We start from the raw sequence: 144,179 nt of genomic DNA, 5'->3' as shown, positions 1-144,179 counted from the left end.
GGCTCAAGACTGTCACTTTAGCCTAGCTACTAAGGAGGAAACTGAGGTCTGCATGCCAGCCTGGATGGACAACTCAAACTAAGCAGCTAGTGAACAAGTTAGAGGTATGGCTCCAGTGATAGTGCCAACAGTGAGTGAGGAAGTTGACTGACTGTGAGACCTGGAGTTCAAGCTCCAATAGTAGCTCAAGAAAACCATGAGGTATGTGTATTATTGTGTTTCTAAGTTAGAAACCTAACTGTAGTCATACTAGCAAGGCTTCATCTCAGATATAAAGGGAAAAGAAGATGAGTGGAGAAGGGAGAGAATGGAAGCAAAAGGTCAGGAATAAGAAGGAAGAAGAGAGGACAAGAGAGTAATGGAGAGGAAGGGAAAGAGGGAAAAGGAAATGAGAAGAAGGAGAGAGGAGGGGAGGAAAGCTTCATGGCATCAGATTTGAGAGTAACAGGTCTGACAAGATTGCTCAGTAGTAGAGTACTTGCTTTGCATGCATGAGGCCCTGGGTTCGATTCCTCAGCACCACATAAGCAAAAAGTTGGAAGTGTTCCTTTTTTCAATTTGTAATATACTTTCCTTGAACTGAAGAGCTGAGCAACAGCGTCCAGGCCCACAGTTCAGGACCCACGGGTGAGCTAAAAAGAAAAAAGAAAAAAAGAAAAAAAAAGAAAGAAAGATTTGAATGTAACCCCATAAATACAACTCCAAAAGAACCTGCTGGAAATAACAAAGAAACAAACAAACAATGTGAGTCTCTGGTGGATCACACCTGTAATCTTAGGTAGGTACTGAAGAGGGTGAGATCTGAAGATTGGGTCTCAAAGTCAGCCTGGGCAGGTATAGCTGTGAAACTCTTACTTCCAGTAAATCACCAGAAAACCGAAAGTGGTGCTGTGGCAAAAGTGGCAGAATGCTAGTCTTGAACTTAAGAGCTGAGGGACAGTGTTCAGGCCCAGAGTTCAAGCCCCATGACCTACAATGAATAATAAATAAATAAATAAACAAACAAATAAAACAAATGAAAACCTTGTATATTGAAAAACACTACGAACAAAGAAAAAATAGCATGGTATGAGAGAACTATTTGCATACCTCTAAATAGATTGCTAACCAATATGAATTATAAAATATAAAGAAAATCCTTCAAGTAATCCACACACAACAAAATCTAATTTTAAAATGGGAAAAAGATTGAAGAGACTTTTCTAAAAAGGACTACACATGTAGTTGATTAAAATATAAAAGTAGTTTAATATCAGTAGTCATGAGAAAAATTCAAATCAAAATTCCATTAAAATAACTATTTTACACATGCTAGTATGGACATAGTTTTAAATAAAAACAACAAAAATACTCCCAAAGTCTAAAAAAACCTAGGAAAGATGTGAAAAGAATGTGAACCTTGGTTCATTTCTGTCAGGTATGTAAAACTATCAAAGATGAAGCCAGGTGCCCATAGCTCACGCCTGTAATTATAGCTACTCAAAAGGCTGAGATTTGAGGATCACAGTTCAAAGTCAGCATGGGCAGGAAAATCCGTGAAACTCTTATCTCTAATACAACCACCAGAAAACCAGACGTGGTGTGGTAGCTGTAGTGGTAGAGCGCTAGCCTTGAACTAAAGTGCTGAGCTACTGCGCTCAGGCCTGGAGTTCAAGCTCCTTGATCGAACAAACAAACAAACTATCAAAGGTACATCAGTAATGGTGATATAAACACAGATTGAGAAGTCCCTCACTTTCCTAAGTAGTCATATTAAGAATCATGTCCATTCTGCTGGAGATACAGGGCCTAATAAAGATGCAACATAAAATGCTGGTCAGAGGAGTGACAAAATCCCAGGCAACCATCCCCAGCCAAGGCACCAGTAGATTGAAGTCTTCTGTGTTACTAAACAATATTAACAGAAAATACACCCCAAAATGTAGATCTATCAAAATTAAAACCAACAAATTATATCCCTATGTGCTTTTGCTTGTACTTATTGGTTGATTAAACAGGATATTCTATTATCCAGAGTACTGGTATAGTTTTTACAATTACATAGAATGGTAATTGTTAATATAAAATACATGGCCTCTACAGTGACATATACAAAAAGTGAAAATCTATTCTGTATACATCATTGGGATTGTTTTTGCTCAGAAAGACACTATGAATCCTTTAAAAGCAATACTTGCACATTACTACTGGGTTTTTCTGTCACAAGAATGTTTTCTTACTTTGAAAAACTTAAAAGAATTTATTATAGACTAAGTGTTCACATTCACTATATTTAAGATCAGGAGTGTTACAGATTTCAAGGTGGGGGCATTTTCTGTGTGTTTTGGGATTTGGAATGTCCTCATACACATTAGTGACTGAACATTGTGCCTTGAAATTTTTAAGTTTTCTATTTCATATTATTTCTTTAGAATATAATCTGAATGTTAAAAACAGCATTGTAACTGGGCTATCATGTCTATTAGCTGTAATCTTAAGTGTTCAGAATACTGAGATCTGAGGAAAGTTAGTATTATCCCAACCTTTAGTCCTCAGCTCCACCCAGACCTGAGCTCCTCCCAGACCTAGAGTTCCCTCCATACAGCTGGCCACTCCCTCTGTCATCTCAGACTCACCTGAACATGTACTTAACTCACTTCCTGCCCCCCAGATCCTGTTGCAACCTGAAGAGGGACAAATGCTTGTGCTATCTCTCCTGGGAAATATGGTCCCTCTAATAAAGCTTATAATAATCTTTCTCCTGTGCCTGCTTGTGGTCCCCTGGGATGGACATGAAGAAACCCTACAAGAATAACAGATTGAAGCCAGGGGGATATAAAAGTCTGAGAGACTTATCTCCAATAGTCTACCAAAGTAGTGGGAAGTGCAAATGTGGCTTAAGTGGTAGAACATTATCATTGCACCAAATAATTTCAATTTCAGTTTCCAGACCTTGAGTTCAAGAATCAGGACAGGAAGACACATATCAAGGGCATTGTATTGTATTCAAATTATATTTTAACAATTGTTTTTGGTGTACATGTATAGGAAAACTGTTCCTCTGACCTTCAGCTCAAAGCTAGCACTCTACTTCTGGAGCCACAGTACAGTGCTGGCTTTTTCTGCTTATGTGGTTCTGAGGAATCAAACCCAGGGCTTCATTCATGCAAGGTAAGCACTCTACCACTGAACCACCTGCCCAGCTAGGCTCTCTCATTTTAAGTGATGTAAAATAGGCTAAGTATATTAGTGGAGAAACTGTAATTTGTCAGAACAGACACATCAATTGGAGTATATCTGTGCCAGCAGCATTTTGAAGTTTCAAAAGCCATAGGAAGTGCAGAGGATGAAAAGAGTATCAATATGTTTATATAAGACATTTTCAAGGAATGTTTACCATTCATTGGCTTCAATTCACAAAAAGCAAGATTATAAAGTCACATGGTTGAGTACCAGAATCTCTAGGGTTAGGAGTATAAATGCAAAACCCCTGACTCTCCTTTCTTGAAACTCAGTGGTTTGTGAGCCAGTTTCTGGCATCTGAAGGAACAAGTCCTAATGGCAGCACAAACCTATGAGCCCATAAAATACCATCCACCCCACAATGGGGAAAGATGGAAAGGGCAGACTTTGGCTAGGAGCCTCAGCTCGCTTCCAGTTACAGCTCCCAAGTTCCCCTGAAAAAGAAAAGCTGGGCTTCTACCTCTTGGCTCTGACTATGGAGTGCAAAGCTGTACTTCACAGCACTTCTAGCAGCAAGTGAAATATTGTGAGACCAATGAAAAACACAAATGTATTTGGACCACTGCATAATTTGGCTTTTTAATTCTTAGTTCTTTTAATATAATTGAGGTTATGAATCTACATAGTTTTTATTTTTGTTTTTGTTAAAAAAAGTACATTCTGCAGAATGCAAATTATGTCTTTTTTTTCCCTTAAGGTTTTGAATATCTACCCTCTCAGTTTGCAAAGGTATTTGCAGCTGGGTGCCAATGGCTCATGCCTGTAATCCTAGGTACTCAGGAAGCTGCGATATGAGGATCCCCGTTCAAAGCCAGCCTGGGCAGAAAAATTCATAAGCCTTATCTTCAACTAACTACCAAAACAATGAAAGTGGCCTTGTGGCTCAAGTGGTAGAGAGCTCACTTTGAGCTGAAAAACGCAGGGACAGTGCTCCAGCGGGGTTCGAGCCACAAGATCCACCAAGAAAAAAAAAAGTACTTGCAGACAGTAAACTGATTGATTCTGGCATCATCTTCTCTGCTCTAATATATATACTGGAATAAAATAACAGAATTTAAAGACAGATATACTTTATAATCTTTGAATTAAATTGATTTGTCAAATTCTACTCATTTATTTCCCAGAAACTCCCAAAGTCCATCTATGAAATTTTACGGAGTTTTTGGTTATTTGTGTCTGAAATTTGCCTTTCGTTATAAAGTTTTCCCCTTGTTTTGTTGTTGGTCCTGTGGCTTGAACTCAGAGCTTGGGCACTGTCTGTGAGCATTTGCTGTGCTGTAATTGCCTTTCTTTTATTAATTGCTTTAGGGGAGTAGTGAAAAGTTTCCTCCCAGGGGTTTCTTAGAAAATGGTACTCCTCCTCCAAGACTCTTCAAAAAAATGGTTGTCTAGGTAGATCAGGATGAATGTGGGAGGAGGTATAGTTCAGGGCAGGTCTATGTTCATGTGAAGCTTGATTACTTGCTCCAAACTAGTCTGTTTTTACTTTTCTGCTTTGCATATCCTATTTTGTTTTGATTTTCTACCTCTTCTCTAACCCTAGAAGTTCCTATTAGCAAGTCTAGGCCACATATCTACGGGTCCTCAGACTTTTCTTCCCAGACTGTATCTATTACACTGTGAAATAAATCTTTTGCCTCCCTCCCTCATATCAGACATCCTAAGCTTGTCTCCTAATGGTTTGTTGTGGTTGTTTTTTAATTTAATTTAATTTAATTTTATTTGTGAACATTCGGTACAGAGGGGTTACAATTACATGGGCAGGATAATGCGTACATTTCTTACCAAGCATTGCAGCCTCCTCCTTTGTTTACCCCTCTCATCCCTTCCAGGCCTCCCCCCTCCCCCCCAATCCCAATCCTTCTCCTACCCCCCCACCCCCACACCAAAGTTGTAAAGCTCATTTTGGACATGAAAACTTGTACTTCTCATTGTTGCAACAGGTCCACCTGTATCCTTAAACAACTGGTTTTTCCCTATCTCCTCCACAAGTTATACTGACATCAAATATAGAGAAAGCAGGGGTTATACTGTGGGGGAGGGACATACAAAGCAACAAAGAGATAATCTTATAAATGCATTAGAAACACATGCATGAAAGAAGAAAATATTAAAATACATATCTAAGGGTTCATTTTTCTGACATCATATTATCTGACCTTTTCCACTTGACTCATACATATACTATATATAGCAAATAAGGGAAACCATAGGACGTATGTTTCTTTGGGCCTGGCATACTTCACTTAATATAATTTTTTCCAAGTTTTTCCATTTCCTAACAAATGGGGCAATGTCATTCTTTCTGATGGAGACATAGAATTGCATTGTGTACTTATACCACATTTTCTTGATCCATTCATCTACTGAGGGGCATCTGGGTTGGTTCCATATCTTAGCTATGGTAATAAATGCTGCAATAAACATAGTTGTGCTGGTAGCTTTAGTGTGGTCTTGTTTGTATACATTTGGGTAAATGCCCAAAAGTGGGATTGCTGGGTCATAGGGGAGTTCTATGTGAAGTCTTTTGAGGAACCTCCATACTGCTTTCCAAAGTGGTTGAACAAGTTTACATTCCCACCAACAATGAAGTAAGGTTCCTTTCTGTCCACATCCCCTCCAGCATCTGTTGTTGTTAGAGTTCTTGATTTTTTCTGTTCTAACTGGAGGTGATATCCCAATGTTGTTTTGATTTGCATTTCTTTTATGGCTAGGGATGTTGAACATTTCTTCATGTGTCTATTGGCCATTCTTCTTTCTTCTTCAGAGAAGTTTCTCTTTAAGTCTTTCACCCACTTATTTATTGGGCAGTTGTTTCTTTGAGGATTTGTTGTTTGGGGGTTTAATTTTTTGAGTTCCAAGTATATTTTAGATATGAGACCCTTGTTCGTTGTATGGCTAGTAAAGATCTTCTCCCAATCTGTGGGCTTTGTATTGATCTTGCTAGCTATGTCATTTGCCCTGCAGAAGCTCTGCAACTTTATCCAATCCCATTTGTCCAACCTTTATTTGATTTGTTGTGTTTCAGGGTTTCTATTCAGAAAATTTCGGCCTGAGCCAAGAAGACCTAGGGTTTCTCCTATTCCATCCTGTAATGTTTTCAAAATGTCTGCTTTGAGTTCAAGGTCTTTGATCCATTTGGAGTTGATTCTGGTGCAGGGTGATATATAAGGAACTAGCTTTAGTTTTCTACAAGTAGTTAACCAATTTTGCCAGCACCATTTACTGAAGAGGCTGTCTTTCTTCCATTCTATTGTTTTAGCTCCCTTATCAAAGATTAGATGGCTATAGGTCTGTAGGTTCATTTCTGGGTTTTCAATTGTATTCGATTGGTCCTGAGGTCTGTTCTTATGCCAATACCAAGCTTGTCTCTTAAGGGTTTGTTGTGATTGTTGATGATCCTTTCCCCACATCATGATTGGGAAGGATTGTGTAGGAAATTTTCATGCCTGATATTCAGTCCTCCAGTGTAAGGGTTTTCCATCCCTCTTTTAGTGGACCTGAGCTATTCCTCATGAAAAGGGAGATTATGAGGTACATTTGGATGTATAGATGGCAACATTGGAGCACCTATAAAATATGAAGGAAAAAGTATTCTTTCTTTCTGTAAAAGTAAAAAGTAACTTCCTGAGAGGCCAGGACATAAGGATCAGGTAAAAATGGGTGCTTCCTAAACTAGCTGTGTCCCATAGTTGTCATTGTTCTTGGTTACATTTTTCAAACATTCATTTCTATGTATTATGTTTATTGTACTAGTATAAATATAATTTACTTCCTACATTATTTTTGAATTGTTCATTGCTCACAGATGTAAGTCTCATTATTATACAAATATTATATCCTCTACTTTATTGATCACAGTTATTGACTATTGCAGATCCTGAGGTAGAAGGTAAAAATATGTAAGGTATTCAGGGATAGATTATGGGTCTGACTTCCTTTGGAAGAAAAGGTGAAACAATGGAAAAAGATGGAGCTTATACATAACACTTGCAAAATTTCTTTGGCAAGAGATGTGGTGCATCCTTCTTGGGTTCTACTATGCCCAGCGATTCCCATGGTTGTGATGATCCATCATCCTGGAGGGCCTGTGGATTTCACATCTTGTCCATGGTTCTGGTGGTAGGTGTCTCCCAGTATGTATGGCAGGTCTCAGAGGAGTGATGAGGTCAGTGGTAGCTTGCTGGCTCCGATGTTTGTCAGTTTGTGTGGACAAGCTCACCCTGACATCTTGAGCCTGGCTGCTGCCATGAGGCCTATTTGAACTAATGCCTCTCACCATCCCATTCCTCTGTTTCAGAGACCTGTCCTGTTTCATGGTTTTGTATCATTTACTGTGCAAGCTTGTGTTATGTATCCATATATGCTAGTACTTGGGTTGGGTATGGTTTTCAAGGGTGGGGTGGTGTTTCATGCCTCTTGCAGGAACAATTGTGTTCTCACTAACTGCATGAGTAATCCTAGCTTACTATGCAATCCCCTTAACTTACATTGCATGTTCAGTTGATAGAACCTTGGTATAATAAGTTTGGGTTTCCGTTTGCTATTGAGGTTCAGAGGACTCTTAGCCATTGCTGCAGATTTTTGGGAATATTGGTTGCCCTCATTATTGCTACCCTGACTCTTCTTGCTAGCGCTACTGCTTCTCCTATGATCCTTGTAGAAACAATATATACAGCACAACATGTTAATACTTTAGTTTGAAATGTTTCTGGTACCTTGGGATGCATATAGGAATAGATAAAATGATTGTGATATGTATTATGATTTAGAAACAGCAATGATGTGTGTTGATAATCACATAGACCTGCTAAAGACCCAGTTAAAATGATGTGTCATGCTAATTGTCAGTACATCTGTGTTATCCCTGTTGAATATGATGGAAATATGATTTGGACCAATATCCAGTGACATATTTGAGGAATCTGGCCCTCTGATAATTTGAACTTAGACATTATGAAGCTTCAGGGTCAGATATCTGGTATTGGTCACTCCACCACGCAGGCTTAGCTGTATTATTTCTCCATTACCTGCAGGGATTCACCTGGGGAAATAGCACTCTTTTTGTTACTTTGTAGGCATTTTCCTGTTTCTTGATTTGGTATATCTTTTTTCTTCCATTCTGCTGCTTTTTCCAGGTTCAGGCTGATAGACACTTGCTCAATTTACAAAATGAAAAAGGGGAAAGTGGTGCAGAACTTGAGGTGCCAGGAGTTGGCAAGGGGCGAGCAAAAGCTCCACAACCCCGGACTCCAGGCTTCAGTGCTAATATGTACTTCGCTTTTTGTTGGAGGGAGTGTTCCTTTTAGATTCTGGGCCTGGGGGCTTACCTCTAGGAGTTTGGTGGACAAAGATTGAACTAGAATGAGGAAAGATGCATATGGTCTGCACTTGTTGGCACAGTGAGTCCTAGAACAATGTGATGCAAGCACTGGACAGATCTAGAAAGTGTCTATAGCTAAGTTATTGCTGAAATAAAGAGAGATTCATCATTGGCCTTGTCTCTGTCTCTTCCATTATCATCCCATTGCCCTTCCAGAGCACTGTTTGTGTTGTGGCTGTCCCGCAACAGTGGTAGAGTGCTTACCTAACATGCATGAAGCCCTGGTTCAAGTCCTCAGTACCACATACATAGAAAAACCTGAATGTGGAATTATCGCTCCAGGAGTAGGGTGATAATGTGGAGCAAAAATTTTGGGACATTGTCCACACACTGAGTTCAAGCCCCAAGGCTGGGACATAAAAGAAAAGAAATGCAAGCTGGGTGCTGGTACCTCATGTCTTTAATCCTAGCTATTCAAAAGGCTGAAACCTGAGGATCGCAGTCCAAAGTCAGCCTGGCCAGCATTGTGTGTGAGACACTTATCTCCAATAAAATCCAGAAAACCAGAATTGGTGCTTTAGCTCACAATGTAGAGCACTTGACTTGAGCTGAAGGGCTGAGGGATGGTTCCTAGGCTCACAGTTCAAGTGGCATGACCAAAAACCAAACCAAACAAAAGGATAAAAGAATAAAGAAATTCATCACAAATGTAGGCTTGAACAATGAAAACTATATTTCAGGGATGGGACGGTGGTTCAGTGGTATAGCGCTTGCCTTGCATGCATGAGGTCCTGGGATTGATTCTTCAGCACCGCATAAACTAAAATAAGAAAGCCGGAAGAGGTGCTGTGGCTCAAGTGGTGGAGCGCCAGTCTTGAGCTGAAGAGCTGAGGGACAGAGCCCAGGTCCAGAGTTCAGGCCCCATGACTGAACCTCCTCCCCCCTAAAAAGAAAAAGAAAAGTAAACTTCATTTCACAGGTACTCTTGGGAGCACCCCAGTTTTTACCTGATCCTTATCTCTTTGTATCTCAGGAATTAAGTTTTAGGGAGGATTTTTTTTTTTTTGTCTTGGGGCTAGAACTCTGGGCCTGAGCACTTGTCCCTCAGCTCTTCAGCTCAAGGTGAGCGCTCTACCACTTGAGCCCAGCCCCATTTCCCAGGAATTTAGTTTTAAAGAATGAAATTATTTTTTCTTTATATTGTTAGAGGTGCTTTTAAGTTGAAGTCTATACATTCAAATATGCTCTTTGATTCCCATTTTCATGAGGAATAGTTCTGGTCCACAATAGAGACATGGAGAACCCATACACTGGAGAACTAAAATCAAACGTGAAAGTTTCCAATCCAGTCTTTCCCAATTATTTTTTATGGAAGAGATTACAAAAAAATCACAATAAACATCTAAGAGACAAGTGTAGGTTCTCTGATAAGAGAGAGGGAGACTGTTGCAGACCCTGTGGTGCCTGCCAGGAGCAGACAAAATGTGAGCAAAGGCTTCAGTGCCATTGACTCCCACCCTCAGGACTGCAAGTCCTTGCCCTTTCTTTGTTTGAGGAAGTGTGTGTTCTAGATTTTGTCCTGGGGCTTTAACTGACAGGAGGTTTGTGTGGAAAAGATGTATTGAAATAAAATGAGGAAAGATGTGTGCTGTTTGCACTTTTGGGCACAGTGGGTCTAGACCAATATTACACAAGCGTTTGAGAAATATAGCAAAATTGTGCCATCAGCCATCTCTCTGTCTCCTTAATTATCATCCCAATGGCTCTCAGAGCCTTGCTTGTGCTCTGATGGGATTGTGGCAGGAGACAAAGATTTACTGCATACTTTAATGGTTAAGGTCTGAGAAGACAAATCTGAGGTCCCCTAGATATGTTGCCTAAAGCTACTGAGAGGAACTGTTAGGATCAGAGAAGAGGTAAGAATTCTAAAGAGATTTTCACATGCAAAATGGAAAGACAAAAGCAGACTGATTTGCAAATGATTAAGCTTCACATCAACATAGCCTAGCCTAGCCTAAACTTCACTCTTCTATCTCTCCTGCATTCATCCTGACCTCCATAACCACTATTTCTTTGAAGGGAAATGGAGGTGATGTGCCATGTTCATAAGAATCCCTGTTTGGGAAATTTTCACTAATTACCTGAAGAAGTTATTAAAGGAAATGCAAATAGAGCATAGCAAATGCTCACAGACAATGCCCAAGCTGTGAGTTCAAGCCACAGGACCAACAACAAAACAAAACAGAAAATCCTTAAATGAAATAAAAATTCAGAAAAAAACAAAAACTCATTAGATTTAATAGATAGAATTGGGGAGTTTCTGGAAAATTAATTGTTAGATTTTGTGAAATCCAAATCACCAAAAGTATTATGCTGCATATTTACATAACAATCTCACTATTTTATGCCAGTGTATACATTACAGCACTGGGAAATGACCCAGGTATAAGCTTAGTGGTTGTGAATACCTTTGTAAAGTAAGAGGAGATGTATTAAAAAAAATTAAGACAAAACAGAGATATAATTTACATTCAGCAGAAGGCAGGCATTGAATAAACACAAAGGTATAAGCAACGCTGTCTCATAACGTCAATTTCATTATTAGAACTAAGAATCGAAAAGCCAATGTAGTCAATTCTCCCCATATATATCCATTTTCTGGTTGGTCTTATGTATTTCAAGAGGAAACAGTGGTTTTCAAGAAACTGAGCTTAACTTCCACAGCAGGGAGAGAAAAGTCCCAATGCACACAAGCACACTTGTTCCCAGGTATGTGGGAGGGTGGCACCGAGCATTCTGGGAATTGTAGTCTCCACGGAGGATATTTTCTTTGAAAGTCCTGGGTTGTTTTTGTTTTTTGGAGGGTGGAGGTGGGGCAGAAGATGCTTTTGCGCATGTGTCTCCCCGCCCACCATAGGCGTTTTAAGTGTGAGTCTTCCTGATTCTTTTCCTTTGCCTTGCCGCTGGAAGTGCTCAGAAATACAGTTTTGCCTTCCATAGGTGTTAGCCAGGAGCCCTGCACCCCGCTCTGTGCAGTGGAGCTTGGGAGCTGTAACTTGAAGGAATCTCAGGCTTTGGAACTGATGTTAGGGAGGGACTGTGTGATTGCTGCAGGAGTCTCCCCTCCATGGGTTTCTGTTTGTTTTTCTGTTTCTGTTTATTTGGTGGGGGGTGAACTCTGGCCTGAAAGCAGCATTCCTGAGCTCCTCAGCTCAGAGGGAGAGCTTGATACTTGAACCAAAGCGCCTACTTCCCTCCCCATGCTTTTCTCCAGTATGGAGTTGATAATTTGCTTGAGGTTCAAATGTCTGAGAGCAAGCTGGGTGATTGTCCAGACCAGGAGAGCCCAAAAATTGTGCACTTGTACTCCAAGACCAAGGGATTCTTCTATTAACCCATATGACTTTATTTGCTTTGCCTAGGTGTAAGAGGAGTACAGGAAGTGAAAGACCCCAGTTCATGCTTGCCCACTAGGACAGCTGCCACCCATCCCCCGCGAAACTATGCCAAGAAGGGTGAGGCAGGTTACGACGACGGTCAGTGGTCAGGCCACTAACCGAGAAATAAAACGACAGGCCTCTGAGTCATTGCCTGTGGGGCAGGCATTGTGTCGCCACTAGGCCACCCAACCTGCTGGCCAACCCCTCCCTTCCCGTAAAACTAAGCCCCCATCAAAAGGGGCAAGTCCAGGCATGTCGGGGCAAGTCCAGGCATGTCGGGGCAAGTCCAGGCATGTCAGCTAACCCGCTCGCCTGACTCAACCTGACCAATCCCCTCCTTAAGCATGATTCAAAATTAACCAATCAACACCCTGTAACCAGTCATCTCGCTTCTGTAACCTTGCTTCTGCTGCCCATAAAAGAGGATGCTTTCATGCACCCCGGGGCGCAAGTCTCCCGATAGACTCTGTCGCCCCGGGTACCCGTGTAACCGGTTCCCAGACACTCGACCCAAACCTTGTGGATCTCGAGGTTGAGTGCACCTGGGAGCCGAGGCATGCCCGAATAAACCTCTTGCTGTTTGCATCCGCACAAGTGGTCTCGTTGTTCCTTGGGGAAGGGTCTCTTCAGATCGAAGGGCACCCCACGCCGTCGGGGGTCTTTCAGAAGAATTCTAGTGAAATTGTGAGGTGTGTGCCTGCCTTGAGTCCTCTTACATTGAAGTTGTATTTGGGGCTTCTGTGATTTTTCTCATAGAGATATTTTAATCTATTTGGCTTGAGTTTTTAATCTCCTGGCTTGATTTCACACGTGTTTGTATTCGACACTGTTTCTAGAGACAGTTGTACACTGGATATTGGAGTAGTGAGTGCTGGTCCTGTACTTTTAGGAATGAAGCCTAGCAATGTTTGAAGCAGAGCACCCTATGAATAGGAATCTCTATCCTAAATGAACAGACCTTGTCAATTCTGAGAAACCCTAAAGGAAAGAAGCAGAAAAGCAAGGAAGGTGAAGATGTTGCTAGCTTCCTTTGCCTTATGCAAAAATTGTTGCTACTTCCCTGAGCACCAGATTCACGTGGTACTCTTTCCTACACCACTCTCAATCACTTTGTGTTGTTGCAAGATTAAACTAATTTCTAGAAGGCATGATGAGCTGGATTGAGGAATAAGCCAGAGCATAGTTATGAGAGGATACCTGAGGCTGTGGTTTGGGATGGTGGGGTAATTGTTATGACTGAAAGTATCTATTCTTGTAGTAATCCCTAATCTTGTTTTTGCTCATTTATTCATCCTGTTAACACTGTTATTTTTAGTATGTAATCATGCAAACTTACATTAAATGTGCCATCTATGGATTTGCTAGTGCTAGCTCTAATTGGTTGGTTGTGCTTGGTTGTACAGAAAGTTTTGGTCTGGGACATGTGGCTAAAAAGAAAATTCACAGAAGAAAACTTGAGGTAATATGTCTTACTCAAGGTTGTATGCTTTGTAGGTGTTACTTATCTTCAAGTGTGTCATGCCTATATCGATTATTTTATATTGTATCTTTAGGATGGCCAAGGTTCTTCGCATGACTGTTTAGGGAAATGAACATTAGGGACTTCTCAAACCTGGGTTTACCTCATCTTTACTCTTTTCCCTTTGGCCAAAGCATTTTAAATGGCAAATTGCTAATCATTGCATATGTGTGCAATGGGTAGAGTGAAATGTGCGATTTGACACCCACTATTGAAATAGTATAACATAAAAAATATACTCTATAAACAGTTTTATCTCTAACTTTGGGTGAAAATTACTGAGTTACATCATACATGTTATCCACAGTGTTTAAATATGTAAATGAATGAGGTAGAACACAAAATACAATGGATGCCTAGGATACTTTTGTATTAAAAAAGCAGTTCATGGGCTTGAAAGGTGGCTCAGTGGTAGAGTGCTTGCCTTGCATGTATGATGTCCTGGGTTCGATTCCTCAGCACCACAGAAGCAGAAATCGCTGGAAGTGGTGCTGTGGCTCAAGTGGTAGAGCACTAACCTTGAGCTGAAGAGCTGAGGGACAGCACCCAGGCCCAGAGTTGCGGCACCTTGTCTGGCAAAAAAAAAAAAAAAAAAAAGAGGAAAAAAACCCAGTTCATACATCCTGAAGTATATTCAGTAATAATAACGTTTAGTGGAAATATATGTTTTTGCTTTCAATTATTCAATAATTTCAGTGGGAACATTCATTTTTTGAATTTACTGTGTACTTAAACAAAGAAATTAGTTGCTTTAATAATATCTAACAGGAAATTGACTGGATTTGTGTTTATTGGACACTTTAATGCTCTGCCTGAGAAATTAAAGTTTCTTTGCTTATAAAAAGGCTTTACGTTTTCAGGAAAAAATAAATGAATTTTTTTAAAAGAGTTTATGGTTTTGCATCCCATGTATCATGTTTGCAAGAGGAAATTCTGGGCCCAAAATCTCACAGATTCATTTCTGAATGCATCATTTCCCTTATATCCCAGCCATGTTTCCAGAATCTTCTGCTCATTGTCAGCAGCAAGACAGAATGAATGGATCTCTGGTGAGTTGTTTTATTATTTTCATTTGTTTTCCATTCCATTATATGAAACTAAAGATGTCCAAAAATTAAAAACAATACCAACCAGACAGATTCAGCCTCAGGAGCATATTCATAAATCAGATAAAGAAGGCTTGTAAATTAGCAGATAAAGATTGCTTGTAGGTTTCGCAGATTAAATCGTTATATTCTAAGTTGAATTCAGATTGGCTTCAGAATGTCTAGGTTTCATCTTGTTATAAAATGTAGTCATACCTGTTATTTGGTGTAATGACACCAAGCAGGTTACTTCTCATGGAAGTTGAAGGATAGATTGCCACCAGATCACTTCCTCATGAGTAATATTAAACTATCTCAATGAAATTTTCTTGGAATTGCTGAAATAGTGTGGTCATACATACCTTCATGTGTTCTTAAGGAATGATTAACCTATATGTACTTAAATTACTCTCCATATATAGTTCTTGGACTGCTTCATGGTCTTGGTCTTACTTGAAACTTAGCCTGTATTTGTTGCTAAGCTTTATGGTCTTTCTACAAATTCCTGTTTGTTTTCTAAAGTATTCTCACGAGATTTCTTTCCTCTATTTTCTCTCTCTATTTTTGATTTTCTACTCACTAGTGTTGGTTATTTTTCTCTTTCTCTCTCTTTGTACCTATCTTTCTATCATTTTTTTCTTTTTTCATTCCCTCTTTCCTCCATATGTGTCTCAGATTTTCTTAGTGATCAGCTTTAAGTTGCTGACATGGCTCTTAGGATTGACATTTTTTTTACCTGTAGTATAGGAATATTATTGCCTAGAGAGTTCTACAGGATTCCAGAAACAAAGAAAATTAGAGAAACACAAAAACACAAACAGATAGATGTATGGGAAACCAGGGTTCCAAAGGCTCTCTGGCACTTTGTCCCTGTGCGCCAGAAAGCTAGCATAGTTCCTTGAGTGCACACTGGGAAGATTACCATTGATAACATGCAAAAATGAATTATCTATATTAATAGTACAATCAGAGCCACAACAGGTTGTGAGGAAAACATGTTTTCTTATTCTCCTGAAACAGTAGACTGTCACCCAGAGAAAATGCAGACATGGAGTTCACCTTACCTAGCCTTCAAGGTGAACAGCAGCTCAGTTTCAGATGCTATCTTTCCAACAGTAAGGAAAAGGCCTGCACTCCAGTCTCTTAACCCTCTCCATATTTCTCTTTTAAGGCTTCTGCAGCCAGCTCTCAGTGCTCTCAATTCTGTCAGGCTGGAATTCCAACCTCTCAAACCTTTTCCCCCTTCAGCTCAACTTCAGAGTTCCGTACAGAAAAGTACATCTTTCCCCCAATTGATAAACTACAAGGAAATTTGATTTCACCTGATTCTGTTATCTTTGGACTAACTTCATTTGTCGTGGTATTCAGTTTTGTTTTTCCATACCACTACTTTTTTTTTATATTTTAAACATAGAATTATGCGTTTTAATTTAATTATGCGTTTATGTTAAAGTAGTTGTCGTGTTGTGAATCATTAAACAAAACTCTGACATGTTATATCTATCAACCATGCCTGAGGTAGCTGAGATGCCAGCAAGCCTCTGACCACTTTTACAGGCAAAATGACGGTGTACAAGGAACTGTTTATGAACATATTCACTTAAGCATGTGTTTTGTTTGGCGTGCTGCATTTTGAACATACAGGCAGGTGCAGATATATTATGCAAATACCCGTATATCCCCCAGTTTTTTTTGTTTCATAATTTTCTTTTATTTTTTTTAATTTTTTTATTGTAAAGATACTATACAGAGGGTTACAGTTACATGAGTGAGCCATACCACTACTTTTAACTATTTCACTCACTGCCAGTATAAGATAGGTAATTTTCATAAAAAAAATACAGTGACCAAGTTTTCCCTATTAGAAATATCATTTGTTGCAAAATCCCACATATGTTTGCTCAGGAATTGATTTTGATCTCTGAGGAATTTCGCTATTAACTAACACAAGGGAAAATGTATCCTTAGGGCTCTACTGGAGAAATGACTGAGGAATATGTAACACATTTGAGCATTTGGTCATATTTATCATTTTTGTCATCTTGAGGTTTCTTGAGCCTATATTAATTTGCCTCCACCTTCCATGAAGAACTATTAAAATGAAAATCTTCTGAAGGAACATTTTATTCTCCTCCCACCTATATTTTGTATTGTAGAATGTAGAGAAAGTTTACAAAACGTCATGATAGCAGTTCTTTTTTACATAGGAAGGAAATATCAGGGAATCTATGACCACATTTCAATATTTAGTATTTAAACCAATCATGTTGAACCTAGGATACTTTTATGTGGGAACTAAATCAAGTCTTATAAGGGCTCAATAAATCATTAGCTACTTTCTGGAGTACTGTTACTGTTTTTTAATATTCATGTGGACACTGCTTTTCCTTGATCTAGTAATGTTGTAGGTTCTGTATCCCATGTGATATCCTGAATGTGTTCTGCTTGCTTATGAGAGTACTTGTTAATAGAAGGTCTAAATAGGATTTATGGTGAAGCAGTATATGTAAATGCAGAAAAAATGTTTATTTAATTCATTTTTATGCTGATATGTACTAAAATATTATCAAAAATAATAATATAGTTTTTTAGACACCACCTTAGACTTAATTTCACTATGCCAGATTATTGTCTCCTTAGAGTTTTTATCTTGTCTCTATTGCTAGCAGCAGAAATGTGTTTGCATGCATTAGGAAATCTGTAACTTTTTATTGGTCTTGGGGCTTGAATTCTAGACCTGGTTGTTGTCCCTCAGCTCTTCAGGTCAAGGTGAGTGCTCTACCACTTGAGTCACAGTGCTACTTTCAGTTTTCTGGTGGTTTATTGGAGATAAGTGTCTCATGGACTTTCCTGCCTGGGCTGGCCATGAGCCTTGATCCTCAGACCTCAGCCTCCTCAATAGCTAGGATTACAGGCATCAGCCACCAGGTGCCCTGCAAATCTGTGTATTTGAATGGCCAGGTTTATGTATTGTCAAATATTTCTAATTTGCTATTTAATTTTCGCAGTTAAAAGATAACACAGCCAGCTGCAAACATTTTATGTAAGATAAAAGCATACCTGCAGCGTAATGGAATTCCAGATTGGAATTCTCATGACTCTGGTCTAATTTCTTGATGGAAATGTGCCATTACAGAAGCTGATCTCATTTGACGATGTGGCTGTGTACTTCACCTGAAAGGAGTGTCAGGATCTGGATCCTGGACAGAGGAACCTTTATAGAGAAGTAATGCTGGAGACCTATAGCAACCTAATGTCCTTGGGTGAGCAAAGGTGACTTTTATTTGGAAGATCAAGTGCTTTTATTTTAGTAGACATTTGACTGTTTATGTTATTTAGGTATAATATTCTAGTCCATTCCCAGGTAGAAAACTGCTAGTATAAAAGCCAACCAAAGTCAGGTCTGGGAGCTTGATATTGTTTGCCTTTCACACTACTGCTTCAGCCACAACACCATTTTGGCTTTTGTTTTGGGGTATAGTCTGAATTTCCATTCCAGGTTGGTTTCAAGCCTGCCTCTTCTGATATTACCTCCTAAATGTAGGGTTAGAAGTGTAAGCCTTTGGACCATTACATTTTGTTTAAAAAAAAAAAGATTCCAGTCCATGGGAAGTGTCATTTCTTCCTAAGGGAAACTTCAACTTCATTATATGTAACTCAAGAGCTAATTTTATTCTCATTCTTTAACAAGGCAAATTAGTAGTTGGACAAAAGTTGTAAATTATGATCCACTAACAGGAAACTGACTTCCCAGACGTGAGGTGATTATTATAGGTGGATCTGCAGTCTAGAAAGAATATATATTACTAGTGTCAGTACGATTTGGAAATAAGTAGTTGTAAGTGTGAAAGTGTGTATTTGTAAGCTAAACCTGACATAGGTTGCATTGCTTCAAGCTTGGAATCCTAGATACTCTGGAGGTGGAAATCTGAAGATTTTGGTTTGAAGCCAGCAAGTGTAGAAAATGAACATGAGACTCTTATCTCCAATTAACCATTCCAAAACTAGAAAGGTAGCCAAGACTCAAAGGAGTAGAATGCTAGATCTGAGCAAAATAGCTGAGTTCAAGCCACACAATTGGCAAAATAAATGCGTAGCTGGGGAAAAGTCCACCATGGAGCTGTTAGAATTGAGACACCATGGGTTGGGAAGGTGGCTCAGTGGTAGAGCGCTTGTCTTGCATGCTTGAGGCACTGTGTTTGATTGCTCAGCACCACATAAGCATAAAACAATCCGGAATTGGCGTTGTGGCTCAAGTGATAGAGTGCTAGCCTTGAGCTTAAGAGCTGAGAGACAGCTCCCAGGTCCAGAGTTCAGGCCCCACAACAGAACCCACCCACCAAAAAATAAAACAATTGAGAAACCAGATTTAGGAGCAACCTTGTGAGCAGGATGTCTGCAACCTTCTATTAATGATGACCCAGCAAGAACAATAGTTCTCCACTATTTCTTAATCACAGGCCTCTGTGTTCCTAAACCTAAATTGATTGTCAAGCTGGAGCAAGGTACAGATCCATGGATAAGAGAAGACTCAGAAGAGAATTTCACAGGTGAGTTAAAGCATCTTGAAGGTGATGATTGGTCCAGAGCCTATTGGTCTGTTTATCTTGAGCTGTTTAGAGGGAAATATGCCTTGTACACCTGAGTCATGTGAAGCAGAAAAGTAGGTGATCTTTTGTCTCAAGGAATTGTAAATCCAGAATTCACGTAGAGACAAACTGAATTTGGTGTGCCAGTGTAGTTAATGTTAGCAATTCTCTTTTTCTGTAGAGAAGTCATTCATAAAGAGAAAAAGACAATAAAAAATGTAGAAAGGAGATCTCATTTTCTTTTAAACTAGTATTATGAAGTTAGGAGGCAAATAGGAGTATGCTAGGGCTGCTATCCTCTGCTGTGACAATTTCTCATCAGTTATGCTGTGCATAGAGTGAGATTCAGAATGGAAGCATTAAAAGTACATAGATGAATAATTTGAGTAAATATTTCCTTGACAAAAAAGAAAAATCTGAAATACAGAAAAACATTATTTTCCATTGTAAACTGTCAGTACTACTTTCTTAATTACTACATTGTATAGAAAATATATATATATATATATATTTTTTTTTTTTTTTTTTTGTCGCCGTGAGGCTTGAACTCTAGGCCTGGGCGCTGTCCCTCAGCTCTTCAGCTCAAGGCGAGGGGTCTACCACTTGAGCTACAGCGCCACTTCCGGTTTTCTGGTGGTTTATTGGAGATAGGAGTCTCACGGTCTCTCCTGCCCGAGTTGGCTTTGAACCAAGATCCTCATATCTCAGCCTCCTGAGTAGCTAGGATTACAGGCGTGAGCCACCAGCGCCCGGCAGAAAATATATATTCTGAATAAAGGAATGCTTTGATATTTGAAAATTTTGTAACAGAGTGTGAGAAAATACCTTTACATTAAGGAATTTATGGATCTCATTTATGTTTTTGTCTATTTTCCTGTTATTCATTTTAGATGTCCCAGAAATGGAGGATGAAATTAGCACCTGTCAGGAAAGTCACAATAAATATCTCTCTGAAGTAGCAGTCATGAATAGTAACCCAGGGGAGGAAAAAGTGAGACTTATAATAAGTTTTAATTTGAGCTCAAAACAGAAGTCAGAACTGATTAAGAATAATGGGAACTCCTTAGAGATGAGGACAGAAAAGGTCACTGGGTGTCAGAACATGGATGTTTTCAGTGAACCTGGTAAGATGTGTGCTGCATATCGTCCTCATGTGCCTTCTGTAGTTGAAGAATATAAACAATGTGAAAGGTCTTTCACTGAGAAGACATACCCTATCATCCCTCAGAGAAAACAGACAGGAGAGAAACCTTATGAATGTAACATGTGTGGAAAGATTTTCACCTGTAAGGCATACCTTACTGTGCACCTGAGAATTCACACAGGAAACAAACCATATGAATGTAATGTGTGGAAAGTCTTTCACCCAGGAGTCACACCTTACTGTCAGCCAGAAAAGACACACAGGTGAGAAACCTTTTCAATGGAACATGTGTGAAATGTCTTTCACCTGGAAGTCAAACCTTACTACCCACCAGCGAACACACACAGGAAAGAAACCTTATGAATGTAACATTTGTGGAAAGTCTTTCAACTGGAAGTCAAACCTCACTGTCCACCAGAGAACACACACAGGAGAGAAACCTTATGAATGCAACGTGTGTGGAAAGTCTTTTGTCAAGAAGGCATGCCTGGCTGGGCGCTGGTGGCTCACGCCTGTAATCCTAGCTACTCAGGAGGCTGAGATCTGAGGATCCCGGTTCAAAGCCAGCCCGGGCGGGAGAGACTGTGAGACTCCTATCTCCAATAAACCACCAGAAAACCGGAAGTGGTGCTGTAGCTCAAGTGGTAGAGCGCTCGCCTTGAGCTGAAGAGCTGAGGGACAGCGCCCAGGCCCAGAGCTCAAGCCCCACGACCGACAAAAAAAAAAAAAAAAGAAGGCATGCCTTACTGTCCACCAGAGAACACATACTAGAGAGAAACCTTATGAATGTAATATGTGTGGAAAGTCTTTCACCCAGAAATCAAGGCTTACTAGACATCAGAGAACACACTGGAGAGAAACCTCATGAATGTAACAGGTGTGGAAAGTCTTTCACCAAGAAGTCATACATTACTGGCCACAAGACAACACACACAAGAGAGAAACCTTATGAATGTAACATGCGTGTCATCTATCACGTGGAAGTCAAACCTCACTGTCCATCAGAAAAGACACACAGGAAAGATACCTTATGAATGTCATATGTGTGAAAAGTCTTAGCCAGAAGCTACACCTTACTGTCCACCAGAGAGCACAAAAACAGGAGAAAAATTTTATGAATGTAAGCTATATGGAAAGTCTTTCACCCAGAACATACAACTTTCTGTCCATCAGAAAAAAACCCACCAGAGAGAAATGTTATGTATGTAGCAGGCATGGAAATTCTTTCACCTGTAAAGCACACCTTAACATCCATCACAGAACACAAGGAGAGAAACCTTATGAATGCAACCAGTGTGGAAAGACCTGGAGGTCACAGCTTAATACACATAAGTTGATTCACACAAATGAAATGATTTAGGATTGTACCAAATGGACAAAGTTTTTGATCTGTAAGAAAATTGAAATTGCAATACAGAACTAATACAGGATAGAGACCTTATGATATAGCAGATGTGGAGTCCTCCAACTAGAAGACACAGCTCAGGGTTCATCACAGAACACACAAAACACACAGACAGAGACACACCCTCTCACACAAAGAGGAGAGAAATCCTAAATAGGAAAAATAAATGGAAAGGTTTTCAAGAAAAAGTCCTAACTCAGTTTGCATCAGAGAACAGACACAGATGAGAAAATACAAATGTAACAAATGTGGAAAGTCTTTTACCAAGTATTCATGGATCCAAGTTCATAGAACACACACACTGAAGAAATCTTACAAATATTACAAATGTGGAAATCCTTTGATCAGAAAGGAATACTTCATGTTCATCAGAGAACTGACTCACATAGGAGAAAAGAAAGTAGTGCATAGAACCTATGTGAAATGACTTTCAATCAGAAATGAATCCTGAGCATATGTGAGAGCATAGACAGGAAAGAAATTATGAGTATAGAAAACATTTTCCTGGAAGTCACATCTGTACAGGTTCCAGAGACCGGGACACATGGCAGAATTTCTGTAAATATAAACATGAGAGGAAGTGTTTCAACCAGAAGCCATCCTTTAGCAATTAGTAAAACATTCACCCAGGAAAATAGCCCAATGTAGGAAAACATTTGTCATAAAACCTCTATAAATTATATAGAGAAATGCTTCCTGACAGAGGTAAGCTAGGTGTGATGCGAAACCATTCTTCACTCTTCAGCTTTCTTTGAGCCAACATTTCTCATCCTCTCATCGTGTTGAGTGGATATGGTGTCCTTCAATATTATCCAAAGCATGTGGAAACAACCAATCACAACAAGTAATTCAGAGATTGAAGTTATTAACTTGTGTCTTTTATACTAAGGAATGGTGTGTCAGGGTAATTTGATAAACTCTTCTTAGAAACATGAGCTCTGGCCCTTTGGGACTGGATTCAGGTCATCTCCAAAATGGTTAGAGGAACAATAGATAGGTAAAGAATGTGATGATTGGAGGCAAGAACATGAGAACAACCATTTTTCTACTGCTCCCTTAAGTCTCCCTCCGTATGTGTGATCCATGCCTTATAGGACAAAGGCCTAACTTATTCCAGTTCAGTTTCTGAATGGAAGATCTAATGGAAGATATTAGTCCTTATTGCAGTACATACATAGTAGTAAATTCTTTCTCAGAGGGGTAACAATGCTCAATAGGAAATGTATTCATGACCTAACTCATATAATGGTATAACGAATCTATATAGTATATCTACAATATATACTTTAAAAAATATGGTGGGGGGCTTGGAAGGTGGATTAGTGGTAGAGTGCTTGCCTTGCATGCATGAGGCCCTGGGTTCAATTCCTCAGCACCACATAAGCAAAAAGAAAAAAGCTGGAAGTGTTGCTGTGGCTCAAGCTGTAGAGCACTAGCCTTGAGCTGAAGAGCTGAGGGAGAGTGCACAGGCCCAGAGTTTAGGCCCCAGGACTGGATGAAAAAAAAAAAGAAGAAATGAAAAAATATGGTTGATAAATAAAACAAGAGTCTCTGCATTTTGCCTTGGGGCAGAACCCCAAAGTGTCTTCAGTGCTTGATCTTTTCTTTATTTAATCACTGTTGATGAGCAACTTGTGATTGATTCACTCTTAGCCCATTTAGTTGTTCTGCTGAGTAAGCTATAATGAAACACCAGTGTGGACGATGTGTCATGCCTGTGTTATCTCATAGAGGGCCAATGTAGATATGACATTAGGGAAAATAATCAGGCACAAAAAGATATTGATCAATCTCACAAAAATTGAACTTAAAAAAAACATAAAACCATCTGCCACTTGAGCTACAGCATCACTTCTAGGCCCTGAGACAAGCGAAGGAAGGAGGGAAGTGAGAGAGGGAAAGAGGAAGGGAAGGAATGAGGAAGAAGGAAGAAATAAACTATTCAAAAGAAGAATGTTTAATTTTTGGTGAATGTGAGAATTATTCTTTCATAGGTGGGGCTCAAGAAAAATGGCTTTTACAAAAAGCAAATTCTTTAACTGTTTACAAAATGATAAAGAGGATGTAACATTTTGCAAATTAATTTAATAATTCAGTAATATTAAGTAAGGAAGTCAGGTGTGGCTGGTGCGCTATTTGCCACAGGGTGGTTGGTGGGGTCTGCCGTCTGGTATTTATGTTTGGGGAAGGAAATGACAACATATATCACTTGCCAACCAACAGATGGGTGTGTCTGGTTTCCTGGAAGCAGGGGTGAGCATTTGGCTGATATGTTACTCAATCTGTTAGTCTAGTGCCTTGGACTGGAATTTCCTGTAGACCTGCCTCCTTCTTAGGTCCTATTTAGGCTTGACCAGCAGTGGCACCAGATACAATGCCACATGTCTCTGTGATCATGTCCTGTGTCCTTTCCCCTGGCTTGTCTCTGGTCATCCTAGTGTCCCAATTCAACACTCTCTTGGTGCTGATTGGTTTCTTGGTGTTGGTTTTATTCTTTTTTTTTTTCCTTTCTGTCCTATTTCCAAGCTGTCTAAGTGTATTTGTGGACTTCAAGTCTTTGTTACTACAGGCTGCTTGCAGACTGCTAGCTGTGTAATAAACACTGTAGTATTCCATTTTCCAAAATGTGGCTTCCAACAAATATACTGTCTTCTTTTACAGAAACACAAAGGTGGACCTAACATTAGAATTTCTAGAGCCAAGATAGATGCCACAGTATAGTGATGTAATTAAAGATATCCTGGAGGCATTTACAAAATATGTCTGTTACATCAGAAAGTGCTTAATTAGTAAACCAAGACCAAGACTCCAGATCCTATATAAGCCAATCATTCTAGATATGTCCAGAGCTGTTTGGTTACATGAAGAGCTCTACTTTCACACTTTCTTTTTTTTAATTTTAATTTATAATTTTATATTGTGAAAATACTCTACAGAGGAGTTACAATTCAATGGGCGATATAATGAGTACATTTCTTATCAAGCATTGTAGCCTCTTCCTTTGTTTCCTCTTCCCATACCTTCCCTTCATCCCCGCCAGCTCCCCACCTAATCATCCCCGCTTACCCACCCTGTCCCCCCCCACCAAAGTTGTAAATTTCATTTTTCGACATAACGACTTGTACATCTCATTGTTGCAATGGGTCCACCTGTATCCCTATTTACTTTCACACTTTCATGAAGGAATGCTTTTGTGCCAATATAGGTGTTGAACTCAGGAACTGAGTTGAAGCCAAGCTGGCTTCAAAGGAGATTCTTTCATCTTGGCCTCCATAAAAGCTAGGAATCAAAGCATGAGCTCTGTGGGCTGTTCTGAAGAAATCTCTCTCTGGTAACAGGAGGTTTCCTTCAGTGCTTTACCTCATGCTTCCTGTGCCTTCAACAATTTCAGTATTTATTTTAATTGTTCAAAGAGAATCCTTAAATCCAGCTTATGATTCCATTTACAAGAAAAGGACAGTGGACTTCACATTGCAAGATTTAGCTAGTTGCTAGCTTAACCTCTTCCGTCACACTGTTCACCCTTTTGCTTTTTTGCAGGGGGGAAGATACGGTTGTGTGGCCTGAACTCTGGGCCTGGGTGCTGTCCATCAGCTCTTCAGCTCAAGATTAGCACTCTACCATTTGAGCCACAGCACCACTTCCAGCTTTTTTTTTCTTTTTGCTTATGTGGTGCTGGGGATTCGACAGGGCCTCATGCATGCAAGGCAAGCACTGTACCACTGAGCCACCTTCCCAGCCCAACACTTCTGCTTATCTACAGAGGAATAGTGAAAAAAATTGGGGGATTGGGAGGCACCTGTGCCCTTGCTCTTCCTACTTGTACCCCCCCCCCCACACACACACCATCCATTTGGAAATGGCTCATTCTCCCATGTTTATAAACTGGATGCTTTCTGAGAAGGGATGGTTCACAGACTGGAGTCCTACCTTGGCCTGTTTTATAGCTCAATTTATGAACCAACATACCACATTCATTTAAAGTATGCCTGATGATAACATTTTATTAATGTTTTCTATTATTTTGTTATTATCATGTGGCCAACTCTTTGCTTGAACTCACAATTTAAGGGACTTAATGCTCATTGAATTGGTAATGTACCCTATCCTTCTTTTAATTTAAGACCAGCAATTAAAAATGAGCAATTACACTCCCTCATGTGTGGAATCTTAGCAACTCAGGAAGCCGAAATTAGATACAATTTGTAGGGTATCCCATGGAAAAGCTTAATGAAAATGGTATCTTAGCCAATAAAAGTGTGGCTCTGGTTATATGTGACTATCTTGTTTGCTACTTGTGATATGTAATTATAAAATTAGTGTGTCGAAAGGCCAAGGCAGAGAAGCAAGACCCTAATGTGAAAAATCAGTGATACAAAAGGGCATCTGGTATAGAAGGTAAAGGAAGCCTCACAAATTTTTGCCCCTGAATTCACCTTGAGGACCAATAATAGGATCTGTGCAAACAATACATTCTTCCAAATATTTAGTGGAACCATTTGAATGTAGTTTACAGAATGATAGGTAAACAGTCCTTTACCAAGTAATTGCAAAAGGAACTTTGCATATGGCTATATGATGTTATGAATTTTATATCCTGTTATGTGGACACCATGAGTCCTGCTTGGATCAAGAAATTAAGATCTCCTGATCTAACAGGACACTGATGCTTCACATGTGAATAATTAGTTGCTCAATAGGATGAGCTTTAAGGATCACAATTGAAAGGCAAACTAGGTAGGAATAGCTGTAAGAGTGTTCTGGCCAATTATCACCAAATTTCCCACAAGTAGTGCTGTGAATAAAATTGATAGATTGTCAACACATTTGTTCCTTTATTACCAAAGCTCAGGGACAGTACCCGGGTCCTGAGTAGAAGGCACTCCAAGGCTAGGGAAGATATTTTGTAAAATGGGTTCTTTGGCCCTCATGCAGAAAAGTTACCATTCCTGAGAAAGCCTAAAGTCCTCCATATTGTATAGTCATTGACCTCAATTGAAGTTGATATTGAAATGTCTGATAGATTGTCATGAATAGTTTGGTATCTTTTTTCATGTGAACCCACATGCGCATAACTTTATATTTCTGACTAGTTCATAGGTCCTTGCAGAGGTTCAAGTTACTATGTAGGACAATGGGGTCCACGTGTGTAAAGTGCAGAATGAGACCTTCAAAGAGAGATCTCAACAGAAAATATGGCCAAATATTTCAGTATCCTTGAAACAGTATCATAAGAAAAGCCATTTGAAGAAAAGTAAAATTAAGAGAAAAATGGAGGAAAGAGAAGCAGAGAGAATGAAAGAGAAAAAGAGACAGAGAGAGAAATAGACAATGAGAGAAGAAAGAGAGAAATAAAACTAGTGAAGCCACATGGTGGTGGCTCATGCCTGCAATCCTAGCTAGTCAGGAGGCTGAGATCTGAGCATAGAAGTTCAAAGCCAGCCCAGGCAGGACCATCTGTGAGACTCTTATCTCCAATTAACCACTAGAAAATTGGATGTGGTGATGTGGCACCAGTGGTAGAGTACTAGCCTTGAGCTGCAGAGTTTAAGTATAGCGCCTAGGCCCAGAGTTCCAGAACTATGACTGAAAAGGAAAAAAAAAAAAAAAAGAAAGAAGGGATGGTAAATGGAAACAAAGGAGGAGGCAACAATGTGTGATAAGAAATGTATTCACTATCTTGACCATGTAATTGTAACCTCCCTTTATGGTATTTTCACAATAAATAAATGTAATGCAAAAGAAAGAAAGCTTAATAAAGATGAAAAATAGAATGAATTGGGAAAATAGGTAAGAGAACTCCTATGAGAGCACCATAGAGAAAAACAGATATTTCTATAAATACCATCAAGCTCAGCCTAAGTTTCAAGTAAAACAAAGACCACAAAGCAGTCCAAGAGTATTTACAGAGATTACTTGAAGTACTTAAAGCTCACTCAGTCCTGTAGAATATTTGAAGTTATGTTTGACCACACTATTTCAGCAAATCCAGTAAAATTTCATTAGGATAGTTTAATATTGCACATGAGGATGTGATGTCTGAGCAGTTGCTAGCCATCCTTCACCTTCAATGAGAAGTCATCTCCTGGGTGTCACTGAATCACATAACTAGTGGGACAACTTTCTCTCACACTAGAAAATGTAGAAACAAACAAGCATATCTTCACTTAACTTGGAATGTCAGTTTTTATAATCTTCTAAATCTCCAAGCCATCTTTAGTTTTTGTTTTTTGTTTTTTTTTTTTTGTCCATCGTGGGGCTTGAACTCTGGGCTTGGGTGCTGTCCCTGTGCTCTTCAGCTCAAGGTGAGTGCTCTACAGCTTGACCCACAGTGCCACTTCCCTTTTTCTAGTGGTTTATTGGATAAAAGAATCTCACAGACTTTCCTGCTCGGGTTGGCTCTGAACCCTGATCCTCAGCTCTCACCTCCTGAGTAGCTTGGATTACAGGTGTGAGCCACCCGCGTCTGGCTACATCTTTAGCATTTTTAGAAACATGTTCCTGAAGCTGAATCTTTTTTTTTCTCTTCATCCATCTTGGACATCCTTAGGTTCATAATGGAATGTCAAACAAAGTGAAAAATAAAAGAATCTCACTAGAGATCCTTTCATGCTTTCTTGCTGTTGACAATGAATAACGATTCTGGAACCATGGCTAGGAGTGAAGGCAAATAAGGGAGTCAGAAAAGAACCTGTGGGATTTTACCCTAGATGTTCCTGTTCAAAACATGATATGTGGCCTGGAAGAGCCTTCCTATGGGAGAAGAATCATTCCTGTCTTAAGAAGAGCATTAAATTGTCGACTAAAGACATATGCATGGGGGCTGGGAAGATGGCTCAGTGGTAGAGCACTTGCCTTGCATGCCTGAAGCCCTGGGTTTTTTTGTCAGTGTGGGGCCTGAACTCTGAGCCTGGGCACTGTCCCTCTGACCTTCAGCTGAAAGCTAGCACTCTACTACTTGAGCCACAGTACACTGCTGGCTTTTTCTGCTTATGTGGTTCTGAGGAATCAAACCCAGGACTTCATGCACGCAAGCCAAGCAGTCTACGACTGAACCACCTGCCCAGCTAGTCTCTCACATTTTAAGTGATGTAATATAGGCTAATTAAATTAGTGGAGAAATTGTAATTTGTCAAGAACAGACACATTAATTGGAGTATATTGGTGCCAGCAGCATTTTGAAAGTTTCAAAAGCCCTAGAAAGTGCAGAGGATGAAAAGAGGATCAATATGTTTATATAAGACTTTTTCAAGGAATGTTTACCATTCATTGACTTCAATTCAAAAAACCAAGTTCATAAAGTCATATGTGTGCATACCAGAATCTCTAGGTTCAGGAGTATAAACACACAACTCCTGACTCTCCTTGTCTCAAAAATCAGAGTTTTGTGAGCCACTTTCTGGCACCTGGAGGAACAAGTGCTAATGGCAGCACAAACCTATGAGCTCATAAAATATCATCCACCCCAGACTGGGGAAAGATGGGAAGGGCAGACTCTGGCTAGGAGCCTCAGATCGCTTCCAGTTAAAGCTCCCAAGATCCCCTGAAAAAGAGAAGCTGGGCTTCTACCTCTTGGCTCTGACTATGGAGTGCAAAGCTCTACTTCAGAGCACTTCCAGCAGCAAGGGAAAAGCAAAGTATCCCGGATTTGCAAACTAAAAACACCAACAGTGGGCAAGGAGGGACTGGTGCCCCCTCCCCCCACCCCTGCCTCCCTGATTTCCCCCACCCCCGACCGCTACCGCCCCCTCTCCCCCACACACACTTTCAAAGGATCTATACCCCCATAGAAACTACAATTCCCTGAATGCATGCACAATTCACCTAGAGGAAGTGGTCTTGTTACAGGGTTTTGATTGGCACAAGGCACATGGTCCTAAGTGTGCAAGGATGCCTGGGGACCTTTCTCTTCCAGCTGGGGAATCTTAGGTGAGTTTCTTCTTGAAAATTCAGTTTACCAACATAAATATTGTGAGACCAATTAAAAACACAAATGTATTAGGGTTACTGCATAATTTGGCTTTTTAATTCTTAGTTCTTTTAATATAATTGAGGTTATGAAACTACGTAGTTTTTGTTTTTGTTTTTGTTCAAAAAGTACGTTCTGCTGAACGTAAATTATGTCTCTGTTTTTCCTTAAATTGTTGAATATCTCCCCTCTCATTTTACAACAGTATTTGCAGCTGGGTGCCAATGGCTCATGCCTGTAATCTTAGGTCTCAGGAACCTGAGATATGAGGATCCCAGTTCAAAGCCAGCCTGGAAAGTTCATAAGTCCTATCTCCAGCTAACTACCAAAAAAAAAAAAATGGAAGTGGACTTGTGGCTCAAGTGGTAGAGAGCTCACTTTGAGCTAAAAATGCAGGGAAAGCGCTCAGGCTGGGTTCAAGCCACAAGATCGACCAAAAAAAAAAGGTACTTGCCGACACTAAACTGATTGATTCTGGCACCATCATCCCCTGCTCTAATATATATACTGGAATAAAATAACAGAATTTAAAGACAGATATACTTTATAATCTTTGAATTAAATGGATTTGTCAAATTCTACTCATTACTTTCCAAGAAACTCCCAAATTCCATCTATGAAATTTTAAGGAGTTTTTGGTTATTTGTGTCTGAAATTTGTCTTTCCTTATAAAGTTTTTCCCCCTTTTGTTGTTGGTCCTGTGGCTTGAACTCAGAGCTTGGGCACTGTCTGTGAGCATTTGCTGTGCTGTACTTGCCTATCTTTTATTAATTGCTTCAGGGGACTAGTGAAAACTTTCCTCCCAAGGCGTTCTTAGAAAATGGTACTCCTCCTCCAAGACTCTTCAAAAAAAATGGTTGTGTAGGTAGATCAGGATGAATGTGGGAGGAAGTAGAGTTCAGGGCAGGTCCATGATCATGTGAAGCTTTATTACTTGCTCGAAACCAGTCTGTTTTTACTTTTCTTTTTGCATATCCTATTTTGTTTTGCTTTTCTACCTCTTCTCGAAACCTAGAAGCTCCTGTCAGCAACTCTAGGCCACATATCTAGGGGTCTTCAGACTTGTCTTCCCATACTGTATCCATTACACTATGGAATAAATCTTTTGCCTCCCTTCCTCATATCAGACATTCTAAGCTTGTCTCTTAAGGGTTTGTTGTGATTGTTGATGATCCTTTCCCCACATCATGATTTGGAAGGATTGTGTAGGTAATTTTTATGCTTGATATTCATTCCTCCAGTGTAAGGGTTTTCCATCCCTCTTTTAGTGGACCTGAGCTTTTCCTCATGAAAATGGAGATCGTGAGGCACTTTTGGTTGTATAGACGGCAACATTGGAGCACCTATAAAATATGAAGGAAAAATAATTCTTTCTTTCTGTAAAAGTTAAAAGTAAGTTCCTGAGAAGCAAGGACATAAGGATCAGGTAAAAATGGGTGCTTCCTGGACTAGCTGTGTCCCATAGTTGTCATTGTTCTTGGTTACATTTTTCAAACATTTATTTCTAAGCATTATGTTTATTATAGTAGTTTAAATAGAATTTACTTTGTACATTATTTTTGAATTGTTCATTGCTCACAGATGTAAGTCTCATTATTATACAAATATTATATCCTCTTACTTCATTGATCACAGTTATTGACAATTGCTGATCCTGAGGTAGAAGGTACAAGTATGGTAAGGTATTCAGGGATATATTATGGTTCTGACTTCCTCTGGAGGAAAAGGTGAACCAATGGAAAAAGATGGAGCTTATGCATAACACTTGTAGAATTCCTTAGGCAGGAGATGTCATGCATCCCTCTTGGGTTCCACTATGCCCAGTGATTCCCATGGTTGTGATGATCATAGCCCTGGATGGCCTGTGAATTTCACACCTTGTCCACAGTTCTGGTGGTAGGAGTCTCCCAGTATGTAAAGCAGGAATGGTCTCAGAGGAGTGATGTGATCAGTGGTAGCTTGCTGGCTCCCATGTTTGTCAGTTTGTATGGACAAGCTCACCCTGACATCTTGAGCCTGGCTGCTGCCATGAGGCCTATTTGAACCAATGCCTCTCACCATCCCATACCTCTGTTTCAGAGACCTGTCCTGTTTCATGGTTTTGTATCATTTACTGTGCAAGCTTGTGTTATGTATCCATACATGCTACTAGTTGGGCTGGGTATGGTTTTCAAAGGTGGGGTGGTTTTTCCTGCCTCTTGCAGGAACAATTGTGTTCTCACTAACTGCATGAGTAATCCTAGCTTACTATGCAATCCCCTTAACTTACATTGCACGTTCACTTGATAGAACAATTGTATAATAAGTTTGGGTCTCTGTTTGCTAATGAGGTTGCGAGGACTCTTAGCCATTGCTGCAGATTTTGGGGAATATGGGTTGCCCTCATTATTGCTACCGTGACACTCCTTGCTACTTCCCTCTCCACACTTTACTCCAGTCTGGGGTTTGATAATTTGCTTGAGGTTCAGGAGTTTGTGCTGTCCTTAGCTTCTGGGCCTTCAGATGCAAGAACCTGGTCCCAAATATCTGAGAGCAAGCTGGGTGATTGTCCAGACCAGGAGAGCCCAAGAGCCCTGCATTTGTACTCCAAAACCAAGGGATTCTTCTATTAACCCATGTGACTTTATTTTCTTTGCCCAGGTATAAGAGGAGTACAGGAAAAATTCTATTGAAATTGTGACAAATATGCCTGCCTTGAGTTCTCTTACATTGCACTTGTATTTGGGGCTTCTGTGTTGTTTCTCCTAGGGATAAGTTAATCTGTTTGGCTTGAGTTTTTAATCTCTTGGCTTGAGTTCACAAGCATTTGTACATGACTCTGTTTCTAGAGACAGTTGTACATGGGATATTGGAGTAGTGAGAGTTGGTCCTGTATTTTTAGGAATGAAGCCTAGCAATGTTTGAAGCAGAGCACCCTATGAATAGGAATCTCCATCCTAAATGGACAGACCTTGTCAATTCTGAGAAGCCCTAAAGGCAAGAAGCAGAGAAGCACAGTAAGAGAAAGATGTTACTAGCTTCCCTTGCCTTATGCAAAAATTGTTGCTACTTCCCTGAGCACCAGATTCACGTGGTACTCTTTCCTACACCACTCTCAATCACTTTGTGTTGTTGCAAGATTTAAACTAATTTCCAGGAATTGTGATGTGCTGAATTGAGGAATAAGCCAGTGCATAGTTACCAGTGGGTACCTGAGGCTGTGGTTTGGGATGGTGGGGTAATTGTTATGACTGAAAGTATATATTCATGCAGTAAAGTAATCCCTAATCTTCTTCTTGCTAATTTATTCAGCCTGTTACCACTATGATTTTTAGTATTTAATCATGCAAACTTATGTTAAATGTCCAATCTAAGGATTTGCTAAGGCTAGCTCTTATTGGTTGGTTTTGCTTGGTAGTAAAGAAAGTATTGGTCAGGGACATTTGGCCTTAAAAGAAAAATCACAGAAGAAAACTTGTTGTACTATGTCTTACTCAAGGTTGTATGCTTTGTAGGTGTTGCTTATCTTCAGGTGTGTCACTCCTATATGCAGTATTTTATGTTGTATCTTTAGGATGGCCAAGGTTCTTTCCAAGACTGTTAAGGGAAATGAACATTAGGGACTTCTCAAACCTGGGTTTACCTCATCTTTACTCATGTCCCCTTGGCCAAAGCATGTTAAATGGAAATTGCAAGACATTGCATACGTGTGCAATGGGTACAGTGAAATGTGCCATTTGACAACCATTGTTGAAATATTATAACACAAGAAATATATTCTGTAGACATTTTTTCTCTAAATTGGGTGAAAACTACTGTGCTACATCATACATGCTTTCCCTGGTGTTAAAATATGTAAATGAATGAGGTAGAACACAAATTCCAATGGATTCCTAGGATACCTTTGCATTCAAAAAAGCAGTTCCTACATACCGAAGTATATTCAGTAATAAATACTTTTAGTGGAAATGTGATATGTTTTTGCTTTCAAGTATTCAATAATATTTGTGGGAATATTCATTTTTTCAAAATGAATGTGTACAAAAACATAGAAATTAGTTGGTTTAATAATATCTATCTGTCAGGAAATGGACTGCATTTGTGTTTCTTGGACACTTTAATGCTCTGCCTGGGACATTAAAGATTCTTCTAAGACAGCTTTATGGTATGGCAGTCCATGTATCATGTTTGCAAGAGAAAATTCTGGACGCAAATCTCACAGATTATTTTCTGAATATGTCATTTGCCTTATATCCCAGCCGTGCTTCTAGAGTCTTCTGTTCATTGTCAGCAGCAAGACAGAATGAATGGATCTCTGGTGAGTTTTTTTTTAATTTCTCATTTTTTCCATTCCATTATATGAACCTAAAGATTTCCAAGAATAACAAACAATACCAACCATACACATTCAGCCTCAGGAATGTATTCATAAATTAGAAAAATTTGGCATGTAGATTAGGAGATAAAGATTACTTGTAGGTTTAGCAGATTAAATGGTTATATTCTTTCTAAGTTGAATTCAGATTGGCTTCAGAATGTCTAGGTTTCATCTTGTCATAACATGTAGTCATACCTGTTATGTGATGTAGTGACACCGAGCAGTTTACATCTCGTGGAAGGTGAAGGGTACATTGCAACCAGGTCTCATTCTCATGAGTAACATTAAACTATCTCAATGAAATTTTGCTGGAATTGCTGAAATAGTGTGGTCATATCCACCTTCCTGTGTTCTTAAGGAATGATTAACCTATATGTACTTAAATTACTCTCCATATATAATTATTGGACTACTTCATGGTCTTGGTCTTACTTGAAGCTGAGGCTATATTTGTTGCTAAACTTTATGGTCTTTTTTCAAAATCTTGTTTGTTTTCTAAAGTATCCTCACAAGATTTCTTTCCTCTATAATCTCGCTCTACTTTTGGTTTTCTACTCACTTGTGTTGGTTATTTTTCTGTTTCTCTCTCTTTGTATCTATTTATGAATCATTTTTTCTTACTTTTCTTTTTCTCTCTTTCCTCCATATGTCTCTCAGTTTTTTCTTTTCTTCAATGATCTATCTGTGAACTAGTTTTTCTTTGTGATCAGCTTTATGTTGCTGACATGGCTCTTAAGATTGACATTTTTCATACCCACTGTATAGGACAATTGTTGCCTAGAGAGTTCTACAGGATTCCAGAAACAAAGAAAATTAGAGAAACACAAAAACATAAACAGATAGTCTTAGGGGAAACCAGGGTTCTGAAGCCTCTCTGGCACTTGGTCTCTGGTTGCCAGCAAGCAAGCAAAGTTCCTTGAGTTCACACAGGGAAGATTACCATTGATAACATGGAAAACTGAAGTATCTATATTAATATTACAATCTGAGCCACAACACATTGCGAAGAAAACATGTTTCCTTATTCTCCTGAGACAGAAGACTGGCACCCAGAGAAAATGCAGAGATGAAGTTCACCTTACCTAGCCTTCAAGGTCAACAGCAGCTCAGTTTCAGATGCTATCTTTCCAACAGTAAGGAAAAGGCCTGCACTCTAGTCTCTTAACCATCTCCAGAATTCTCTTTTAACCCTTCTGCAGCCAGCTCTCAGTTCTCTCAGTCCTGTCAGGCTGGAATTCCAAACTCTCAAAACTTTTCCCCTTTCAGCTCAACTTCAGAGTTCAATACAGAAAAGTACGTCCTTCCTCCAACTGATAAACTACAAGAAAATTTGATTTCACCTGATTCTGTTATCTTTAGTCTAACTTCATTTGTTGTGGTATTCAGTTTTGTTCTTCCATACCACTACTTTTAAATATTTTCATTCACTGCCAGTATAAGATAGGTAGTTTTGATAAAAAAAAATAATACAGTGATGAGGTTTTCTCTATTAGAAATATCATTTGTTGCAAAATCTCACAGATATTTGCTAGGAATTGATTTTGATCTCTGAGGAATTTCACTATTAACTAACAAAAGTGGAAATATATCCTTAGGGATCTACTGGAGAAATGACTCAGGAATATTTAACACATTTGAGCATTTGGTCATATTTATCATTTTTGTCATCCTGAGTGTTCCTTGAGTCTCTATCAATTTGCCTCCAACTTCCATGAAGGCCTATCAAAATGAAAATCTTCTCAAGGAATATGTTATTCCCTTCCCACATATATTTTGTGTTGTAGAATGTAGGCAAAGTTTACAAAACTTCATGGTACCAGTTCTTTTTTACATAAGAAGGAAATATCAGGGTATCTAAGACCTCATTTCAATATGTAGTATTTAAACCAAACATGGTTAACCTAGGATATTTTTATGTGGGAACTAAATCAAATCTTCTAAGGGCCCAATAAATCCTTAGCTACTTTCTGGAGTACTGTTACTGTTTTTTACCATTCATGTGGACACTGCTTTTCTTTGATCTAGGAATGTTGTATGTTCTGTATACCATGTGATATCTTGAATGTGTTCTGCTTGCTTATGAGAGTACTTGTTAATAGAAGGTCTAAATAGGATTTATGGTGAAGCAATAAATGTAAATGCAGAGAAAATATTTGTTTAATACATTGTTACCTACTGATATATACTAAAATTTTATCAAAAATAATAATATAATTTTTTAGACACTACCTTAGACTTAATGTCATCATGCCAGATTATTGTCTCCTTAGAATTTTTATCTTGTCTCTATTGCTAGCAGCAGAAATGTGTTTGCATGCATTAGGGAATCTGTAATTTTTTATTGGTCTTGGGGCCTGAATTCTCAGCCTGGTTATTGTCCATCAGCTCTTCAGGGCAAAGTGAGTGCTCTACCACTTGAGTCACAGTGCTACTTTCAGTTTTCTGGTGGTTTATTGGAGATAAGTGTCTCATGGACTTTCCTGCCTGGGCTGGCCATGAACCTTGATCCTCAGACCTCAGCCTCCTCAATAGCTAGGATTACAGGCATAAGCCACCAGTTCTCTGAAAATCTGTTTATTTCAGTGGCCAGGTTTATGTATTGTCAAATATTTCTAATTTGCTATTTAATTTTCCCAGTAAAAAGATACCATAGCCAGCTGCAAACATTTTATGTAAGGCAAAAGCATACCTGCAGCATAATGAAATTCCAGATTGGAATTCTCATGACCCAGGTCCAATTTCTTGATGGAAATGTGCCATTACAGAAGCTGATGTCATTTGATGATGTGGCTGTGTACTTTACCTGGAAGGAGTGGCAGGATCTGGATCCTGGTCAGAGGACCCTTCATAGAGAAGTAATGCTGGAAAATTATAACAACCTAATGTCCTTGGGTGAGCAAAGGTCACTTTTATTTGGAAGGTCAAGTGCTTTTATTTTAGTAGACATTTGACTATGTTATTTAGGTATAAGATTCCAGTCCATTCCCTTGTAAAAAAAACTGCTAGTATAAAAGCCAGCCAAATTCAGGTCTGGGAGCTTGATGTTGTTTGCCTTTCACACTACTGCTAAAGCCACAACTCTATTTTGGCTTTTGTTTTGGGGAATATTCTGAATTTCCATGCCCAGGTTGGTTTCAAGCCTGCCTCTTCTGATCTTACCTCCTAAATATAGGGTTAGAAATGTAAGCCTTTGGACCATTAAATTTTGTTTAATAAACAAAAAAGATTCCAGTCCATGGGAAGTGTCATTTCTTCCTAGGGAAACTTCAACTTCATAATGTGTATCTGAAGAACTAATTTTATTCTCAGTCTTTAAGATTTCTAATCAGTAGTTGGACAAAAGTTCTAAACTATGATCCACTAATAGGAGACTGACTTTCCAAACTTGGGGTGATTATTATAGGTGGATCTACACTCTAGATAGAATATACATTACTACTGTCAGTATGATTTGGAAATCAGTAGTGAAAGTGTGAAAGTGTGTATTTGTAAGCCAAACCTGACATAGTTTGCATTGCTTCAAGCTTGGAATCCTAGATACTCTGTAGGCTGAAATCTGAAGATTTTGGTTTAAAGCCAGCAACTGTAGAAAAATGAACATGATACTCTTATCTCCAATTAACCATTCAAAAACTAGAAAGGTAGCCAAGACACAAACTAGTAGAATGCTAGATTTGAGCAAAAGAGCTGAGTCCAAGACACACATTGGGAAAATAAACCCAAAGCTGGGGGAAAGTACACCATGGAGCTGTTAAGAATTGAGACACCATGGGCTGGGAAGGTGCCTCAGTGGTAGAGCGCTTACCTTGCATGCTTGTGGCCCTGTGCTCGATTCCTCAGCATGAAAAAAGCAGAAAAAAAGCCAGAATTGGCATTGTGGCTCAAGTGGTAGAGTGCTAGCCTTGAGCTTAGGAGATGTGATACAGCTCCCAGGCTCATAGTTCAGGCCCCAAAAACGATCCCACCCCCCAAAAATAAAACAATTGAGAAACCAGATTTAGGAGCAACCCAGTGAACAGGATGTCTGCAACATTGCATGAATGATGACCCAGCAAGAGCAATAGTTCTCCACTATTTCTTACTCACAGGGCACTGTATTCCTAAACCTATATTGATTGTGAAGCTGGAGCAAGGTGCAGAACCATGGATAAGAGAAGACTCAGAAGAGAATTTCACAGGTGAATTGAAGCATCTTGAATAGTGATGTTGGGTCCAGAGCCAAGTTGGTCTGTTTATCTTGAGCTGTACAGAGCAATAGTATTCCTAGTGCCCTGAGTCATGTATGGAAGAGAACTAGGTGATCCTTTGTCTCAAGGAATTGTCAATCCAGAATTCTTGTGGAGAGGAACTGAATTTGCTGTTCCAGTGTAGTTAATGTTAGCACTTCTATTTGTCTGTAGAGAAGTCATTTATAAAGAGAAAAAGACAATAAGAAATGTAGTAAGGAGATCTCATTTTAAACTAGTATTTTGCAGGAGGGAGGAAAATAGGATATGGACAATTTTGTATCAGTGGTGCTGGGCATAGAGGGAGATTCAGAATGGAAGCATTAAGAGTACGGAGATGAATAATTTGAGTAAATATTTCCTTGAGAAAAATATAAAAATCTGAAGTACAGAAAAACATTATTTTCCATTGTAAAATGTCAGTACTACTTTCTTAATTACTACATTGCAGAGAAATATATATATTCTGCATAAAGCAATGCTCTGATATTTGAAAATATTGTAACAGAATGTGAGGAAATATCTTTATATTAAGGAATTTATGGATCTCATTTATGTTTTTGTTTATTTTTCATTTTAGATGTCCCAGAAATGGAGGATGTGATAAGCACCTGCCAGGAACGTCACAATAAATATCTCTCTGAAGTAGCAATCATGAATAATAACACAGGGGAGGAAAAAGTGAGACTTATAAGAAGTTTTCATTTAAGTTCAATACCGAAGTCAGAACTGATTGAGAATAATGGGAACTCCTTAGGGATGAGGATAGAAAAGGTCACTGCCTGTCAGAGCATGGGTATTTTCAGTGAACCTGGTAAGATATGTGCTGCATATAGTCCTCATGTGTCTTCTGTAGTTGACGAATGTAAACAGTGTGAAAAGTCTTTCACTGAGAAGGAACACCCTGTTGTTTCTCAGAGAAAACACACAGGAGAGAAACCTTATGAATGTAACATGTGTCAAAAGTCTTTCACCCAGAAATCAAAGCTTACTGTCCACCAGAGAACACACACAAAAGAGAAAACTTTTCAATGTAACATTTGTGGAAAATCTTTCATATGCAAAGCATATCTTACTAGACACCAGAGACCACACACAGGAGAGAAACCTTATGAATGTAACAAGTGTGGAAAGTGTTTCACCGAGAAATCAAAGCTTACTGTCCACCAGAGAACACATACTAGAGAAAAACCTTATGAATGCAACGTTTGTGGAAAGTCTTTCATCCAGAAATCAAAGCTTACTGTTCACCAGAGAACACACACAAAAGAAAAACCTTTTGAATGTAACATTTGTGGAAAATCTTTCTCCTGGAAGGAATATGTTACTAGACATCAGAGAACACACATAGGAGAGAAACTTTATGAATGTAACATGTGTGGAAAGTCTTTCACCTGGAAGACACACCTTACTGTCCACCAGAGAACACACACAAAAAGAAACCTTTTGAATGTAACATTTGTGGAAAGTCTTTCTCCTGGAAGGCATATCTTAATCTGCACCAGAGAACACACACAGGAGAGAAACCTTATGAATGTAAGATGTGTGGAAAATCTTTCACCAAGAAATCATATCTTAATCTCCATCAGAGAACACATACTAGAGAGAAAACTTTTCAATGTAACATTTGTGGAAAATCTTTCATATGCAAGGCATATCTTACTAGACACCAGAGAACACACACAGGAGAGAAACCTTATGAATGTAACAAGTGTGGAAAGACTTTCATCGAGAAATCAAAGCTTACTGTCCACCAGAGAACACATACTAGAGAAAAACCCTATGAATGTAATGTTTGTGGAAAGTCTTTCATCCAGAAATCAAAGCTTACTGTTCACCAGAGAACACACACAAAAGAAAAACCTTTTGAATGTAACATTTGTGGAAAATCTTTCTCCTGGAAGGGATATGTTACTAGACACCAGAGAACACACACAGGAGAGAAACTTTATGAATGTAACATGTGTGGAAAGTCTTTCACTTGGAAGACACACCTTACTGTCCACCAGAGAACACACACAAAAGAGAAACCTTTTGAATGTAACATTTGTGGAAAGTCTTTCTCCTGGAAGGCATATCTTACTAGACACCAGAGAACACACACAGGAGTGAAACCTTATGAATGTAACATGTGTGGAAAGTCTTTCTTGTGGAAGGCATATCTTACTCTCCACCAGAGAACACACACAGGATAGAAACCTTATGAATGTAACAAGTGTGGAATGTCTTTCACCCAGAAATCGACGCTTACTCGCCACCAGAGAACACATAATATAGAGAAACCTTATGAATGTAACGCGTGTCGAAAGTCTTTCACTGAGAAATCAAAGCTTACTCGCCACCAGAGAACACACACAAAAGAGAAACCTTTTGAATGTAACATTTGTGGAAAGTCTTTCTCCAAGAAGGCATATCTTAATCTGCACCAGAGAACACACACAGGAGAGAAACCTCATGAATGTAAGATGTGTGGAAAATCTTTCACCAGGAAATCAAATCTTAATCTCCATCAGAGAACACATACTAGAGAGAAAACTTATTAATGTAACTTGTGTTGAAAGTCTTTCACCCATAAAGGAAACCTTACTATGCACCAGAAAACACAGACATTAGAGAGACCTTATGAATGTAACACGTGTGGAAAGTCCTTGTCTTGGAAGTCAAGCATCAATGTCCATCAGATAATACACACAGGAAAGAAACCTTATGAATGTAACATGTGTGGAATGACTTTCACCTGGAAGTCAAACCTCACTGTCCATCAGAAAATACACAGGAAAGAAACCTTATGAATGTCATATTTGCAGAAAGATTTTCAGCCAGAAGCTACAACCTACTATCCACCAGAGAGCACACACAGGAGAGAAATTTTATGAATGTGACCTATGTGGAAAATCTTTCATGCAGAACATACACCTTTCTGTCCATCAGAAAAAAACCCACCAGAGAGAAATGTTATGTATGTAGCACGCATGGAAATTCTTTCACCTGGAAGGCACAACTTAACATCCATCACAGACACAAGGAGAGAAACCTTATGAATGTGACCAATGTGGAAAGACAGCTTAACACACATAAGTTGATTCACACAAATGAAATAACTTAGGATTGTACCAAATGGGAAAGTCTTTGATCTGTAAGAAAACTGAAATCGCAATACAGAACCAATACAGGATAGAGACCTTATGATATAGCAGATGTGGAGTCCTCGAACTACAAGACACAACTCAGGGTTCATCACAGAACATACAAAACACACAGACACACACAAACAGTCACACACAAAGAGGAGAAAAATAATATGTAGAAAAAATGGAAAGGTTTTCTAGAAAAAGTCATAACAGTAGTAAAGTCTTTCTTGGAGGGGTAACAATGCTCGATAGAAAATGTATTAATGACCTAACTCATATTATGGTATAACCAATCTATACAGTATCTTTACAATAAAATATATATTTAAAAAATATGATGGATTAATAAAGACTAGAATCTCTGCATTTTGTTTGTTTGTTTTTGGGTCCGGTCGTGGGTCCTGAACTCTGGGCCTGGGCACTGTCCCTCAGCTCTTTAGCTCAAGGCTAGTGCTCTACCACTTGAGCCAGAGCACCACTTCCCGCTTTTTTTTCTTTTTGCTTATGTGGTTCTGAGGAATCGAACCCAGGGCCTCGAGCATGCAAGGCAAGCACTCTACCACTGAGCCACCTTCGCAGCCCTGCTTTTTGTCTTGGGGGAGAACCCCAAAGTGTCTTCAGTGCTTGCACTTTTCTTTAATTAATCACTGGTGATGAAAAACTTGTGATTGATTCACTCTTAGCCCATTTAGTTGTTCTGCTGAGTGAGGTATAATAAAAGACCATGTGGACGATGTGTTGCACCTGTGTTATATCATAGAGGGCCAAAGTAGATATGACATTAGGGGAAATAATCAAGTACACAAAGATATTGATCAATCTCTCACAAAAATTGAAATTAACAAAGAAATAAAACCATGTGCCACTTGAGCTACAGCATCACTTCTAGACCCTGAGAGAAAGGAAGGAAAGAGTAGGGAAGTAAGAGATGAAAAGAGGAATTGAAGGAATGAGGAAGAAGGAAGAGATAATCTATTCAAAAGAAGAATGTTTAATTATTGGTGAATGTGAGAATTATTGTTTCAGAGGTGGAGCTCAAGAAATATGGCTTTTACAAAAAGCAAATTTTTGAATGTTTACAAAACGATAAAGAGGATGTAACATTTTATAAATTGATTTAATAATACAGTAATATTAAGTAAGGAGGTCAGGTGTGGCTGGTGCCCTTTGGCCACATGGGGTCTGGCATCTTGTTTTCATGCAGGGGGAAGGAAATGCCCCATCCATCACTTACCTCCCAACTGATGGGTGTGGCTGGATCCCTGCAAGCAGGCATGGGCATTTGGCTGATATGTTACTCAATCTGATAGTCCAGTGCCTGGACTGGGAATTTCCTGTAGACGTGCCTCCTGCTTAGGCCCTATTTAGGCTGGCCTGTCGCTACCGCCTCGACCAGCAAGGAAGACGCGACACCGGACTCTTCTCTCTGCAGTTTATTCAGGACCTTTGAGTAATCTTCTGACCCCCACCCCGGGGAGAATTCCCCACAGCCTTAAGTACCTGCTGGGTAGCCAACCCTGATACGCCACGTGGGAACCACCAATAGGTTCAGGTGCGCGGAAGCAAGCCAGATTCTTTGCCTTAGCCATATAAGGAGTTGTTTATCACAGAAAGCACTCGCCATCGGGAAGGCGGAGGGCGGAAGCCAGCGCCATCTTCCAGGTGCGACCTCTCGCAGGTCTCTACAGTTCCCCCATTTTTTGTTTAAAGAATACAGATGAGAACAGAGGTCTGATCCCTGTTGTGCAATGCAAGGACTGCATACAAGCCTTCTCCCAGAGGGTACTTTCTCTAGGGATGACTCAGCCTGTCCATTGATTCGTTTTTCACAAGGACGGGAAAAGGTGAATCGAACCCGTGTGCAATCAAACATGCTCTCCTCGAGGGCAAAACTCATGCCTCTCAACTGCAGTACTTTGGCTTTGCAATCTGTGTTCATTGTTTTAGGGTGGCAAGCCACGCTTGGGGGGACTGACCTGCTCCAATGACTGTAAAGGCTTGGATAATCATGGCTGCACTGCGACGCTGAGAACCTCTAATTTGGCAAATGCACCACAGACATACCAAGGAGGTTAACACCAGGAGGCCTGTCAGGGCTCCCAAACCCGCCCATTCCTTAAGATGATTCATAGCAGCGGAGATCCATGAAGATAACCCCTTCGCCAATCCGGCATCCACTTGGGTGGAGTTCACCATGACGATAGCAACCCTGAGCTGTTCCATCAGGCTGTCGAACTCCCCAGTTCAATTACCTAAAAGATAACTAGACAACTGTTTAGACAAATTTGCAGCGATTATTGAATAGGTTTTTTTCCTGGGCCTGAACTCTGGGTCTGGGCACTGTCCCTCAGCTCTTCAGCTCAAGGCCAGCGCTCTACCACTTGAGTCACAGCGTCACTTCTGGCTTTTTTCAATTCTTTTTGCTTATGTGGTGCTGAGGAATCGAACCCAGGGCCTCATGCATGCAAGACAAACGCTCTACCACTGAGCCACCTTCCCAGCCCCTTTCTTCTGGGTTAATTGCACCACAGCAGCAGCTAATCCAGCATTAGTTAGTGGTCCACCCAGCTCTCTGCAAACTTTCATCCATGCTTCTAGTCCCCTATTCTTATATGGGGTTATGGCGGCTCTGCATTCCTTAGTGCACTGCTCATAAACAAGCTGTTTAATTAATGGCATGGCTGCGTCTGGGTCACCAAAAATTCTGCCAGCAGCCTCGACCATATGAGCAACAAAGTCCGAAAACAGCTCTGTAGAGCCCTGCAGGATTTTGGTGAGATTGCTACTCACCTCGCCTTTATTTGGTAAGGCCTTCCATGCCTTTATGCCAATTTTATTGATTTGTTCATAAACTTGAACCGGGTAGCCTATCTGCTGATTGGCGAATCTCCCCTGTCCAAGCAGCACATCTCTGTCCCAAGCTGGGTTTCCCGCAGCCTGATTGGCTGCAGCCTCTTCACTAGCAAATTCAATCAAAAAGGCCTTCCAATCTAAATACTGACCTGGGCTCAAACAAGCTCCTGCGAGCCCACTCCAATCACCGGGTGTCATGCAGTGTCTGTTTAGGGCCTCCACCTGGGCTACAGTAAAGGAGGCCGTGATTCCGTATGTCCGCACAGACTCCGCTAAAGATTTTATAACCTTAAAATCTAAGGGTTCATGATACTGCTGTCCCTGTGGATCCTGAAATATTGGACAGGCTAGATGTAACTCGGTTCTGACCGCTTTCCACACGCCTGGGCTGAAAGAACAGCCGGGGCTGCCACTTCCGGGGTCCTCCGCATAGAGCGGAGGGGCCGAAGGTGTGGGGCGGTGCATGGAGGGCGTGCATTCGTCTTTATCTGGGTCCTCTCTCTCCTTCCCTTTCCTCCTCTTTCTTATCTTTGTTTTTTCTATTTGTTCTATGAGTGATTGTAGTTCCTCTGAGTCTGTAGACTCAGAGGTCTCTAGTTCGGCAAAATCAGGGTATAACTCCCCCTGCTCTCCTCCTTTTCACTGTCTGCCCTTTCCGATCTTTCTTCCTGCAGCATTTCTAAGGCGGCCTGACCATTCTCTACCGCCTCACTGCAACGCTGGTCCTCGAGACAGCCTCTTATCAGTTTCCATATTGGTCTCACTCCGCTCTTAAGCGTTCCTTGTTCAGAGGCAAAATCTAGGTCCCTCCCTAGTTTCTCCCAAGAGGTCACCTTGAGGCTTCCGGAGACAGCGAACCACGGGGCAACGATGTCACATTCATTCAAAAATCTCTCTAAAGTACTCTTTTTTATTTTTAACTTTTTTGAGTGCAGTAGCTCATTGAGAGCCAAAAAAATTGGGTGCGAAGAAGAAGCGCCCATGTTTTAAACATTTAAAGCTGGTAAACAAACTTTTACTTTCACTTTTGGCTACTCTACTGACTAGCCCCGGGTTCTCACTCTCTCTATCTACCGAGAAGAGCAAAAATCCCCCTGCTCTTGTCGCAGATTCCCCTTTTACCTGGGAACTTACTCCCCGCTCTTGTCGCGGATTCCCCTTTTACCTGGGAACTTACTCCCCGCTCTTGTCGTGGATTCCCCTTTTACCTGGGGACTTACCCCGCTTTTGTTGAGGATTCCCCTTTTACCTGGGGACTTACCCCCGCTTTTGTCGCGGATTCCCCTTTTACCTGGGAACTTACCGGTGCACCACACTGACCGCAGAGAGTTCTGAGTCCTCGTTGGGGTTATGGCTGAGTTCCCCGTACGGGCCACCACGTGTCGCTACTGCCTCGACCAGCAAGGAAGACGCGACACCGGACTCTTCTCTCTGCAGTTTATTCAGGACCTTTGAGTAATCTTCTGACCCCAACCCCGGGGAGAATCCCCCACAGCCTTAAGTACCTGCTGGGTAGCCAACCCTGATACGCCACGTGGGAACCACCAATAGGTTCAGGTGCGCGGAAGCAAGCCAGATTCTTTGCCTTAGCCATATAAGGAGTTGTTTATCACAGAGAGCACTCGCCATCGGGAAGGCGGAGGGCGGAAGCCGGCGCCATCTTCCAGGTGCGGCCTCTCGCAGCTCTCTACACCTATATAAGTTGTTTCTGTTACATTTTATCGATCTACATTTTGGAGTGTATTTTCTGTTAATACTGTTCAGTAATACATAAGACTTCAGTCTTCTGTGGATTTGTCTTTAGAGGAGACTTTAAAGCTCTACATGATTCAGGAATGTTTCTTCTCCCATAAGAAGGCTTTATGCTTTTCCAGTCCACCTATCATGATCTGACCAGAAGCTTCTAGGGTAAAATCACACAGGTTCTTTCTGACTCTCTCATTTGGCTTCTCTCCACACCATGGTTCCAGAATCTTTACTCATGGTCAATAGCAAGAGAGAAGAAAGGATCTCTGACGAGATTCTTTTCTCACTCTGTTTGACATTCCATTTTATGAACCTAACTGTGTCCAAGATTAAAAAACAGAAAAAAAAAAAAGATTCGGCTTTAGGAACATGTTTCTAAAAAAGCTAAAGATGACTTGTAGATTTAGCAGATGATCAAATCTTGCCTTCTAGTTAAGTGCAGATTTGCTTTAGTTTGCTTCTCATTTTTTAATTTGACCACAATGTTGCCTCACTTTTTTGGGATTCAATGACACCTAGGAGGTAAGTTCTCATGGATGGTAAAGGTTGCCTAAAATCTTGTCAGACATCACATTCACATAACATTAGACTATCCTAATGAAGTTTTAATGGATTTGCTGAAAAAGTGTGGTCAAACATAATTTTGACTGCTGTACAGGACTGAGTGTGTTATAAGTAGTTCAATAAATCTCTGTAAAGACTCTTGGACTTCTTTGTGGTATTTGTCTTTCTTGAAACTTAGTCCGTATTTGATGGTATTTATAGAAATCTTTGTTTTTCTCTAAGTTATGTACAAGTGTAGAAGTACTGGACAATATTTCTATGTAATTCTATATTCAGTTCTTTTTAGGACTTTTCGTCCCATCTTTGATAGTTTTACATACCGGAGAGAAATGCACCAAGTTCACATTGTTGTCACATCTTTCCTAGATTTTGTTAGACTTTGGAAGGATTTTCGTTGTTTTGTTTAAAACAATGGCCACACTAACATGTATGAAATTGTTATTTTATTGTACTTTTGATTGGAATTTTTCTCATGAGTATTGATACTACTTTTATATGTTAATCTTCACAATAAAATTTTTTTAGAATGCAAAAACAAGAGAAACACAGAGTAAGTTCTCCAGTGGATGTAGGTAGCAGTTGCTGCAGGGAGGGAGAGCAGACATGGTAAAGGAGAGGAATATGGTTTGATAAAAGTCTATTTGTGTATGTGTGTCTATGTGTGTGTTTGTGTGTGGTGTTTATCAATGAAACTTGCTGACATGGGGTTTTTTGTTTTCATTTGCTCATTTCATCTTCTTTCTGTTGGTCTTGTTTGACATTCCTGGGGCTAGAACTCAGGGCTTGAAAACTGTTCCTGAATTTCATTATGATGAAGGCTACACTCTACCATTTCAGCTACAACACCAGTGCTTCTAGAGGTATTTGGGGGCTGTTGTTGTTTATTAGGTACCGAGATATCAAAATTAGTGCTCCATGCATGCTAGGCAATCACTTTATCACTAACCCACATTGCCAGCCCCATCCACACTGTTTTAAGAAAGGAGACAGGGCTGCGAGTGTGGCTCAATGGTAGAGGGTTTGCCTTGCATACATGAGGCACTGGGTTCCACTCCTCAGCACCACATCAGCAGAAAATTCATTGTGACTTATCACCAATTAAATGCCAGAAAACTAGAAGTGACATTCTGGCTGGAAGTGGTAGCATGCCAGCTTTCAGTGAAAAGCATAGGGAATATACCAAGCCCTCCCTGAGTTTAAACCCCACAGCTAACAATTGAAAGAAAAAAGAAATAATCCCAAACAAACAAAAACCTAATTACTGGCTCATTGCCTTTGTTCTTCTACTTTTCTTTGTAGTTGTAACTGTATACTTCCTGTCATTCCATTTTCTACTTTCTTCCTTTCACTTGAGGGGTTGAGCCTTCAGACTTTCACATGGAAAGTGGATACTACATACAAACCTATTCTTTCTTCTTTTAACACAAAAAGTCTGTTTACAGGACAGGGAAGGTAGCTAAGTGGTACAGTGCTAGTATCGCAGGAATGAGAAGCTGGGTTCTATTCCTCAGGTTCTCATACACAGAAAAAGCCAGAAGTGGTGCTGTGGCTCAAGTGGTAGAGTTCTACGCTTGAGCAAATGCAGCTCAGGGACAGCACCTGACCCCTGGGTTCAAGCCTAAAGACCAGCAAAACAAAAAGTCTGCTCATTTAAATTAATCAATGCTTCCTCTGGAATTTAAAAGACAAACTTACAAGTGACATAAGTTCACTTCCAATAGTATTGCCCTCCTTTCCAGAGAGTTCAGGGACCGCAAACAGAACTCTGCTGTCATTTATAAACTAGCTGTTGAACAACATTAAGCATTAACGCATACATTTCTGTTATTATTTTGAACACAATGGGATTTGTAAGGGTTGGTAAAAATAAGTGAAGGAAACCCTTCCTTTTCACCTATTTGTTGTGATAATAATGGATCTATTTTGCTGTGCACTCAAGTCCCACACTTGTCATTGAATTTCTCTCTGAACTACTTTTCAATTTCTTTTCTTCTTAGGGCACACACATTCACACACACACCCTGAAGAATTTTTACTAGTTCATCTAACAATGTTTTACTACCAATTCTTCTAGTCCACAAGTAATTGTATCATCTACATAGGACAAGACTATTACATTAGGCCACTGACTGCTCTGACAGGTCCCTGTGTCAACAGTCAGCCCTGCAGGAAACACGTGTGCACCTTGGCCCATGCTGCAGGTGCCATGCTGTGCTGGTGGTGGACTGATGAGGAGCACATACCCTGCTCTGGGCTTCTCACTCCTGTCCCAAGGGGCTTGCCAGGTTTGCCTATTGCATGAAGACTTTGGCACTGCTCTCCTCTCCTCAGCTGGCTCCTTACCAAACTTTTTTTTCCTGTACCTTCCATTTTGAGTTCTGGCATAGACCATGAGCCGAACCAACTTCCACCACATCAGATGAAGTCTCCACATTAAACTTTTGGTAAAAAAAAAAAAAAACATTTAAGTTAGAATGTACATATACAGTTTTGGCTGGGTTTTTCTCAGATCCCATATACAAGTGAGGCAAAGATGGTTGGCTGTGGATGCTCCAGGTAGTCATCTACTCAAAGTACTGAGACGTCTATAACAGAGACTTCATACAAGGGTGTAAGTGATCCAGAAAAATGAAAGATAATTTTAAAAGAAGTTCTCAATTCATTTAGCAAACAAAAAAATGTACACTTAATATTAAGCTAATTATGGGAGGAAAAATGACCTAGAGCTGGACAAACATAAAGATATAAGTGCTCAAGGTAAAGCAAGGGGGCCTTGGGTGGTCCCTGAGGGTCTAGTGAAAATCCTGTGATAGCCTTGTTCAGTACCCACTGTGCTCAGTATCCCAGCTTCTTTCCCTTCCAGTCACTCTGAGGTATATCATTCCAGGTTAACCTGAGGAAGAAACAAGGGTTCGCCTAACATTTTGTTCTCTCATTAGGGTTCATATAGCTAGGGAATTAGAGGTTCTTGGTTAAATATTTAGATCTCTGGAGAGCAGAATCTTTGGGTCCTCAATTTGAGTCATATTAACTGCCCCTGCTGATGACATCAGAATTTTCTCTAAAATAAATATGAGTTTATTTGTATACTTTATCCAGTAATATTCACTGAATGGCTATTGAAAATAATCTAATTTAGAACTGAAATATTCATACAAAGGCAGAACTCTTAAAAAGCCTAATTTTGAAAAGGGCGACAGGATGAACCGTGTGGTAGGACTCTTGACATTTTGAAAACTTGTGTAACTTAACCCACTCTTAGTGATTATGTCTAGGGTGAATATGTACTCATCATGGATGACCACTTCTCTTCTGAGGACATAGCTTTTAGAATGAGCTGAAACTAAATATCCTGTCATTCGCACCTGGGAGTGGCCTTGAAATAAAGTGCAATCAGAAAGGGAAAAACAACAAAAATGCTTAAACTGGTCTGAACAGCTCAGACTAAAAAGAGGTTTTCTCCTACATCTATGTACACACAGCAAAAGACCACAGTCTTCTCGTTCAAATATATTATTATTCTGGGACCTTAAATCATCACTACTTGATTCCTTCTTTTCTTATAATACTGTTTCAAGTATACTGAAATATTTGGCCACATTTTATATGTTGGGTTCTTTCTTTGAAGGTCTCATTGTCCTGCATAGTAACTTGAACCTCTGCAAGGACCTATGAACTAGTCAGAAACATAAAGATATGTGCATGTGAATTCACATGACAAAAGATAGCCAACTATTCATAACACTCTATCATTACCCTGGCTAATAAGATATTTCAAAATCAACTTCAATTGAGCACAATGACTATACCCTATGGAGGACTGTAGGCTTATACAAGAATGGTAACTTTTCTGCACAAGGGCCAAAAATCCATTTTACAAAATATCTTCCCTGGCCTTGGAGTGCTTTCTACTCAGGGCCTCGGTAATGTCACTGGGCTTTGGTAACAAAGGGACAAAATTGTTGACACTACTTGTAGGAAATATGATAATTGGCCATAACACTCTCACAGCAAATCCTACCTAGTTTGCCTTTCAATTGCGATCTTTTAACCTCTTACTCTTGGGCAACTAAGAATTCTGATGTGAAGCACCAGTGCCCTGTTAGATCAGGAGATCTTAATTACTTGATCCAAGCAGGACTCATGGTGTCCACATAACAGGATGCAGGTCCTTTTGCAATCACTTGGTAAAGGACTGTTTACTTATCATTCTGTAATCCATATCCAAATTCTTCCACTAAATATTTGGAAGAATGTATTGTTTACACAGATCATATTATTGGTCCTCAGGTTGAATTCAGGGCAAAAATTTGTGAGACTTCCTTTACCTTCTATACCAGATGCCCTTTTGTATCACTGATTTTTCACCTTAGGGTCTTGCTTCTCTGCCTGGGCCTTTCGACACACTAATTTTATAATTACCTTTCACGGGTAGTAGAAAAAGATAGGCACATATGACCAGAGCCATACTTTTATTGGCTAAGATACCATTTTCATGAAGATTTTGCATGGGATGGCCTAATAATACTATCTAATTTCAGCTTCCTGAGTAGCTAGGATTCCACACATGAGGCAGTTTAATTGCTCATTTTTAATTGCTGGTCTTAAATTAAAAGGAGGAAAAAGTATTTTACCCATTCAGTGAGTATTAAGTCCCTTAAATTCTGAGTTCAAACAAAGTGTTGGCCAAATGAAAATAACAAAAATAATACAAAACATTAATAAAATGTTATCATCAGGCATACTTTAAATAAATATGTTGGTTCATAATTTGAGCTATATCACAGGCCTAGGTAGGACTCCAGTCTGTGAAACATCCCTTCTCAGAAAGCATTGTTTGTAAACATGAGAGAATGAGTGATTTCCAAATGGATGGTGTGTGTGTGTGTGTGTGTGTGTGTGTGTGTGTGTGTGTGTGTGTGTGTGTGTGTGTGTGTGTGTGTGTGTGTGGTACAAGTAGGAAGGCCAAAGGCACACACAAGTGCCTCCCAATCCCCCTATTTTTTTTTGGGGGGGGGTCCGGTCGTGGGGCCTGAACTCTGGGCCTGGGCGCTGTCCCTCAGCTCTTCAGCTCAAGGCTAGTGCTCTACCACTTGAGCCACAGTGCCACTTACGGCTTTTTGCTTTTTGCTTATGTGGTGTTGAGGAATCCAACCCAGGGTCTCAGGCATGCAAGGCAAGTTCTCTACCACTGAGCCACCTTCCCAGCCCAAAATTACATTAATTTTTTTTTTTTTGGTCGGTCATGGGGCTTGAACTCTGGGCCTGGGTGCTGTCCCTCAGCTCTTCAGCTCAAGGCAAGCGCTCTACCACTGGAACTACAGTGCCACATCCCCTATTTTTTTTTTACTAGGCCTCTGTAGATAAGTAGAAGTGTTGGGCTGGGAAGTCAGTTCACTGTTAGAGCACTTGCCTTGCATGCATGAGGTCCTGGGATCAATTCCCCAGCACCACAAAAATGAAAAGAAAAAAAATTCTGGAAGTGGCCCTGTGGCTCAAGTGGTAGAGTGCTAGCCTTGAGCTGAAGAGCTGAGGGACAGCACCCATGCCCAGAGTTCAGGCCACAAGACTGGACCTCCCCCTCCCCACACACACAAAAAAGCAGAAGGGTGAATAGTGTGAGGGAAGAGGTCAAGGGAGCAACTAGCTAAATCTTGCAATGTGAAGTCCACTGTCCTTATCTTATAAATAGAATCATAGACAGGATTTAAGGATTCTTTTTTTATTGTGAAAATACTGTAAAGAGGAGTTTTATTTTTGAACAATTGAAATAAATACTGAAATTTTTGAAGCCACAGGAAGCCTGAGCTGAAGCACTGAAGGAAACCTCCTGCTCCCAGAGGTAGATTTCTTCAGAACAGCCCACAGAGATCATGCTTTGATTCCTAGCTTTTATAGAGGCCAAGATGAGAGAATCTCATCTTGAAGCCAGCTCCACCTGGCTTCAACTCAGTTCCTGAGTTCAACACCTGATATTGGAACAAAAACATTCCTTCATGAAAGTGTGAAAGTAGAGCTCTTCATGTAACCAAACTGCTCTGGACATATCTAGAATGATTGGCTTATATAGGATATGGAGTCTTGGTCTTGGTTTACTAATTAAGCACTTTCTGATGTAACAGACATTTTTTTCTAAATGCCTCCAAGATATCTTTAATTACATAACTATACAATGGCATCTATCTTGGCTCTAGAAATTGTAATGCTTGGTCAACCTTTGTGTTTCTGTAAAAGAAGACAGTATATTTGTTGGAAGCCACTTTATGGAAGATGGAATACTGGAGTCTATTACACAGCTAGCAGTCTGCAAGCAGCCTGTTGTAACAAAGACTTGCAGTCCACAAATACACTTAGACAACTTAGAAACAGGACAGAAAGGAAAAAAGGAATAAAAACTACACCCAGAAACCAATCAGCACCAAGAGATTGATGAATTGGGACACTAGGATGACCAGAGACAAGCCAGGAGACAGGACACAGGATATGATCACAGGGACATGTGGCATAGCATCTGGTGCCACTGCTGGTGCAGCCTAAATAGGGCCTAAGAAGGAGGCAGGGCTACAGGAAATTCCCAGTCCCACAAACTGAACTAACAGATTGAGTAACATATCAGCCAAATGTCCATGCCTGCTTCCAGGGATCCAGCCACACCCATCATTTGGGAAGCAAGTGATGGATGGGGAATTTCCTTCCCCCTGCATGAAGACAAGATGCCAGACCCCACCATCTACCATGTGGCCAATAGGGCACCAGCCGCACCTGACCTCCTGTGTGTGTATGTGTGTGTGTGTGTGTGTTTCGTGTGTTCTGTGATGAACCCTGAGCTGTGTCTTGTAGTTGGAGGACTCCACATCTGCTATATCATAAGGTCTCTATCCTGTATTGGTTCTGTATTGCAATTTTAATTTTCTTACAGATCAAAGACTTTCCCATTTGGTACAATCCTAAGTTATTTCATTTGTGTGAATCAACTTATGTGTGTTAAGCTGTGACCTCCAGGTCTTTCCACACTGGTTGCATTCATAAGGTTTCTCTCCTTGTGTTCTGTGATGGATGTTGTGCCTTCCAGGCGAAAGAATTTCCATGCCTGCTACATACATTTCTCTCTGGTGGGTTTTTTTCTGATGGACAGAAAGGTGTATGTTTTGGGTGAAAGAATTTCCACAAGCTTACAAGCATAAAATTTCTCTCCTGTGTGTGCTCCCTGGTGGACAGTAACTTGTAGCTCTTGGCTGAAATACTTTCCACACATATGAGATTCATAAGGTTTCTTTCCTGTGTGTTTTCTGATGGGCAGTAAGGTATGACTTCTTGGTGAAAGACTTTCCACACATGTTACATTCATAAGGTTTCTTTCCCGTGTGTGTTCTCTGTTGGACAGTAAGGTTTGACTTCTTGGTGAAAGACTTTCCACACATGTTACATTACATTCATAAGGTTTCTCTCATGTGTTTTCTCTGGTGGACAGTAAAGTGTAGCTTCTGGGTGAAAGACTTTCCACACACGTTACATTCATAAAGTTTCTTTCCTGTGTGTGTTCTCTGGTGGACAGTAAGGTTTGACTTCCAGGTAAAAGACCTTTCACACATGTTACATTCATAAGGTTTCTTTCCTGTGTGTGTTCTCTGGTGGACAGTAAGATGTGCCTTCTGGGTGAAAGACTTTCCACACACATTACATTCATAAGGTTTCTTTCCAGTGTGTGTTCTCTGGTGGACAGTAAGGTGTGCCTTCTGGGTGAAAGACTTTCCACACACGTTACATTCATAAGGTTTCTTTCCTGTGTGTGTTCTCTGGTGGACAGTAAGGTTTGACTTCTTGGTGAAAGAATTTCCACACATGTTACATTCATAAGGTTTCTCTCCTGTGTGTGTTCTCTGGTGTACAGTAAGGTGTGCCTTCTGGGTGAAAGACTTTCCACACATGTTACATTCATATGGTTTCTTTCCTGTGTGTCTTCTCTGGTGGACAGTAAGCTCTGACTTCCGGATAAAAGACTTTCCACACATGTTACAGTCATAAGGTTTCTTTCCTGTGTGTCTTCTCTGGTGGTAAGGAAGGTGGGACTTCTGGGTGAAAGACTTTCCACACACGTTACATTCATAAGTTCTCTTTCCTGTGTGTATTCTCTGATGGACAGTGAGAGTTGACTTCTGGGTGAAAGACTTAACACACATGTTACATTCAAAAGGTTTTTCTTTTGTTTGTGTTCTCTGGTGAACAGTAAGCTTTGATTTCTGGGTGATAGACTTACCACTCATGTTACATTCAAAAGGTTTCTCTCTAGTATGTGTTCTCTGGTGGATAGTAAGCCATGCCTTTTTGGCGAAAGACTTTCCACACATGTTACATTCATAAGTTTTCTCTTCTGTGTGTGTTCTCTGGTGGATAGTGAGGTTTGATTTCCAGGTGAAAGATTTTCCACAAATGTTACATTCATAAGGTTTCTTTCTTGTGTGCGTTCTCTGGTGGAGAGTTAGGTTTGACTTCGAGGTAAAAGACATTTCACACATGTTACATTCAAAAAGATTCTCATTTTTGTGTCTTCTCTGGTGGACAGTAAGATATACCTTACTGGTGAAAATCTTTCCACACATTTTACTTTCATATGGTTTCTCTCCTGTGTATGTTCTCTGAGGGACAATAGGGTGTGTCTTCTCGGTGAAAGACCTTTTACATTGTTTATATTCTTCAACTACAGAAGAGAAATGAGGACTATATACAGCATACATCTTACCAGTTTCACTGAAAACACTCATGTTCTGACTCCCAGTGACCTTTTCTGTCCTCATTCCTAAGGAGTTCCCATTATTCTTAATCAGTTCTGACTTCTGTTTTGAGCTCAAATTAAAACTTCTTATAAGTCTCACTTTTTCCTCCCCTGGGTTACTATTCCTGACTGCTACTTCAGAGAGATATTTATTGTGACTTTCCTGACAGGTGTTAATCACATCTTCCATTTGTGGGACATCTAAAATGCATAACAGAAAAATAGACAAAAACATAAATGAGATCCATAAATTCCTTACTGTAAAGGTATTTTCTCACATTTTAAGTGTTACAAGATTTTCAAATATCAAAGCATTGTTTTAGGCAGAAAATAAAACTTTTCTCTGCAATATACTAACTATGAATGTAGTACTGACATTTTAAAATGGAAAATAATGTTTTTCTGTATTTCAGATTTTTCTACTTTTTTCTAGGAAATATTTACTCAAATTATTCATCTACGTACTCTTAATGCTTCCATTCTGAATGTCACTCTATGCCCAGCACAACTCATAAGCTATTGTCCTGATGAGACAATAGCAGCACTACCATTCTCCTATTTTCCTCCTACCTGCACAATACTAGTTTAAAAGAAAATGAGATCTTTTGTACATGTCCTATTGTCTTTTGCTCTTAAAGAATGACTTGTCTACAGACAAAGAGAGTTGCTAATATTAACTACACTGGCACACCAAATTCAGTTTGTCCCCAGTGAATTCTGGATTGACAATTCCTTGAGACAAAGGATTACCTAGTTCACTGCCATACATGACTCAGGGGCATTATGAATACTATCGTTCTGTACAGCTGAAGATAAACAGATCAACTGGGCTCTGGACCCATCATTAGCATTGTAGATGCTTTAACTCACCTGTGAAATTCTTGTCTGAAGCTTCTCTTATCCATGGTTCTGAACCTTGTTCCAGCCTCACAATCAATTCTGGTTTAGATACACAGTGCCCTGTGAATAAGAAATAGTAGAGAACGATTTATCTTGGCTGGGTCATCATTAACGTAAGGTCGCAGACATCCTGTTCACAAGGTTGCTCCTAAATCTGGTTCCTCAATTGTTTTTGTGGGGACAGTCTGGTTGTGGGACCTGAACTCTGGTCCTGGGCGCTGTCCGGCAGATCTTCAGCTCAAGGCTAACACTGTATCACATGAGCCACAATGCCAATTCCGGCTTTTATTTTCTGCTTATGTGCTGCTGAAGAATCGAACACAGGGCCTCATGCAGGGAAGGCAATTCCTCTACCACTGAGTCAACTTCCAAGCCCATGGTTTCTCAATTCTTAACTGCTCCATTGTGGAGTTGCATCCAGCTTTGGGTTTATTTTGCCAAATGTGTGGCTTGAACTCAGCTCTTTTGCTAAAAGCTAGCATTCTACTAGTTTGAGTCTTCACTACATTTCGAGTTTTTGAATGGTTAATTGGAGACAAGAGTCTCATGGTCAATTTTTTACAGCTGCTCATTTCAAACTGAAACCTTCAGATGTCACCTCCGGAGTATCTAGGATTTGTAGCTTGAAGCACTAACCCCTGTATCAGGTTTGGTTTACAAATACACACTTTCACCTACTGATTTCCAGAGCATACTGTCAGTAGTAATGTACGTTCTAGACTGCAGATCCACCTATAATAATTACCCAAGTCTGGCAAGTCAGTCTCCTATTAGTGGATCATAGCTTAGAACTTTTGTCCGACTACTGATTTGCCTTCTTAAAAAATGAGAATAAAATTAGCTCTTGTGTTAGATATAATGAAGTTGAAGATTCCCTTAGAAAAAAATGACACTTCCCATGACTCCTAATCTTTTTTTTTTTGAAAATGTAATGGTCCAAAGGCTTACACCTGTAATCCTACATTTAGGAGGTGAGATCAGAAGAGGCAGGCTTGAAACCAACCTGGGCACGGAAATACAGAATATACCCCAAAACAAAAGCCAAAATAGAATTGTGGCTCAAGCACTAGTGTGAAAGACAAACAGCACCAAGCTCTCAGACTCAAATTTGACTGGCTTTTATACTAGCCGTTTTTTACCTGGGAATGGACTGGAATCTTCTCCCTAAATAACATAGTCTAATGTCTACTAAAATAAAAGCACTTGATCTTCCAAGTCAAAATAACCTTTGCTCACCCAAGGACATGAGGTTGCTATAGATCTCCAGCATTACATCTCTATGAAGGGTCCTCTGACCAGGATCCAGATCCTGCCACTCCCTCCAGGTGAAGTTCACAGCCACATCATCAAATGATAAATTCTGTAATGGCACATTAACATCAAGAAATTAGACCTGGCTTATGAGAATTCCAACCTGGAATTTCATTATGCTGCAGGTATGCTTTTGTCTTACATAAAATGTTTGCAGCTAGCTTTGTTAGCTATTCACTGGGAGAATTAAATACCAAACTAGAAATATTTGACAATACATAAACCTGGTCATTGAAATACACAGATTTGCAAGGCGCTGGTGGCTTATACCTGTAATCCTAGCTATTCAGGAGGCTGAGGTCTGAGGATCAACGTTCAAGACCAGCCCAGGCAGGAAAGTCCATGAGACACTTATCTCCAATAAACCACCAGAAAATGAAAGTAGCACTGTCACTCAAGTGGTAGCACTCACCTTGACCTGAAGAGCTGAGGGAAAATAAACAGACCCAGAATTCAAGCCCCAAAAGAAATAAAAAATTACAGTTTCCATAATGCATGCAATCACATTTCTGCTGCTAGCAGTAGAGACAAGATAAAAACTCTAAGGAGACAATAATCTGGCATGATAACATTAAGTCTAAGGAGGTGTCTGAAAAATTATATTATCATTTTTGATAAAATTTCAGTACATACCAGGGTAAAAATGAATTAAACCAATATTTTTCCTCATTTAAACATACTGCTTCACTATAAATCCTATTTAGACCTTCTATTAATAAGTACTCTCAAAAGCAAGCACCACACATTCAGAATATCACATGGAATACAGAACATAGAGCATTGCTAGATCTATGAAACGCAGTGTCCACATGAATGTTCAAAAAACAGTAACAGTACTCCAGAAAATAACTAATGATTGATTGGGCCCTTATAAGGTTTAATTGTGGCTCTGATTGTACTATTAATATAGATACTTCATTTTTGCATGTTATCAATGGTAATCTTCCCAGTGTGCACTCAAGGAACTATGCTAGCTTTCTGGCGCACAGGGACAAAGTGCCAGAGAGCCTTTGAAACCCTGGTTTCCCGTACGTCTATCTTTTTGTGTTTTTGTGTTTCTCTAATTTTCTTTGTTTCTGGAATCCTGTAGAACTCTCTAGGCAATAATTTTCCTATACTACAGGTAAAAAAAAATGTCAATCCTAAGAGCCATGTCAGCAACTTAAAGCTGATCACTAAGAAAATCTTGTTCCAGATAGATCATTTGAAGAAAAGAAACAACTGAGACACATATGGAGGAAATAGGGAATGAGAAAAGAAAAAAATGATAGAAAGATAGATACAACGAGAGAGAAAGAGAAAAATAAACTACACTAGTGAGTAGAAAATCAAAAATATAGAGAGAAAATAGAGGAAAGAAATCTCGTGAGAATACTTTAGAAAACAAACAGGAATTTGTAGAAAGACCATACAGCTTAGCAACAAATACAGGTGAAGTTTCAAGTAAGACCAAGACCATGAAGTGGTCCAAGAACTATATATGGAAAGTAATTTAAGTACATATAGGATAATCATTCCTTAAGAACACACGAAGGTGTGCATCACCACACTATTTCAGCAATTCCAAGAAAATTTCATTGAGATAGTTTAATGTTACTCATGAGGAAGTGATCTGGTGGCAATCTATCCTTCACCTTCCATGAGAACTAACCTGTTTGGTGTCATTACATCAAGTAACAGGTATGACTACATTTTATGAGAAGATGAAACCTAGACATTCTGAAGCCAATCTGAATTCAACTTAGAAACAATATCACCATTTAATGTGCTAATCCTAGAAGCAATCTTTATCTGCTAATTTATAAGCCTTCTTTATCTAATTTATTAATATGCTCCTGAGGCTGAATCTGTGTGGTTGGTATTGTTTTTAATTCTTGGACATCTTTAGGTTCATATAATGGAATGGAAAACAAATGAAAAATAATAAAACAACTCACCAGAGATCCATTCATTCTGTCTTGCTGCTGACAATGAGCAGAAGATTCTGGAAGCATGGCTGGGATTTAAGGGAAATGATGCATTCAGAAATGAATCTGTGAGATTTTGGGCCCAGAATTTCCTCTGGCAAACATGATACATGGACTGGAAAACTGTAAATCCTTCTTTTTTTAATTTTTATTTATTTTTATTGTGAAAACGTAAAGCCTTCTTATAAGCGAAGAATTTTTAATGTCTTAGGCAGAGTGTTAAACTGTCTAATAAACACAAATCCAGCCCATTTCCTGATAGATAGATATTATTAAACCTACTAATTTATATATTTATGTACACACTAAATTGGAAAAAATGAATGTTCCCACTGAAATTATTGAATAATTGAGAGCAAAAACATATATTTCCACTAAAAGTCATTCCTTATTACTGAATATACTTCAGGATGTATGAACTGCTTTTTTTTCCTTTTTTTTTTTTTGACAGTCCTGGTTCCTGAACTCTGGGCCTGGGTGCTGTCCCTCAGCTCTTCAGCTCAAGGCTAGTGCTCTACCACTTGAGCCACAGCACCACTTCCAGCCTTTTCTGATTATGTGGTGCTGAGGAATCGAGCCCAGGGCCTCATGCATGCAAGGCAAGCACTCTATCACTAAGCCAACTTTCCAACCCATGAACTGCTTTTTTAATGCAAAAGTATGCTAGGCATCCATTGTATTTTGTGTTCTACCTCATTCATTTACATATTTAAACACCATGGAAAGCATGTATGATGTAACTCAGTAATTTTCACCCAAAGTTAGATAGAAAAATGTATATAGAATATATTTCTGCCGGGCGCTGGTGGCTCACGCCTGTAATCCTGGTGGACAGTAAGATATGCCTTACAGGTGAAAATCTTTTCACACATTTTACATTCATAAGGATTCTCTCCTGTTTGTGTTCTCTGAGGGAGAATAAGGTGTGTCTTCTCGGTGAAAGACCTTCCACACTGTTTATATTCTTCAACTACAGAAGACACATGAGGTCTATATGCAGCACATATCTTACCAGGTTCACTGAAAGCATCCATGTTCTGACACCCAGTGAGCTTTTCTATCCACATCCCTAAGGAGTTCCCATTATTCTTAATCAGTTCTGACTTCTGTTTTGAGCTCAAATTAAAACTTCTTATAAGTCTCACTTTTTCCTCCCCTGTGTTATTATTCATGATTGTTACTTCAGATATTCATTGTGATTTTCCTGACAGGTGCTAATCACATCCTCCATTTCTTGGACATGTTAAATGAATAATAGAAAAATAGACAAAAACATAAATGAGATCCATAAATTCCTTAATGTAAAGATATTTCCTCACATTCTGTTACAAGATTTTCAAATAATAAAGCATTGTTTTATGCAGAATATATACTTTTCTACACAATGTAGTAATTAAGAAAGTAGTACTGCCATTTTACAATAGAAAACAATGTTTTCTGTTTTTCAGATTTTTCTATTTTTATCCAAGAAATATTTACTCAAATTATTCATGTATGTACTCTTAATGCTTCAATTCTGAATCTCACTCTATGCCCAGCACCACTGACAAGAAATTGTCCTGATCAGAGGATAGCAGCCCTAGCATACTCCTATTTTCCTCCCACCTGCATCATACTAGTTTAAAGGAAAATGAGATCACCTTTTCTACATTTCTCATTGTGTTTCTTTCTTCAAGAATGACTTCTCTAAAGACAAGAGAATTGCTAACATTAACTACACTGGCATACCAAATTCAGTTTGTCTCCACGTAAATTCTGGATTGACAATTCCTTGAGACAAAGGATCACTTACTTCTCTGCCATACATGACTCAGCAGCACTAGGAATACTATTGCTCTGTACAGCTCAAGTTAAACAGACCAACTGGGCTCTGGACCCATCATTACCATTCAAGATGCTTTAACTCACCTGTGAAATTCTCTTCTGAGCCTTCTCTTATCCATGGTTCTGCACCTTGCTCCAGCTTGACAATCAGTTTAGGCTTAGGAACACAGAGCCCTGTGATTAAGAAATAGTGGAGAACTATTGCTCTTGCTGGGTCATCATTAATGTAAGGTCGCAGACATCCTGTTTCCAAGGTTGCTACTAAATCTTATTTCTCAATTGTTTTTTTTTGTGGGGGGGTGTGTGTTGGGAGTCAAAAGTTAAGTCTCTCAACATAATAGGCTTAACTATCTCACTGGAATATCTTGAGGCTGAGTTTACAGATCCCACCTTTTCACCCCGCCCTAAGTAAACACCCTGCAGCTACTAACAACCACCTTTTCACCTTGCCCTAAGCAAACACCCTGCAGCTGCTTCGGCCAAGGAAAAAGCTTACTTATTCCAAGCATATAAATACCCTTGTGTGAAAAATAAAAATTGGCAGCTTGATCAGAATCCCTGTCTTGGTGTCATTCTACCACTTGAGCCACAGCATCACTTCCAGCTTTTTTTTCTGCTTATGTGGTACTGAGGAATCAAAGCACAGGGCCTCAAGCATGCAAGGCAAGCGCTGTACCACTGAGCCACCTTCCCAGCCCATGGTTTCTCAATTCTTAACAGCCCAATTGTGGAGTTTCCCCAACTTTGGTTTATTGTGCCAATTGTGTGGCTAGAACTCAGCTCTTTTGCTCAAAGATAGCATTGTACTAGTTTGAATCTTAGCTACATTTCTAGTTTTTGAATGGTTAATTGAAGATAAGAGTCTCATGGTCATTTTTCTACAGTTGCTGGCTTCAAACCAAAATCTTGAGATTTCAGCCTCCAGAGTATCTAGAATTCAAAGCTTGAAGCACTAAACTCTATATCGGGTTTGGCGTACAAATACACACTTTCAACTACTGATTTCCACATCATAATCAGTAGTAATGTATATTCTATCTAGACTGCAGATCCACCTCAATAATCATTCCAAGTCTGGGAAGTCAGTCTCGTATTAGTGGAACATAGTTTAGGATTTTTTTCCAACTACTGATTTGCTTTCTTAAATAGTGAGAATAAAATTAGCTCTTGAGTTACATATAATCAAGTTGAAGTTTCCCTTAGAAAGAAATGAAACTTCCCATGGACTGGAATCTTATCTCTAAATAACCTAAACAGTCTAATGTCTAATAAAATAAAAACACTTGATCTTCCAAGTAAAAATGACCTTTGCTCACCCAAGGACATGAGGTTGCTATAGGTCTCCAGCATCACATCTCTATGAAGGGTCCTCTGACCAGGATCCAGATCCTGCCACTCCTTCCAGGTGAAGTCCACAGCCACATCATCAAATGATAAATTCTGTAATGGCACATGTCCATCAAGAAATCAGACCTGGGTTATGAGAACTCCAATCTGGAATTTCATTATGCTGCAGGTATGCTTTTGTCTTACATAAAATGTTTGCAGCTTGCTGTGTTATCTATTCACTGGGAGAATTAAATAGCAAATTAGAAATATTTGACAATATATAAACCTGGTCATTAAAATACACAGATTTGTAGGGTGCTGGTGGCTTATGCATGTAATCCATACTACTCAGGAGGCTAAGTTCTGAGGATCATGGTTCAAGGCCAGTGCAGGCAGGAAAGTCCATGAGACACTTATCTCCAATAAACCACCAGAAAACTGAAATTAGCACTGTAACTCAAGGGGTAGAGCACTCACCTTGACCCGAAAAGTTGATTGACAACAGCCAGGCCCAGAATTGAAGCCCAAGACCAATAAAAAATTACAGTTTCCCTAATGCATGCAAACACATTTCTGCTGCTAGCAATAGAGACAAGGTAAAAATTCTACGGACAGCTGGGAAGGTGGCTCAGTGGTAGAGCACTTCCCTTGCATGCATGAGGCCCTGGGTTCTACTCCTCAGCACCACATAAGCAAAAAGAAAAGAGCCAGAAGTGGCGCTATGGCACAGGTGGTAGAGCAATAGCCTTGAGCTGAAGAGTTGAGGGACAGCGCCCAGGCCCAGAGTTCAGCCCCAGGACCAGACCCCCCGCCAAAAAAAAAAAAAAATTCTAAGGAGACAATAATCTGTCATGACAACAATAAGCCTAAGGTGGTATCTTAAAAATTATATTATCATTTTTTGATAAAATTTTAGTACATATCAGGGTAACAATGAATTACACAAATACTTTTCCTGCATTTACATGTACTACATGACCATACATTCTATTTAGATCTTCTATTAACAAGTATTATAATAAGCAAACAGAACATATTCAGAATATCACATGGAATACAGAACATAGAACATGACCAGATCTATGAAAAGCACTGTCCACATGAATGTTAAAAAACAGTAGCAGTACTGCAGAAAGAAGCTAATGATTTTTGGGGCCCTTATAAGATTTGATTTAGTTCCCATATAAAAATATCCTAGGTTGGGCTCAGTGGTAGAGCGCTTGCCTTGCATGCCTGAGGCCCTGGGTTTGATTCTTCAGCACCACATAAGCAAAAAGAAAAAGCCTGAAGTGGCACTGTGACTCAAGTGGTAGAGTGCTAGCCTTGAGCTGAAGAGCTGAGGGATAGCGCCCAGGCCCAGAGTTCAGACCCCACGACTGGACCCCCCCCCAAAAAAAAGAAAAAAATATCCTAGGTTAACCATGTTTGGTTTAAATACTAAATATTGAAATGTGGTCATAGATACCCTGATATTTCCTTCCTACATAAAAAAGAACTGCTACCATGAAGTTTTGTAAAGTTTGCCTACATTCTACAATACAAAATATAGTTGGGAGGGGAATAAAATGTTCCTTGACAAGATTTTCATTTTAATAGGCCTTCATGGAAGGTGGAGGCAAATTTATGCAGGGTCAAGGAACACTCAAGATGACAAAAATGATAAATATGACCAAATGATCAAATGTGGCACATATTCCTGAGTCATTTCAACAGTAGATCGCTAAGGATATATTTCCACTTTTGTTAGTTAATAGTGAAATTCCTCAGAGATCAAAATAAATTCTGGAGGAAACATCTGTGAGATTTTGCAACAAGTGATATTTCTAATAGAAAAGACCTCATCACAGTATTATTTTTTTTTATCAAAAGTACTTCAAATCTTAAACTGGCAGTAAATTAAAATATTCAAAAATAGTGGAAAGGAAAAACAAAACTGAATACCACATCAAATGAAGTTATACCAAAGATAACAGAAGCAGGAGAAATCTGATTTTCTTGTAGAGTATCAATTGGGGGAAGGAACTACTTTTCTGTATGGAACTCTGAAGTTGAGCTGAGGGGGAAAAGGATGGAGAGGTTGGAATTCCAGCCTCACAGCACTGAGAGCACTGAGAGCTGGCTGCAGAAGGCTTAAAAGAGAATTCTGGAGAGGGTTCAGAAACTGGAGTGCAGGCCTTTTCCTTAGTTTTGGAAAGATAGCAGCTGAAACTGAGGTGCTGTTGACCTTGAGGGCTAGGTAAGGTGAACGTCATGTCTGCATTTTCTCTGGGTACCAGTCTCTGTCTCAGGAGAAAAAGGAAATATGTTTCCCCCACAACCGGTTGTGGCTCTGATTGTAATATTAATATAGATACTTCATTTTTACATGTTATCAGTTGTAATCTTCCCTATGTGCACTCAAGGAAATATTCTTGCTTGCTGGCACCCAGGGACCAAGTGCCAGAGAGCCTTCAAAACCCTAATTTCCCCTAAGTCTATCTGTTTATGTTTTTGTGTTTCTCTAATTGTCTTTGGTTCTGGAATCCTGTAGAACTCTCTAGGAAACAATTTTCCTAAACAATGAGTAAGAAAAATGCTAATCATAAGAGCCATGTCAGCAAAGTAAAACTGATTACTAAGAAAAACTAGCTCCCAGATAGATCATTTGAAGAAAAGAAACAACTGAGACACATATGGAGGAAAGATGGAATGCAAAAAGCAAAAAAAAAAAATGATTCAAAGATAGATACAAAGAGTGAGGAAGAGAAAAATAACCAACACTAGTGAGTAGAAAATCAAGAATGGAGGGAGAATATAGAGGAAAGGAATCTTGTGTGGATACTTTAGAAAACAGGGTTTTGTAGGAAGACCATAAAGTTTAGCAACAAATATAGTTTCAAGTAAGACCAAGACCATGAAGTAGCTCAAAAAGTAGATATGGAGATTAATTTAAGGACATATAGGTTAATCATTCCTTTAGAACACATGAAGTTCTGTGTGACCAGACTATTTCAGCAATTCCAGGAAAATGTCATTGAATTAGTTTAATGTTACTCATGAGGATGTGATCTGGTTGCAATCTATCCTTCACCTTTCATGAGATATAACCTCCTTGGTATCATTACATCACATAACAAGTGTGAATCAACTTTATGACAACACAAAACATAGACATTCTGAAACAAATATGCATTCAACTTAAAAAGAATATAACCATTTAATCTGCTAAATCTACAAGCCATCTTTATCTGATTTAAGAATATGTTCCTGAGGCTGAATCTGTGTGGCTGGTATTGTTTTCAATTCTTTTTGGGGGGGGGGGTCCAGTCGAAGGGCCTCAACTCTGGGCCTGGGCGCTGTCCCCCAGCTCTTCAGCTCAAGGCTAGCAATCTACCACTTGAGCCACAACTTCCGGCTTTTTTCTTTTTCCTTATGTGGTGCTGAGGAATGGAACCCAGGTTCTCATGCATGCAAGGCAAGCGCTCTACCACTGAGCCACCTTCCCACCCCCTTGTTTTTTAATTCTTGAACATCTTTAGGTTTATATAATGGAATGGAAAACAAATGAGAAATAAAAACTGAAAAAAAAACTCACCAGAGATCCTTTCATTCTTTCTTGCTGCTGACAATGAACAGAAGATTCTGGAAGGATGGCTGAGATATAAGGCAAATGACATATTCACAAAAGAATCTGTGAGTATTTTGCCCCAGAATTTCCTCTTGCAAACATGATACATGGTCTGGAAAAGCATAAAGCTTTCTAATAAGTGAAGAATCTTTAATGTCTCAAGAACATTAATTTCTCCTATAAACACAAATCCAGCCCATTTCCTGATACATAGATATCATTAAAGCAACTAATTTCCATGTTTATATACTCACTAAATTTGTAAAAACGAAAGTTCCCCCCAAAAATGAATAATTGAAAGCAAAAACATATCACATTTGCACTAAAAGTAGTTATTACTGAATGTACTTCAGGATGTATGAATTGCTTTCTTTTTTTTTTTTTTTTTTTTTTTTTTTTTGTCGGCCGTGGGGCTTGAACTCTGGGCCTGGGCGCTGTCCCTCAGCTCTTCAGCTCAAGGCGAGCGCTCTACCACTTGAGCTACAGCGCCACTTCCGGTTTTCTGGTGGTTTATTGGAGATAGGAGTCTCACGGTCTCTCTTGCCCGGGCTGGCTTTGAACCGCGATCCTCAGATCTCAGCCTCCTGAGTAGCTAGGATTACAGGCGTGAGCCACCAGCGCCCGGCTGAATTGCTTTCTTTTAATGCAAAGGTATCCTAGGAATCCATTGGAATTTATGTGCTACCTCATTGATGTACATATTTAAACTCCATGGAATGCATGTCTGATGTAACTCAGTAGTTTTTATCAAATGTTATAAAGGAAAATATATACAGAACATATTTCTGGTGTGATCTTATTTCAATAATGATTGTCAAATGGCAAATTTCACTGTACCCATTGCACACCTATGCAATGACTTGTAATTTGACATTTAGCATGCTTTGGCCACAGGAACATGAGTAAAGATGATGTAAACCCTGGATTGAGAAGTTCCTACTGGTCACTTTCCTAAACAGTCATGGGAAGAACCTTGGCCATCCTACTGGTGATAAAGGGCTAAAAAAATGTACAGCATAAAATACACAATATAGGAGTGACACAACTGATGATAGGCCACATCTACAAAGCATACAACCTTGAGAAGACATATTACCCCAAGGTTTCTTCTGTGATTTTTCTTATAAGACCAAAGGTCCCTGACCAACCTGAACTACCAGGCACAACCAACTGATTAGAGCTAGCATTAGCAAATCCACAGACGGCATATTTAAGAGAAGTTTCAATGATTACATACTAGAAGTCTTAGTGGAAACAGGCTGCATAAATTAGCGAGAAGATTAGGGATTTGTACATAAATAAATACTTTCAGTCAAAATCCTTGCCCAACCATCCCAAACTACTGCCTCAGGTACCCTGTGATAACTACGCTCTGGTTTATTCCTCAATCCATCACATCACACTGCAAGAAATTAGTTTAAATGTTTCAACAGCAAAAAGTGATTGAGAGTGGTGTAGGAAAGAGTACCAGGTGAATCTGGTACTCAGGGAAGTGGCAACAATTTTTGCATAAGGCAAGGGAAGCTAGCAACATCTTCCCCTTCCTGTGCTTTTCTGCTTCTGCTCTATATGGCTTCCCAGAATTGACCAGGTCTGTTCATTTAGGATGGAGATTCCTTTTCATAGGGTGCTCTGCTTCAAACATTGCTAGGCTTCATTCCTAAAAATACAGGCCCAGTACTCACTACTCCAATATCCCATGTACAACTGTCTCTAGAAACAGGATTGTGTACAAACGCTTGGGAACTCAAGTCGGGAAAATAAAAACTCAAGCCAAATAGATTAAAACATGTCTAAGAGAAACAATACAGAAGCCCCAAATACAACTGCAGTGTAAGAGGACTCAGGCAGGCACACACCTCACAATTTCACTAGAATTCTTCCTGTACTCCTCTTACACCTGGGCAAAGCAAATAAAGTCACATGAGTTAATAGAAGAATCCCTTGGTCTTGGAGTACAAATGCACAGCTCTTGGGCTCTCCTAGTCTGGACAATCACCCAGCTTGCTCTGAGACATTTGGGAATCAGGCTCTTGCATCTGAAGACCCAGAGGCTAATGGCAGCACAAACTCCTGAACCTCAAGCAAATTATCAACCCCACACTGGAGAAAAGCGTGGAGGGAAGTAGGCGCTTTGGCTCAAGTGTAAAGCTCTCCCTCTGAGCTGAGGAGCTCAGGAATGCTGCTTGCAGGCCCAGAGTTCACGCCCCACCAAACAAACAGAAACAGAAAAAGAAACAGAAACCCATGGAGGGGAGACTCCCCAGCAATCGCACAGTTCCTACCTGACATCAGTTCCCAAGCCTGAGATTCCCTCAAGTTACAGCTCCCAAGCTCCACTGCACAGAGCTGGGCGCCGGACTCCTGGCTCCCAAGGCCAAACTATACTTCAGGGCACTTCCAGCGACAAGGCAAAGAAAAGAATCCTGAAGAGGCAGACTTAAAAGGCCTATGGTGGGTGGGGAGACGGATGCGCAAAAGCATCTTCTGCCCCACCTCCACCCTCCGGAAAACAAAAACAAACCAGGACTTTCAAAGAAAATATCCTCCACGGAGACTATAATTCCTACAATGCTCGGTGCCACCCTGCTACATACCTGGGAACAAGTGGCTTGTGTGCATTGGGACTTTTCTCTCCCTGCTGTGGGAGTTAAGCTCAGTTTCTTCTTGAAAACCACTGTTTCCTCTTGACATACATAAGACCACCCAGAAAACGGATTTATATGGGGAGAATTGGATGTATAGGCTTTTTGATTCTTAGTTCTAATAATGAACTTGAGGTTATGAGATGGCGTTGCTTATACCTTTCAGTTTATTCAATGCCTGCCTTCTGCTGAATGTAAATTACATCTCTGTTTTGTCTTAAATTTTTTAATCCATCCCCTCTTACTTTACAAAGGTATTCACCACCACTAAACTTATACCTGGGTCATTTCCCATTGCTGAAATGTATACACTGGCATAAAATAGTGAGCTTGTTAGGTAAATATGCAGCATAATACTACTGGTGATTTGGATTTCACAAAATCTAACAATTAATTTTCCAGAAACTCCCCAATTCTATCTATTAAATCAAATGAGTTTTTATTTTTTTGCTGAATTTTGCATTTCATTTAAGGATTTTATGTTTTGTTTTGTTGTTGGTCCTGTGGCTTGACCTCACAGTTCAGGCATTGTCTGTGAGCATTTGCTATGCCCTATTTGCATTTCCTTTAATAATTTCTTCAGGTAACTAGTGAAAAGTTCCCACACAGGGATTCGTATGAATATGGCACATCACCTCCATTTCCCTTCAAAGAGATAGTTGATAGGGGGGTCAGGGATGAATGGAGGAGAGATAGAAGAGTAAAGTTTAGGCTAGGCTATGTTGATGTGAAGCTTAATCACTTGCAAACCAGTCTGCTTTTGTCTTTTCATTTTGCATGTGAAAATCTCTTTAGAATTCTTACCTCTTCTCTGATCCTAACAGTTCCTCTCAGTAGCTTTAGGCTACATATCTAGGGGAACTCAGACTTGTCTTCTCAAACCTTAACCATTAAAGTATGCAGTAAATCTTTGTCTCCTGCCCCAATGCCATCAGAGCACAAGCAAGGCTCTGAGAGCCAATGGGATGATAATTAAGGAGACAGAGAGATGGCTGATGGCACAATTCTGCTATTTTTCTCAAATGCTTGGGTAATGTTGGTCTAGACCCACTGTGCCCAAAAGTGCAAACAGCACACATCTTTCCTAATTTTATTTCAATACATCTTTTCCACCCAAGCCTCCAGACAGTTAAAGCCCCAGGCCAAAAGCTAGAACACACACTTCCTCAAACCAAGAAAGGGCAAGGACTTGCAGTCCTGAGGGTGGGAGTTAATGGCACTGAAGCTTTTGCTCCCATTTTGCCTGCTCCTGGCAGGCACCCCAGGGTCTACAACAGTCTCCCTCTCTCTTATCAGAGAACCTACACTTGTCTCTTAGGTGTTTATTGTGATATTTTGAAATCCCTTCCATAAAAAATAATTGGGAAAGACTGGATTGGAAACTTTCATGTTTGATTTTAGTTCTTCAGTGTATGGGTTCTCCATGTCTCTATTGTGGAGCTGAACTATTCCTCATGAAAATGGGAATCAAAGAGCATATTTGAATGTATAGACTTCAACTTAAAAGCACCTCTAACAATATAAAGAAAAAATAATTTCATCTTTAAAAATAAATTCCTGGGAAGTGGCACTGTGGCTCAAATGGTAGAGCGCTCGCCTTGAGCTGAAGAGCTGAGAGACAAGTGCTCAGGCCCAGAGTTCAAGCCCCACAACCACAAAAAATAATCCTCCCTAAAACTAAATTCCTGAGAGACAAAGTGATAAAACTGGGGTGCTTCCAACAGTATCTGTGAAATGTAGTTTTCTTTTCTTTTCTTTTCTTTTGTTGGTCATCGGGCCTGAACTCTGGGACTAGGTACTGTTCCTCGGCTCTTCAGCTGAAGGCTAGTGCTCTACCACTTAAGCCACAGTGCCACTTCTGGCTTATTCTGCTTATGTGGTGCTGAAGAATCGAACCCAGGACCTCATGCATGCAAGGCAAGCACTCTACCACTGAACCGTCTTTCCATCCCTGAAATATAGTTTTCATTGTTCAAGCCTACATTTATGATGAATTTCTTTATTCTTTTATCCTTTTGTTTGGTTTGGTTTTGTTTTTGGTTATGCCACTTGAACTGTGAGCCTAGGAACCATCCCTTAGCCGTTCAGCTCAAGCCAAGTGCTCTACAATGTGAGCTAAAGCACCAGTTCTGGTTTTCTGGTTTTTATTGGAGATAAGTGTCTCACAGACAATGCTGCCCAGGCTGACTTTGGACTGCGATCCTCAGGTTTCAGCCTTTTGAATAGCTGGGATTAAAGACATGAGGTACCAGCACCCAGCTTGCATTTCTTTTCTTTTATGTCCCAGCCTTGGGGCTTGAACTCAGTGCCTGGACACTGTCCCTAAATTTTTGCTCCAAACTAGCACCCTAGTACTGGAGCCACAATTCCACATTCGGCTTTTTCTATGTATGTGGTACTGAGGACTTGAACCAGAGCTTCATACATGTTAGGTAAGCACTCTACCACTGTTGCGGGACAGCCACAACACCAACAGTGCTCTGGAAGGGCAATGGGATGATAATGGAACAGACTGAGAGAAGGCCAATGATGAATCTCTCTTAATTTCAGCAATAACCTTAGCTGTAGACACTTTCTAGATTGGTCCAGTGCTTGCATCACATTGTTCTAGTACTCACTGAGTCAACAAGTGCAGACCATATGCATCTTTCCTCATTCTAGTTCAACCTTAGTCCAACAAACACCTAGAGGTAAGCCCCTAGGCCCAGAAGCTAAAAGGAACACACCCTCCTATGACAAGGGCAAGTACTTATAGCCCTGAAGATTGGAGTCTGTGGTTGTGGAGCTTTTACTCACACCTTTACAGCTCTTGGCACCTCAGGGTCTGCACCACTTCCCCCTTTTTCATTTTGTAAATTGAGCAAGTGTTTATCAGCCTGAACCTGGAAAATCAGCAGATCATACATCTCAGGAAGAATGGAAGAGTAAAGAAATACCAAAACAATAAACAGGAAAATGCCTACGAAATAACAAAAAGAGTGCTATTTCCCCAGGTGAATCCCTATAGGTAATGGAGAAGTGATACAGCTAAGCCTGCATGGTGGAGTGACCAATACCAGATACCTGGAAGCTGCATAATGCCTAAGCTTAAATGATCAGAGGGCAAGGTTCCTCAAATATGTCACTGGATATTGGTACAAGTCATATTTCCATCATATTCAAGAGGGATAACACAGATGTACTGACAATTAGCATGACACATCATTTTTAACTGTGTCTTTGGCAGGTCTATGTGATTATCAACATACAACATTGCTGTTTCTAAATCATAAAACATATCACAATCATTTTATCTACTCCCACCTGAATATCAAGGGTAAAACAGAAACATTTCAAGCTAAAGTATTAACACGTTTTTCTGTATATATGGTTTCTACAAGGGTCTCAGGAGAAGCAGTAGCACTAGCAATAAGAGTCTGGGTAGCAATAATGTGGGCAACCAATATTCCCCAAAATCTGCAGCAATGGCAAAGAATCCTCTGAACCCCGATAGCAAACAGAGACCCAAAATTATGATACCAAGGTTCTATCAACTGAACATGCAATGTAAGTTAAGGGGATTGCATAGTAAGCTAGGATTACTCATGCAGTTAGTGAGAACACAATTGTTCCTGCAAGAGGCATGAAACACCACCTCACCCATGAAAACCATACCCAGCCCAACTACTAGCATGTATGGATACATAACACAAGCTTGCACAGTAAATGAAACAAAACCACGAAACTGGACAGGTCTCTGAAACAGAGGTATGGGATGGTGAGAGGCATTAACTTGAGCCAGGCTCAAGTTGTCAGGGTGTGCTTGTCCACACAAACTGACAAACATGGGAGCCAGCAAGGTACCACTGATCACATCACTCCTCTGAGACCAGTCCTGCCTTACATACTGGGAGACTCCTACCACTAGAACTGTGGACAAGGTGTGAAATCCACAGGCGATGGATCATCGAAACCATTGGAATCGCTGGGTATAGTGGAACCCAAGAGGGATGCACCACATCTCCTGCCTAAGGAATTCTACAAGTGTTATGCATAAGCTCCATCTTTTTCCATTGGTTCACCTTTTCCTCCAGAGGAAGTCAGACCCATAATATATCCCTGAATACCTTACCATATTTTTACCTTCTACCTCAGGATCTGCAATAGTCAATAACTGTGATCAATGAAGTAGAGGATATAATATTTGTATAATAATGAGACTTACATCTGTGAGCAATGAACAATTCAAAAATAATGTAGGAAGTAAATTCTATTTATACTAGTACAATAAACATAAAACATAGAAGTGAATGTTTTAAAAATGTAACCAAGAACAATGACAACTATGGGACACAGCTAGTCTAGGAAGCACCCATTTTTGACTGATCCTTATATCCTTGCCTCTTAAGAACTTACTTATAACTTTTACAGAAAGAAAGAATTCTTTTTCCTTCATATTTTGTAAGTGCTCCAGTGTTGCCGTCTATACATCCAAACGTGCCTCACGATCTCCATTTTCATGAGGAATAGCTAAGGCCCACTAAAAGAGGGATGGAAAACCCTTACACTGGAGGACTGAATATCAGGTATGAAAGTTTCCTACACAATCCTTCCCAATGTGGAGAAAGGATCATCTTCAATCACAATAAACCCTTAAGAGACAAGCTTAGAATGTCTGATATGAGGGAGGGAGGCAAAAGATTTATTCCACAGTGTAATGGATACAGTCTGGGAAGACAAGTCTGAGGTCCCCTAGATACGTGGCCTAGACTTGCTGACAGGAACTTCTAGGATCAGAGAAGAGGTAGAAAATCAAAACAAAATAGGATATGCAAAACAGAAAAGAAAAAAAACAGGCTTGTTTGGAGCAAGTAATCAAGCTTCACATGAACATAGACCTGCCCTGAACTATACCTCGTCCCACATTCATCCTGATCTACCTACACAACCATTTTTTTGAAGAGTCTTGGAGGAGGAGTACCATTTTCTAAGAAACCCCTAGGAGGAAACTTTTCACTAGTCTCCTGAAGCAATTAATAAAAGAAAGGCAAGTACAGCACAGCAAATGCTCACAGACAGTGCCCAAGCTCTGAGTTCAAGCCACAGGACCAACAACAAAACAGGGGAAAACTTTATAAGGAAAGGCAAATTCAGACATAAATAACCAAAAACTCCTTAAAATTTCATAGATGGAATTTGGGAGTTTGGGGGAAAGTAATGAGTAGAATTTGACAAATCCATTTAATTCAAAGATTATAAAGTATATCTGTCTTTAAATTCTGTTATTTTATTCCAGTATATATATTAGGGCAGAGGAAGATGATGCCAGAATCAATCAGTTTACTGTCTGCAAGTACTTTTTTTTTTTTTTTGGTTGATCTTGTGGCTTGAACCCTGCCTGAGCACTGTCCCTGCGTTATTCAGCTCAAATTGATCTCTCTACGACTTGAGCCACAAGGCCACTTCCATTTTTTGGTAGTTAGTTGGGGATAAGACTTATGGACTTTCCTGCCCAGGCTGGCTTTGAACTTGGATCCTCATATCTCAGCTTCCTGAGTACCTAGGATTACAGGCATGAGCCATTGGCACCCAGCTACAAATACCTTTGTAAAGTGACAGGGGAGATATTCAAAACTTTAAGGAAAAACAGAGACATAATTTACATTCAGCAGAACGTACTTTATGAACAAAAACAAAAATAAAAACTAAGTAGATTCATAACCTCAATTATATTAAAAGAACTAAGAATTAAAAAGCCAAATTATGCAATGCTCCTAATACATTTGTGTTTTTAATTGGTCTCACAATATTTATGTTGGTAAACTGAATTTTCAAGAAGAAACTCACCTAAGTTCCCGCAGCTGGGAGAGAAAGGTCCCCATGCATCCATGCACACTTAGGACCAAGTGCCTTGTGCCAGTCAAAACCCTGTAACAAGCCCACTTCCTCCAGGTGAATTGGGCATTGCATTCTGGGAATTGTAGTTTCTATGGAGGAATAGATCCTTTGAAAGTTTGGGGGTGGGGTGGGGGATGGGGTGTGGAGGGAGGAAGAGGTGCCAGTTCCTCCTTGCTCACTGTGTTTTTATTTTGCAAATTCGGGTTACTTTGCTTTTCCCTTGCTGCTGGAAGTGCTCTAAAGTGCAGCTTTGCACTCCATAGTCAGAGCCAAGAGGTAGAAGCCCAGATTCTGTTTTTCAGGGGAACTTGGGAGCTGTAACATGAAGCAATCTGAGGCTCCTAGCCCGAGTCTGCCCTTCCCATCTTTCCCCAGTCTGTGGTGGATGATATTTTATGGGCTTATAGGTTTGTTCTGCCATTAGCACTCCAGGTGCCAGAAAGGGGTTCACAAACCTCTGATTTTCGAGACAAGGAGAGTCAGGAGTTGTGCGTTTATACTCCTAAACCTAGAGATTCTGGTACTCAGCCATGTGATTTTATAAACTAGCTTTTTGTGAATTGAAGCCAATGAATGGTAAACATTCCTTGAAAATGTCTTATATAAACAGTGATCTTCTTTTCACCCTCTGCACTTCCTATGGCTTTTGAAACTTTCAAAATGTTGCTGGCAAGATATACTCCAATTGATGTGTCCGTTCTGACACGTTATAATTTCTCCACTAATATAATTAGCATATTTTACATCACTTAAAATGAGAGAGACTGGCTGGGCAGGTGGTTCAGTGGTAGAGTGCTTGCCTTGCATGAATGAAGCCCTGGGTTTGATTCTCAGAACCACATAAGCAGAAAAAGCCAGCAGTGTACTGTGGCTCAAGTGGTAGAGTGCTAGCTTTGAGCTGAAGGTCAGAGGGACACTGCCCAGGCTCAGAGTTCAGGCCCCAAACCGACAAAATAAATGAGAGAGATTTCCTATACATGTACACCAAAAACAATTGTTAAAATATGACTATTGTTAAATATAACAATTGTTAAAATATGTTAAAATTTGAGTACAATACAATGCCCTTTTATGTGTCTGCCTGTCTTGATTCTTGAACTCAAGGTCTGGAAACTGACCTTGAAATTATTTGGTTTAATGATAATGTTCTACCACTTAAGCCACATTCACACTTCCCACTCCTTTGCTAGTGTATTGGAGATAAATCTCTCAGACTTTCATATCCTCCTAACTTCAATCTGTGATCCTTGTAGGGTTCCTTCATGTCCATCCCAGGGGACCACAAGCAGGCACAGGAGAAAGATTATTATAAGCTTTATTAGAGGGACCATATTTCCCAGGAGAGGGAGCACAAGCATTTGTCCCTCTTCAGGTTGCAACAGGATCTGGGGGGGCAGGAAGTGAGATAAGTACATGTTCAGGTGAGTCTGAGATGACAGAGGGAGTGGCCAGCTGTATGGAGGGAACTCTAGGTCTGGGAGGAGCTCAGGTCTGGGTGGAGCTGAGGACTAAAGGTTGGGATAATACTAACTTTCCTCAGATCTCAGTATTCTGAACACTTAAGATTACAGCTAATAGACATGATAGCCCAGTTACAATGCTGTTTTTAAAATACAGATTATATTCTAAAGAAATAATATGAAATAGAAAACTTAAAAATTTTAAGGCAGGATGTTCAGTCACTAATGTGTATGAGGACAGTCCAAATCCCAAAACACACAGAAAATGCCCCCACCTTGAAATCTGTATACTCTTGATCTTAAGTATTGTGAATGTGAACACTTAGTCTATAATAAATTCTTTTAAGTTTTTCAAAGTAAGAAAACATTCTTGTGACAGAAAAACCCAGTAGTAATGTGAAATTATTGCTTTTAAAGGATTCATAGTGTCTGTCTGAGAAAAAACAACCTCAATGATGTATACAGAATAGATTTTCACTTTTTGTATATGTCACTGCAAAGGTCATGTATTTTATATTAACAATTACCATTCTACGTAATTGTAAAAATTACACCAGTACTCTGAATAATAGAATATCCTGTGTAATCAACCAATAAGTACAAGCAAAAGCACATTGTGATATAATTTGTTGGTTTTAATTTTGATGGATCTACATTTTGGGGTGTATTTTCTGTTAATATTGTTTAGTAACACATAAGACTTCAATCTACTGGTGCCTTGGCTGGGGATGGTTGACTGGGATTTTGTCACTCCTCTGACCAGCATTTTATGTTGCATCTTTATGAGGCCCTGTATCTCCAGCAGAATGGTCATGGTTGTTAATATGACTACTTAGGAAAGTGATGGACTTCTAAATCTGTGTTTATGTGATCATTACTGATGTACCTTTGGCCAAAGCAGGTTCAAACTCAAATTGCAAGTCATTGTACCAAGGTATGGTAATTATTTGCATAAAGGGAAACATGCCATTTGACAACCATTATTGAAATATTATAAAACAAAAATATGTGTTGTATATATTTTATATCTATAACTTTGTATGAAAATACTGTTCATAACATACATGTGTTTGAATATGTAAATAAATGAGGTAGAGTACAAATACTCAATGGAGGCCTAAGATATCTTTATGGTACATTAATAGAAAAATAGTTTATATCACTAGGTGTATTTCAGTGATAATTACTTTTAGTAAACAGGTGGCATGGCATGTTTTCCTTTTTTGGTTTCAATTTTTCAACAATCTTTTGTAGGAGCTTTAGTTTTTATGTGATCTATAAGCATATTAACCTAGCTATCAATTGCTTTTATACTGTGGATCTACCTGCTAATTGACCGTGCATATGTCCTTTTTGGGGTGGGGTGGGGTGGTCCGGTCGTGGTGCCTGAACTCTGGGCTAGGGCACTGTCCCTTAGCTCTTCAGCTCAAGGCTAGCGCTCTACCACTTGAGCCACAGGGCCATATCCGGCTTTTTTTTTCTGCTTATGTGGTGCCGAGGAATCGAATCCAGGGCCTCATGCATGCAAGGCAAGCGCTCTACCAATGAGCCACCTTCCCAGCCCCTGTGCATATTTCTTTAGTTGACACTTTAATGCTCTTCTTAAGACAGGAATGATTCTTCTCCCATAAGAAGACTTTATGCTTTTCCAGCCCACATATCATGTTTTGAGCAGGAACATCTAGGGTAAAATCACACAGGTTCTTTTCTGACTTCCATATTTGCCTTCGCTCCTAGCCATGGTTCCAGAATCTTTATTCATTGTCAAGAGCAAGAAAGAATGAAAGATCTCTAGTGAGATTCTTTGATTTCTCATTTTGACATTCCATTATGAACTTAAGGGTGTCCAAGATTGAAGAAGAGAAAAAAAAAGATTCAGCTTCAGGACCATGTTTCTAAAAATGCTAAAGATGTAACCAGGCACCAGTGTCTCACACCTGTAATCCTAGCTACTCAGGAGTTGAGAGCTGAGGATCAGGGTTCAGAGCCAGCCCAGGCAGGAAAGTCTGGGAGACTCTTATCTCCAATAAACCAGTAGAAAACCAGAAGTGGTGCTGTGGCTCAAGCTGTAGAGCCCTTCCCTTGAGCTGAAGAGCACAGGGACAGTGCCCAAACCCAGAGTTCAAGCCCCACGACCGACAAAAAAAAAAATAAATAAAGATGGCTTGGAGATTTAGCAGATTATAAAATCAGATATTCTATATTAAGAGCAGATATGCTTCAGTTTGTTTCTACTTTTGCGAGTGTGAGAGAAAGTTGTCCCACTAGTTATGTGGTTCAGTGACACCTAGGAGATGACTTCTCATAGAAGGTGAAGGATGGCTAGCAACTGCTCAGACATCACATCTTCATATGTAATATTAAACTATCCTAATGAAATTTTACTGGATTTGCTGAAACAGTGTGGTCAAATATAACTTCAAATATTCTAAAGGACTGAGTGAGCTATAAGTACTTCAATTAATCTCTGTAAATACTCTTGGACTGTTTTGTGCTCTTTGTTTTACTTGAAACTTAGGCTCTATTTGATTGTACTCATAGAAATCTCTGTTTTTCTCTATGGTGCTCTCATAGGAGTTCTCTTACCTATTTTCACAATTAGTTCTGTTTTTCATGTTTATTAGCTTTCTTTCTTTCTTTTGCATTACATTTTATTTATTGTGAAAATACCATACAGAGAGGTTACAATTACATGGGTAAGATAGTGAATACATTTCTTATCAAGCATTGTTGCCTCCTCATTTGTTTCCCTTTACCATCCCTTCTTTCTTTCTTTCTTTCTTTTTTTTTTTCAGTCGTAGGTCTGGAACTCTGGGCCTAGGTGCTATACTTAAACTCTGCAGCTCAAGGCTAATACTCTACCACTGGTGCCACATTGCCACTTCTAGTTTTCTAGTGGTTAATTGGAGATAAGAGTCTCACAGATGGTCCTGCCTGGGCTGGCTTTGAACTTCTATGCTCAGATCTCAGCCTCCTGAGTAGCTAGGATTGCAGGCATGAGCCACCACCATGTGGCTTCACTAGCTTTATTTCTCTCTTTCTCTCTCTCATTGTCTATTTTTCTGTCTCTTTTTCTCTTTCATTCTCTCTGTTTCTCTTTCCTCCAATTGGCTCTTAATTTTACTTTTCTTCAAATGGTTTATCTGGGAAGTAGAGTTTATTACTGGTATATGTAGAATTGATATGCAACCTAAACTGAAATAGTTTATCTTTCAAATTAAGTGTTGTATTGTGTTTCTAACCATTGTAACCGTTCTAACTGTGGTAGATTTTCTTCACTAAGCAAATCGTTTATGCTGGAGGTAGTGTTTTATAATTAATGTAATTTGATGTTATTATGGAAGTCATGTTTACAGAGATTATAATGACATGAGTCAGGTAATAAATACCTTTCCTTTCATACAGTGTCTTCCATGTTTTCACTATCTCACAATCCCTTCCTCCTATCTCTACTCTTGAGTTGTATACTTCACTTTCATCACCCTCTTTCCCTCATATTCTATGGCTCTGCCACACCCGCCAGAAGATATACATGTGAAAACACCATACATAATTGAAAGCAATTGTTTTTATTTCACAAGTGAAGAAAGTGGCTCCCTTTAATATTGAATAAATCACAATGATAGCATACATTTTTACATATCCATTCTAGTTTCCTTCTGTTTGTTTTACTGTTAGATTATTAGCAACATATTGTTGGATTTCATTGTACTTATATCATAGATTTATTTGTCTTACTGATTTCAAGACAATTTGTCTTCAGATCTATTCTCAGTGTGTCTGTCTTGGTAAATATAATTGCATAGTGCTTTATAAACAGCATTTTGTAAAGATAATGTCATCCATGTGTCTCTGGTGACCTTTTGTCTAGTTATTCAGTCATTAAGAGGAGTATTACTTCTCCCATCATAATGATACATTAAAGAAATTATCATTCTTTGTCCTTTTAATCATGTCTTTGTAGACTTTACTTTTCAGAATAGAACTTTTGTTATACAGATTTATAATTTGCCTGTTATTATCAATGCTCTGTATCTGTGGTAACACAATTTGTGCTGAGGTTCTTTTCCTTTCCTATTATGACTACTTGTATTTTTCAGTATTGATTGTTGCTTATGGTATGTTTATACTGATTTACTTTTATTTCTCAATAATTAATGTATGTCTTTTTGGCTTATTGAGTTTTTTGAGTATGTTTTCTTCTGTTCAAATCAGACAGTACCTGATATATTTACTATTTTTATATTACAATATTAACATGGTTTCATTTTAGTGATTACTTTGCTATTTATTATGTTTGTCTCATCTGATGTGTATTTCTTAGTTTGTTTTCATGTAACCTGCACACATCGTTCTACACAGTGCAAATCACCTCTAATATAATTTCCAGGGAATATTATATACACCGTAAATCACCTCTGATACCTATTACAATTTAAATCCTACTAAATAGTTGTTACAATTCATTGTTCATCAGATAATGGCAGTTTTTCAAAGGCTGCATGTTTACTATAGGTACCATACTTTGTCAAGTGTTTGGGTTCTATGGTTTTTTGAATCTGTGCAACAAACAAATATCTAAGGCCTAATATATTCCTTTGAAAATGCTACTGTAGGGGCTAGAAAGGTGGCTCAGTGGAGAGTGCTTACCTTGCATGCATGAGGCCCTGGGTTAGGTTGCTCAGCACCACATAAACAGAAACTCTTATCTACAATTAATCACCTAAAAATCCAGGGGTAGAAATTGATAGATGGCTCCAGTGATAGATCCTTAAGATAAAATGGTCAGGGACAGCATCCAGACAATGAGATCAATGCCTAATATTGGTATATTTTACTGTGTTATATGGAAATAAATGCTGCTTTCCAAAGGGGATGGAATTGTACAAAAATGCATATTGTTCAACAAGTAATGAAATCAATTGAGTAATCAATCAAGTAATGAAATCAATACCTGGGTTATGTAACTTTGACATACATATATACATCTATGTATATATACATATATACACACATATGTATATATACATAGGTATATATATATGTATATGTGTATATATACACAGAGGTATATATGTATACACACATATGTATGTATACATAGATGTAAATATATATGATATACATACATATGTATATGTATGTACATACATATGTATATGTACATATATATGTATATATAGACAGATATATGTATGTACAGATGCATATGTATATATATATCACCTTTACAATAATTTTTTTGGGGGGGTCTGGTCATGGGGCTTGAACTTGGGGCCTGGGCCATGTCCCTCAGGTCTTCAGCTCAAGGCTAGCACTCTACCACTTGAGCCACAGTCCCATTTTCAGCTTTTTATTTTCTTTTTGCTTATGTGGTGCTGAGGAATTGAACCCAGGGCCTCAGGCATGTAAAGCAAGCGCTCTACCACTGAGCCACCTTCCCAGCCCCCACAATAATTTTTATAAGAATGCAAAAACAACAGAAACATAGAATAAGTTCTCCTATGGATGTAGGTAGCATTTGGAGCTGGGAGGGTGAGCACACACAGTAAAGGAGGTGAATATGGTTTAAAAAAAAAAGTGTGTGTGTGTGTGTGTTTGTGTGGTGTTTATCAATGAAACTTGCTGACACTGGGTTTTTTGTTTTCATTTGCTCATTTGTTGTTGTTGTTTGACATTCCTGAGGCTTGAACTCAAGGTGTGGGAACTGTTCCTGAATTTCATTATGCTGAAGCCTACCAATCTACCACTTGAGCTACAACACCAGTGCTTCTAGGGGTGTCTGGTAGTTTTTGTTGTTTGTTAGGTATTGAGATATCAAACTTGGTGCCCCATGCATGGTAGGCAAGCACTTTATCACTAAGCCACATTGCCAGCCCCAACCACACTATTTTCAGAAAGGAGGCAGGGCTGGGAGTGTGGCTCAGTGGTAGAGAGCTTGCCTTGCATACATGAGGCACTGGGTTCCACTCCTCAGCCCCACATCAGCAGAAAATTCATTGTGACTTATCACCAATGAAATGCCAGAAAACTAGAAGTGACATTCTGGCTGGAAGTGGTAGCATGCCAGCGTTTAGTGAAAAACCTAAGGAATATGCCAGGCCCTCCCTGAGTTTAAACCCCACAGCTAACAATTAAAAGAAAAAAGAAACAATTATGAACAAACAAAAACCTAAAAACTTGCTCATTGCCTTTGTTCTTCTATTTTTCTTTGTTCTTGTATCTGTATAGTTCATATCATTCCATTTTCTACTTTCTTCCTTTCACTTTGGGGGATTGAACCTTGGGACTTGCACATGGAAGGTGGATACTACGTACCAACCTATTCTTTCTTCTTTTAACATAAAAAGTCTGCTTATAGGACAGGCAAGGTAGCAAAGTGGTATAGTGCTTGCATCGCATGAATGAGGAGCTAGGTTCTATTCCTCAGGTCCACATGCACAGAAAAACCTGGAAGTGTTGCTGTGGCTCAAGTGGTAGAATGCTACACTTTAGCAAAAGCAGCTCAGGGACAGCACCTGGCCTCTGAGTTGAAGCCTAAGGACCAGCAAAACAAAAAGTCTGCTCATTTAAATTAGTCAATGCTTCCCTGCAATTTAAAAGACAAACTTACAAGTGACTTAGTTCACTTCCAATACTACTATCCTCCTTTCCAGTGAGTGCAGGGGCCGCATACAGAAGAGACTCTATGCCTCTGCTGTCACTTGTAAACTAGCTGTTGTACAACCGTAAGCATCAACACATACATTTCTGTTCTTATTATCTTGAACACAATGGTCTTTGTGAAGGTAGGTAAAAATAAGTGAAGGAAACCTTTCCTTTTCACTTATTGGTTGTGATTGTAAAGGATCTATCTTGCTGAGGAATTAAGTCTGACAATCTTGTCATTTGAGTTCTCTCTGAATTACTTTTCAATTTCTCTTTAGGACACACACACACACACACACACACACACACACACACACACACACACAAATATCCTGAAGAATTTTAACTAGTTCACCACACAATAGTTTTATTACCAATTCTTCTTGTCCACAGCAATTGTATCATCTACACAAGACAAGACAATTACATTAGGCCACTGGCTTAACTTGACTAACAGGTCCCTGTGTCAACAGTCAGCCCTCCTAAAACCTGGGCACACCATGTCCCATGCTGGAGGTGCCATGTGGTGCTGGTGGTGTACTGATGGGTAGCACAGGCCCTGTTCTGGGCTCCTCACTCCTGTCCCAACGGGCTTGCCAGGCTTGCATATTGCATGAAGACTTTGGCACTGCGCTCCTCTCCTCGGCTGGCTCCTCACCAATCTTTTCTTTCCTGTACCTTCCATTTTGAGTTCTGGCCTAGACTATGAGCCCAAACAACTTCCAACACACCTGATGAAGTCTCTACATCAAACTTTTGGTAACAAACATTTAAGTTAGAATGCACATATAAAGATTTTGTCTTGGTTTTGCTCAGACCCCATGGACAAGTGAAGAAAAGATGGTTAGCTGTGGATGCTCCAGGTAGTGATTTTCTCAAAGTACTGACTTTATAACAGGGACTTCACACAAGGATGTTTCTGATCCAGAACCTTGAACAAAAAAAATTTAAAAGAACCTCAGAATTCATTGAGGAAACAGAAAAGAGAGGTTAGGGTAAGATGTTTCTCAAAGGAGCAGGAAAATTGTACACTTAATACTATGCTAATTATGGGAGGAAAAATGACCTAGAGGTGGACAACACTAAAGATATAAGTGCTCAAGCTAATGGAAGGAGGCCTTGGGTGGTCCCTGAGGTTCTAGTGAAAATCCTATGAGAGCCTTGTTCAGTACCCACTGTGCTCAGTATCCGGCTTCTGTCCCTTCCAGTCACTCTGAGATGCATCATTCCAGGTTAACCTCAGGAAGAAACAAGGATTCACCTAAAATCCTGCTCTCTCATTCGGATCAAGATTGCTTGGGAACTGGAGGTTTTGGGTTAAATACTTAGATCTCTGGGGAGCAGACTCTTCAGGGTCATGACTTTGGGTCATATGAATTGCCCCTGCTGATGATATCACAATGTTCTGTAACATAGATGTGACTATGTTTGTATACTTTATCCAGTAACATTCAATGAATGGCTATTGAAAATAATCTAATTTAGAGTTGAAATCTTTGAAGAAAGGGGGACCTCTTCTAAAGCCTAACTTTGGATATTGCTTCAGGATGAACCTTGTGGTAGGACCATTGACATTCTGAAAAATTATAGAACTTAACCCACTCTTAGTGATTAGGTCTAGGGTGGATATGTACCCAAATCATGGTTCACCACTTTTCTTCTCAGGACATAGTAGCTTTTAGAATGAGCTGAAACTAAACATCCTGTCATTCACCCCCGGGAGTGGCCTTGAAATAAAGTGCAATCCATAAGGGAAGAACAACAAAATTGCTTCTACACATCTGGACAGAATAGACTGAAAAGATTCTTTCTCCTACATCTGTGTGCACACAGTAGAAGACCATTGTTTTCTCATTCAAATATATTGGTATTCTGGGATCTTAAATGATCACTATTGACTCCTTCTTTTCTTATGATACTGTTTCAAGTATATTGAAATATTCGGCCACATTTTATATGTTGAGATCTCTCTTGGAATGTCTAATTCCTACACATGTGGACCACATTGTCCTACATAGTAACTTGAACCTCTGCAAGTATGTATGAACTAGTCAGAAATATAAAGGTATATGCATGTCTATTCACATGACAAAAGATACCAAACTATTTGTGACAATTTATCATTACCCAGGCTTTAAGACATTTCAATATCAACTTCAATTGACGGACCATGACTATACCCTATGGAGTATTTCAGATTCCTATAGGAGTAGAAACTTTCCTGCATGAAGGCCAAAGAACCCATTTTAAACAATATCTTCCCCGGCCTTGAAGTTCTTTCTACTCAGGACCTGGGTACTGTCCCTGAGATTTTGTAATAAAGGAACAAAAGTGATGACAGTCTATCAACATGATTCACAGCACTACTTGTGGGAAATTAGGTGAAAACAGTCTCAGAGCATTTCCTACCTAGTTGGCCTTTCAATTGTGATTTTAAAACTCATACTCTTGAGCAATTAAGAATTCCAATGTGAAGCACCAGTGCCCTGTTAGATCAGAAGATCTTAATTACTTGATCCAAGCAGGACTCATGGTTTCCACAGAATAGGATAAAAAATTCATATAGACATATGCAAAGGTCCTTTTGCAATCTCAGTTGAGGTCTGTTTACCTATCATTCTGTAAACCACATCCAAATTCTTTCACTAAATATTTGAAAGAATGCATTGTTTGCAAAGATCATATTAGTGGTCCTCAGGTTGAATTCAGGGACAAAATTTGTGAGGCTTCCTTCACCTTCTATACTAGATGCCCTTTTGTATCACTGATTTTTCACCTTAGAGTCTTGCTTCTTTGTCTGGGCCTTTCAACACACTAATTTTATACTTACATATCACAAGTAGCAAACAAGAGAGGCACATATGACCAGATCCATCCTTTTATTGGCTAAGAAACCATATTCATGAAGCTTTTGCATTGGATGGCCTACAAATACTACCTTTCTAATTTCAGCCTCCTGAATAGCTAAGATTCCACACATGAGGGAGTGTCATTGCTCATTTTAATTGCAGGTTTTAAATTAAAAGAAAGAAAGGGTGCTTTACCAACTCAGTGAGCAGTAAGTCCCTTAAATTTTGAGCTCAAGCAAAAGTATTTGCCAAATGATAATATTGAATGACACCATCCCCACTCAACACGATGAGAGGATGAGAAATGTTGGCTCAAAGAAAGCTGAAGAGTGAAGAATGGTTTCCCTTCACACCTAGCTTACCTCTGCCATGAAGGATTTCTCTGTATATTTATAGAGGTTTTCTGACAAAGATTTTGCTACGTTGGGCTTCTTTCCTGGGTGAATGTTCTAATACTTGCTGAAGGTTGGCTTCTGGTTGAAAGACTTCCTCTCATGTTTATATTTACAGAGATTCTGTCATGTGTCCAGGTCTCTGATACCTGTACAGATGGGACTTCGGGCAAAATGTTTTCTATTCTCATAATTTCTTTCCTGTCTCTGCTCTCACATATGCTGAATACCCAGTTCTGATTGAAAGTCATTTCACATATGTTCTATGCACTACTTTCTTTTCTCCTATGTGAGTCAGTTCTCTGATAAACATGAGGTATTTCTTTCTGATCAAAGGATTTCCACATTTGTAATATTTTTCATTTTATTTTTTTGTGAACATACTGTACAGAGGGGTTACAATTACATGGGCAAGATAATGAGTACATTTCCTTTCAAGCATTGCAGCCTCCTCCTTTGTTTGCCCTTCACATCCCTTTTCAGCCTCCCCCCGGCCCACCACCCTATTCTCCCCCCCACCCAAAGTTCTAAAGTTCATTTTCGACTTGACAACTTGTACTTCTCATTGTTGCAACAGGTCCACTTGTATGCTTAAATGACTTGTTTTCCCCCTTCTCCTCCACAAATTATACTGACATCAAATATAGTAAAAGCAGGAATTATACTGTGGGGGAGGGACATACAAAGCAACAAAGAAATAATCTTATAAATGCATTAGAAAGAAATGCATGAAAGAAAAGAAAAAAACAGCTGGGCACTGGTGGCTCATTCCTGTAATCCTAGCTACTCAGGAGGCTGAGATCTGAGGATCGAGGTTCCAAGCCAGCCCGGGCAGGAGACACCGTGAGACTCCCATCTCCAATAAACCACCAGAAAACCGGAAGTGGCACTGTGGTTCAAGTGGTAGAGCACTCGCCTTGAGCTGAAGAGCTGAGGGACAACACCCAAGCTCAGAGTTCAAGCCTCACCACCGACAAAAAAAAAAAAAAAAAAAAAAAACAACATTTAAATACATAGCTAAGGGTTCATTTTCCTAACACCACATTATCTGACCTTTTCTGCTTGACTCATACATATAATAGATATTGCAAATAATAGGTCCCATGGTTTCCCTTATTCACATTTGTAATATTTTTAAGATTACTCCGCTGTGTGCCTCCTATGAACTTGGATCCATGAATACTTGGTAAAGGACTTTCCACAATTGTTACATTTGTATATTCTCGCCTGTGTCGGTTCTCTGATGCAAACTGAGGTAGGACTTTTTCTTGAAAACCTTTCTGTTTATTTTTCCTACATAGGATTTCTCTCCTCTTTGTTTGTGAGGGTGTGTGTGTGTCTGTGTGTCTCTGTGTTTTGTGTGTTTTATGATGAACCCTGAGCTGTGTCTTACAAGTCAAAGACTTTCCCATTTGGTAAAATCCTAAGTTATTTCATTTGTGTGAATCAACTTATGTGTGTTAAGCTGTGACCTCCAGGTCTTTCCACACTGGTTGCATTCATAAAGTTTCTCTCCTTGTGTTCTGTGATGGAGGTTAAGTTGTGCCTTCCAGGTGAAAGAATTTCCATGCCTGCTACATACATAACATTTCTCTCTGGTGGGTTTTTTTCTGATGGACAGAAAGTTGTATGTTCTGGGTGAAAGACTTTCCACATAGCTTACATTCATAAAATTTCTCTCCTGTGTGTGCTCTCTGGTTGACAGTAACGTATACATCTTGGCTGAAATACTTTCCACACATATGAGATTCATAAGGTTTCTTTCCTGTGTGTTTTCTGATGGGCAGTGAGGTATGACTTCTTGGTGAAAGACTTTCCACACACGTTGCATTCATAAAGTTTCCCTCCTGTGTGTGTTCTCTCATGGACAGTAAAGTTTAGCTTCTGGGTGAAAGACTTTCCACACACGTTACATTCATAAGGTTTCTTTCCTGCATGTGTTCTCTGGTGGACAGTAAGGTTTGACTTATTGGTGAAAGACTTTCCACACATGTTACATTCATAAGGTTTATCTCCTGTGTGTGTTCCCTGGTGGACAGTAAAGTGCAGCTTCTGGGTGAAAGACTTTCCACACATGTTACATTCATAAGATTTGTTTCCTATGTGTGTTCTCTGGTGAACAGTAAGGGGTGACTTATTTGTGAAAGACTTTCCACACATATTACATTCATAAGGTTTCTCTCCTGTGTGTGTTCTCTGGTGGTCAGTAAGGTTTGACTTCTTGGTGAAAGACTTTTCACACATGTTACATTCATAATGTTTCTCGCCTGTGTGTCTTCTCTGGTGGACAGTGAGAGTTGTCTTCTGGGTGAAAGACTTTCCACACATGTTACATTCATAAGGTTTCTTTCCTGTGTGTATTCTCTGGTGGACAGTGAGGTGTGACTTCTGGGTAAAAGACATTCCACACATGTTACATTCATAAGGTTTCTTTCCTGTGTGTATTCTCTGATGGACAGTGAGAGGTGACTTCTTGGTGAAAGACTTTCCACACATATTACATTCATAAGGTTTCTCTCCTGTGTGTGTTCTCTGGTGTACAGTAAGGTCTGACTTCTTGGTGAAAGACTTTCCACACATGTTACATTCATAAGGTTTCTCTCCTGTGTGTGTTCTCTGGTGGTCAGTAAGATATGCCTTGCAGGTGAAAGACTTGCCACAAATGTTACATTCAAAATGTTTCTCTTTTGTGTGTGTTCTCTGATGGACAGTAAGATCTGCCTTACTGGTGTAAATCTTTCCACACATTTTACTTTCATATGGTTTCTCTCCTGTGTGTGTTCTCTGAGGGACAATAGGGTGTGTCTTCTCAATGAAAGACCTTTTACATTGTTTATATTCTTCAACTACAGAAGACACCTGGGGACTATGTACAGCACACATCTTACCAGGTTCACTGAAAACACCCATGTTCTGACACCCAGTGACCTTTTCTGTCCTCATCTCTAAGGAGTTCCCATTATTCTTAATCAGTTCTGACTTCTGTTTTGAGCTCAAATTAAAACTTCTTATAAGTCTCACTTTTTCCTCCTCTGGGTTACTATTCATGATTGCTACTTCAGAGAGATACTTATTGTGACTCTCCTGACAGGTGCTAATCACATCCTCCATTTGTGGGACATCTAAAATGCATAACAGAAAAATAGACAAAAACATAAATGAGATCCATAAATTCCTTACTGTAAAGGTATTTTCTCACATTTTAACTGTTACAAGATTTTCAACTATCAAAGCATTGTTTTATGCAGAATATAAACTTTTCTCTGCAACGTACTAACTATGAATATAGTACTGATATTTTACAATGGAAAATAATGTTTTTGTGTATTTCAGATTTTTCTATTTTTTTCTAGGAAATATTTACTGAAATTATTCATCAACGTACTCTTAATGCTTCCATTCTGAATCTCACTCTATGCCCATCACAACTCATAAGCTATTGTCCTGATGAGAGAATAGCAGCACTACCACTCTCCTATTTTCCTCCTACCTGCATAATACTAGTTTAAAAGAAAATGAGATCTCCTTTTGTACATTTCTTATTGTCTTTTTCTCTTTAAGAATGACTTCTGCCGGGCAGTGGTGGCTCATGCCTGTAATCCTACCTACTCAGGAGGCTGAGATCTGAGGATCGCGGTTCAAAGCCAGCCCGGGCAGGAGAGACCGTGAGACTCCTATCTCCAATAAACCACCAGAAAACCGGAAGTGGCACTGTAGGTCAAGTGGTAGAGCACGCGCCTTGAGCTGAAGAGCTGAGGGACAGCACCCAGGCCCAGAGTTCAAGTCCCACGACCGACAAAAAAAAAAAAGAATGACTTCTCTACAGACAAAGAATTGCTAACATTAAATACATTAGCACACCAAAGCCAGTTTGCCTCCATGTGAATTCTGGATTGACAATTCCTTGAGACAAAGGATCACCTAGTTCCCTGCCACACATGACTCAGGGGCACTAGGAATACTATCACTCTGTACAGCTCAAGATAAACAGACCAACTGGGCTCTGGACCCATCATCACCATTCAAGATGCTTTAACTCACCTGTAAAATTCTTGTCTGAGGCTTCTCTTCTCCATGGATCTGCACCTTGTTCCAGCATCACAATCAATTTAGGTTTAGGAACACAGTGTCCTATGATTAAGAAATACTGGAGAATTATTGCTCTTGCTGGGTCATCATTAACGTAAGGTCGCAGACATCCTGTTCACAAGGTTGCTCCTAAATCTGGTTCCTCAATTGTTTTTTGGGGGTTGGGGGTCCAGTTCTGGGGCCTAAACTCTGGTTCTGGGCACTGTCGGGCAGATCATCAGCTCAAGGCTAGCACTGTATCACATGAGCCACATAGCCAATTCTGGCTTTTTTTTTTTTTCTGCTTATGTGGTGCTGAGGAATCCAACACAGGGCCTCATGCATGGAAGGCAATTCCTCTGCCACTGAGCCACCTTCCCAGCCCATGGTTTCTCAATTGTTAATAGCTCCATGGTGGAGTAGCATCCAGCTTTGTGTTTATTTTGCCAACTGTGTGGCTTGAACTCAGCTCTTTTGCTAAAATCTAGCATTCTACTAGTTTGAGTCGTGGCTACATTTCTAGTTTTTGAATGGTTTATTGGAGATAAGAGTCTCATGGTCATTTTTCTACAGCTGCTGGTTTCAAATTGAAACCTTCAGATGTCAGCCTCCAGAGTATCTAGGATTGGTAGCCTGAAGCACTAAACCCTGTAGCAGGTTTGGCTTACAAATACACACTTTTACTTAATGATTTCCAGAGCATACTGTAAGTAGTAATGTATGTTCTATTCTAGACTGTAGATCCACCTATAATAATTACCCAAGTCTGGGAAGTCAGTCTCCTATTAGTGGATCATAGCTTAGAACTTCTGTCCAACTATTGATTTGCCTTCTTAAAGAACGAGAATAAAATTAACTCTTGTGTTACATATAATGAAGTTGAAGTTTCCCTTAGAAAAAAATAACACTTCCCATGGCCTCTAATCTTTTTTTTTTTTTTTTTAAGAAATTGTAATGGTCCAAATGCTTACACCTGTAATCCTACAGTTAGGAGGTGAGATCAGAAGAGGCAGGCTTGGAACCCACCTGGGCACGGAAACTCAGAATATACCCCAAAACAAAAGTGAAAATAGAATTGTGGCTCAAGCACTAGTGTAAAAGACAAACAACACCAAGCTATCAGACTCAAATTCGACTGGCTTATATACTAGCAGTTTTTTACATGGGAATAGACTGGAATCTTCTCCCTAAAGAACATAAATAGTCTAATGTCTACTAAAATAAAAGCACTTGATCTTCCAAATAAAAGTGACCTTTGCTCACCCAAGGACATGAGGTTGCTATAGGTTTCCAGCATTACATCTCTATGAAGGGTCCTCTGACCAGGATCCAGATCCTGCCACTCCTTCCAGGTGAAGTACACAGCCACATCATCAAATGACATCAGCTTCTGTAATGGCACATTTCCATCAAGAAATCAGACCTGGGTTATAAGAATTCCAACCTGGAATTTCATTATGCTGCATGTATGCTTTTGTCTTACATACAATGTTTGCAGCTAGCTTTGTTAACTATTCACTGGGAAAATTAAATACCAAACTAGAAATATTTGACAATACATAAACCTGGTCATTAAAATACACAGATTTGCAGGGTGCTGGTGGCTTATGCCTGTAATCCTAGCTATTCAGGAGGCTGAGGTCTGAGGATCAAGGTTGAAGGCCAGCCCAGGCAGGAATGTCCATGAGACACTTATCTCCAATAAACCACCAGAAAATGAAAGTAGCACTGTCACTCAAGTGGTAGCACTCACCTTAACCTGAAGAGCTGAGGGAAAACAACCAGACCCAGAATTCAAGCCCCAAGACCAATAAAAAATTACAGTTTCCATAATGCATGCAAACACATTTCTGCTGCTAGCAATAGAGACAAGATAAAAACTCTAAGGAGACAATAATCTGGCATGATAACATTAAGTCTAAGGAGGTGTCTGAAAAATTATATTATCATTTCTGATAAAAATTTCAGTACATACCAGGGTAAAAATGAATTAAACCAATATTTTTCCTGCATTTACACATACTGCTTCACCATAAATCCTATTTAGACCTTCTATTAACAAGTACTCTCAAAAGTAAGCAGCACACATTCAGGATATCACATGGAATACAGAACATAGAACATTGCTAGATCTATGAAAAGCAGTGTCCACATGAATATTAAAAAAAAAATAGTATCAGTACTCCAGAAAGTAACTAATGATTGATTAGGCCCTTATAAGATTTAATTGAGTTTCCACATAAAAATATCCGTGGTTTAACATGTTTGGTTTAAATGCTAAATATTGAAATATGGTCATAGATACCCTGATATTTCCTTCCCATGTAAAAAAGAACTGCTACCATGAAATTTTGTAAACTTTGCCTACATTCTACAATACAAAATAAAGGTGGAGGGAAAAAAATGTTCCTTACAAGGTTTTCATTTTAATAGCCCTTCACGGAAGGTGAAGGCAAATATAGAGAGGCTCAAGGAACACTCAAGATGACAAAAATGATAAATACGACCAAATGCTTAAATGTGTTACATATTCCTGAGTCCTTTCTCCAGTAGATCTCTAAGGTTATATTTTCACTTGTGTTAGTTAATAGTGAAATACCTCAGAGATCAAAATCAATTAGTGAGCAAACATCTGTGAGATGTTGTGACAAGTGATATTTCTAATAGAGAACATCTCGTCACTGTATTATTTTTTTTCAACACTAGTTCCAATCTTATACTGGCAGTGAATTAAAATATTCAACAGTAGTGGGAAGGAAAAACAAAACTGAATACCACATCAAATGAAGTTAGACCAACACAAAATCTGGAGAAAACAGATTTTCTTGTAGTGTATCAATTGGTAGAAGGAAGTACTTTTCTGTAGGGAACTCTGAAGTTGAGCTGAAGGGGAAAAGGTTTGAGATGTTGGAATTCCAGCCTGACACCACTGAGAAAACTGAGAGTTGGCGGCAGAAGGGTTAAAAGAGAATTCTGGAGAGGGTTAAGAGACTGGAGTACAGGCCTTTTCCATACTGTTGGAAAGATAGCATCTGAAACTGAGCTGCTGTTCACCTTGAAAGCTAGGTAAGGTGAACTCCATGTCTGCATTTTCTCTTGAAGCCAGTCTTCTGTCTCAGGAGAATAAGGAAACATGTTTTCCTCACAACCTGTTGTGGCTCTGATTGTACTATTAATATAGATACTTCAATTTTGCATGTTATGAATGCTAATCTTCCCTGTGTGAACTCAAGGAACTATGCTAGCTTGCTGGCGCCCAGGGACAAAGTGCCAAAGCGCCTTCGAAACCCTGGTTTCCCCTAAATCTGTTTATGTTTTTGTGTTTCTCTAATTTTCTTTGTTTCTGGAATCCTGTAGAACTCTCTAGGCAACAATTTTCCTATATTATGGGTAAGAAAAATGTCAATCCTAAGAGCCATGTCAGCAACATAAAGCTGATCACTAAGAAAATCTACTTCCAGATAGATCATTTGAAGAAACAACTGAGACACATATGGAGGAAAGAGGGATTGAAAAAAGAAAAAAATGATAAAAGATAGATACAAAGAGAGAGTAAGAAAAATAACCAACACTAGTGAGTAGAAAATCAAAAATGGAGAGAGAAAATAGAGGAAAGAAATCTTGTGAGAATGCTTTAGAAAACAAACAGGAATGTGTAGAAAGACCATAAAGCTTAGCAACAAATATAGGCTAAGTTTCTAGTAAGACCAAGACCATGAAGCAGTGCAAGAAGTATATATGGAGAGTAATTTAAGTACATATAGGTTAATCATTCCTTAAGAAAACACGAAGCTGTGCATGACCACACTATTTCAGCAATTCCAGGAAAATTTTATTGAGATAGTTTAATGTTACTCATGAGGAAGTGATCAGGTGGCAATCTATCCTTCACCTTCCATGAGAAGTAACCTGCTCGGTGTCATTACATCACATAACAGATGTGACTACATTTTATGCAACCATTCTGAAACCAATCTGAATTCAACTTAGAATATAACCATTCAATCTGCTAAACCTACAAGCAATCTTTATCTGCTAATTTACAAGCCTTCTTTATCCGATTTTTGAATATGTTCCTGAGGTTGAATCTGTGTGGTTGGTATTGTTTTTAATTCTTGGACATCATTAGGGTGATATAGTGGAATGGAAAACAAATGAAAAATAAAAAAAAATTAACTCACCAGAGATCCATTCATTCTTTCTTGCTGCTGACAATGAGCAGAAGATTCTGGAAGCATGGCTGGGATTTAAGGGAAATGATGCATTCAGAAATGAATCTGTGAGATTTTGGGCCCAGAATTTCCTCTGGCAAACATGATACATGGACTGGAAAACTGTAAATCCTTCTTTTTTTAATTTTTATTTATTTTTATTGTGAAAACGTAAAGCCTTCTTATAAGCAAAGAATTTTTAATGTCTTAGGCAGAGTATTAAAGTGTCTAATAAACACAAATCCAGCCCATTTCCTGATAGATAGATATTATTAAACCTACTAATTTATATATTTATGTACACACTAAATTGGAAAAAATGAAAGTTCCCACTGAAATTATTGAATAATTGAGAGCAGAAACATATATTTCCATTAAAAGTCATTCCTTATTACTGAATATACTTCAGGATGTATGAACTGCTTTTTTTTCCTTTTTTTTTTTTTTTTTGCCAGTCCTGGTGCCTGAACTCTGTGCCTGGGTGCTGTCCCTCAGCTCTTCAGCTCAAGGCTAGTGCTCTACCACTTGAGCCACAGCACCACTTCCAGCCTTTTCTGATTATGTGGTGCTGAGGAATCGAGCCCAGGGCCTCATGCATGCAAGGTAAGTACTCTACCACTAAGCCAACTTTCCAGCCCATGAACTGCTTTTTTAATGCAAAAGTTTCCTAGGAATCCATTGGATTTTGTGTTCTACCTCATTCATTCACATATTTAAACACCATGGAAAGCATGTATGATGTAAATCAGTAATTTTCACCCAAAGTTAGATAGAAAAATGTATATAGAATATATTTCTACCGGGCGCTGGTGGCTCATGCCTGTAATCCTAGCTACTCAGGAGGCTGAGATCTGAGGATCGCGGTTCAAAGCCAGCCAGGGCAGGAGAGACCATCAGACTCCTATCTCCAATAAACCACCAGAAAACCGCTGTAGCTCAAGTGGTAGAGCGCTCGCCTTGAGCTGAAGAGCTGAGGGACAGCGCCCAGGACTAGAGTTCAAGCCCCATGACTGATAAAAAAAAAAAAAAAAGAATATATTTCTTATGTTATACTATTACAATAATGGGTGTCAAATGGCACATTTCACTCTAACCATTGCACACATATGCAATGATTAGCAATTTGCCATTTAAAATGCTTTGTCCAAAGGGCCTTGAGTAAAGATGAGGTAATCGAGGTTTGAGAAGTCCCTAACGTTCATTTCCCTAAACAGTCATGCGAAGAACCTTGGCCATCCTAAAGATACAACACAAAATAATCGATATAGGCGTGACACACCTGAAGATAAGTAACAACTACAAAGCATACAATATTGAGTAAGACATATTGCCTCAAATTTTCTTCTGTGAATTTTCTTTTTAGGCCACATGTCCCAGACCAACACTTTCAGTACTACCAGGCATAACCAACTGATTAGAGCTAGCATTAGCAAATCAATAGATGGCACAATTAATGTAAGTTTGCATGATTACATACTAAAAATAACAGTGTTAACAGGATGAATAAATTAGCAAAAACAAGATTAGGGATTACTACAAGAATAGATACTTTCAGTCATAACAATTACCCCACCATCCCAAACCACAGCCTCAGGTACCCTCTCATAACTATGCTCTAGCTTATTCCTCATCACGCCACCTAGAAATTAGTTTACTCTTGCAACAACACAAAGTGATTGACAGTGGTGTAGGAAAGAGTACCACGTGAATCTGGTGCTCAGGGAAGTAGCAAAAATTTTTGCATAAGGCAAAGGAAGCTAGCAACATCTTCCCTTCCTGTGCTTTTCTGCTTCTTTCCTTTAGGGCTTCTCAGAATTGACAAGGTCTGTCCATTTAGGATGGAGATTCCTATTCATAGGGTGCTCTGCTTCAAACATTGCTAGGCTTCATTCCTAAAAATACAGGACCAGCACTCACTACTCCAATATCGCATGTACAACTGTCTCTAGAAACAGAGTCGAATACAAACGCTTGTGAACTCAAGCCAGGAGATTAAAACCTCAAGCCAAACAGATTAAAATATCTCTAGGAGAAAAATCACAGAAGCCCCAAATACAACTTCAATGTAAGAGGACTCAAGGCAGGCACACACCTCACAATTTCACTAGAATTCTTCCTGTACTCCTCTTACACCTAGGCAAAGCATATAAAGTCACGAGTTAATAGAAGAATCCCTTGGTCTTGGAGTACAAATGCACAATTCTTGGGCTCTCCTGGTCTGGACAATCACCCAGCTTGCTCTCAAACATTTGAACCTCAAGCAAATTATCAACTCCATACTGGAGAAAAGTATGGAGAGGGAAGTAGGCGCTTTGGCTCAAGTATCAAGCTCTCCCTCTGAGCTGAGGAGCTCCGGAATGCTGCTTGCAGGCCCAGAGTTCACCCCCCACCAAACAAACAGAAACAGAAAAACAAACAGAAACCCGTGGAGGGGAGACTCCTGCAGCAATCACACAATTCCTACCTGACATCAGTTCCAAAGCCTGAGATTCCTTCAAGTTACAGCTCCCAAGCTCCACTGCACAGAGCGGGGTGCAGGGCTCCTGGCTCACACCTATGGAAGGCAAAACTGTATTTCTGAGCACTTCCAGGGGCAAGGCAAAGGAAAAGAATCCGGAAGACGCAGACTTAAAACGCCCATTTTGGGCGGGGAGACGCATGTGCAAAAGCATCTTCTGCCCCACCTCCACCCTCCAAAAAACAAAAACAACCCAGGACTTTCAAAGAAAATATCCTCCATGGAGACTACAATTCCCACAATGCTCGGTGCCACCCTCCTACATACCTGGGAACAAGTGTGCTTGTGTGCAATGGGACTTTTCTCTCCCTGCTGTGGAAGTTAAGTTCAGTTTCTTGAAAACCACTGTTTCCTCTTGAAATACATAAGACCAACCAGAAAATGGATATATATGGGGAGAATTGGCTACATTGGCTTTTTGATTCTTAGTTCTAATGATGAAATTGAGGTTATGTGACTGCGTTGCTTATACCTTTCTGTTTATCAATGCCTGCCTTCTGCTGAATGTAAATTACATCTCTGTTTTGTCTTAAATTTCTTTTAATACATCCCCTCCTACTTTACAAAGGTATTCACAGCCACTAAACTTATACCTGGGTCACTTCCCATTGCTGTAATGTATACACTGGCATAAAATAGTGAGATTGTTAGGTAAATATGCAGAATAATACTTCTGGTGATTTGGATTTCACAAAAGCTAACAATTAATTTTCCAGAAACTCTCCAATTGTATCTATTAAATCAAATGAGTTTTTGTTCTTTTCTGAATTTTGCATTTCATTTAAGGATTTTATGTTTTCTTCTGTTGTTGGTCCTATGGCTTGAACTCAGAGCTTGTGCACTATCTGTGAGCATTTGCTGTGCTCTATTTGCATTTCCTTTAATACTTTCTTCAGGTAACTAGTGAAAAGTTCCCACACAGGGATTCTTATGAACCAGGCACACCACCTCCATTTCCCTTCACAGAGATAGTGGTGAGGGGGGTCAGGATGAATGCAGGAGAGATAGAAGAGTAAAGTTTAGGCTAGGCTATGTTGATGTGAAGCTTAATCACTTGCAAACCAGTCTGCTTTTGTCTTTTCATTTTGCATGTGAAAATCTCTTTAGAATTCTTACCTCTTCTCTGATCCTAACAGTTCCTCTCAGTAGCTTTAGGCTACATATCTAGGGGACCTCAGACTAGTCTTCTCAGACCTTAACCATTAAAGTATGCAGTAAATCTTTGTCTCCTGCCACAATCCCATCAGAACACAAGCAAGGCTCTGAGAGCCAATGGTATGATAATTAAGGAGACAGAGAGATGGCTGATGGCACAATTCTGCTATATTTCTCAAATTCGTGCGTAATATTGGTCTAGACCCACTGTGCCCAAAAGTGCAAACAGCACACATCTTTCCTCATTTTATTTCAATACATCTTTTCCACACAAGCCTCCTGTCAGTTAAAGCCCCAGGACAAAAGCTAGAACACACTTCCTCAAACCAAGAAAGGGCAAGGACTTGCAGGCCTGAGGGTGGGAGTCAATGGCCCTGAAGCCTTTGTTCACATTTTGTCTGCTCCTGGCAGGCACCTCAGGGTCTGCAACAGTCTCCCTCTCTCTTATCAGAGAACCTACACTTGTCTCTTCGGTGTTTATTGTGATATTTTGTAATCTCTTCCATAAAAAATAATTGGGAAACACTGGATTGAAAACTTTCACGTTTGATTTTAGTGTAAGGGTTCTCCATGTCTCTATTTTGGACCAGAAATATTCCTCATGAAAATGGGAATCAAAGAGCATATTTGAATGTATAGACTTCAACTTAAAAGCACCTCTAACAATATGAAGAAAAAATAATTTCATTCTTTAAAACTAAATTCCTGGGAAATGGGGCTGTGGCTCAAGTGGTAGAGCACTCACCTTGAGCTGAAGAGCTGAGGGACAAGTGCTCAGGCCCAGAGTTCTAGCCTCAGGACCAAAAAAAAAATCCTCCCTAAAACTTGATTCCTGAGACACAAAGAGATAAGGATCAGGTAAAAACTGGGGTGCTCCCAAGAGTACCTGTGAAATGTAGTTTTCTTTTCTTTATCTTTTTGTTGGGGGGAGGGGGTCCAGCCGTGGGGCCTGAACTCTCGACCTGGGCTCTGTCCCTCAGCTCTTCAGCTCAAGGATGGCGCTCCAGCACTTGAGCCACAGCGCCTCTTCCACCTTTATTATTTTAGTTTATGTGGTGCTGAAGAATCAAACCCAGGACCTCATGCATGCAAGGCAAGCGCTCTACCACTGAGCCACCTTCCCACCCCTCTTTTTTTTTTTTTTTGGGGGGGGTAGTCATGGGTCCTGAAGTCTGGGCCTATGTACTGTTCCTTGGCTCTTCGGTTCAAGGCTAGTGCTCTACCACTTAAGCCACAGTGCCACATCTGGCTTATTCTGCTTATGTGGTGCTGAGGAAACGAACCCAGGGCCTCATGCATGCAAGGCAAGCACTCTACCACTGAACCACCTTCCCATCCCTGAAATATAGTTTTCATTGTTCAAGCCTACATTTGTGATGAATTTCTTTATTCTTATACCCTTTTGTTTTGTTTTGTTTTGTTTTGGGTCATGCCACTTGAACTGTGAGCCTAGGAACCATCCCTCAGCCCTTCAGCTCAAGTCAAGTGCTCTACATTGTGAGCTAAAGCACCAATTCTGTTTTTCTGGTTTTTATTGGAGATAAGTGTCTCACAGACAATGCTGGCCAGGCTGACTTTGGACTGCGATCCTCAGGTTTCAGCCTTTTGAATAGCTAGGATTAAAGACATGAGGCACCTGCACCTATCTTGCATTTCTTTTCTTTTATGTCCCAGCCTTGGGGCTTGAACTCAGTGCCTGGACACTGTCCCTAAAATTTTGCTCAAAACTAGCACCCTACTCCTGGAGCCACAAATTCACATTTGGCTTTTTCTATGTATGTGGTACTGAGGACTTGAACCAGGGCTTCATGCAGGTTAAGTAAGCACTCTACCACTGTTTTAGGACAGCCACAACACAAACAGTGCTCTGGAAGGGCAATGGGATGATAATGGAACAGACTGAGACAAGGACAATGATGAATCTCTCTTTATTCCAGCAATAACCTTAGCTATTGACACTTTCTAGATCTGTCCAGTGCTTGCATCACATTTTTGAAGGACTCACTGTACCAACAAGTGCAGACCATATGCATTTTTCCTCATTCTATTTCAACCTTTGTCCACCAAACACCTAGAGGTAAGCCTCCAGGCCCAGAAGCTAAAAGGAACACTCCCTCCTACAAAAAGGGCAAGTACTTATAGCCCTGAAGGTTGCAGTCTGTGGTTCTGGAGCTTTTGCTCACACCGTGCCAGCTCTTGGCACCTCAGGGTCTGCACCACTTCCCCCTTTTTCATTTTGTAAATTGAGCAAGTGTCTATCAGCCTGAACCTGGAAAATCAGCAGATCATACATCTCAGGAAGAATGGAAGAAAAAAGAAATACCAATACAAGAACCAGGAAAATGCCTAAGAAATAGCAAGAAGAGTGCTAGTTCCCCAGGTGAATCCCTGAAGGTAATTGAGAAGTGATACAGCTAAGCCTGCATGGTGGAGTGACCAATACCAGATATCTGACCCTGAAGCTGCATAATGCCTAAGCTTAAATGATCAGAGGGCAAGATTACTCAAATATGTCACTGGATATTGGTACAAGTCATATTTCCATCATATTTAAGAAGGATAACACAGATGTATTGACAATTAGCATGACACATCATTTTTAACTGGCTCTTTAGCAGGTCTATGTGATTATAAACATACATCATTGCTGTTTCCAAATCATAAAACATATCACAATCATTTTATCTACTCCCACCGGAATACCAAGGGTCCAGAAACATTTCAAACTAAAGCATTAACATGTTGTGCTGTATATATGGTTTCTACAAGGATCACAGGAGAAGCAGTAGCGCTAGCAAGAAGAGTCAGGGTAGCAATAATGAAGGCAACCTATATTCCCCAAAATCTGCAGCAATGGCTAAGAGTCCTCTGAACCTTAAAAGCAAACCAAGACCCAAACTTATTATACCATGGTTCTATCAACTGAACATGCAATGTAAGTTAAGGGGATTGCATAGTAAGCTAGGATTACTCATGCAGTTAGTGAGAATATAATTGTTCCTGCAAGAGGCATGAAACACCACCCCACCCTTGAAAACCATACCCAGCCCACTACTAGCCTATATGGATACAAACACAAGCTTGCACAGTAAATGATACAAAACCATGAAACAGGACAGGTCTCTGAACAGAGGTATGGGATGGTGAGACGCATTAGTTCAAATAGGCCTCATGGCAGCAGCCAGGCTCAAGATGTCAGGGTGAGCTTGTCCACACAAACAGACAAACATGGGAGCCAGCAAGGTACCACTAATCACAACACTCCTCTGAGACCAGTCCTGCCTTACATACTGGGAGACTCCTACCACCAAAACTGTGGACAAGGTGTGAAATCCACTGGCCCTCCTGGGTGATGGATCATCACAACCATGGGAATCACTGGGCATAATGGAACCCAAGAGGGATGCACCACATCTCCTGCCAAAGGAATCCTACAAGTGTTATGCATAAGCTCCATCTTTTTCCATTGGTTCACCTTTTCCTCCAGAGGAAGTCAGAAACATAATCTATCCCTGAATACCTTACCGTACTTGTACCTTCTACCTCAGGATCTGCAATAGTCAATAACTGTAACCAATGAAATAAGAGGATATAATATTTGTATAATAATGAGGCTTACGTCTGTGAGCAATGAACAATTCAAAAATAATGTAGGAAGTAAATTCTATTTATACTAGTATAATAAACATAATACTTAGAAATGAATGTTTGAAAAATGTAACCAAGAACAAGGACAACTATGGGACACAGCTAGTTTAGAAAGCACCCATTTTTACCTCATCCTTATGTCCTTGCCTCCCAGGAACTTACTTTTAACTTTTCAGAAAGAAAGAATTATTCTTCCTTCATATTTTATAGGTGCTCCAATGTTGCCATCTATACATCCAAATGTGCCTCACGATCTCCATTTTCAGGAGGAATAGCTAAGGTCCACTAAAAGAGGGATGGAAAACCCTTACACTGGAGGACTGAATATAAGGCATGAAAATTTCCTACACAATCCTTCCCAGTCATGATGTGTAGAAAGGATCATCAACAATCACAACAAACCCTTAAGAGACAAGCTTAGAATGTCTGATATGAGGAAGGGAGGCAAAAGATTTATTCCACAGTGTAATGGATGCAGTCTGGGAAGACAAGTCTGAGGACCCCTAGATATGTGGCCTAGACTAGCTGACAGGAACTTCTAGGTTCAGAGAAGAGGTCGACAATCAAAACAAAATAGGATATGCAAAACAGAAAAGTAAAAACACACTGGTTTGGAGCAAGTAATGAAGCTTCAAATGAACATGGACCTGCCCTGAACTCTACCTCCTCCCACATTCATTCAGATCTACCTAGAAAACTATTTTTTTAAGAGTCTTGGAGGAGGAGTAACATTTTCTAAAAATCACCTGGGAGGAAACTTTTCACTACTCCCCTGAAGCAATTAATAAAAGAAAGGCAAGTACATTACAGCAAATGCTCAGACAGTGCCCAAGCTCTGAGTTCAAGCTACAGGACCAACAACAAAATGAGGGATATTCTTTATAAGGAAAGGCAAATTTCATATGCAAATAACCAAAAACTCCTTAAAATTTCATACATGGAATTTGGGAGTTTCTGGGAAAGTAATGAGTAGAATTTGACAAATCAATTTAATTCAAAGATTATAAAGTATATCTGTCTTTACCTTCTGTTATTTTATTCCAATATATATATTAGAACAGGGGTAGATGATGCCAGAATCAATCATTTTACTGTCTGCAAGAACTTTTTTTTTTTTTTTTTGGTCGATCTTGTGGCTTGAACCCAGCCTGAGCAGTGTCCCTGCGTTTTTCAGCTCAAAGTGAGCTCTCTCCCACTTGAGCCACAAGGCCACTTCCATTGTTTTGGTAGTTACATGGAGATAGGACTTATGAACTTTCCTGCCCAGGCTGGCTTTTAACAGGGATCCTCATATCGAAGCTTCCTTAGTACCTAGGATTACAGGCATGAGCCATTGGCACCCAGCTGCAAATACCTTTGTAAAATGACAGGGGAGATACTCAAAACTTTAAGGAAAAACAGAGACATAATTTACATTCAGCAGAACGTACTTTTTGAACAAAAACAAAAAAAAACTTCGTATTTCATAACCTTAATTATATTAAAATAACTAAGAATTAAAAAGCCAAATTATGCAATGCTCCTAATACATTTTTGTTTTTCAATGGTCTCACAATATTTATGTTGGTAAACTGAATTTTCAAGAAACTTACCTAAGTTTCCGCAGCTGGGAGAGAAAGGTTCCCATGCATCCTTGCACACTTAGGACCAAGTGCCTTGTGCCAGTCAAAACCCTGTAACAAGCCCACTTCCTCTAGGTGAATTGTGCATGCATTCTGGGAATTGTAGTTTCTATCGGGGCATAGACCTTTGAAAGTGTGTGGGGGAAGATCACAGGGGGTAAATCAGGAGAGGTGGGGGTGAGGGGAACAGGCACCAGTGCCTCTTTGTCCACTGTTCGTGTTTTTGGTTTGCAAATTTGGGTTACTTTGCTTTTCCCTTGCTGCTGGAAGCGCTCTGAAATACAGCTTTGCACTCCATAGTCTGAGCCAAGAGGTAGAAGCCCAGCTTCTCTTTTTCAGGGGAACTTGGGAGCTGTAACTGGAAGCAATCTGAGGCTCCTAGCCAGAGTCTGCCCTTCCCATCTTTCTCCAGTCTGCGGTGGATGATATTTTATGGGCTCATAGGTTTGTGCTGCCATTAGCACTTGTTCCTCCAGGTGCCAGAAAGTGGCTCACAAACCTCTGGTCCTCTTGACAAGGACAGTCAGGAGTTGTGCGTTTATACTTCTGAACCTAGAGATTCTGGTACTCACCCATGTGACTTTATGAGCTTCCTTTTTGTGCATTGTAGCCAATGAATGGTAAACATTCCTTGAAAATATCTTATATAAACATATTGATCCTCTTTTCATCCTCTGCACTTCCAATGACTTTAGAAACTTTCAAAATGCTGCTGGCACAGATATACTCCAATTGATGTGTCTGTTCTGACAAATTACAATTTCTCCCCTAATTTAATTAGCCTATTTTACATCACTTAAAATGAGAGAGACTGGCTGGGCAGGTGGTTCAGTGGTAGAGTGCTTGCCTTGCATGAATGAAACCCTGGGCTTGATTACTCAGAACCACATAAGCAGAAAAGACCAGCAGTGTACTGTGGCTCAAGTAGTAGAGTGCTAGCTTTGAGCTGAAGGTCAGAGGGACAGTGCCCAGGCTCAGAGTTCAGACCCCACACCGACAAAAAAAAATGAGAGAGATTTCCTATACATGTATACCAAAAACAATTGTTAAAATATAATTTGAATACAATACAATGCCCTTGATATGTGTCTGCCTGTCCTGATTCTTGAACTCAAGGTCTGGAAACTGACCTCGAAATTATTTGGTTCAATGCTAATGTTCTACCACTTAAGCCACATTTTCACTTCCGACTACTTTGGTAGTTTATTGGAAATAAGTCTCTCAGACTTTCCTATCCCCCTGACTTCAATCTGTGATCCTTGTAGGGTTTCTTCATGTCCATCCCAGGGGACCACAAGCAGGCACAGGAGAAAGATTATTATAAGGTTTATTAGTAGGACCATATTTCCCAGGAGAGGGAGCACAAGCATTTGTCCCTCTTCTGGTTGCAACAGGATCTGGGGGGCAGGAAGTGAGTTAAGTACATGCTCAGGTGAGTCTGAGATGAGAGAGGGAGTGGCCAGCTGTACTGAGGGAACTCTAGGTCTGGGAGGAGCTCAGGCCTGGGTGGAGCTGAGGACTAAAAGTGAGGATAATACTAACTTTCCTTAGATCTCAGCCTTCTGAATACCTAAGATTACAGCTATTAGACATGATAGCCCCGTTACAATGCTTTTTTTTAAAATTCAGATTATGTTCTAATGCAATAATATGAAATAGAAAACTTGAAAGTTTTAAGGCAGGATGTTCAGTCACTAATGTGTATGAGGACAGTCCAAATCCCAAAACACAGAAAATGCCCCCACCTTGAAATCTGTAACACTCCTGATCTTAAGAATTGTGAATGTGAACACTTAGTCTAAAATAAATTCTTTTAAGTTTTTCAAAGTAATAAAACATTCTTGTGACAGAAAGACCCAGTAGTAATGCGCAAGTATTGCTTTTAAAGGATTCATAGTGTCTTTCTGAGCAAAAACTACCTCACTGAAGTAAACAGAATAGATTTTCCCTTTTTGTATATGTCACTGTAAAGGTGATGTATTTTATATTAACAATTACCATTCTACATAATTGTAAAAACTACATCACTACTCGATAACAGAATATCCTGTGTAATCAACCAATAAGTACAAGCAAAAGCACATAGGGATATAATTTGTTGGTTTTAATTTTGATGGATCTACATTTTGGGGTGTATTTTCTGTTAATATTGTGTAGTAACACATAAGACTTCAATTTACTGGTGCCTTGGCTGGGGATGGTTGACTGAGATTTTGTCACTCCTTTGACCAGCATTTTATGTTGCATCTTTATGAGGCCCTGTATCTCCAGCAGAATGGACATGATTCTTAATATCACTGCTTAGGCAAGTGATGGACTTCTCAATCTCTGTTTATGTGATCATTACTGATGTACCTTTGGCCAAAGCAGGTTCAAACTCAAATTGCAAGTCATTGTACAAGGTATGCTAGTTATTTGCATAAAGGGAAATGTGCCATATGACAACCATTACTGAAATATTATAAAACAAAAAATATGTGTTGTATATATTTTATATCTATAACTTTGTATGAAAATACTGTTCATAACATACATGTGTTTGAATATGTAAATAAATGAGGTAGAGTACAAATAATCAATGGAATCCTAAGATATCTTTACCTTAATAGAAAAATAGTTTACATATCCCTAGGTGTATTTCAGTGATAATTACTTTTAGTTAACAGGTGGCATGTTTTCCTTTTTTGGGTTCAATTTTTCAACAATCTTTTGTAGGAGCTTTAGTTTTTTATTTCTTTTTTTTGGGGGGGGAGGGGGGTCTGGTGGTGGGGCCTGAACTCTGGGCCTGGGCCCTGTACCTTAGCTCTTCAGCTGAAGGCCAGCGCTCTACTACTTGAGCCACAGTGCCACTTGCAGCTTTTTTTCTTTTTGATTATGTGGTGCTGAGGAATCGAACCCATGGCCTCAGGCATACAAGGCAAGTGCTCTACCACTGAACCACCTTCCCAGCCCCCGTGCATATGTCTTTAGTGGACACTTTAATCCTCTTCTTAAGACAGGAATAATTCTTGTCCCATTGGAAGGCTTTTCCAGCCCACATATCATGTTTTGAGCAGGAACATCTAGGGGAAAATCCCACAGGTTCTTTTCTGACTCCCTTATTTGCCTTCACTCCTAGCCATGGTTCCAGAATCTTTATTCATTGTCAACAGCAAGAAAGAATGAAAGGATCTCTAGTGAGATTCTTTTATTTCTTATTTTGTTTGACATTCCATATTATGAACCTAAGGGTGTGCAAAAATGAAGAAAATAAAAGAAAAGAAAAAAGAATCAGCTTCAGGAACATGTTTCTAAAAAAGTTAAGATGTAGCTGGACGCCAGCGGTTCACACTTGTAATCCTAGCTACTCAGGAGGCTGGGAGCTGAGGATCAGGGTTCAGAGCCAGCCCAGGCAGGAAAGTCTGTGAGACTGTTATCTCCAATAAACCACTAGAAAACCAGAAGTGGTGCTGTGGCTCAAGCAATAGAGCACTCGCCTTGAGCTGAAGAGCACAGGGACAGAACCAAAGCCCAGAGCTGAAGCCCCAGGACCGCCAAAAAAAAAAAAAAAAAAAGCTGAAGATGGCTTGGAGATTTAGCAGATTATAAAATCAGTCATTCTAAGTGAAGATATGCTTCAGTTTGTTTCTACTTTTTCTAGTGTGAGAGAAAGTTGTCCCACTAGTTAATGTGATTCAGTGACACCTAGGAGATGACTTCTCATAGAAAGTGAAGGATGGCTAGCAACTGCTCAGACATCACATCCTCATATGTAATATTAAACTATCCTAATGAAATTTTACTGGATTTGCTGAAATAGTGTGGTCAAACATAACTTCAAATATTCTACAGGACTGAGTGAGCTAAAAGTACTTCACTTAATCTCTGTAAATACTCTTGGACTGCTTTGTGCTCTTTGTTTTACTTGAAACTTAGGCTGAGTTTGATGGTATTTATAGAAATCTCTGTTTTTCTCTATGGTGCTCTCATAGGAGTTCTCTTTCCTATTTTCCCAATTCATTCTATTTTTCATCTTTATTAATTTTTTTCTTTCTTTTGTATTACATTTATTTATTGTGAAAATACCATAAAGGGAGGTTACAATTACATGGGCAAGATAGTGAGTACATTTCTTATCATGCATTGTTGCCTCCTCCTTTGTTTCCCTTTACCATCCTTCTTTCTTCTTTTTTTTCTCAGTTGGAGGTCTGGAACCCTGGGCCTACTGGCTATACTTAAACTCTGCAGCTCAAGGATAGTACTCTACCAGTGGTGCTACATTGCCACTTCCAGTTTTCTAGTGGTTAATTGGAGATGCAAGTCTCACAGATAGTCCTGCCTGGGCTGGCTTTGAACCTCTATGCTCAGATCTCAGCCACCTGAGTAGCTAGGCTTACAGGCATGAGCCACCACCATGTGAGTTCACTAGCTTTATTTCTCTCTTAATTTTTCTTTTCTTCAAATGTTTTATCTGGGAAGTAGATTCTCTTACTGATCAGTTTTCTTTTGGTGACATGGCTCTTAGATTTGACATTTTTGTTATTCATTATACAGGAAAATTGTTCCTAAACATAAAATAATTTGAGTTTCCAGATTCTATTATCTGTCTCTTGTTTAACCTTATTTGATGTGGTTCCTGCAGTTTTCCTTTTTCTTCTTGCTCTGCTTGAATATTTGCATTCACTGATATTATAACATAGAAGCTGGTTGTGAAAATAAACATACAGTGACTATGGTTTTCGTATTGGAAATATCACTAATGGCAAATTCTGACATACATTTGCTAAGTAGTAAACTTTAATCTCAGGAACTTCAATACTAAATAGCATGTGTGGCAATGTATCCTCGGGAATCTAGTGGAAGAAATGGTTCAGGAATATGTGACACATTTGAGCAATAGTCAGTGAAATCATCTTTTAAACCTACACAGATTATAATAATTTGTATTTTTGTCCATGTGTGTTTGTTATTAATGCTATTTGTAGTGTGTATTTCCAACTAAACACTGTTTGAGCATGTGTTCAAACACTTTCAGTTTGTTTGTTATTTTACTAGGTAAAATAGATATGTTTGTCACCCATATGTCTTCACAGAATCCAAAATTTGATTTTTCCATGTTTCTTTGGATGATAGGTCTATCTATGTAGTCCAGCAAGCTCTTATTTGTTAAATAAGTTTATTTATTGTGAAAATACCATACAGAGGGGTTACACTTACATGAACAAGATAATGAGTACATTTCTTATTAAGCATTGTTGCCTCCTCCTTTGTTTTTCCCCTACCATCCCAGCCCTCCCATCTCCTGGACTACACTCCCCCACCCACCTCCAAGCAAGCTCTTCATCTTTTTATGTAGCCTAGGCTGGCAAATAATCTTTCTTGAGTTTCCCAAGTCCAGGGAGAATACTTGTGTTTCAGACTGTGTGTGGCTACATTAGCCATTCTTATGTGTACAATTCATTGATAAAACACTGGGCCACACTGTTGTGAAGCCATTCCATCCATCCAGCTACAACACTTTTCATCTTCCATCTGTGAAGCTGTTTAATCATTGAATAGGCAGCCCCTGTTCCTCTCTATCCCAGTCTCTGGAATCATCCTACATTTGGGCTCCACAAATTTGTTGATCCTTGAAAGCTCAGTAAGGGCAATTATACCATGGCTGTTCCTTTATGACTGGTGTGTTTTATTTAGCTAATTTTACTTAAAGTTCATTCCTGCCATAAAATGTAGTAAAGTTTTCTCCTTTGAACACATTTATTGGTTTACATGCTTCAATGTTTTGCTTATTGTGAGTAGATTTTGAGAAGTGATTCTCCAAGCATTTGTTGTACTCCCTGCTTTATCTGCTGTTGCACACAAGCATAGAAATGCTGGACCATATTCCTATATAATTCTATGTTTAGTTCTTTTTAGGACTCCTCGTACCATCTTTGATAGATTATTTGTTTGTTTGTTAGGTCGATCAAGGGGCTTGAACTCAGGGCCTGAGCCGTACTCCCTCAGCTCTTTAGCTCACGGCTAGCGCTCTACCACTGGAGCCACAGCAACATTTCTGGTTTTCTGGTGGTTTTATTGGAGATAAGAGTTTCACGGATTTTCCTGCCCATGCTGGCATTGAACCGTGATCCTCAAATCTCAGCCTTCTGAGTAGATATGATTACAGGTGTGAACCACGGGTACCTGGCTTCATCTTTGATATTTTTATATACATGACAGAAATGCACCAAGGTTCACATCCTTTTCACATCTTTCCTAGCTTTTCTGAGACTTTGGGAGTATTTTTGTTGTTTTTATTTAAAACTATGTCCATACTAGCATGCATCAAATGTTATTTTATTGGAATTTTGATTTGAATTTTTCTCATGACTACAGATATTAAACTATTTTTTATTTTAATGTACTACATGTGTATGTCATTTTTAGAAAAATCTCTTCAATCTTTTTCCAACTTTAAAATTAGATTTTGTTGTCTGCATTACTTGAAGGATTTTCTTTATATTTTCTAATTCATATTGGTTAGCAATCCATTTAGAGATATATGCAAATATTTCTCACATACATGCTTTTTTTCCTTTATTGGTAGTGTTTTTCAATATACAAGGTTTTCATTTGTATTTATTTATTAGTTATTTATTTATATATTGTAGGTCATGGGGCTTGAACTCTGGGCCTGAATGCTGTCCCTCAGCTCTTAAATTCAAGACTAGCACTCTACCACTTTGGCCACAGCACCATTTCTGGTTTTCTTTTGATTTACTGGAAGTAAGAGTTTCACAGCTATACCTGCTCAGGCTGACTTTGAGACCCGATCTTCAGATCTCACCCTCTTGAGTACCTAATATAACAGGTGTGATCCACCAGAGACTCACATTGTTTGTTTGTTTCTTTGTTTTTTCCAAGAGGTAGTTTTGGAGTTTTATTTATGGGGTTACTGTCAAATCTTGCTTTATTTTTTTTTTCTTTTCTTTTTTCTCAGCAGTGAGTCCTGAACTGTTTTCCTGGGTGCTGTCACTCTGCTGTTCAGCTCAAGGTGAGTACATTACAGATTGAACCAAAGGAACACTTCCAACATTTTGCTTATGTGGTACTGAGGAATTAAACCCAGGGCCTTATGCATGATAAGCACGCGCTCTACCACTGAGCAATCTTCCCAGACCAGTTACTGTCAAATCTGATGCCATGAAACTTTCCTCCCCATCTCTCTTCTCTTCTTTTCCCTTTCCCTCTTTTCCCCTCCTCTCCACTATTCTCTTGTCCTCTCTTCTTCCTTCTTTTTCCTGACCTTTGCTTCCCTTCTCTCCCTCCTCCACTCATCTTCTTTTCCCTTTATATCTGAGATGAAGACTTGCTAGTATCACTACAGTTAGGTTTCTAACTTAGAAACACAGTAATAAACATACCTCATGGTTTTCTTGAGCTACTATTGGAGCTTGAACTTCAGGTCTCATAGTCAGTCAACTTCCTCACTCACTGTTGGCACTATCACTTGAGCCATACCTCTAACCTGTTCATTAGCTGCTTAGTTTGAGTTGTCTATCCAGGCTGGCTTGCAGACCTCAGTTTCCTCCTTAGTAGCTAGGCTAAAATGACAGTCTGAGCAAGAAGTACTTGCCTTGATTTTTCTTACTTCAACATTTAACATTAATACTTAATTGGATACTACAATGAAATAATTTCTTGTTTATGGTTTATGTAGAGTTATTTTGCAACCTAAACTGAAATAGTTTATCTTTCAAATTAAGTGTTGTATTGTTTTTCTAACAACTGTACCTGTTCTACCTGTGGTAGATTTTCTTCACTAAGCAGATCGTTTATGCTGGAGGTATTGTTTTATAATTAATGTAATTTAATCTTATTATGGAGGTGATGTATAGAGAGATATGTCATGAGTGAGGTAAAAAATACCCTTCGTTTCATACAGTGTCTTCCATGCCTTCATTCTCTCCCAATCTCTCCCTCTTATCTCTACTCTTGAGTTGTATATTTTACTTTCATCATCCTATTTCCCTCACATTCTATGACAATGCCACACCCACCAGAAGATATACATGTGAATACACCATACATAATTGAAAACAACTGTTTTTATTTCACAAGTGAAGTAAGAAAGTAGCTCTCTTTAATAAATCACAATGATAGCATACATATATTTTTACATATTCATTCTAGTTTCCTTCTGTTTATTTTACTGTTAGATTATTGGAAACATATTGTTGGATTTTTTTGTATTTATATCATAGATTTATTTGTCATACTGATTTCTAGACAATTTGTCTTTAGATCTATTGTCAGTGTGTCTGTCTTGGTAAATATAACTGCATAGTGCTTTATAAACAGCATTTAGTAAAGATAATGCTATCCCTGTGTGTGTTTCTAGTGACCATTTGTCTAGTTATACAATCATTAAGAGGAAAATTACTTCTCCAATCATAATGATAGATTAAAGAAATTATCATTCTTTGTCCTTTTAATCATGTCTTTGTAGACTTTACTTTTCAGAATAGAACTTTTGTTATACAGATTTATAATTTGCTTGTTATTATCAATGCTCCGTATCTGTGGTAACACAATTTGTGCTGAGGTTCCTTTCCTTTCATATTATGACTACTTGTATTTTTCAATAATGATTGTTGCTTATGATATGTTTATATTGATTTAATTTTATTTCTTGATAATTAATGTATGTCTGTTTGGCTTATTGAGTTTTTTGAGTATGTTTTCTTCTGTTCAAATCAGACAGTACCTGATATATTTACTATTTTTATATTACAATATTAACATGGTTTCATTTTAGTGATCACTTTGCTATTTATTATGTTTGTCTCATCTGACATGTATTTATTAGTTTGCTTTCATGTAACCTGCACACATCGTTCTATACCATGCAAATCACCTCTAATATAATCTCCAGAGAATCTTCTATACACTGTAAATCACCTTTGACTTCGGGCAAAATGTTTTCTATACTCATAATTTCTCTGCTGTGTTTGATCTCACATATGCTGAGGACTCAGTTCTGATTGAAAGTCATTTCACATATGTTCTATGCACTACTTTCTTTTCTCCTATGTGAGTCAGTTCTCTCATGAACACTGAGATATTCCTTTCAGGTCAAAGAGCTTCCACATTTGTAATATTTTTAAGATTTCTCTGCTGTGTGTTATATGAACTTGGATCTATGAATACTTAGTAAAGGACTTTCCACATTTGATATATTTGTATTTTCTCATCTGTGTCTGTTCTCTGATGCAAACTGAGTTAGGACTTTTTCTTGAAAACCTTTCCATTTTTTCCTACATATGATTTCTCTCCTCTTTGTGTGTGAGAGCATGGGTCTCTGTTTCTGTGTGTTTTGGGTGTTCTGTGATGCACTCTGAGCTGTGTCTTGTAGTAGGAGGACTCCACATCTGCTATATCAAAAGGTTTCTATCCTGTATTGGTTCAGTATTGCAATTTCACTTTTCTTACAGATCGAAAACTTTGTCCATTTGGTACAATCCTAAGTTATTTCATTTGTGTGAATCAACTTATGTGTGTTAAACTGTGAACTCCAGGTCTTTCCACACTGGTTGCATTCATAAGGTTTCTCTCCTTGTGTTCTGTGATGGATGTTAAGTTTGCCTTCTAGATGAAAGAATTTCCATGCCTACTACATACATAACATTTCTCTCTGGTGGGTTTTTTTCTGATGGACAGAAAGGTGTATGTTCTGGGTGAAAGAATTTCCACATAGGTTACATTCATAAAATTTCTCTCCTGGTGTGCTCTCTGGTGGACAGTAAGGTGCAGCTTCTAGCTGAAAATATTTCCACACATACAACATTCATAAGGTTTCTTTCATGTGTGTTTTCTGATGGACAGTGAAGTTTTACTTCCAGGTGAAAGCCTTTCCACACATGTTACATTAATAAGGTTTCTCTCCTGTGTGTGTGTTCTCTGGTGGCGAGTAAGCTTTGATTTCTGGATGAAACACTTTCCACACAAGTTACATTCATAAGGTCTCTCTCCTGTGTGTGTTCTGTGGTGGACAGTAAGGTACACCTTTCGGGTGAAAGTCTTTCCACACACATTACATTCATAAGGTTTCTTTCCTGTGTGTGTTATCTGATGGACAGTGAGGGCTGACTTCCAGGTAAAGGACTTTCCACACAAGTTACATTCATAAATTTTCTCTCCTGTGTGTGTTCTCTGGTGGGTAGTAAGATATCCCTTGCGGGTGAAAAACTTTCCGCAAATCTTACATTCAAAAGGTTTCTCTTTTGTGTGTGTTCTCTGGTGGCAAGTAAGCATTGATTTCTGGGTGAAACACTTTCCACACAGGTTACATTCATAAGGTCTCTCTCCTGTGTGTGTTCTGTGGTGGACAGTAAGATTTGATTTCTTGGTGAAAGACTTTCCACACATGTTACATTCATAAGGTTTCTCTCTAGTGTGTGTTCTCTGGTGGACAGTAAGGTATGCCATCCTGGCGAAAGACTTTCCACACATGTTACATTCATAAGGTTTCTTTCCTGTGTGTGTTATCTGATGGACAGTGAGAGTTGACTTCCAGGAGAAGGACTTTCCACATAAGTTACATTCATAAATTTTCTTTCCAGTGTGTGTTCTCTGATGTCTAGTAAGATATGCCTTGCAGGTGAAAGATTTTCCACAAATGTTGCATTGAGAAGGTTTCTCTTTTGTGTGTGTTCTCTGGTGGACAGTAAGCTTTGATTTCTGGGTGAAAGACTTTTGACACACGTTACATTCATAAGGTTTCTCTCTTGTGTGTGTTCTCTGAGGGACAACATGGTGTGTCTTCTCAGTGAAAGACTTTTCACATTGTTTATATTCTTCAACTACAGAAGACACATGAGGACTATAGGCAGCACACATCTTACCAGGTTCACTGAAAACACCCATTTTCTGACAGCCAGTGACCTTTTCTATCCTCATCACTAAGGAGTTCCCATTATTCTTAATCAGTTCTGACTTCTGTATGGAGCTCAAATGAAAACTTTTTATAAGCCTCACTTTTTCCTCCCCTGGGTTACTATTCATGACTGCTACTTCAGAGCGATATTTATTGTGACTTTCCTGACAGGTGCTAATCACATCCTCCATTACTGGGACATCTAAAATGAATAATAGAAAAATAGACAAAAACATAAATGAGACCCACAAATTCCTTACGATAATGATATTTCCTCACATTCTGTTACTACATTTTCAAATATCAAAGCATTGCTTTATGCAAAATATATACTTTTCTCTGCAATGTAGTAATTAAGAAAGTAGTACTGACATTTTACAATGCAAAATAATGTTTTTCTATATTTCAGATTATTATATGTTGTCCCAGGAAATATTTCCTGAAATTATTCATCTCCATACTCTTAATGCTTCCATTCTGAATCGCCCTCTATGCCCAGCACCACTGATAAGAAATTGTCCCCATCAGAGGATAGCAGCCCTAGCATACTCCTATTTTCCTCCTACCTGCATAATACTAGTTTAAAAGAAAATGAGGTCTCCTTTCTACATTTCTTATTCTCTTTTTCTCTTTATGAATGATTTCTCTACAGAAAAAGGGAATTGCTAACACTGCCTACACTGGCACACCAAATTCAGTGTGTCTCCACGTGAATTCTGGATTGACAATTCCTTGAGACAAAGGATCACCTAGTTCTCTGCCACACATGACTCAGGGGCACTAGGAATACTACTGCTCTGTACCGCTGAATATAAACAGACCCACTGGGCTCTGGATCCATCATCACCATTCAAGATGCTTTAACTCACCTGTAAAATTCTTGTCTGAGCCTTCTCTTATCCATGGTTCTGCACCTTGCTCCAGCTTCACAATCAATTCAGGTTTAGGAACACAGTGCCCTGTGAATAAGAAATAGTGGAGAACAATTGCTCTTGCTGGGTCATCATTAATGTTCGGTGGCAGACATCCTGTTCACAAGGTTGCTCCTAAATCTGGTTTCTCAATTGTTTTTGTGGGGGGCCGCCGAGTTGTGGGGCCTGAATTCTGGGCCTGGGAGCTGTCTCTCAGCTCTTAAGCACAAGGCTAGCACTCTATCACTTGAGCCACAACACCAATTCTAGCTTTATTTCCCTGCTTATGTGGTGCTGAGATATCAAACACAGGGCCTCAAGCATGCAAGGCAATCACTCTACCCCTGAGCCATCTTCCCAGCCCATGGTTTCTTTATTCTTAATAACTCCATGGTGGAGTTTCCCCCAGCTTTGAGTTTATTGTGTCCATTGTGTGGCTTGAACTCAGCTCTTTTGCTCAAAGCTAGCATTCTACTAGTTTGAGTCTTGCCTACGATTCTAGTTTTTGAATGGTTAATTGGAGATAAGAGTTTCATGGTCACTTTTCCACAGTTGCTGGCTTCAAACCAAAATCTTCACATTTCAGCCTCCAGAGTTTCTAGAATTCCAATCTTTATGCACTAAACTCTGTGTCAAGTTTGGCTTACAAATACACATGTTCACCTACTGATTTCCAGATCATACTGTCAGTAGTAATGTATATTCTATCTAGACTGTAGATCCACCTATAATAATTACCCCCAGTCTGGGAAGTCAGTCTCCTATTATTGGATCATAGTTTAGAACTTTTGTACAACTATTGATTAGAAATGTTAAAGATTGAAAATAAAATTAGCTCTTGAGTTACATATAATGAGTTGAAGTTTCCCTTACAAAGAAATGACACTTGCCATGGACTGGAATCTTTTTTAGTTTTTTTGTTGTTGTTGTTGTTTTAGAAAATGTTATGGTTCAAAGGCTTACAACTTTAATCCTTCATTGACGAGGTGAGATCAGAAGTGGCAGGCTTGAAACCAACCTGAGCATGGAAACCCAGAATATACCCCAAAACAAAAGCCAAAATGGAGTTGTGGTTCATGCAGTAGTGCGAAAGGCAAACAACACCAAGCACCCCGACCTGAATTTGGCTGGCTTTTATACTAGCAGTTTTCTACCTGGGAATGGACTAGAATATTATACCTAAATAACATAAACAGTCAAATGTCTACTAAAATAAAAGCACTTGATCTTCCAAATAAAAGTGACCTTTGCTCACCCAAGGACATGAGGTTGCTATAGGTCTCCAGCATCACATCTCTGTGAAGGGTCCGCTGACCAGGATCCAGATCTTGCCACTCCTTCCATGTGAAGTACACAGCCACATCATCAAATGACATCAGCTTCTGTAATGGCACATTTCCATTAAGAAATTAGACCTAGGTCATGAGAATTCCAATCTGGAATTTCATTATGCTGCAGGTATGCTTTTGTCTTACATAAAATGTTTGCAGCTTGCTGTGTTATCTATTCACTGGGAAAATTAAATAGCAAATTAGAAATATTGGACAATATATAAACCTGGTCATTAAAACACACAGATTGGCAGGGCACTGGTGGCTTATCCTCCTAGTTATTCAGGAGGCTGAGGTCTGAGGATCTAGGTTCAAGGCCAGCCCAGGCAGGAAAGTCCCTGAGACACTTATCTCCAGTAAACCACCAGAAAACTGAAAGTAGCACTGTGACTCAAGTGGTAGAGCACTCACTTTGACCTGAAGAGCTGAGGGATAACAACCAGGCCCAGAATTCAAGCGCCAAGACCAATAAAAAATTACAGTTTCCCTAATGCATGCAAACACATTTCTGCTGCTAGCAATAGAGACAAGGTAAAAACTCTAAGGAGACAATAATCTGGCATGACAACAATAAGTCTAAGGAGGTGTCTGAAAAATTATATTATCATTTTTTGATAAAATTTTTGTACATATAAGGGTAACAATGAATTAAACAAATATTTTTTCTGCATTTACATATACTGCTTCACCCTAAATCCTATTTAGACTTTCTATTAACAGGTACTCTCATCAGCAAGCAGAACACATTTAGGATATGACATGGAATACAGAACATAGAACATTACTAGACCTATGAGAAGCAGTGTCCACATAAATATTAAAAAATACTAACAATACTCCAGAAAGTAGCTAATGATTTATTTTTCCCATATAAGATTTAATTGAGTTCACACATAAAAATATCCTAGGTTAACCATGTTTGGTTTAAATACTAAATATTGAAAAGTGGTCACAGATACCCTGATATTTACATCCTATGTAAAAAAAGAACTGCTACCATGAGGTTTTGTAAACTTTGCCTACATTCTACAATACAAAATATATGTGGGAGGGGAATTAAATATTCTTTACAATATTTTCATTTTAATAGGCTTCATGGAAGGTGGAGGAAAATGTATAGAAGCTCAAGGAATACTCAATATGACAAAAATGATAAATATGAACAAATGCTCCAACGTGTCACATATTCCTGAGTCATTTCTCCAGTAGATCCCTAAGGATATATTTCCACTTATGTTAGTTAATAGCAAAATTCCTCAGAGATCCAAATCAATTCCTGAGAAATCATCCATGAGATTTTGCAACAAGTGATATTTCTAATAAAGAACACCTTGTCACTGTATTTTGTTTTTTAATCAAAACCAGTTCCTATCCTATACTGGCAGTGAATTAAAATATTCAAAAATAGTGGGAAGGAAAGACAAAACAGAATACCACATCAAATGAAGTTAGACCAAAGATAACAGAATCAGGAGAAAACTGATTTTCTTGTAGTTTATAAGCTGGGCGAAGGAAATACTTTTCTGTGGAAACTCTGAGGTTGAGCCAAGGGGGAAAAGGTTTGAGAGGTTGGAATTCGAGCCTGACCTCAATGAGAACACTGAGAGCTGGCCACAGAAGGGTTAAAAGAGAATTCTGGAGAGGATTAAGAGACTGGAGGGCAGGCCTTTTCCTTACTGTTGGAAAGATAGCATCTGAAACTGAGCTTCTGTTCACCTTCAAGGCTAGGTAAGGTGAACTTCATGTCTGCATTTTCTCTGGGAGCCAGTCTTCTGTCTCAGGAGATTAGGAAACATGTTTTCCTCACAACCTGTTGTGGCTCTGATTGTACTATTAATATAGATACTTCATTTTTGCATGTTACCAATGGTAATCTTCCCTGTGTGCACTCAAGGAACTATGCTTGCTTGCTGGCACCAAGGGACCAAGTGCAGGAGAGCCTAGGAACCCTGGTTTTCCCTAAGTCTATCTGTTTATGGTTTTGTGATTTTCTAAGTTTGTTTCTGGAATCCTGTAGAACTCTCTAGGCAACAATTTTCCTATATAATGGGTAAGAAAAATGTCAAACCTAAGAGACATGTCAGCAAAGTAAAAATGATCACTAAGAAAAACTAGCTCCCAGATAGATCATTTGAAGAAAAGAAACAACTGAGACACATATGGAGGAAAGAGGGAATGAGAAAAGTAAGAAAAAATGATAGAAAGATAGATACAAAGAGAGAGAAAGAGAAAAATAACCAACACTAGTGAGTAGAAAATCAAAAATAGACAGATAAAATAGAGGAAAGAAATTTTGTGAGGATACTTTAGAAAACAAACAGGAATTTGTAGAAAGACCATAAAGTTTAGCAACAAATATAGCCTAAGTTTCAAGTATGACCAAGACCATGAAGTCGTACAAGTACTATATATGGAGAGTAATTTAAGTACATATAGATTAATCATTCCTTAAGAACACATGAAGGTATGTATGACCACACTATTTCAGCAATTCCAGGAAAATTTCATTGAAATAGTTTAATGTTGCTCATGAGGATGTGATCTGTTTACAAGCTATCCTTCACCTTCCATAAGAAGTAACCTGCTGGGTGTCATTACATCACATAACAGATTTGATTACATTTTATGACAACATGAAACCTAGACATTCTGAAGCCAATCTGCATTCAACTTAGAAAGAATATAACCATTTAATTTGCTAAACCTACAAGCAATCTTAATCTGATAATCTATAAGCCATATGAATATGTACCTGGGGCTAAATCTGTGTGGTTGGACTTCTTTTAAATTCTTGAACATCTTTAGGTTCATATAATGGAATAAAACCAAATGAGAAATAAAAAAACAACTCACCAGAGATCCATTCATTCTGTCTTGCTGCTGACAATAAGCAGAAGATTCTGGAAGCATGGCTGGGATACAAGACAAATGATGTATTCAGAAATGAATCTGTGAGACTTTTGGCCCAGAATTTCGTCTTGCAACATAATACAAGGGCTGGAAAACGGCAAAGACTTCTTATAAGTGAAGAATCTTTAATGTCTCGGGCAGAGCATTCAAGTCTCCAATAAATACAAATCCAGTCCATTTCGTGGTAGATAGATAATATTAAACCAACTAATTTCTATGTTTATGTACATACTATATATAAAACTGAATTTTCCTACAAAAAATATTGAATAACTGAAAGCAAAAACATATCACATTGCCACTAAAATTAATTATTACTGAATATACTTCAGGAATGTATGAACTGCTTTTTTAATGCAAAGGTATCCTAGGAATCCATTGGAATTTGTTTTCTGCCTCATTCATTTACATATTTAAACATCATGGAAAGCATGTATGATGTAACTCAGTAGTTTTCACCCAAAGTTACAGAGGAAACTATGTACAGAATATATTGCTTGTGCTATACTATTTCAATAATGGTTGTCAAATGGCACATTTCACTGTATCATTGCAAACATATGCAATGATTTGTAATTTGCCATTTAACATGCTTTGGCCAAAGGAACATGAGTAAAGATGAGGTAAACCCAGGTTTGAGAAGTCCCTAATGTTCATTTCCCTTAACAGTCTTGGAAAGAACCTTGACCATCCTAATGCTACAACATAAAATACTCCATATAGAAGTGACACACCTGAAGATAAGCAACACTTACAAAGCATACAACCTTGAGTAAGACATTACCTCAAGTTTTCTTCTGTGATTTTTCATTTAAGGCCAAATGTCCCCGACCAACACTTTCTGAACTACGAGGCACAGCCAACACATGAGAGCTATTATTAACAAATCCATAGATGGGACATTTAAGATAAGTTTCAATGAATACATACTAAAAATTATAGTGGTAATGCAGGCTGAATAAATTAGAAAGAAGAGGATTAGGGATTGCTATATGAATAGATATTTTCAGTCATAACAATTACCCCACCTTCCCAAACCACTGTCTCAGGTACCTTCTGATAACTAGCCTCTGGGTTATTCCTCAAGCCAGCTCATCACGACTCCTAGAAATCAGTTTAAATCTTGCAACAACACAAAGTGATTGAGAGTGATGTAGGAAAGAGTACCACGTGAATCTGGTGCTTAGGGAAGTAGCAACAATTTTTGCATAAGGCAAGGGAAGCTAGCAACATCTTCCCCTTCCTGTGCTTTTCTGCTTCTTCCCTTTTGGGCTTCTCAGAATTGAAAAGGTCTGTCCATTTAGGATGGAGATTCTTATTCATAGGGTGCTCTGCTTCAAACATTGCTAGGCTTCATTCCTAAAAATCCAGGACCAGCACTCACTACTCCAATATCCCATGTACAACTGTCTCTAGAAACAGGATGGTGAACAAACATCTGTGAACTCAAGCCAGGAGATTAAAACTTCAAGCCAAAAAGATTAAAATTTGTCTTGGAGAAACAACACAGAAGCCCTAAATACAACTTCCATGTAAGAGGACTCAAGGCAGGCACACACCTCACAATTTCACTAGAATTTTTCCTGTACTCCTCTTCCACCTGGGCAAAGCAAATAAAATCACATGAGTTAATAGAAAAATCCCTTGGTCTTGGAGTACAAATGCACAGCTCTTGGGCTCTCCTTGTCTGCAGAATCACCAAGCTTGCTCTCAGACATTTGGGAAACAGGTTCTTGTTTATCAACCCCAGACTGGAGAAAAGCGTGGAGGGGAAAACAGGTGCTTTGGCTCAAGTGTAAAGCTCTCCTTATGAGCTGACGAGCTCAGGAACATTGCTTGCAAGCCCAATGTTCAAGCCCCACCAACGACCAAGAAAAAACAGAACCAGAAAAAGAAACCCATGGAGGATAGACTCCAGCAGCAATCCCACAGTTCCTACCTGATATCAGTTCCAAAGCTTAAGATTCTTTCAAGTTACAACTCCCAAGCTTCACTGCACAGAGCTGGGCGCCTGCCTCCTGGCTCCCACCTATGGAAGGCCGAACTTTACTTCAGGGCACTTCCAGGAGCAAGGCAAAGGGAAAGAATCTAGAAGGGGCAGACTTAAAACACCCCAGATGGGCGGGGAGGTGCATGCGCAAAAGGATCTCTGCGCCACTTCCGCCCTCCCAAAACAAAAACAACTCAGGACTTTCAAACCAAAAGCCCTCCACGGAGACTACAATTCCCATAATGCTCGGCGCCACCTTGCTTCACCTCTGGTTAGAAGAGTGCTTGGATGCATTGGGACTTTTCTCTCCCTGCTGTGGGAGCTGAGTTTCTTCTTCAAAACCACTGTTTCCTTTGTGAAATATTGTAAGACCAACCAGAAAATGGATATACATGGGGAGAATTAGATGCATTGACTTTTTGGTACTTAGTTCTAATAATGAAATTGAGGTTATGAGACTGTTTCTCATACCTTTCTTTTTGTTCTATGCCTGTGTTCTGCTGAGTGTAAATTATATCTCTGTTTTGCTTTACATTGTTTAATACCTCCCCTCTCATCTTACAAACATACTCATAGACACTGAACTTATACCGGGTCATTTTCCGTTAGTGTAATGTACACATTGGCATAGAATAAGAAGATGGTTATGTACATATGAATCATAATCCTTGTGTTGATTTAGATTTTGCAAAATCAAACAATTAATTTTCCAGAAAATCCCCAATTCTATCTATTAAATGGAATTGAGTTTTTGGCTGTTTCTGAATCTTGCTTTTTCATTTAAGGGTTTTATGATTTTTCTTTTTCTGTTCGTCCTGAGGCTTCAACTCAGAGCTTGGTCACTGTCTGTGAGCATTTGCTGTGCTCTACTTGGATTTCTTTAATAATTTCTTCAGGTAACTAGTGAAAAGTTTCCTCACAGGGATTCTTAAGATCATGGCACATTTCCCTAATTTTCCTACAAAGAGAGTGGTTTGGGGGTCAGAATGAATGCAGGTGAGTAGAAGAGTTAAGTTTAGTGTAGGTCTATGTTGATGTGAATCTTAATCATTTACAAACCAGTCTGCTTTTGTCTTCTCATTTTGATTGTGAAAATCTCTTTAGAATTTTTTTTTGGGGGGGGGTCCGGTCGTGGGGCCTGAACTCTGAGTCTGGGCACTGTCCCTCAGCTCTTCAGCTCAAGGCTAGGGCTCTACCACTTGAGCCACAGCACCACTTCCGGCTTTTTCTTTTTGCTTATGTGGTGTTGAGGAATCGAACCCAGGGCCTCAGGCATGCAAGGCAAGCACTCTACCACTGAGCCACAGCACTACTTTAGAATTCTTTAGAATTCTTCCTCTTCTCTGATCCTAACAGTTCCTCTCAGTAGCTTTAGGCTACATATCTAGGGGACCTCAGACTTGTCTTCCCAGACCTTATCCATTAAGCTGTGGAATAAATCTTTGTTTTCTGTCACAGTCCTAACAGAGCACAAGCAAGACTTCTGTGGGCCAATGGGATAATAATTAAGGAGACAGAGAGATGGCTGATGGCACATTTCTGCTATATTTCTCAAATGCTTGTGTAATATTGGTCTAAGCCCACTGTGTCAAAAAGTGCAAACAGCACACATCTATCCTCATTCTACTTCAATCTATGTTTTCCACCAAAGCCTCCCTTCACTTAAAGCCCCAGGCCAAACAGCTACAACACACACTTCCTCTAAACAAGAAAGGGCAAGGACTTGCAGCCCTGAGGGTGGGAGTCAATGGCCCTTAAGCCTTTGTTCACAGTTTGCCTGCTCCTGGCAGGCACCCCAGGGTCTGCAACAGTCTCCCTCTCTCATATTCAGAGATCCTATACTTGTCTCTTAAATATTTATTGTGATTTTTAGTGATCCTTTACATACAATATAATTGAGATGGTTTGGATTGGAAAGTTTCATGCCTGGTTTTAGCTCTCCAATGTATAGGTTTTCCATATCTCCTTTGTGGACCTGAATTATTCCTCATGAAAATGGAAATCAAAGGGCATATTTGGATTTATAGACTTCAACTTACAAGCACCTCTAATAATATAAAGAAAAATTAATTTCATTCTATAAAAGTAAATTCCTGAGAGGCAAGGAGAAAAGGATCAGAAAGAATTGGAGTACTTCCAAGACTACATGTGAAGTGTAGTTTTCATTGTTCAAGCCTATATTTCTGATGCATTTACTTATATTTTTATCTTTTTGTTTTTTTGTCAGTCGTGGCACTTGTACTTTGAACTTGGGAACCATCTCTAAGCTCAAGTACTCTACCATGTGAACCACAACACACTTCTGGATTTCTAATTGTCTCTGGAGATAAGTGTCTCACACATGTTGGTGGCCAGGCTGACTTTGAATTGGGATCCTCAGGTTTTAGCCTTTTCAAAAGCAATGATTACAGACATGAGGAACCAACACCCAACTTGCATTTCTTGTGTTTTATGTCCCAACCCTGGGGCTTGAACTCAGTGCATGGACACTGTCACTGAACTTCTTTTGCTCAAAATTATCATACTACTACTTGAGCCACAATTCCACATTTTGTGTTCCTGTGTATGTGGTAGTGAGGACTTGAACCAGGGATTCTAGGTAAGCATACTACCACTGCTGGGGGCCAGCCACAACACCAGCAGTGCTCCAGAAGAACAAAGGGATGATAATAGAAGAGACAGAGACCAGGCCAATGATGAATCTCTCTTTATTTCAGCAATATTCTTAGCTATAGACACTTTCTATATCTGTCCAGTTCTTGCATCACATTGTTCTAGGACTCAATGTGGCAACAACTGCAGATCATGTGAATCCTTCCTCATTCTAGTTCAACCTTTGTCCACCAAACTCCTACAGGTAAGGCCCCAGGCCCAGAAGCTAAAAGGAACACTCCCTCCTATGAAAATGGCAAGTACTTACAGCCCTGAAAGTTGCAGTCCATGGTTGTGGAGCTTTTGCTCACACCTTGACAGTCCTGGCACCTCTGAGTCTGCAACAAGTCCTCCTTTTTATTTTGTAAATTGAGCAAGTGTCTATCAGCCTGAGCCTGGAAAATGCAGCAGATCCTACATCTCAGGAAGAATGGAAGAAAAAGGAATACCAAAACAAGAAACAGGAAAATGCCTAAGGGATGGAAAAAAGATTGCTATTTCCCAGGCTGAATCCCTGTATATAATGGAGAACTGATGCAGCTAAATCTGCAGGGTGTGCTACCTATAGGGTGGATTGACCAATATCAGATTTCTGACCCTGAAGCTGCCTAATGTCTAAGCTTAATTTATCAAAGGAGGGCTGGGAAGGTGGCTCAGTGGTAGAATCCTTGCCTTGCATGCATGAGGTCCTGAGTTCAATTCTCCAGCACCACATAGGCAAAAAGAAAAAAACAAGAAGTGGCGCTGTTGCTCAAGTGGTAGCCCGCTAGCCTTGAGGTGAAGAGCTGAAGGATAGTACCCAGGCCCAGAGTTCAGCCCTATGACCAGATCCCCAAAAGAAAAAATTATCAAAGGGCCAGATTCCTCAAATATGTCACTGGATATTGGCCCATATCATATTGAGGGATAACACAGACATACTAACCATCAGCATGTCACATCATTTTTGTTGGGGGGGGTCTGTTCATGGGGCCTGAACTCTGGGTCTGGGCGCTATCCCTCAGCTCTTCAGCTCAAGGCTAGCACTCTACCGCTTGAGCCACAACACCACTTCCGGCTTTTTTATTTTTGTTTATATCGTGCGGAGGAATTGAACCCAGGGCCTCATGCATGCAAGGCAAGTGCTCTACCACTGAGCCATCTTCCCAGCCCCTGTCACATCATTTTTAACCGGGTCTTTAGCACGTCTACTTGATTATCAATATACATCATTGCTGTTTCCAAATCATAACACATATCACAAACTTATCTAAGCCCACCTGCATCCCAGGGCACCAGAAACATATCAAGCCAAACTATTAACATGTTGTGTTGTATATATGGTTTGGATACGTTTCATAGCAGAAGTAGTAGCACTAGCAAGAACATTTAGGGTAGCAAAAATGCTGGCAACCAATATTCCAAAAAATCTGCAGCAATGGCTAAGGGCCTATAAACCTCAATAGCAAACAGAGACCCAAACTTATTATACCATAATGGTTATATCAGGAGAACAGGCAACATAAGATGATTGCATAGTAATCTCAGAGTATTTATGCAGTTAGTGAGAACACAATTGTTCCTGCTAGAGGCATCAAAAACTACTCCACCCTTGAAAACCATACCTAGCTCTACTAACTGCATGTATGGATACATAACACAACCTTGCACAGTAACTGATACAAAACCATGAAACAGGACACGTCTCTGATATAGTGGTCTGGGATGTAGACAGGCATTAGTCCAAAAGGCCTCAGCAGCAACCAGTTGCAGATGTCAGGGTGAGCTTGTCAAAACAGGCTGACAAACATGGGGGCCAGCAAGGTAGCACTGATAACGTCACTCCTTGAGCCCAGTTATGCAGTGCATATTGGAAGACTTCCACCAGTACAACAGTAGACAAGATGTGAAATCCACAGGCTCTCCATAATGCACATGCCCTCCATGGTGGTGCATCATTGCAACCACAGGAATCTCTGGGCATAGTGGAACCCATGAGGGGTGCACCACATCTCCTGCCAAAGTGTTATCCATGAGCTACATGTTTTCCATTCGTTCACCTTTTCCTCCAGAGGACATCAGAACCATAATTTATCCCTGAATACCATACCATACTTGTACCTTCTACCTCAGCATCTGGAACAGTCAATCATTGAGATGAATGAAGGAAGAGGATATAATATCTGTATAACAAATAATGAGACTTACTCTGTGAGCATTGAACAATTCAAAAATAATGTAGGAAATGAATTCTATTTCTACTAGTACAATGAACTTTTAACTTTTAGAGAAAGAAAGTATTATTTTTCCTTCATATTTTATAGTTGCTCCAAAGTTGATGTCTATATATCCAACTGTGCCTCATAATCTCCATTTTAATGAGGAATAGCTCAGGTCCACTAAAAGAGGCATGGAAGGACCCATGCACTGGAGGACTGAATATCAGGCATGAATATTTCCTACACAATCCTTCCCAATCATGATGTGGGGAAAGGATCATCAACAAGCACAACAAATCCTTAAGAGAAAAGCTTAGGATGTCTGACATGAGGGAGGGAGGCAAAAGGTTTATTCCACAGTGTAATGGATACAGTTGGGAAGACAATTCTGAGGACCCCTAGCATGCAGAAACTTCTAGGATCAGAGAACAGGTAGAAAATCAAAACAACAGGATATGCAAAACAGAAAAGTAAAAACAGACTGGTTTGGATCATGTTATCAAGCTTCACATGAACATAGACCTACCCTGAACTCTATCTCCACCCACATTCACCCTGATGACCCTGGACAACCATTTTTGAAAGAGTCTTGGAGGAGGAGTACCATTTTCTAAGAAACCCCTGGGAGGAAAGTTTTCACTAGTTTCCTGAAGCAATAATAAAAGAAAGGCAAGTACAGCACTGCAAATGCTCACAGACAGTGCCCATGCTCTGAGTTCAAGCCACAGGACCAACAACAAAAGGAGGGAAAAAATTATTAAAGAAAAGGCAAATTTCATATGCCAAAAACCAAAAACTCCTTAAAATTTCATAGAGGGAATTTGGCAGTTTCTGGAAAAATAATGGGTAGAGTTTGACCAATGTATTCAATTCTAAGATTATAAAGTATGTCTACCTTAAAATTCTGCTATTTTATTCATATATATGTATATATACATATATGTTATATATTATATATACATATATGTATTAGGGAAGGGGAAAATAATTCCAGAATCAATCAGCTAAGTGTATGGAAGTACCTGATCTTGTGGCTTGAACTCTGGGCCTGAGCAATATCCGTGAGCTGTTCTGCTGAAGGGGAGCTATACACCACCTGAACCACAAGGCCACTTCCGTATTTTTGGTGGTTAATTGGAGAGAAAGCTCATGAATGTTCTTGCCTGAGTTGGCTTTGGACCAGCATCCTCAGATCTCAGCATCCTTAGTACATAGGATTACAGGCTGAGCTACTGGCACCCAGCTGCAAATACCTTTTTAAAGTGAGAGGGGAGATATTCAAATTTTGAAGGCAAAACAGCAACCTAATTTATATTCAGAGGAACATACTTTTGAACAAAAACAAAATCAATAACCATGGAATCTCATAACCTCAATTACATTAATAAAACTACGAATTAAAAAGCCAAATTATCTAATGATCCTAATACATTTCTTTGTTTTGGTTGATCTCACAATGTTTCAGGAGGTAAACTGATTTTTCAAGAAGAAACTCACCTTGTTCCCGCAGCTGGGAGAGAAAGGTTTTCATGCATGCATGCACACTTAGGACCAAGTGTCTGGTGCCAGTCCAAAACCTCTAACAAGCCCACTTCCTCTAGTTGAATGCATTGTGTTATGGGAATTGTAGTTTCTATTGAGGCACAAATCCTTTGAAAGAGTGGAGGGCTGCCGGGGTAAGGCGCTTGAACCTGCTTGGCCACTGTTGGTGTTTTTACTTTGTAAATTCAAGTTTCTTTCCTTTTGCCTTGCTGCTGGAAGTGCTCTGAAGTACAGCTTTGCATTCTATAGTCAGAGCCAAGAGGAAGAAGCCCAGTGTCTCTTCTTCAGAGAAACTTGGGAGCTGTAACTTGAAGCGATCTGAGTCGCTAGCCAAAGTCTGCCCTTACCATCTTTCCCCAGTCTGAGGTTGATGATATTTTTTGGCCTAATGGAATTGTGCTGCCATTAGCACTTGTTCCTGCAGGTGCAAGAAACTGGCTGAGAATCCTCTGGTTCTCTAGACAAGGAGAGTCTAGAGACTGAACCTAGAGATTCTGGTACTCACCCATGTGGCTTTATCAACTTGGTTTTTGTGCTTTGAAGCCAATGAATGGTAAACATTCCTTGAATATGTCTTATATAAACATAGTGATCTTCTTTTCACCCTCTGCACTTCCTATGGTGTTTGAAAATTTCAAAATGCACCTGGCACAGATATACTCCAATTATTGTGTCCTTTCTTGACAAATTACAATGTGTCCATTAATATAATTAGTCTATTTTACATCAGTTAAAATGAGAGAGACTGGCTGGGCAGGTGGTTCAGTGGTAGAGTTCTTGCTTTGCATGAATGAGACCCTGAGTTTGATTCCTCAGAACCACAGAAGCAGGAAAAGCTGGCAGTGCACTGTGGCTCAAGTAGTAGAGTGCTAGCTTTGAGTTTAAGAGCTTAGGAACAGTTCCCAGGCTCAGAGTTCAGGACCAAAAAACAATAAAAAAGGAGAGAGAGAGAGAGACTTCCTATCCATGTATTCCAATTTAATTGTTAAAATATAATTTGAATACAATACAATGACCTTGATATATGTGTGCTTGTCCTGATACTTGAACTCAAGGTCTGGAAAATGACCATGAAATTATTTGGTTCAATTATAATGTTGTACCACTTAAGCCACACCTCCCCTTCCAGCTACTTTGGCTATTTTATTGGAGATAAGTCTCTCATACATTCTTTTACCAATGGCTTCATTTTGTGATCCTTGTAGGGATCCATCATGTGCATCCCAGGGGACCAGAAGCAGGCACAGGAGAAAGATTATTATAAGGTTTACTAGAAGGACCATATTTCCCAGGAGAGGGAGCACATGCATGTGTCTGTCTTCAGGTAGCCACAGGAGCTGGGGGCAGGAAGTGAGGTAGGTGCATGCTCAGCTAGGTGTGGGTAGAGGGAGGGAGTGGTCAGCAGTATGGAGGGAACTCTAGGTCTGGGAGGAGCTCAAGTCTTGGTGGAGCTGAGGAGCAAAAGTGGGGATAATATTAACTTTCCTCAGATCTCAGTCTTCTGAGAAGCTAAGATTACAGCCATTAGACATGAGAGCCCAGTTACAATGTCCTCTTTTAAATTCAGATTATATTCTAATAAAATAAGATGAAATAGAAAATGACAATTTTAAGGCAGATTGTTCAGTCACTAATGTGGATGAGGACAGTCCAAATCCCCAAACACACAAAAATATCCCACTTTGAAATGTGTAACACTCCTCATCTTAAGTATTGTGAATGTGAACATTTAGGCTACAATAAATACGTTTTAAGTTTTCTCTTTTTTTGGAGGGGGGGTCTAGTCATGGGGCCTGAACTCTGGGCCTGGGTGCTGTCCCTCAGTTCTTCAGCTCAAGTCTAGACCTCTATCACTTGAGCCATAGTGCCATTTCTGGCTTTTTCTTTTTGCTTATGTGGTGCTGAGGAATGCAACCCAGGGCCTCTGGCATGCAAGACAAGCATCTACCACTGAGCCACCCTCCCAGCTGCACTTTAATTTTTCAAAGAAAGAAAATATTCTTATGATGTAGAAAACCCCAGTACTAATGTGCAAACACTTCTTTTAAAAGATTCATATTGTGTTTCCTATCAAAAACAACCTCACTGAAGTAAACAGAATAAAATTTTACTTTTTGTAAATGTCACTGTAAAGTTCATGTATTTTATATTAACAATTACCATTGTGGGTAAATGGGAAAAAATAAAATAAAACAGAACGCTGGATAAAAGAATTTCCTGTGTCATCAACCAACAAGTATAAGCAAAAGCACATCCCTATATAATTTGTTTCGTTTACTTTTTTTTTTGTTGTTCTTTTTTTTTAATTGTATTTTATTTTATTTGAGAACATACTGTACAGAGGGGCTACAATTACATGGGCAGGATAATGCATACATTTCTTACCAAGCATTGCAGCCTCCTCCTTTGTTTACCCTTCACTTCCCTTCCCCGCCTCCCCCCTCCCCCCACCCAATTTTACCCCCCTCCCCCCACCCAATTATACCCCCCTCCCCCCCCACACCGACATTGTAAAGCTGGTTTTGAAATGACATTTTGTACTTCTCATTGTTGCAACAGGTCCACCTGAATCCTTAAACGACTTGTTTGTCCCCATCTCCTCCACATGTTATACTGACATCAAATATAGTGAAAGCGGGGGTTACACTGTGGGGGAGGGACATACAAAGCAACAAAGAAATAATCTTATAAATGCGTTAGAAACATATGCATGAAAGAAACGAAAACATTAAAATACATATTTAAGGGTTCATTTTCCTAACATCACATTATCTGACCTTTTCCGCTTGACTCATACCTATACTAGATATTGCAAATAAGGGAAACCATGGGACCTATGCTTCTTTGGGCCTGGCTTACTTCACTTAATATAATTTTTTCCAAACCTTTCCATTTCCTAACAAATGGGGAAATGTCATTCTTTCTGATGGAGGCATAGAATTCCATGGTGTATATATACCACATTTTCTTGATCCATTCATCTACTGAGGGGCATCTGGGTTGGTTCCATATCTTAGCTATGGTAAATAATGCTGCAATAAACATAGTTGTGCTGGTAGCTTTAGTGTGGTCTTGTTTGTAAACATTTGGGTAAATGCCCAAAAGTGGGATTGCTGGATCATAGGGGAGATCTATGTGAAGTCTTTTGAGGAACCTCCATACTGCTTTCCAAAGTGGTTGAACAAGTTTACATTCCCACCAACAATGAAATAAGGTTACATTTTATGGATCTACATTTTGGTGTGTATTTTCTGTTAATATTGTTTAGTAACACATAAGTTTAGTCTTCTGTGGATTTGTCATTACTGGATACTTTAATGTTCTACTTGATTCAGGAATGTTTCTTCTCCCAAAAGAAGGCTTTATGCTTTTCCAGCCCACCTATCATGTTCTGAGCAGGAACTTCTAGGGTAAAATCACACAGGTTCTTTCTGACTCTCATTTGGCTTCTCTCCAAGCCATGGTTCCAGAATCTTTTTTTTTTTTTTTTTTTTGTCGGTCGTGGGGATTGAACTCTGGGCCTGGACGCTGTCCCTCAGCTCTTCAGCTCAAGGCGAGCGCTCTACCACTTGAGCTACAGCGCCACTTCCGGTTTTCTGGTGGTTTATTGGAGATAGGAGTCTCACGGTCTCTCCTGCCCGGGCTGGCTTTGAACCGCGATCCTCAGATTTCAGCCTCCTGAGTAGCTAGGATTACAGGCGTGAGCCACCGGCGCCCGGTGGTTCCAGAATCTTTATTCATTGTCAACAGCAAGAAAGAATGGCAGGATCTCTGATGAGATTCTTTTACTTCTCACTGTTTGACATTCCATTTTATGAATCTAAGTGTTTACAAGATTGAAGAACATTAAAAAAAAAAGATTCAGCTTCAGGAACATGTTTCTAAAAAAGCTAAAGATGGCTTGGAGATTTAGCAGATTATCAAAACTTGCCTTCTAAGTTAAGAGCAGATTTGCTTTAGTTTGTTTCTCATTTTTTAATGTGAGGACAAAGTGGTCCCACTTGTTATGTGATTCAATGACACCTAGGAGGTAACTTCTCATGGAAGGTAAAGGTTGGCTAGAAACTGGTCAGACATCACATCCTCATTCACATTAGACTATCCTAATGAAGTTTTACTGGATTTGCTGAAATGGTGTGTTCAAACATAACTTTGATTGTTGTACAAGACTGAGTGTGTTATAAGTACTTCAATTGTCTCTGTAAATACTCTAGGACTGCTTTGTGGTATTTGTCTTTCTTGAAACTTAGGCTGTATTTTTGATGGTATTTATAGAAATCTCTGTTTTTCTCTAAGGTATGTACAAGTGTAGAAGTGCTGGACCATATTTCTATGTAATTCTATATTAAGTTCTTTTTAGGACACTTTGTGCCATCTTTGATACTTTTACATACTTGAGAGAAATGCACCAAGGTTCACATTGTTGTCACAACTTTCCTAGGTTTTGTTGGAGTTTGGAAGGATTTTTGGTGTTTTTTTTTTTTTTAAACTATGGCCATACTAACATGTGTAAAATAGTTATTTTATTGTAATTTTTATTTGAATTATTCTCATGACCATTGATTCTACTTTTATATTTTAATCAGCTATTTGTGTATGTCCTTTTTAGAAAAGTCTCTTCAATCTTTTTCCTATTTTAAAATTAGATTTTGTTGTGTGGGGGTTACTTGTAGGATTTTCTTTATATTTTCTCATTCAGATTTGTTAGAAATCTATTTAAAGACATATGTAAATATTTTCTCCTACCTTGCTTTTGCTTCTTCCTTGGTAGTTCTTTTCATTATACAAGATTATGATTATGTGCACTTAATCTTGTTTTTTTTTCTTTTTTGGTTTTGTATTTATTTTTTAATTTTTACTTATTATTTATTTTCTTGGCTTTGTTTTTTTTGTTTTTTTGGTCAGTTCTGGGGCCTGAACTCTGGGCCTGGGTGCTATCCCTCAGCTATTCAGCTCAAGGCTAGCACTCTACCACTTAAGCCACAGCACCCACTTCCAACGTTTTCTGCTTATGTGGTGCTGAGTAATGGAACCCAGGGCCTGATGCATTCGAGGCAAGCACTATACCATTAAGCCACCTTCCCAGCCCTTATTCATTAATTTATTTATTGTCAGTCATGTGGCTTGAAGTCTGGGTCTGAGCTTGTGCCTCAGCCCATCAGTTCAAGCCTAGCACTCTACCACTTGGGCCACTGCACCACTTCTGGCTTTCTGGTGCTTCATTGGAGATAAAATTTCACAGGGTTTCCTGCCCAGGCTGGCTTTGAACCATGATCCTCAGATCTGACTCTCCTGAGTAGTTAGGATTCCAGGTATGGGCGCCCAGAGCCTGGCACTTGTTTGTTTGCCTCTCTGTTGCATGAGTCACTTTTGGTGTCTTATTTAAGATTTACTGTCAAATCTAATGCCAGAAGGCTTTCTTCCTCTCCTGTCTTCTCCTCCTCCTTTCCCTTTTCCTCTTTTTCCCTTCTCTCCACTACTCTCTTGTCTCCTCTTCTTCCACCTTTTCCCTGACTTTTGGCTTCCCTTCTCTCTCTCCTCCACTCATTTTCTTTTCTCTTTATGTCTGAGATGAAGACTTGCCAGTTTTCACAACAATTAGGTTTCTAATTTAGAAACACATGTAATACACATAACTCAGACTCCACCATAGCTTTCTAGAGCTACTATTGGAGCTTGAACTCCAGGTCTCACAGTCAGTCAGCTTCCTCACTCACTGTTGGCACTATCATTTGAGTCTTACCTCTAACCTGTTCATTAGCTGCTTAATTTGAGTTGTCTATCTAAGCTGGCTTCCAGACCTCAGTTTCCTCCTTAATAGTTAGGGTTAAATGACAGTCTTGATCCAGAAGTGCTTGTCTTGTTTTTTCTTACCTCAACATTTAACATTAACACTTAATTGAATACTACAATGAAACAGATTATTGTTATTGGTTTATGTAGAATTAATATTCAACCTAAACTGAAATAGTTTATCTTTCCATTTAAGTGTTGCATTATATGTCTAATAATTGAAACTGTTCTTCTAACTATGGTAGATTTTGATCACCAAGCAAATGGTTTATGCTGGAGTTATTATTTTATTATTAATGTAATTTAATGTTATTATGGAGGTAATGCATACAGAGATTAATACTTTTATTTTTATACAGTGTCTTCCATTCCTTCACTCTCTCCCAATCCCTCCCTCCTATCTCTACTCTTGAGTTGTATACTATATTTTCATCTGCCTATATCCCTCAAATTCTGTGGCTCTGCCACACCCTCCAGAAGATATACATGTGAATACACCATACATAATTGAAAGCACTTGTATTATTTCACAACTGAATTAAGAGTGTGGCTCACTTTAATATTCTATAAATCATAGTGATAGCATACATTTGTTACAGATCCATTCTAGTTTCCATCTGTTTGTTTGACTGATAGATTATTAGAAACATATTGTTGGATTTTATTGTGTTTATAACATAGATTTCTTTCTCATACTGATTTCTGAAGAGCTAAAGTAACTCTATTTTAAGATCAAGCCTCTTGAGCTGTGCCTCGCTCAGAGTAACCACCAAAGAGAGCTATGCTGCCAAAGGAAAAAATAGTTCTCAGAAAAACCGCAGGTTGCCACCAACCCTGCCCAACCTTAAGGAACAGAACAGTTGCCCAGGTGTTCCATCAGAAAAAAGGAAATACAGTCAGGGTGCACTTAAACCCCCTGAACTTATTAACTTGCTTGTGTGGAAACCCCCCTGAACTTGCTTGTGTGGAAACCCCCTAAACTTGTGAACTTGTTTAATACTATAAAAGTTGTACTAATTTTGTGCTCAGGACCTCTGAGCATTACCAGTTACTGAGTGCACGGAGGACCAAGCTCAAGCTTGCAATAAATGACTCTTTGCTGTTTGCATTGATCATGGTCTCTGGTGGTCTGTAAGGGGGCATCTGAAACCAGGTACTTCAATTTCTAGACAATTTGTCTTCAGATCTATTCTCAGTGTGCCTGTCTTGGTAAATATAACAGCATAGTTCTTTATAAACAGCACTTAGATAAAGATAATGCCTTCCACATGTGTGTGTGTGATGACCGTTTATCTGGTTGTTCAGTCATTAAGAGGAGTATTAGATGCCAGGCCGCAGTAGCTCACGCCTGTAATCCTAGCTACTCAGGAGGCTGAGATATGAGGATCGCAGTTCAAAGCCAGCACGGGCAAGAATGTCCATGAGACTCTTATCTCCAATAAAGCACTAGAAAACCGGAAGTGGCAGTGTGGCTCAAGTGGTAGAGCACTCACCTTGATATCAAGAGTTGAGGGATACATGTTCCTGGATTGGAAAGATTAACATCGTGAAAATGGCAATACTTCCAAAGGCTATCTACAAATTCAATGCAATACCTATCAAAATTCCAATCTCATTCTTCAAGGAAATAGAAGAGGCAATCCAAAAATTCATATGGAACAATAAAAGACCCCAAATAGCAAAAACGCTCCTCAATGGAAAGAACACTGCTGGAGGAATATCAATACCAAATTTCAAACTCTACTATAAAGCCATAGTAATCAAAACAGCTTGGTATTGGCATAAGAACAGACCTCAGGACCAATGGAATAGAATTGAAAACCCAGAAATGATAAGGGAGCTAAAACAATAGAATGGAAGAAAGACAACCTCTTCAGTAAATGGTGCTGGCAAAATTGGTTAACTACATGTAAAAAACTAAAGCTAGATCCTTATATATCACCCTGCACCAGAATCAACTCCAAATGGATCAAAGACCTTGAACTCAAAGCAGACACTCTGAAAACATTACAGGATGGAATAGGAGAAACCCTAGGTCTCCTTGGCTCAGGACGAAATTTTCTGAATAGAGACCCGGAAACACAACAAATCAAAGAAAGGTTGGACAAATGGGATTGCATAAAGTTGCAGAGCTTCTGCAGGGCAAATGACATAGCTAGCAAGATCAATAGAAAGCCCAAGGATTGGGAGAAGATCTTTACTAGCCATACAACGGACAAGGGTCTCATATCTAAAATATACTTGGAACTCAAAAAATTAAACTCCCAACAACAAATCTTCAAAGAAACAACTGCCCAATAAATAAGTGGGCGAAAGACTTAAAGAGAAGCTTCTCTGAAGAAGAAAGAAGGATGACCAATAGACACATGAAGAAATGTTCAACATCCCTAGCCATAAAAGAAATGCAAATCAAAACAACATTGAGATGTCACCTCACTCCAGTTAGAACGGCAAAAATCAAGAACTCTAACAACAACAGATGCTGGAGGGGATGTGGACAGAAAGGAACCTTACTTCATTGTTGGTGGGAATGTAAACTTGTTCAACCACTTTGGAAAGCAGTATGGAGGTTCCTCAAAAGACTTCACATAGAACTCCCCTATGACCCAGCAATCCCACTTTTGGGCATTTACCCAAATGTTTACAAACAAGACCACACTAAAGCTACTAGCACAACTATGTTTATTGCAGCATTATTTACCATAGCTAAGATATGGAACCAACCCAGATGCCCCTCAGTAGATGAATGGATCAAGAAAATGTGGTATATATACACCATGGAATTCTATGCCTCCATCAGAAAGAATGACATTGCCCCATTTGTTAGGAAATGGAAAGGTTTGGAAAAAATTATATTAAGTGAAGTAAGCCAGGCCCAAAGAAACATAGGTCCCATGGTTTCCCTTATTTGTAATATCTAGTATATGTATGAGTCAAGCGGAAAAGGTCAGATAATGTGATATCAGGAAAATGAACCCTTAAATATGTATTTTAATGTTTTCGTTTCTTTCATGCATGTGTTTCTAACGCATTTATAAGATTGTCTCTTTGTTGCTTTGTATGTCCCTCCCCCACAGTATAACCCCTGCTTTCACTATATTTGATGTCAGTATAACTTGTGGAGGAGATGGGGAAAAACCAGTTGTTTAAGGATACAGGTGGACCTGTTGCAACAATGAGAAGTACAAGTTGTCATGTCCAAAACGAGCTTTACAACGTCGGTGCGGGGGGGGGGGGGAGGGGGGGAAGGAGAAGGATTGGGATTGGGGGGGAGGGGGGAGGCTGGGAAGGGATGTGAAGGGTAAACAAAGGAGGAGGCTGCAATGCTTGGTAAGAAATGTACACATTATCCTGCCCATGTAATTGTAACTCCTCTGTACAGTATGTTCACAAATAAAATTAAATTAAATTAAAAAAAAAAGAGTTGAGGGATAGCATGCAAACCCTGAGTACAAGCCCCATGACCGACAAAAAAAAAGAGGAGTATTAATTCTACAATCATAATTATAGATTAAAGAAATTAACATTCTTTGGCCTTTTAACCATACCTTTGTACACTACTTTTCAGAATAAAATTTTTATTATATAGATTGATGATATACCTGTTATTATCAATGCTCTGTATCTGTGGTAACACAATTTGTGCTGATGTTTATTTCCTCTCATATTATCAGTATTTTACTTTTCATTATTGCTTTTTGCTTCAGGTATCATTATTGATTTATTTTGATTTCTTAATAATTAATGTATATTTCTTTGGATGGCTTATTAAGTTTTTTGAGTATATTTTCTTCAGTTTAAATCAGAAATTACCTGATATATTTAGTATTTTTAGATTATAATATAAATATGATTTCATTTTAGTAATTACTTTGCTATTTATTATGTTTGCTATTTATTATGTCTCATCTGATTCTTCTTTCTTAGTTTGCTTTCATGTAACCTACAGACAGCATTCTATACAGTGCAAATCACCTGTAATATAATTTCAGGCAATCTTCTATACACTGCAAATCACCTCTGATGCCTATTACATTTTAAATCCTACTAAATAGTTGTTATACTGCATGGTTCATGATAATGCCAGTTTTTTCAAAGACTCCATGTTTACTATAGGTGCCATACTTTGTCAAGTATTTTGGTTCTATGGTTTGTTGAATCTGTGAAACAAACAAATATGTAAGGCCTAATATACTCCTTTGAAAATGCTACTAGAAGGGCTGGGAAGGTGGCTCAGTGGTAGAGTGCTTGCCTTGCATGCATGAGGCCCTGGGTTCGATTGCTCAGCACCAGATAAACAGAACAAGCTGGAAGTGGTGCTGTGGCTCAAGTGGTAGAGCACTAGCCTTGAGCTGAAGAGATAAGGGACAGAGCCCAGGCCCAAAGATCAAGCCCCGTGACTGATGAAAAGCAAAAAGAAAAAAAATGCTCTTATACAGTAGCTGTAACCTAATCTTGTAGTTTGACTCTTTTCTTTAATAAAGAAGTAACCCCAAGCAAATCGTTTAAATAGGGATGCAGGTGGACCCATTGCAACAATGAGATATACAAGTCGTTATGTCGAAAAACAACCTTTACAACTTTGGTGGCGGGGGCGGATTGGGTAGGAGGGTCGGGGGAATGGGCAGTGATGGGAAGGGGAAACTAAGGAGGAGGCTACAATGCTTCATAAGAAATGCTCATTATCTTGCCCATGTAATTGTAACCCCTCTGTACAGTATTTTCACAATAAAAAATAAATAAATAAAATCTAAAAAAAAAAAGAAGTTACTGCAAATTTTGTGTACAGAGTAAAGACCATCCTTAGGATGAAGCACAGAACTTCTAAATATGTAAAACATGCATCATAATTGTTGCTATACTATAGAACTGCAAGAAAGTAAATTTCCCAAACAGTCTGATTTTTCTTATGGCAGACATAGGTAGTTAAGTTACTGGAGGTACTGCATTGCATTATTACTAGGTACTCTAAGAGTTTACAATATTCTCACAATACTAGCCTATGACATTATATAATATAGTTACTTTTCAATGGAATAATTCCATTGAAAATCTGAATCAATTACAATTTTTAATTTTTTGTTGGTATTCTTTGAACATTGGTCCTCATAATTGCCAGGCAAGTACAGTACTAATTAATGCATATTACTAATCCACATATTTTGTTTTGATTATACCTATTTATATATTGAATCTTCATGCTTTATGAATCATGAATATTGTGCTGTGTTTTCCCTTCACAAATCATTTTAGACAGATTACATTAAATATATGTTCTATACATTCCTTTATATTACCTACACATTTATAATTTTCATGTGTAGTTTCATGTTGACATCTTTCTTATTGTCTTGAAGCAGGATAAATTTCTTGTAACAGTTTTAGAGGGAGATGTGTTATTAATTAATTACCTTTCCTGAAAATACCCATAATCTGCATTTTTAGAAGTGTGAATTGACTAAGAAAGAAAAACTTAAACACAGAAAAATATTATTTTCCATCGTAAAATATCATTATTACTTTCATAATACCTTAGAGAGAAAGGCATATAATTCTCATAAATCAATTCCTACTTTGCTATTTTAAAATCTTAAATTTAAAAACATAATGTGTTATCTTTATAATGAAGAGTTTTTGGATATCAATTAAGTTTTTGTATTTTTTTTCCTATAAATCATTTTAGAGGTGCAAAAAAATAGATGCTGTGATTAAGTCTTTCCAGGATAAATCTCTGTGTGAAATAGTCACAACTACTGATACAGTTGAGGGAAGAGTGTGATTAGGAACAACTTTTATTTTGAGCTCAAAATATAAGGCAGAGCTGACTAGGACTAATGGGAACCCTGAAGGATGAGGACTAAGGATTTCAATGAACCTGATGAGATGCATGCCCAGGGTGTCTACTGAAGTTGAAGAACCCCACAGATATTTTGAGCATTTTTATCCAAAATTATGAGAATCCAAATGAGCTGCAACATTTGAATATGGTAGAGAACGGAAGGTAGTACAATAAGAGAACATACTCTTTAGACAGTATTGGAGGACACTCCAGTAACCATAATGAATATAGAGAAGAGTGTGATAATTCTACTGTCCTTGCCCAAGAAATATTTCAGGGAGGGAGGAAAACACCTGAATGTACTGTATGTGCAAAATCATTCCACTTAAGACCTACAGTAGGGATGGGAAGGTGGCTCAGTGGTAGAGTGCTTGCCTTGCATGCCTGAGGCCCTGGGTTTAATTCCTCAGCACCACATTAGCAAAAAGAAAAAGGCCAGAAATGTCACTATGGCTCAAGTGGTAGAGCGCTAGCCTTGAGCTGAAGAGCTGAGGGACAGCACCCAGGCCCAGAGTTCAGGCCCCCATGACTGGAGCCAAAAAAAATAATACCTACAGTCAGTTCACATAAAAAAATGTACACAGGAGAGAATCTTTATATTTGTACTGGATTTGCAAAATCTTTCAATAAGGACATACACCTAACAAAACCTCAGAGGATGTATCCACAGGAGAAGCTTGATGAGCATCAGCAGTGTCCAAAATCTATGTCTGAGAAAACAGAACTGATTTTCCCTCCACAAGAGCCCACAGTAGAGAAACCCTATAAATATGAGCAATGTAAGAACATTTCGATGTACAAGTCAGTTCTCAGCAGGCACCACAGAACTCACACAGAAGAGAAACCTTATTTTTTATTTTATTTTATTTTTATTTATTTGTTTTTTTGGGTCTGGTCGTGGGGCCTGAACTCTGGGCCTGGGTGCTATCCCTCAGCTCTTCAGCTCAAGGCTAGTGCTCTACCACTTGAGCCAAAGTGCCACTTCCGGCTTTTTTCTTTTTGCTTATGTGGTGCAGAGGAATTGAACCCAGGGCCTCATGCATTCAAGGCAAGCGCTCTACCACTGAGCCACGTTCCCAGCCCGAAACCTTATGAATGCAAGAAATGTAGAACTCACTTTGTATCAGAGAGCACACAGGAGACCAAAATTATGAATGTAACAAATGTGGAAAGTCTTTCCACCATTAAGTCAAACCTTCATGTTCATCAGAGAATGAACATACGACTATCAGGAAAGTAGAAAGTCTTTCAACTGGAAGGTACAACTTGCATTTCATCAGAGGACACATAGAGGAGAGAAACCTTATGATTCCAACAAATGTGGAAAATCCTTCAAGCAGAGGTCACAGCTTTGCAGCCATAATAGAATTCACACAGGTGAGAAAACTTATGAATGTAACAAATGTTGAAAGTCCTCCTGGAATTCAGATTGCAACACACATAAGAGAAATCACACAGGAGAGAAGCCTTATGAATATCACAAATGTGGAAGTCCCTTCAGATTGAAATGAAAGTTTACTTTGCATCAGAGAACACACCCATGATAGAAACCTTATGCATGTAAGAAATGGGAAAGTCCTTCACCCTGAATTCACACCTCCATTCACCTATGAGGATTCACACACCTGAGAAACCTTAGGAATGTAATAAATGTGGGAAATCTCACCTGGATGATAACTCATTTTGCATCAGAGAAACCAAACAGGTTACAACAAGTCTTACAGCTTGAACTTAGAGACTAGGCACTTTACGATTTTTAATTGGGCTTGGGTCTTGAACTCTGGGCCTAGGCACTGGCCATGAGCTCTTCAGCTCAACGCTACTGCTCTACCACTTGAGGAGCCTCACCACTTCGGGTTTTCTGAGTTGTTTATTGCAGATAAGAGTCTCCTAATCTTTTCTTGCCCAGTCTTGCTTTGAACCATGATCCTCAGATCTCAGTCTGCAGAGAAGGTAGGATTAGAGGCCTGAGACACTAGTGCCTAGCAACACTTTCCTGAATCATTTCTTCTCAAGGCTAACAATGCTCTACCACTTGAACCATAGCTACACTTGCACTTTCTTGTGATAAAGACAAGAGTCATAAGCATTTGGTTTTGGATTAGTAACCAAAAGGACTTCAGTGCTTACTTTATCTTTAATTAATCACTAGTGATGAGCCTCTTATGATTGATTCACTCTTAGCCCATTGTTTTGTTCTGCTGAGTGAGTTATAATGAAACACCAGAGTCCCTGATGTGTTTTCTCACTTTCCTAGAGGGTGAAAGTGAGTTCTCAGGAGGATGACCACCTCCCTTCCACGACTACTATTCCTTTCTCCAGCTCCCTTTTGATAGTTGTACCAAAACAAAATTAAGACATGGTAGCAATAAAAAAAGTAATGTAAAATATTGGAAATATCTTAAAAATAAATTGCACAAGCTAGCTAGAAGATGGTTACAGGAATCCATAAAGTGAGAGACACTAACAGATAGATGTAGGATTGTGCTTAGATATTCGATAGGTAAAATACAGGTAAAAAGTGATCCTCATCATTTTGTATTCCACAAATAGGTAAATACAGTATTTTGAAGTATAACTGGATGTTGATCCATCATGCCTACAATCCTAGCTACTGTTGAGGCTGAGCTCTGAGGATCACAGTTCAAAGCCAGCCTGGGCAGGGAAGTCTGTGAGACACAGATCTCAGTTAATCACCAGACAAGCAGAAATGGTGCTGTGGCTCAAGTGGTAGAGTGCTCACCTTGAACTGAAGAGCTCTGGGACCACTTAGGACCTTTAGTTCAAGCTCAGGACCAGCACAAAAACAAACAAAAAATTCATTACTAACTACCACAAATAACATAGTACATGTAATAATATTTAAAGGTGCTGGACACAAGTGTCTCATGGTGGTAAACCTGAGATCTGAGGATTGAGCTTTCATCCAGCCCTTTCAGAAAAGTCAATGAAACTCTTATCTACAATTAATGACCTAAAAATACAGGAGTAGAAAGAGTGAAAGAGCCTTAAGATAAAATGGTCAGAGATACCACCCAGACAATGAGATCAATACCTAATATTGGTACTTTTAATGTGATATATGGAAATAAATGCCAGTTTTAATAAGTGGGTGGAATTGTGCAAAAATGCATACTGGCTCATGTAATTTTCACCCATATATATATATATATGTATATATATATGTATGTATCTATAATTATAGATACATATATGTGTATGTGTGTGTGTGTGTATAAAATCTTCAGAAAAAAATTTTAAGAATGAAAAAACAACAGAAACATAGAATAAGTTCTCCTGTGCATGTAGGTAGCAGTTGGAGCAGGGAGGGTGAGCAGACAGGGTAAAGGAGTTGAATATGGTTTTTAAAAAGTGTGTTTGTGTAGGTGTGTGTTTGTGTAGGTGTGTGTGTGTGTTATGTTTATCAATGAAACTTGCTGACATTGTTTTTTTTGTCTTCATTTACTCATTTGGTTTTGTTGTTGATGATGTTGTTTGATATTCCTGGGGCTTAACTTAAACTCAGGGCTTAAGAACTGTTCCTGAATTTTGTTAGGCTGAAGACCTCCACTCTCCCACGTGAGCTACAGCACCACCTCTAGGGGTGTTTGGTGGTTGTTGTTGTTTATTAGATACTGAGAAATCAAACCCAGTGTTCCATGTATGCTAGGCAAGCACTTTATCACTAAGCCGTATTGCCAGCCCCAACCACACTATTTTAAGAAAGGGGGCAGGGCTGGGAGTGTGGCTCAGTGGTAGTGTGTTTCCCTTACATTCATGAGGCACTGGTTTTCATTCCTCAGCAGCACATCAGCTGAAAATTCATTGTGACATATCACCAATTAAATGCCAAAAGACTAGAAGTGCCATTGTGGCTGGAAGTGGTAGCATGCAAGCCTTTAGTGAAAAGCTTAGGGAATATGTCAGGCCCTCCCTGAGTTTAAAGTTCTCACACAACAATTGAAAGAAAAAACAAATGGTCCCAAACAAACAAAAACCTAATTACTTGCTCATTGCCTTTGTTCTCCTATTTTTCTTTGTAGTTGTAACTGAATACTTCATGTCATTCCATTTTCTACTTTCTTCCTTTCACTTTGGGGGACTGAACCTTGGGAATTGCACATGGAAGGTGGATAGTACATACCAACACATTCTTTCTTCTTTTAACATAAAAAGTCAGCTTATAGGACAGGGAAGGTGGCTAAGTGGTACAGTGCTTGCATCATATGAATGAGGAGCTGGGTTCTATACCTCAGGTCACATACCCAGAAAAAGCCAGAAGTGGTGTTGTGGCTCAAGTGGTAGAGTGCTACCCTTGAGCAAAGGCTGCTCAAGGACAGCACCTGAGCCCTGAGATCGAGCCCGAGGACAAGCAAAACAAAAAGTCTGCTCATTGAAATTAGTAAATGCTTCCTCTGCAATAAGTGGCTTTAGTTCACTTCCAATAGTACTGTCTTTCCAGTGATTGCAGGGGACACTCACGGAACAGAACTTATGCCTCTGCTGTCACTTATAAACTAGCTGTTGTACAACAGTAAGCATCAACAGATACACTTCTGCCCTTATTATTTTGAACACAATGGGATTTGTAAGGGTTGGTAAAAATAAGTGAAGGAAACCGTTCCTTTTCACTTATTTGTTGTGATTGTAATGGATCTATCTTGCTGTGCACTCAAGTCCCACATTCTTGTCATTTGAGTTCTCTCTGAACTACTTTTCAATTTGTTTTCTTCTTAGGACAC

The 144,179-nt window shown here is 39.4% G+C and overlaps 3 protein-coding genes and 1 pseudogene across 3 annotated transcripts; 1 reads left to right on the top strand and 3 right to left on the bottom strand.

Annotated features, from left to right (window-relative positions):
* The first annotated feature begins 38,933 nt into the window (after positions 1–38,933).
* On the top strand, positions 38,934–40,822 carry LOC138838624 (zinc finger protein 33B-like). The gene is given in 2 exon segments (XM_070038029.1): positions 38,934–39,440; positions 39,764–40,822. Coding segments are annotated over 2 exon segments (1,566 nt in total).
* Positions 40,823–53,904: 13,082 nt separating this feature from the next.
* Positions 53,905–74,790, bottom strand: LOC138838623 (zinc finger protein 182-like; the record flags this gene model as incomplete). The annotated part of the gene is given in 9 exon segments (XM_070038028.1): positions 53,905–55,271; positions 56,217–56,306; positions 57,483–57,606; positions 57,970–57,983; positions 60,375–60,494; positions 60,537–60,593; positions 62,665–62,788; positions 74,512–74,542; positions 74,756–74,790. Coding segments are annotated over 9 exon segments (1,962 nt in total), but the record flags the coding sequence as incomplete, so codon positions are not given.
* An 8,595-nt stretch (positions 74,791–83,385) lies between these two features.
* On the bottom strand, positions 83,386–122,012 carry LOC138838622 (zinc finger protein 568-like). The gene is made up of 8 exons (XM_070038027.1): positions 121,976–122,012; positions 119,367–119,425; positions 116,438–116,564; positions 96,899–96,988; positions 94,405–94,463; positions 91,487–91,613; positions 90,197–90,286; positions 83,386–83,845 (listed from the first exon to the last, which is right to left on the bottom strand). Exons 1-8 carry the CDS (start codon positions 122,010–122,012, stop codon positions 83,790–83,792), a joined length of 645 nt encoding a protein of 214 aa, XP_069894128.1. The 3' UTR covers positions 83,386–83,789.
* On the bottom strand, positions 85,049–89,065 carry LOC138838651 (zinc finger protein ZFP2-like; annotated as a pseudogene).
* Positions 122,013–144,179: the final 22,167 nt, after the last annotated feature.

This window comes from Dipodomys merriami, unplaced genomic scaffold, assembly GCF_024711535.1.
Source record: "Dipodomys merriami isolate MVZ:Mamm:240054 unplaced genomic scaffold, mDipMer1.0.p SCAF_286, whole genome shotgun sequence".
NCBI lineage: Eukaryota > Metazoa > Chordata > Mammalia > Rodentia > Heteromyidae > Dipodomys > Dipodomys merriami.
The sequence above is the reverse complement of the archived record's forward strand: the minus strand, read 5'-3'. Positions and strand labels throughout refer to the sequence as shown.

What these genes read in the sequence shown, in the direction of transcription:
- LOC138838622 (XM_070038027.1), bottom strand. Translation starts at nt 122,012, where the DNA reads ATGACCCGGTATAAGTTCAGTGTCTATGAGTATGTTT. An exon ending in TAGCAACCTCATGTCCTTGG is followed by an intron (nt 96,989 to 116,437) that starts GTGAGCAAAGGT and finishes TGCCTTCCATAG; the next exon opens with GTGTGAGCCAGGAGCCCTGC. An exon ending in CTCAGACAAGAATTTTACAG is followed by an intron (nt 83,846 to 90,196) that starts GTGAGTTAAAGC and finishes TTTTTGTTCAAG; the next exon opens with GTTCTGGATCAGAAACATCC.